Source organism: Neopsephotus bourkii, unplaced genomic scaffold (assembly GCF_033783945.1).
Source record: "Neopsephotus bourkii isolate Nb327-2 ecotype Australia unplaced genomic scaffold, CSIRO-AGI_Nbou_v1 NB_168, whole genome shotgun sequence".
Lineage (NCBI taxonomy): Eukaryota > Metazoa > Chordata > Aves > Psittaciformes > Psittacidae > Neopsephotus > Neopsephotus bourkii.
The window spans coordinates 9,970,926-10,115,104 of record NW_026900684.1 but is presented as its reverse complement, the minus strand read 5'-3'; the positions used below and the strand labels follow the sequence as shown (position 1 = coordinate 10,115,104).

The following is a 144,179-nucleotide window of genomic DNA, read 5'->3' as shown; positions in this document are numbered from 1 at the left end:
TGCAGCTAGAGTCTGTCAAGATTTGGTAGGTATTCATAACCATTCCCACTTCTGGTGTTTAATATGCTGACATGCTCAGATTGTGTCTAGCCTTGCCGAAGGCTCAGGTATGGAGGAAGTGACTGTCCTCCTTTCTCCACCATGTCGGACATTCACCCAACTTGCGGGAAAGGCAGCTCTGGGAGACTCATAAAGAACTTGAATTCAGATCCTTACCTTACACTAAGTCACTTGATCAGTAGCCCTTTAAGTATTCAGAGATCAGCAGTCTCATTTTGGTTGGGGTCCTCTGCCTTTCTGTTGTGATGAATAAAAGACAAACAGTTCACTGACATTTGGAGAGAAGAGTTATGTTCCTAGGAGGTTCTTCACATTGGGTGACTTTTCATGCTGTTAGCAACAGAACAGGGGTCTTACAGCATACAAGAGCTCACTCATTTCATCTTGGACTGCCTGTGTTTTTACTCCAAGAACATGCTAGATTAGCATGTTCTAAATGGGAATGTAAATTATGTTTGCCTTTATTGTGCAAGGTTGCACCAGCCTAGGTTTTGGGACACCAGCATTTCCTGACTATGTTCAATTCAAGTATGGGGATTAACTGCAATTTGAAGTTTTGCTATTAGTCTGTACATGTTTATGTTAAAAGTAAGTGTGATTACAGGACTTGTGTAGTGATAATAAGGATAAGAAACCCATGCTAACTGAAGTCAACAAACATCTTTAAAACCAAAGTGTTTGGATGCTAAGTACTTGCTTCCTGGTAACTGGTAATTTCAGAAAGAGCTTCCCACTGCTCCAGGACAGAGAGTTCCTTGCAGTCGTGTTTATAAATAGTATGGAGATTCAGAGCTAGGAAATCAAGAGTTTGTATTTTTAAAAGGGAATGTATTGAAATTCAAAGGGTTGCCTCATAAGGGTTCAGTTTATGACAGCAGTGTATAAACATGCTAAGAATAATATATAGGTTCATTACAGGATCTGGCAAGTTCTGTGAAGATTTTTAGCATACCATGGAGAAAATGGTCTTTGATGAACTGGAGAACAAAGTTTTAAATAGATTTGTCAAAAGTGTCTTACCTTATAGTTGGGGAATGGTGGGAAGAACTGATTTATATTTTTTTTAATGTATTTTTTGATGGGTTTACACCCCACACATACAAAAATGATAAAGCAGTTGTTGGAAAACAAAGAAGTTTTGACTGGTAAATGAGAATTTTGAGCTAATGACCAGGTATGGTATCAAGATTTCTGTTTGTCTCCTCTTTTATTCAGTTACAATAATCTAAAGCAGAAAGCAGTTCTTTTAGTTCAGCCAAATAATTAAAAAGAACACTCCAGCAGAGCCTGCTCTTGTTATTGATGGGGTAAGTTGCTGCTAGAGTTACTCTAAATTTTTCTTTCCTAAGAGAATGTTTTTACTATATTTTTACTGTATAGTTCTATTTATAGTATGTTTTACAGTATGTTTTTTAAATATTAAAATACCACTGTCAGATAAATTAAAATGAAAGTCAACTTTATGTGGAGCATGAGCCATTTTTGAATAAGGCTATAAACGTTGTTAATTCTTACACTGCTTTAATTTTACTTGCTCTGTCCCTGAAGGTTTTAGCATATTTGATCCCAGAAAGAAATCACAGAGAAACTTATCTTGCAGTGTCAGCTAGAAGTACTTCATTTGTTCTGTATCTTGCTGTCGTTGTATTCAGATAAGCCTTATTAGTTCAGAGACATTTAGTTTGCATGGATTAATAAAATTCAGGAAAGGAATTTTCAAATGAATCTCAAAAGCAAATCAGAGTACAAATCAGGCTTACTTAGATGCAGAGAATGTTCTGAGAAGAAACATTACCTTATGTTGATGATAATCAGATGTATATTGTCCTCCAGCTTATTACAGAGTGAATCTCAGCATTCTGCAGTTAGTGTTCAATAAAACGAATATTACAAAACTTGATTATCTTGTTTTTACAAACAAAGCAATAAGAACACCCTAGTTTCTCAATATCATCCACTGAGATGTTGCTATGTTGGTGGGATAAGAGGTTATTGGGCAGCTGTGGAAATGCAGAATAGACTAAGCCTGTACTGCACTACAGCATCTGCATATGAATTTGTGTGGATTGAGTTGCAAGAGGAATTTTAAAAGCAAAAAGAATACAGAAAAATTTGCCCCCCCACCCTTTTCATCTTCTATGATGTTAAATACCAATAAAATATATCTCTTTAGTCTCATCTACTCAGGATATTTGCTTATGTCTTTTCTTATTATTATTATTTTATTTTATAATTTGTGACAGCTAATTTAAATAATTATTATTTGAATAAGTTCTTATGCAACAAAACAGGTCATTCTCTTTCCCGTAAAATGCAATCAGAAATAAACTTTGTGGGTCATAAGCCAGAACTGGATTTCATGGAACAGAAATAGTCTTATATATGTCTGCAGTATGACTTCAGAAAGCCACACATTGCCATACCTGTTCCACGAGCTGCTTTGCTTCACGTCAGCTCCACTTCAGGGTTATGTGCTATGCTTTTGCATGTCCTTATTATCACACCAACACAACGAAGCTTCCAGTCCAAGGTAGTGCAAAACCAGCTGTGAGATGGGACAGAGCAAGCTCCTGGCCGTCTGCCCCCATATGTATGCATGTAAGACCTGACCTTAAAGCTTAGGTAGGAATTGCTAGCTGATTAAGCAGTATGATGACAGCTGAAAGTTCAGATGCCTTTCAAATGCAAAGTTCAATAAATCAGGAGTAATTTGAACCATTCAAGCACATTAGGAGGTTCTGAACTAACAGGAAAAAAAGCATGGGTACCAATGTGAGCAACTGAAAGAAAACTTCTGTTCAACATCCATCATTAATCAAAAACCCATGTGAAAATGCATAAAAAATGTGAAGGAAAATAATTTGTTCAAAAGACAGAAGACCATATCATATAGAGTCAGCAGGAAAGCAATATACTTAATACTCTGTAGTACTTGCTTAACACTGTGATGAAGATAACATACATTTACCAGTATTTTTCCATGTTTTAAGACTGAGAAATTAGACCAACTAAGCTTAAAAGTTGTGTGGGCTACTGAATTTACTTTTTTAATTCTCACCATTAGAAATGGCATTCACTCAAACCAGGAAGAAATTAATTATTGCTTTTTTTTCCACTGCACAGAACCTGAAGCGTGTGGCAGAGACATGGATGGATGAGTTCGCAGAGTACATTTACCAGCGACGGCCTGAGTATAGACATCTCTCCACTGGTGATATCTCTGCCCAGAAGGAACTTCGCAAGCACCTGAAATGTAAAGATTTCAAGTGGTTCATGGCTGCAGTGGCTTGGGATGTCCCCAAATATTACCCTCCTGTGGAGCCTCCACCTGCTGCCTGGGGAGAGGTAAGGAATACACAAATTGCATCAAATTTAAGTAAGTCTAACATTTTACATTGCAGGAAATTAAAGTTATGAAACTAGATTTCTCTCCTATGATAAGTAGTGTTATTAAGGGAATTCACTCTGGTTGGAACTAGCCATTAAAATGAGAAAACATCATGTCCTATCTCTATGCTGTCCCTTTTATAATTCATTACAATTTTGTGTGTACAGGCTATAAGATGCATAGACAATGAGCAAGCAAATGTGGGAAAGAATGTGTAGCACTTATTACTGCATGTCACAAGATTATTTTAGATGCTGAGAATCACCTTAGTAAAAAGAAGCTCAGAAGTCAACACTATTTTTTATGTATCCACTTACATACCTTCTCTTGTTCTTACTAGGACAATTGTATGTAGGGGGAGTTGGGTTTGCTCTGTTTTGCTCACATGTGCAAGTGTGACAATCAAAGCCTGGATACTTTTAAAAGAACTGGTTTTGCTCAGCTTTTCATTTGCATTCTATATGTACTGTCATGACTGAGTACCAGTAGCAGACAAATGCAATTTCTCCTTTGGGGGATGAGGGATGCAGGGAGACCACCAAAGAGACACGAGAATCTGAGCATCACTCCAGAGTAGGGGCAAGCAAACAGCCTGATGGAGCTCTCCACCTGTGATCAAAGATGTTCTGCATTCAGTCCTCTCTGAAGAGGAAAGCTGTAGCACATCTTGCTTGACAGTTTGTTTTGTGTAGGAGAAAAGAAAACACAAATAGTGCAGGGACAGAAAATTACTTCCATATCTCTGCTGAAATTTGCAGTAGCCTTTTACCCCAAGGAGCTACAGTGCATTCACTCCATGGAAATTTGGCAGTGCAGATGGTTTTTGCCTCTCAATTCATTAAGGTTTATAAAGAAGGCTTTGCTTTTTCAGTGTATTGTGCTACTTTTAAAATCACAGGAATATCTGTACTGTGAATTCTGGCCTTCTCTGATTTTGCTGGAGGTGTTCCTGGGGCTGAAGTTGAAACTTTGACCAGAACATTTGGTAAGACCCCTCACACCTGTGCATATCCACAGTAGTCAAGGCTGGACCATGCAGGGGGTTTCTAAACAGGTGCTTCTACTATTCTCCAGAATATCTTTTTTAAAAAGCAAATTACCTCATTCCAAATTTAATAGTAGCTTTCTGTGGTAGTAGCAGTCCTTAAGTCCTCTTTGTAAGCTACCAATTACAGATATTCAGAGGAAATTCAGTTTGTGTCTTACTGTTTGCTACTTTTTGTCAATAATGAGTTCCTTTTCTGTTAAAGTTGTTTTTGCCTTTTACCTTTGCTGCTGTCCACACTTTATGGGATTAATGTATACCAAGAGGTACGGATTTTATCAGTAGAAATCAGGCTGGATCAGGTGCTGCAACTGCTACTATGATTTTCCTTCACTATCATCTTCCACATCTATACACTGTGTCCTTGGATGACTGTGACCATGAGATGTGTAATTTCTCTGCCCAGCTGAACAATCCTTAACCATAGGATCTAAGTACAATAGATTGTGATTCAGGTATTCATTCTTTTTTACGGTAATATTAGTATACTTTTTGCATAAAAGCAAGACTTTGACAAAGAAAATAAAGAATCTTAGCAGTAGAATCAAATCTGTACCTTAAAAGTACTTACTGAGCTTTTAGGAAGGAAGTGCAGACCAAAGGCTTTCTTTTTTCCTCTAAAATGTACTTTCTCTTGAACAATGAGAAGTTTCAGCCTTACTACTCTATTTTTTTCCTGAGACTGTCATATTCTTATGAAGTTTTAATTAATTTATTGGCACTTGCAAGATACTTGAAAAAACTTGAAGGTCAATGGCTGTCATAATTAGAAGCTGAAAGAGGAAAACAGACTGTGTGTTACTGCTTTGTAAGAATCAAGCAGCTCCAGAAACCTTGCTGATTATACACACCAGAAGTCTGTGCCAAGACTGACTGTCATTTAGTACCCTCTCTGCTTCCACTTGGAAAGACTTTATGTCTGCTTGTCTATGCCAGTCTGAGAAAGAATAAACAATGAACTACTCAGACGATTTTTGGCTCCAGTATTTTGATATCTTGCTAGTAAAAGCATGTGGTGGGAAAGCAGGCATCTCATAAACAGCCTCTGTACAACTCTTGTTTTGCAAATGCATTTATTTAAAATGTGACCCTCAACATTTCTTGACCAAGTCTGTTCATGATGGAAAAGAAGGAAATTTGAAAACCAAAACCCATTCTTCTTCACTATGCTTGTCATGGCCTTATGTCTTCTGCATGTTTCTGCCTTTTGTCCTTTGTGGCTGGCAGTGTGTATGTTCCCTTGATATCCTGTTCTGCCTTGTAACATCTCAAATATGTGTAGTAAAGCAATGTAACAACAAATCCAGACAGAAAAGGTTAGTGAGACTGTCAGTTCTGTGTCTGGGTGAGATAACTATACTCTTTCCTCTCCCACCATGGGAAAAAGGAAAGTTTTCAGTTAGGTTTTGTTCTTACCCTTCTGAATATATTGGGAAGTATGCTACATGTTAAAAAAAAATAATACCCATCCCATTCTCTTTCTAAGATAGAATAATTTATTTGTAATGTGTATTTGAAATCCTGTTGAAGGAAGTTAAAACAATAGCTTCATTAGGTGAGATTTGGACACCCAATGTTTTCTTAGGAAGTACTCATGAATCTGCAAGCTGTGATCCAGCATGAATATACTGTGTAGATATCACAGCTTCCAACAATATCTTTGAAAACACATTTTACAGTAAATCAATCATATAGTGTCAACCGTTGTAATTTATTATAGACTGCTATAAAAAAATATTCAGTCAAAAGGAAATATTTAGGCTTGGTTTCATTTGCTGTTACATGAACTTGTGTCCTGGGTTCAGCAGTAGCAGTCATTTTTCTCCTTCTTAGTAGCTGGTGCAGTGCTGTGGTTTTGACTTTCAGCCCAGGAACAGCACTGATAACACCGATGTTTTTAGTTGCTGCTCAGTAATGTTTACTCTGACCAAGGACTTTCTGAGTCTCATGCTCTGTCAGGGAGGAGGGGAAGCTGGGAGGAAGCAGAGACAGGACACCTGACCCAAACTAACCAAAGAGGTATTCCATACAACAGCACGTCATGCCCAGGATGTCAAACTGGGAGCAGTTACCTGGAAGGATTAGATCACTGCTTGGGTCCTGCAGGGTATCGGTCAATGGGTAGTGAGCAGTTCCCTTATCATTATTATTATTGGTGGTAGCAGCAGTGGTTTGTGTTATACCTTAGTTACTGGACTGTTCTTAGCTCAACCCGTGGGAGTTACATTCTTTCAGTTCTCCTCCCCATCCCTCCAGGAGCAGAGGGGAGGAAGGGGAGGAAAGTGAGAGAGCGAACTGCATGGCTGGGCTTAAACCACGACAACTTTGTATTCAATGACCTAATACACAGTAAATCTTTCAGTCACTGCATTATTGCTGAGCTATAGGACCGGAAAATACTCCTTTCTCAGTCCCAAACTTGTGGATTTTACAGAAGTGTTTTACAGCACTGGCATGAAAACATCACCCATGAAGTTAAGTCAAGCAGCACATTTGAAAAAGGATTAAAGCTTAAGAACTCACTAACTTCTCTTTTGATAACTTCCTTTTTTTAAAGTGTCATACTCATACTCTTAATGAGTCAATCTGAGCCCACCAAGTGTCACACATCTTTTGTACAAAAGCGATATAACCAGCTACTCCCCACCCTGCACAGAGCAAGTGCTGCACACAGCTGGGCTGTTCAAATTCTTTCATCGGGATCAATGTCGTGATGAATAACAGAGTCCCCTGTTTCTTCAGTGAGGTCTTTGGCAGCGCTTGGCTTCTTTTAACTTTGACTTTTCCTTTTTATGGCTCACACAAAGGATAAAAACTTTTAAAATTACTATGTATCAGTTGACAGGAAAGTGGCTCATTTTTCCGTATTTGATCTGTAGACACTGATGGCCCTAGGCTTATCTGAGAATGTAAGCTAAAACTGGCTGTAAGTGCTGCTCAAATGAAAAAAGCAATATAAATGGACATTGCTCATGTCTTTGAAGAGCTACAGCCACTTTCTTATTTGAGCCATTAAGTTAGATGTATGGAAAACATTATATAAACTGATAGCACCAGGGTGCCCCTCTCGTTGCTGTACTGGGACACGCTATGGATAGTCCCAACACCATCTCCATGTTCATATTAAACATAAATTTGGGTTTAGATTTCTATGATTTCCCACTTTCTGCTTTTGGCACAGACAGTTTTGTGCTGTGATGAACATGCAGGGTAGCTCCTTCCTCGTCACAGCACCAGCGAGCTAAACTACTCTCAAGGCCTGGCCTACTCTGGAGAAAAGTCTTTTTAACATGAACTGACTAACTTCAAGCATGCAAGCTGTAGTTTTAACACAAGTTCACTGCTTTTTTTTTGTAAAACCCAAGGATTACTGTATCTAGGCTTACCCAGTGGCTTCCTCTTACGGCTTTCTACCTCATTTACAGTACAGGAGTCAGATACTACACCAGCAGAAATCCCACCCAGGTGACTCATCTTTGTCTCACACGCATCAGTGGAGCACTAAGATGCCTGTATGTACATCCTTGCTCAGACACCCCCAGTGTAAAAGAGGAAAAAAACAGACCCCTTAGAGTTTGTATTCTCTGTGTTCTCAAACCTTATCCACTCTCCATAAGGACCACAGGACCCATAGTCTTAGTATCTTTCCCAACACGTGTTAGGATGGCATTTCAAGAACTAAATATGCCTAATGACTTACATGTAGTGTCCCATGCTTTTCTGAGGATGTCTAATTCTGAAACAGCCTTTAAGATCACTGCTAACCATCCTTGTTAGTCCACACAGACTCCCTGAGAGCCAGCTTTTCCCATATAGCTATCTGTGTGTACAAATGATAGCATAAGGTTGAGCAAATAAGCTTTCTATGTAGCAACTCAATGCCCTTCCTGCATGGGTGATAAAATCTGCCTCTTGTTCGTACCCAGTCCCTGCAATTTCCCAAATGCAAATGTTGGAAATATGAGTGTATTAGAATCACTAGCTATTTCTTTTCTAGTTGTAACCCATCACCTCAGAAATTTAAAATCCATTTTGCTGTGCGACTGAAGACAAGGCAGTTCAAATGCATATTGATGTATAAATGAGAAAAAAAGCCTCTCCTTACTCTGCTTCTACTTTCCTTCTTTTGCCCATAAAAGCAACTTAGGGGATTTGCAGGCTGTGTGGTACTGGTGCTCGGCAGAACATTCCCCGTGGCTCTGGCAGCAGCATGATGGCTCAGTTCAATTTCTAGCAACTGCCAAGGCCACACAGAAAAAGCCAGAGAACAAAAGCACAGACTTGACTGAAATGCCTGTATTGCAAAAAGAAAATGAGAAACAAACCATGACCCCTCTGCAGTGGAAACGAAGGATAAAACAAACCAAAAAAGGATAAGCTAACATGTAAGCTGCAACAGACCAGAGGAAGAACTAACGCAAGGAAACCTTTCCAGGAGCACAGGGAAGAGGAGAGGAAATAAAGAACAGGGAAGACAGATTCCAGCAGTGAGGGAACTAAATGTAGCTTCAGCTACCTTTTCCAGAAATGTGTTGGACACATTTGCTGCATAGTCCAAATGACTGAGAATGGGATGGAGTTATGCTAATCAAGACAAAATTATGAAAGCCCTTTAATCTAATAAGCATTCATTGGATGTGGAGTATATTCACTGTCATTTTATAGTTCTGAATCACATAAATATACCCCAACTATTAATGGCAATTGTTAGCAGCTCCATTTTAATTAGCTCTCCTGTTCTAAGAACAGAACTTAAGTATCATTTAATTTTGTATTAAGCCAGAAATCTTTATTTATGCAAATTTAAGTGCACTGAGAAATGAATGAACACTCTCAAAAAAATTACACTTGAAGTAGGTATTTCACATAAAACTTTAAGAATATAAAATTAAAATCTGTTCCCCTCATTAATCTTTCCAGTCTCTCTTCCTGGGTGATGTGAAAATGAAGGCAGGGTTGTTGAGAACTAATTATTTTTCATCCTTCTTTTTTCAGTTAACATGATTCTTTGTACTATGGAGCTGCTCTGTGCAGTTTCTGCATCTGGTGGTGTGTATGAAATGCTAGTGGCTTACCTCACCTATAGCAATTTTTACTCTATTGAAAACAAGCAAAATTACCCTAGAGTTTGGCTTGTCTGAGTTTTAGAAGAATACTACTCTGAGATCTGGTGAAGGCTGAAAGGTTCTTGGAGCCAGTCACTCAAATGCTCCCCAATTATTTGCCCTGTCTGCTCTTTTCTAGGCTAAACAAATGCAGCTCCTAAAAACTTTCCTGAAGGTGACTTTTTTACATCTTCTCCACCTTGTGTTGCTTTCCCATCTGTCAAACTCTTTCTTAGATCATGGTGAACAGACTCGATTCCAGTCCTTCAGAATCAGAAAATGGGCAGAGTAGCTCTCCCATGTGTCTTGCAAGCAAGAGAATTGCCCCTCCTTGCAATGTTTTGTGCTATGCTGAGACGTTTTCCATCTTTTGGATGTGTATGAGGTATGCAGTTGCAATGTTTACATTTGTCTAACATAATATGGCAACAACAGTGACTTCTGAAATATTTTCCGTGGAAAAATACACATCATCTTAATCTCCATTCAGCATTTAGCTCTTCTTTTTTTTTAATTAAGGATCAAAGTAGTGGCTAGAATGTCAAAATATGCACCTGTTTTCTATACATTATACATAAAATATTTGTGCATGTTTCTGTGCATGTATGTGCGCTTTGATTACTCAGTTTCTGTGCAGCTCATTCACAGGGTAAGTATTTTAAGAAATCTCTTTGTTCTGGAGCTATCTGAAGGAATTTTAAATAGCCCGGCTAAGGCACTTAAGGAGAAATGTGCATGTATTTGCAAACTAAATTAGGATCTCACTCCTTTTGGTGGCAGCGGGCAACCTAGCGGGCAACCCAGTCTTTCAAAAAATACATGTGGCAGCAATGGTACATAACTGTTACGACTGATGGTCACAGATTAATTATGATTCAGTTGATTCTATCTCCAAAAATGAGATTTTCCTTTAAGAATAAGTTACACTGCAGAGTGCTTGCAGAAGGCATGCAGACAGCACAAGGAACCTCCGTGGGTAAGCATACTTTCAGCACAGATTTGCTGAATACTTTTTGATTTTATGGACTTAGGGCACTAGTGTGTGACCTTATCTACAACAGTGTTACTGTGTCAAAGAACAAGGATTGGAACAGGGTGTGCCTGGTTCCTTAAGAAATACAGCTCCAAAGCCTGTAAGGACCTCATATGGGAATAATTTCCTCTTATTACAGTTGATCTCTCTTGCTCTGGTAGGAGCAGGCAGACCAAGCTTTCAACTTCTCAGACTTTTTTCTCATGGTTTCTTTGCGTGAAAGTATTTCATACAGACCTACCTTTCATTTGTCAAACAGAAACTTTGCTGCTTCTAAACTTGCTCTCCCAAAAAGTAGTTCAATGAAGGACAGCTGTCTACTCTGCAAAAAACAATTCCCACCAGTTTTATGTCATGGTCAGTCTGAAATCCTTCAGAGGTAGACTTAACATCGGAAGCCCTATTCCGTACCCTGGTGTAATATGAAATATTAATGCTTGGTTTTGCAGATACGAAATGTGGCAGCCAACCTCTGTGTGGACAGTAAACATGGAGCCACAGGGACTGAGCTGAGGCTGGACATCTGTGTGAAGGATGGCTCAGAACGAACATGGTCACACGAACAGGTATTTTAACAGCAGAAGGAGAAAAGCAGTGTAAAACTCCTGCTTCTCCAGTTTCTAAACATTTCTCCGAGGGCTTTTCCTTATCCTAAGGCAAAGGAATGCAGGGTGTGGAAATAATCTGTGAATTATTGCTGATCTTAATAGCTTTTACAAACTACTCTTTATCATAACCTCAGAAACTCCAGCCGCCACCTGGTCTGTGTATTAGTCTTAATTTCCAAAATGCCCAAACTGCTTTTTGGTGCGCCATTCTCCCCCACTGTGTCATGAAAACATGTTGATTTTGGTTCAGTTACCTAAAAGTATTTTATAGTACCTGGACTTGTAAAGCTCTAGTGGTAGACTGCTTTTATGCTTTCATCTCAGTAAATTCTGTAAGTGGTTATATTTTAAATGAATATGAGACAAAAGGAAGATAAATGGGTAAAAGCTAGAAAGAAAGCATTTCAGAAAGACAGGGAATGATAAAGATTCAAAAAAAAAAAAAAAGCTTTTATCTAGGTAAAAATATATTAGCTCTCAGGAGAATGGAGGAAAAGAGCTCTGATTTGTACTCATTGTGAGTGCCATAGGAAAGGGGTCATGACCCAAAGGCTATGGGTCTGGCCAACCTGAGCAGAGAGAATCCAGATGAAAAGTACAACCTAACCATTTATTAGCAATTTTAGTGAGCATACCTTTCACAGGGGAAGGTCCCAGATTAGAAAAAATTCCCAGTGCTTAGGAGAAAAATTGACCTGGCAGTCACACACAGCACTTTGTAAAAGCTTAAAAAGCTCAGGAGAGGGGAGTTCTAAGGGGTATTTGAAGTGCTAAGGTCAAGAAATCCTTCTCTGAGGATACTCAGAAATGCAGGGGGAGAGGTGCAAGTGCCTGAAATGGAGAAGCTGAAGCATAATTGCAGCTTAGGGAAGCGCCAACATAGGAAAAAGAAAGTTACTGAAGACTTCCTCACATAGCTACCAAAAGATATAGCACAGTGATAGGATGCCAAGACTAGATAAATATAATCCTGTTTGTTTATGAAAGCCAGTAATTCAAGCAACTAATTGAAAAAACAGTTGTATGGTCCACAGTTGATCATCACAGTGCTTTCTGGCTTTAAAATCTACAAACCTGAAGAGCTCCAGACCTTTCTGAGAAGGGAGGGAGTCATGTCCTGACAGACATGAGAGAAAGGAGGGAAGAAAACTGGACAACAAAGTGAGAAAAGAAAAATTTAGCAAGGAAAGCAGAGCAAAGGGAGGCTTGAAGTATCCTTTGAAACAGTAAGTGCTTGTGAGGAAGGGGAAGGGGTGCAACGGGAGAAGGATGTTAGGAAGAAATCCATGTTTCAAGTGTAATCCAGTGCGTTGTGACGTTTGGGATCAGACTCCATGTAAAGGTCTCATACTACACTAATGACAAAAAGTGACTTCATTAAAATAGATAGGGTTAAGCGAGAGGAGTTCTATCAGCCAGCTCTTCAGATCATAGAACCAGAACCAGCCTGAAGCACATCCGTGCTTGAACTGCACTCCAGGGACAGCATAAATTATTTCTGCCGGGTTGGTGGGGGAACAGCATGTACCTTCTTACTGTGGGACAGCATGGAAGATACTGCCAGGGAACACCACTTCTCCTGCCTAAGCAGTGTGACTGTGTTTGGAAAGGTCCATTTGCTGGTCAGTTTGGTGATTTCTCAGGGCTGCTGTAGATGAGGGACTGGGTGGTGGGCACTGCTGGATGCTCGTCCTGAGGCTATTGCACCTCCAGGCAAGCAAATGCAAAACACACCCAAAGGCAGCTTAATTATCTAACAGCTATTTAGCTATTTAACCCTCAAAGCAAGCTGTTTTCTTTTGTTTCAACTCATTTGTTGCAGGTTGTGTGTTAAAATCTGGCCCTAGGTTGGTGACAGTTGATAGAAGTGTGGTTTAGATTGGTATGTTTTGATGAAATTCCTTGATTCATATTCAGTCCCAAAGGCTGAATATTGCCTGCAGTGTGTGTGGGATCACAGTCTAATAAATCATCTCCTGAGGAGATGTGGTCTTCCACTTGCAACATAGTAAGCTGTGAAGATGAACTTGGTTAAAGAGTGTTTGGGAAGGAGTGCTGAACACCTGACCGACCCTCAGAGAGCAGCTCCTTATTGATTAGGTATTTTGGGTTTGTTGCCTACATGTTTTTTTACATATGCCAGTAGAAACTATCAGCATTAATGAAAATATCAAGCATTTTATTATCATATTTCAATCAGCTTAGATTGACACTGAGCTGCTCTTGTAACTTGTGGTATAAATTGACAGAGATCACTGCACTTTCTCTGAATTTCTCCAAAATTAAAACACAAAGGGGTAGGAAAGGGGCAGGAGGATAGGTTGGACAGAGCCTTGGGTGACATGGTTTAGTGTTAGGTGTCCCTGGCCATGGCAGGGGGTTGGAACTGAATGGTCTTAAGGTTCTTTCCAACCCTAACTGTTCTATGATTCTATGATAGCACAGTGCAGTGTTCTTCCAACTCTGTCTGCCCAAGAGCTAAATTCAGGGAAAACTGGGTCTCTGCTGGACTGATAACCAGCAGCAAAGGAAAATGACAGGTATCACTCTTTCTTCTCAAGTGCCCCAGCCTGGCCAGGGAGTGAGGTGGACAGGCATCATCTCCAGCACAGCTCACCAAGCAGCTGTGCAGCCTGCTGAGCTTTTTCTTCTCTGCCTAGAGGTATAGTTCAGGTCAAGGTGCAGTTCTGAAATGTGGCATTTCCTCTTTGGGCAGGGCAAATGTTGTCCACACAAGTCTAACCCGTAGTCAAAGCACAATGCCAGCTGACAGACTCCAGCCAGGCAGCAGGTAATTGAGCAACGTTGTCAAGCTGGAAAGCATTAATACTATCAAAAAGACCTTTGTCCTATATACGGTCCCAATCCAGTGGCTGTATCAGGCAATCATTCTTCAGGCCCTGTGCCAATTACACATGGCACTGGAAAGCTCTGTTTTCCCCAGATACTGTGTGACAAGGCTAGGCTGCATGAAAGGCATGAGGGCTGAATGGTTGCTTGGTTGCAAATGCAGAGGATGGGGCTGTTTTCTGGGCTCTGTGGTATGGGAGAAGGCAGAATATGAGCATCTGATGGGACAGAAGGCTTCTTGGGTGCAGCATGGAGCAGTGAACAGCAGCTTGGCAGGTTGCAGGTTATCACCAGCCTGCTGTTTGTTAATAATGTGTCTGGAAATGTAGGTGCAGCCTTGTTGCAAATCAAAAAATAGACAGGAATGAATGAAGTGGTACAAAAAATTCATTCACTTCTCATAAAATCCAACACGCGTGGCTCCTAACAGCTTAGGTCAAAGGAACAACAAAATCCAGAGTGACAGGTGGTGGCAAAGCAAAGCATTGTGTAACTCAGGACTTCAGCTAATGACATGTAGCATTGTGGCACACTAGGCAGTGCAGAGAGAATTTCTATATTCACCAGTTTTAGTGTTAACTAAAGAAAATTGGATATGAAATGGAAAATAGCTTAGAATGATGAGATTGGAAGGACTGCAGGCCTTCAAATTTCGTTCATAATTACAAAATCTTAATATTAATTAAGTATATGGAGAAGCATAACCTTTTTCTGATCAATCTTTTTTCTCTTCTCTTAGTCCTAAAATTTAGTTCCTGTCCCTAACAAATTTATTTTATAACAGTATCACTAGGGAGAAGATGTACTTATTGACTTAAAATGAAACTGCTTTACAAAACAGAAGACTAGAGAAGAGGAGACTGAGGGGTGACCTTATTAGTGTATATAAATATATAAAGGGGAAGTGTCACGAGGATGGAACCAGGCTCTTCTCAGTGGCAAACAATGATAGGACAAGGGGCAATGGGTACAAACTGGAACACAAGAGGTTCCACTTAAACTTGAGAAGAAACTTCTCAGTGAGGGTGACAGAACACTGGAACAGGCTGCCCAGGGAGGTTGTGGAGTCTCCTCTGGAGACATTCAAAACCCGCCTGGACACATTCCTGTGTAAACTTACCTAGGTGTTCCTGCTCCAGCAGGGGGATTGGACTAGATGATCTATTGAGGTCCCTTCCAATCTCTAGCATACTGTGATACTGTGAAGGAGGCAAAGAATCTGTGCTATACATTGAGATCTACTATTGCACAGATCCTGGTTTTCAGTGAAAGGGATCAAAAAACCCCTGTCTGTTATCCCATCTTGACTTTCAAACAGGACACAGCCCTGGCAGTCTTCAGAAACCACACAGGACTGGAAAGAGATAGCCTGGATCAGTATGGCCTGATTTAAGGGCTAGCTTGAGCCTTTCAGGTGTAGCGATGCATTCAGTGGGATGGTAGTCCCTGGTGAAGGTCCAGAGAACATCAGGAATTGGCCCCTCAGCTCACTAGTCATGCGCAGAATGAGAAATTTGGAGAGCCACCCACTGGGAAAGATGAGGAATGTCCTGCAAGAGGATCCCTGTCTTGTAGTAGTGATGAGAGCGAGAATATTGTGAAACCACTGTTCCACAGCATTCCTCTAGGTATTTGTTATTCATCACTTTGAACTCCAGGTTTATTACTTGGCTGTAGAAAGGTACAAAGTAAGAGAAAGAAATGGCTTTTGTTGTTTTTTTCCTTAAGGGAAAATTATCCCAGGTTTCTGTTTTTCTAAAGAAACAGCAGTGTAGCTTTTTTCTGTACCAAATCTGTCTTTGCCTGTGAAATGATGTATCTTTGTAGGGCATCCATGATGCTGGTTCCAGGAAACATGAAGAAAAGTAGAAAAAGACTTAACCTTCTGAAAAGCAGAGATTGTTTTGAAAATGAAGTTAAAGCTGTCCACTGCATTTTGCTGCAGATAAATGTAAAAAGCACTCTTGGAGAAAGAAGAAATAAGCAGGACACAGGTGTAGATTAAGAAAATGCTGTCTAGAAAACCTGAAATGCAGAAATAAATAGGGAGCAGCAGCAGTTAACAGAGGGAACAAGGGCTTACAATAAGACAGATAATGAAAAAGGCAAATATTCAGATATATGCTTGTATTTTGTGCTTGCAGGCCAAGGGAAACAGTAATGCCTCTCAAATGTGGCATTTGGAGGATGGTACAGCATTGAAGGATGCAGCTTGTTTCAAAGCTGTATCTTTTCAAAGGAACACAGAAAGAAGAGAGCTATCACAATGAAAGGTTTAAAACCTGGGAACCACAGCAGAAGTATTCAGAATCAGACCCACACTATACTGAGTGTCATTTGTAGATACTGGTTCTACCAGGGAATGTACACATTGCAGGGAGAAGGGTGCTAGTTAAGGGCTGAAAAGATCCTGAGATGGGGTAGGTGCAGTGCTGGAAGCAGTCTGAGTACAGTATCGGGAGCTGCCTCTCTGGCTAATGAGCCTGCGTGCAGTTCTGCATGAACCATCACAGCTAAACGGTTTCCACTAACAAAGTTCGCTCATTTAGAAACAGCCTCACTTTCTCAATGTTATGTTTCAGTTAATACTATGGAAAATCAAAAGTCATGCAGAAAGATGAAGAATAGCACTGACATCAAAAAGGAAAAAAAGGGGGGGGAAAGGGAGAGAATAAAACCTCACAGCTCTCAGCAGAGCTTCTAGGTAGTAATTCGCAACCTGCAACCCATTTTCTGCAAGGATTAGTCCACGGGAGAGGAAAATGCGCTCTGCATCTTTAAATCTGGTGCTGTCAGACCTGTCACCTTCATCTGATGATTGAAAGACTGCAGTGTCAAAGCATTATTTCAGACAGCTGGTATCTAATTGAGAAAGATGCCTCTGTTAACTGTGACCCTCCATGATTCCTCTCAGGCACTGAGAAAAAGGTCTTTAACAAGCTGCCTGTAGCTCAGAAGTCTCGCAGTAGGAAGAAGATGAAATTCATTTAACATGTGTTGTTTAGGAAAGACAGTTGAGAGAGGGCGTGCTAACAGTTTCCCTTATAAACAGAAGGAAACTGTTCATTAAACATAGGAAAGATGCTGTGATGGGAAGATCTGTCTAGGTAGCTTCCTCAGACCCAAATAAGAGATAGAGGAGCATCACTAGGAGAGACTTTCTGAGTCCTAAGTAGCTGTAGTTCTACTGCAGACCAGTGCTGCTTTAACTGGGGTAACCAAGGGCTTTAATACAGCATATCCCCTCTCGTCTGCACTGTACTGTGTCACCAGAGATTTTTTAATTCCTTGCCATAGGAAGTGTGCCTTCCTAGGGTATATTCCACACTGGCACTGATGCACTTCAGTTAAGGCAGTTGGCTTCACTGAATCATACACAGGACGGATCAAGCTTTGTGTGTGATTCTAAACATTTTTCACTAGTAATGTATCATTATGTTGCCTAATTGTTTTTCTAGCTCTTCACTTTTGGTTGGAGAGAAGACATTCGCCCTGGAGAGCCCCTTCACACCAGGAAGTTCTGCTTCGACGCCATTTCGCACAGTAGCCCTGTCACACTGTATGACTGTCACGGGATGAAAGGAAACCAGCACTGGAGCTATAGGAAGGTCAGAGGTTCAGACTGTCTTGATCCTGTATTCAGTTTAGCACAGACTTGTGTTTTCCCATCAGAGAACTTCTGTTTTAAAATTCATCTCATCTTATTCCAATTTAATTTTGTGGTAATCTCTCTCAGGTATGTTTCTTTTAAGCATTCTGCTGTTTAGGTCAAATTTAAGTGAAAATTAATCTGATCCAGCTCAGAGGGTATCTGTGTTGGATCTGTTCCCTGAAAGGTGTTTTGACATTCTGGCGTTTTAACAGATGCGCTGCTGGAAATATTTTCATTGAATGTAACAGCAGCAAGAAATGCTGCTCATGAGTTATGTATTACTATCTTGCTATGTTTTAAAGATCTTAAAAGATTTTGAAGATCATTAAGATCTGTATTTTAAAGTTTTTAAAAATCTCTCTTTAAAAAAAAAATAAAAATAAAAAAGAGATACACTGAACATTAAAAGCACTGCCATAAGCCCAAAGAAAGCCGGAGTTTATAAACTAAAGATAAGCAGCTTAGACACTGCTTTGATCTGCTGAGTTTCAGCCTATTTTTATAAATCACTGGAAACAAAAGGTCAAGCTAGAAACTGTCAGAGCCTCATTTAGGGCAAAGTCTTGGTAATGCCACCAAGTTGTTGTTAGGGTTTTTTACAAGATTAGTCATCAAGTTGCAGGATAAAGACGTACATTTCTCTGAAGCACTGAAGATTCCTCTCACACATCTTTCACTTTTCTTTGACCACTGTGCCTTGTCCACCACCTTGTTTAAACTGAAGCCAAAGTGCCAGGAATTGGTCTTTGTCAGATAAACCTTAATACTGCTTTCTAGTTAGAAATTATATATAATAGAAAACTAATTCGGAACCATTAAAAATAGGTTTGCCCTGACCCTTTTTCTGAGTGCCTACTTATTATCCTGTGCCTTTTTACCCTATTTATATTGCAATTGGAGCTCCACCACAGATTTTTCAGAAGCGTAATCCCTTTGAAACTGAAGTATTACCTCTAATAAAGTTAGAATGTATGGGCCAGATATTTAAAAGGTATAAATCATTATGGCTGTATTGAAGCATATCTGGCTTTATAATGACATAATAATAACTTCTTGCTTCAAACCCCTTCTGATTTATCTTTTTGCCTACCCAAGCTGCAAGGAAGAAGCTTTCATACCTTTAGCACTTCACTGGTGCTTAATGTAGCCAGCTCACAAGACAAAATTCAGGTCTGGAACTGCCCTCTTTAAGGCTCATCACCTTTGATGAGGACATAATACAGCAAATAACTAAACAAAAATGGCTTCTGAAAAAGATACACTGTGAGTTCTGTTAAATTCTCCTCACAGCTTCATTTTTAATTCCCACAAGTCTGACAAGGCTGATATAAAAATTCTCAATGCAAGGCAAGCATTTCCATCTCAACAAGAAACACCTCAAGAGTTTGTTATGATGGAAGTACTGACACAGTCTTAACTGTAATACCAACATGACAGCAAGCTGATTAGTTTACATAAACCTTCAAATAAAGAAACAGCATTGGAATAATAGAATTATGTATACATGGTTTTCTTCAGGCTTAGTTTTAGCTTGGCTACACAGGAAGTGTTTTTTATTGTTTCACTTAGTCTATTTCCTCAGATGTGTTTTTACATTGAAGGTTTTTGGTGGTACAGCTACGTCTCCAAAATCCTGGTGATACAGTCCTTATCTAATTTCGAAAGCATCTTGGCAACAGAATTTATAGCGGTGTCTCCCCAGAAACAAAAGGAAAATAAATGGATGTTATATTGGTTTAACTGTATCTGTACTAGAGACTTACCTAGAGGATGGTATGCTACTAAAATTGTACCCTAAGTAAATATGAGGAGTAGTCTGGTTAAGTAAGAAGTGCCTCTTTTTAAAAAACAGAAAGCAAGTCAACAGCTCTGCTCTGTTCTCTGCACCACTTACAAACACTGTAACTTCCTAACAGTCACGTATCCATCCTGCAAATGGTTTTTAGGAAAAATTACCTTGTTTGTCCACTATCTCATGAGCTGCTTAATATGAATTGTTTCTTACCTTATGAAGTCATACTGTTCCTACAAAACCAGAAGATAGGAGGTTTCTATTCTTTTGAGTCTCTTCTCATAATCATTCGCATCCTTGAGCCTTTGGTAAGGAGAAGTTAGGGCTGTGAAGTGATTAAAAAGCGCTGCAAATACTATTTGAAGCCAGGCACTGTTTTAAGATCCCATATTCTTACAACATAGAAACCTGGATACTGACAAATAAAACCAGATTAAATATTTTAGTGGCAAGTAGAATACATTAATATTTTATTTCAGGTAAGGAGTACTCTTCTGAAAAAAAAAAAAATCCAGCTTATTCCCATTACCTGCACTTTGTTTTTTATTGTAGTGCAATCTCAGAGTGTGCAAACTGCGTTCTTTACAGATGAATGAGACCAAAACCACCACTAATAGATATGTCAGAAAACTATTCTTACTCCCATACTGCTTGAAATACATCTGAGACACTATTTGAAAGTTCAGTAAGCCTGTGATATTAAGTAATCAATTCTTTTGGGACCAATCCGAAATATTGGTCTACAGACAAGTATACCCTTAAGAAAACCCTGTAAGAAGCAATGGAGTAAAATAAATCCAAGTGGTACCATAAACACTGCTGAGCGTTGGAAATACAAGAAAGTGAGTTTAATACTGGCCAAAAAAAAAAAAAAATAATGACATCATAATGGTGCTCCCATCAATGACAGGAGCAATGTGAGAAATCAGAGAAATGTAAAGAACCTGAAATTATTAGAGGTGTGAGGGAGCAGTGGCTTCCCAAGCTAAAGCCATTTCTTTGACTCTATTTGAGGTTCCTAAGCATGTCAGAGCCAAAGTTCAGCAGTGCTTACAAATTCCCATTGCTCCCAGTGAAGGAATATGGCTCTGGCTTTCAATGTAACACCATTCTGGATTGACAGGTAATACGTTGGTTCTGATAAAGTATGATTCAATTTATGTTTCTTAGTCCCATTAGTGCTATTTGCAGAGTGCAAGTATCCAAGAGAGGGCTGATTTAGTATGTCTTTAAAAAGAAACAATTGTGCGAAATCAATTTCATTATACGGTAATTCTACCCTGAGCCCAGTGATTATGATAGATGCTAGACTGACAACATCAAAAGCTGTGCCCAGAAAGAACAGCATGGTTTGCTCATACTCTCCTGACAGCTTCAGGGACAAACTGTAAGAGTAAGTTCACTGTTCACGCAGTAGGTGCATAGATTCTTTCCTCAGACAACTAAAGACATGTCGTTGTGATAGTGGCTTTTATCATGCGGACATGTGTCCTACTGAAACTGTTCTGGGGCTACCAACTAATTTCAGATAAACTACTGCAGCCACCAGCTGATAATGACTTCCAGTTGCTATTGACCTTGGCCATCGTTATAGCAGTGACCTAGAAGAAATGAAAGACTCTGTGCCTCATTACCAATCCCCTGAACTGTCAAGGCACATTATCTTACAGAGAAGTTTCTCCTCCTGCAAATAATCTTCAGGCCTGCCTCCATGCAGAAGTGAAAAAAAAATCACTCTGCTGTTTCCAGATTTTGGAAGTGTCTCCACAAGAGCTCTTGTGGTTTTTTACGTTAGTGTAAAGAAGAATTTATGTATTTCTCTCAGAAAGTCTTTTCTGGCATACATGCAACTGTTACTCCTCAAATTCCTGGGCCTGTTCCCATTGAAATCTGTAAAAGCAACAAGCTTTGACCTTAGGTCAGCATAAACTTGAGATAATAAATTAATAGGACTTTCCCAGAAGTTTTTCAGAGTGGTAACTGTGTCCATGCTCTTAAAAGACGCTCTTCTCTCCTAATAACCAGACTGCCTGAAAGAAAGCGCCAACAATGCTTCACTCAAAAAATGCATCCCCTGGATATTTCTGTGAGAAGAGCCCTTAGGTCTCTTCAGAAGGCTGGAGTGTTTTTCATATCTTGCTTCTTCTGTACTGAAGCTGCTCCCTTTCTTCCTGTACCAGCTATCCTGTTAAAGCTTCTACTGTTGCAGCTTTGGCTTCCTAATAGCTTGGCTGACCTTCATGCCCAGCTATAAGGCAAGGAAAAGCAGATGCCACCTTCCTCCAAGGCCACACAGCAGGACTGGTGGCCCTAGCGCAGACTGTGTGTTCTAATTTTGGGCAGTACCAGGACAGGAGGAGCTGGCATGATGAAAATAGGTGCCTCACCACCCCATAGGGTTCTTGGGAGACCTTGCGGGCCTGCCTCCTAGTAGGGACATGACTGCCATTTGTACATGGCACAGGTAGCCCCTTCTTGCAAGCTGTAGTATCCTGTCTTCTCCCCTCGTAGGACAAAATGGAGCATGATGGAAAGGACTCAATCCATTTGGTTTAGTCCTGTCAGCTTTGATGTCATCCCTCTGAATTACAATCTTGTGTGTTTACCGACTGTCTGGGGGGAAGGCAGATGGTGGAGGTGAAAACCAGGGTTTGCAAAAGGCAGATTTAACACCAGCACCCTCAGACATAGCACAAGATGCTTTTGACCTCTCTCTTAGTTGCATGCTAATACCAAAGAAAGACATTGTGCAGTGTTTTGCAACGCACAAAGTCAATCAATTTCAGCTTTGCTAAATTAAGAAAAATAAAACAAAACCCAGAAAAGCCTTTCTTTTTCCAAAGTGTTTTTAAATAGGTACTATTTCTTACTGGTTTCTTGTGTCATTTATTTTTGTCTTCAGACTTCTTTGTTGAGTGTAAGGTATTTTTAGGTAAAGAGAAGTTTCTGTATGATTATGATTGTTGCTCAGCAGTAAGAGCATTTGGGTGAGTTTATAATCAATTCCAATTTGACAGGGTTTTTTTTTTCCCTCCCTCTCTCACAAACTGGGCAAGCAGGCACATCCTGAATTAGTATTAAAATACTGGTAGGGCATGTTTGGCACAGAGGGGAAAAGCCTGGATGTGGTTTACCAAAAGTAATCTCAAACTTATTTCAACAGATACAGTAAAGGTATCGTCCCTGGAAACTTTCAAGCTGTCTAATCACTCCCACATCTGTCACTGTCAAACACTTGTGTACATGAACTAAGTACGTTGAAACTACCCAACCCACATATACCAGTTGCTTGTCTGGGTAATTTATGCTTTGCCAAATATTCACAGTCAGGTTACTTACAATTTGGTACAGTTTATGAAGCAAAATTAATAAAGATAATAATATAAATGTCCTTTTTAAAGCAACTTAATCCATGCTTATCCTCCAAAAATCTCCCTAGGGAGCTAAAACAGTGTCAGGATTCCCTTCTTATTAGGAGTGAGCGTATTTCAGCAGCAGGTCTTATCAAGGCCATGGGCAGTCTGCATTTCAAGGGGTGAGAATTGAGACCATCAGTCTTGTGTCCATCTGTCCATCTTACCACTTCAGTTAATAATTCATTTTAAGATCTTCATCAAGTTGAAGAGCATCCATTTTCCAGAGAGAATGCTACAGATCCTCCTACCCAGAGAAACTGTCAGAAACAAATCCAAACAAAAAGAAAAACCCAAAACCAACCCACCACTTCTCAGGTTCAGACATTTAAATAGGCTCCAGGCAAGCACATGATATGCAAAGATTATTAAAAGACATTCTGTTTTTTCATTATATTATGTGGTTGTTAGTTAACAAGAAGATGTCTCCTCGTTCTTTCTTGAATCTTCCATTTCATGAAGGATAATAACCCAAGAGAAAAAAAAAAACCACTCCATTCTCTACAGCTTTCTAATGATAGCTGTGGTTATTGCACGAGTTTAGCATACAGAGACCACAGAATTATTTCAGGTAGGGCTGTGTTAATCCATGTTCTGTAAAATGAGAACACTTCCAATGACTTGGCATTTGCTACTTAATTCTAATTTTTTTTTTCGTTCCTGTAGGACAAAACTTTGTTCCATCCGGTAAGCAGCAGCTGCATAGATTGCAACCCAGCCGAGAAGAAGATTTTCATGAACAGATGTGATCCTTTATCTGAAACCCAGCAGTGGATTTTTGAACATATTAATAAGACTGTTTTAGAAAAATTTAACAGCAGGGCCAGTTCCTAGGGAAAAAAAAAAAAAGAAAGAAATTAAAAAAAAAGAAACCATGAACACACCTAATTCCGTACAGACTGCAGACTACACTTTCGCCAGCATCTGGGTCAAAGGAGTCAGGAATTAAATTTCCTAGATCCAGGAAATCTGTTCTGAGGATTAAGAAAATGCCACAGCAAGAGCCAGCAGGCTGTCCTTGTGGATGTACAGTATCTGGAGAACTTGGCCAAGAGCCTCACCGGATGCTGCTGAGAACTTCAGGCTGAAAATTCCCTTGCTGGTCGAGGGAAAAACTTTGTTTAAAAACTGTTTAAAATTACTCCAAGTTAATAAAGTAAAACAAAACTCGAGTTTCTCAGGTCAAATCCTGCTGTAGTGAGTAGCTCAGAACAGATGCTATAATTTGGGATGGGTATATCGTGTGCATGATGGCTACAGGAACCTGACGAAATACCAGGTTTTAGAATTAAACATGCTGGTAGAAGAATAATGATGTCCCAGCAGTCTCTAGACAAGATATATGCTCTGTTGACATTCTCTTAATAAAAGGTTGGATTAAGCAGGTTTAACATTCAGAACTGCTACAATTAATTTTAAATACCTCCCTTTTACAGTCCATTCATTACCAGAATAGGAACATTAGAAAGCTTAGGGTCTAGGATTACATTGTAGTGAAGCATGAAATAAACTGTAACGTTTTGCCCTCACATTTCCCCCTTCAGGACAAAAGGTAAAGCAATCAAATTTCTATACATGATATATTTAGCAATTGTGATTCAATTCGCATTGTCACACAAGGTGAGATTTTTTTTTAGTGACAAATGTAACAGCAGCAGCTGCAGCATAATGGAAGGCTTGTGGACTATCTATCTTTTCTAAAGGTAGAATCTTTACCAAACTATAAATTAAAGTGAAAATAGGCTGGGGTGGGGGTGAAAATCAGTAAAGTAGGAAATAATTGCATACTGCATGCAGAACTAGGTTAGTCAAATTAACTTTGGTACACTGCCATCACCTAAAAAGCATGTTGACTCCCTGCAGCACAGCTTTGAAGATCTTGCAGAGATGTTGTAGTGCTCTTGACAGATGGGAGTGGAGAGAAAAATTGGCATGGATCTAGTTGGGTGTTTTCGGAGTTTTTGTGAAATCACATGAGCTTTCCAGAGTTATCAAATGAATGCTATTGTAGGTTTCATGATGGAGGAAACAAGAAGTGCAAACAAGACAAATGTTACAGTATTTTGGTACTTCAGGCACAGGCACAATTCAGGGTAAGACAGACTTCTTCACGCTGATGATCATTATGGCCTGTGGTGTCCCTCAGGCCCACCAAGCTGTTGGCATGAGAGGCCTCTAAAACTTGTTTTGGGGGCCTATGGTTCTTTTCAGCAGAAATCAGTTAATCCTGATATGTGGATACTGATTGATAGGTCTGGGATTTTTCAAGGTAAGAGAAAGTACAAATTTATATCAAGTAGGTATGTGGTCAGCTTTTACTTGAAAGATGAATTTACAGATGAAAGCACCATAAATGCAGATAGATCGCATCCTCTGTGCTGTAACAGTACTTTCAAGTTCCAGAAATATCATATGTTATTAAGTTGCTTGTTCTGATTGCTGGATAAGTGGCTGACTAACCAGAATACTGATGTGCTGTCTATCCTGTTTTGAGGGAGTAAAGTGACTGTTTTTTTTATTGCTCCTTAAGCTGTGTTTATGCACAAAGAGCATTGATTGCATCCAGAGGATGGTTCTAGTACCAATAACTATGTGCTATTTTATGGCAGCACCTTGTAGTTGTAGGTTGAGGCCCAAACTTGTAGGTTATAGGAACTTTTTAGGAAGGAAAGGAGATCCAGCAGTATTCAGGATGTATGCACTTGGACAGTTGTGAAATGTATCCATACATGGAGCACTTGCTGAAAGTTAGTGGAGAGGTCTGTCAAATTGAAAGAAATGTATCTATAGACTTCTCAATTTATGATTTTAAAATAAGTGATCTTGTTTAGGTATTATTTAATTTGAAGATATGGTGCACTCAGAAATGGAAGCAGTAAGGCTACTCTATGAGGATACTTCAGGTTTGTTTGGCTGTCAGTACACAGGACCAGGCTAGCCACTGCAGTCTGTCAGCCTTCCTTGGTGCAGCGTTTGCAGCATCATTTATTTGCCACCTGAACATGAGGAAAGAGGATTTGGAAAAAGAAGAAAATGGCTGCCTACGATGTAAATGCAGCCCTCAAACTATTGATTGTAACTGGACCCAAACTGTCAAAGTCCCAGAAACAACACTGTATCCCCAAAATAGAGAGGCAAAGGAGAGTTGCAAACCAGCTAAGCAGCTTACCAGCACAGGTTGGTAGGATTGTAACATTCAGTGTCTGACTGCATTTCAGTGGTTTGATTTTGAAATGTCTAATGGGAACTAGACTTTTGCTGGGGCAAAGAAATCCTGTGTCTGTTACAACCCTTGCTGAGTAATATTGCACAGCACTTTGCACTGCCAAAAGAAACCTTCCCCTTACTCATAGCTGGACACTAATCGCAAGCTCTAGCAATCCTTGTCAGAAAACAGTCCACATAACAGATACTGAGATGTCTGGGGAGGAGAGAAGGAAATATGATCTACATATGTATGTTTCCAGGTTTTATATAAGAAAAGATATATAAAAATATATTAAAAATATATTGGAGTTTGTTGTGGATCAACAGTAACCAACTGTTGATCAATCTGGAAGTATAAAGGTTAAATGAAGGTCTATATCTTGAGGAAAGTTGAACGAGAACTTGTCACAGTGAGTGAGGCATAGAAACACACACACACATATATGTATATGTGACCAGTGGAAAGAAGTAGGTGGAGGAGAGAAGTTTGTTTTCACTTCATGGATTGATCTTTCAAATGTTTAATATAACCAGAAGCGCGCATGAAAAAATGCTAGGACACAATTAGACTTCTAGAGAAGACAGGTACCTCGCTGGTTTCAGTTTGAGTGAATTACTCTTTGTTAAAAACTGAGACAAAAAAAAGCTAGCATGCAGCTTCACCAGAGACAGGTGTCGTCCTCCTACTATGGGTAGAAGGTAGCCCTAGGGACAGAGTTCTTCAGAGTTGTGCTCCTATAACATTTGGGATGATGGATTCACAAAATGGTTATGACTTGCTAAGCACAGGACTCCTTCAGCAGGAAGTTTTATTAATAATAAATGATCATTTAATATTAAACCTCAATTAAATTCTGTCGTGGGTGTTCTCCAAAGCTTTCAACTGATAACAGTATTTCATGACTAATTTAACATTCAGAATTTAAGTCTTCCTACAACCGTATCTTTTCTACTCAGCAAAGAGCTGAACAACTTGATAGGATGGACAGATATATCTTCCTCACATATTTTATCAGGAGCATTTAGATTTAATATGCATCTCTTCAAAAGACTGTGAAGTTTCTTTACAGAACTTTTAGATACCCGGGTAGTTCTGAACATACGTTGAATTTAATGCACAGGTAGCATGAACTGATGTGGGCTCATTATTTCAGTTGAGCTATACTGATGTGCCCCAACTGATTACTTGTTTCAGATTTTTCGGTTAATTATTTTATGGTGAGAAGGTGCTTTACTCAACATGCCTGAAGAACTCTGTATCTTAATAGTTCATCATTACTTACCCTAATGTTTTTTCATTTAGGGAAAGAGAGAGTAGATGACTATCTTTTTGTGTCCAGCAAACTATTACTACAGGAAAGAGCAACTGGAAAAGCTGGAACAAACACTTAAGTGCAACTAAAACTCTAACATCACTACATATATGCCAAAATCTAAACTAAACAGAAGCCTTGGGGTAGAGGGCTTAGGAGCTGGGAAACAAAGCATTTCAGCTGTTGGAGAGCAGCTTTGTTGCAGTCACAACCAGACTTCACTTCTCATTGGGCAGTTTTATTTTAGAACAGATGTTTCTGCAACAGTGTGGTTATGTTAATGATATAATGCACGCTTCCTGGGTGGTGTCAGTTTATGAACAAATGGTCTGTAGCTGCTGAACTAGGTCTTCCTCATGATAGACTAAGCTTGAAAGGAAGCTGACAAACACCTAACAGCGTCTGATTACTGGCAATTTGCCAGGCATTAATATCTCCATGACCGCAGTGAAAACGGATGCCACAGAAGATGGTAGAAGAAACGTATATAAATAGCTTAACCAAATTGATGTGGTGGGTTGCATCTCTGTAAGAGTGGCTGTCAACTTTTTATTTTAAAACAGTCACCATACTCAGAATTCATTTGCATTTTTACTGCTAACTTCTGCAAAGGACTGTGTGGGACCCTTTAAACCTCCCCAGTCAGATTGGTGATGGAGCATTGAGGAAGGCAGTACTGGGAGGCTTTTAATGTGGATGCCACCAGGGCTGTGTCCATTTTCTGTTTAAAGAGCATCTTGAATGCTCTTGCCCAGCACTTTTCAAGAAAACACAAGATGTACCTTAAAAATATACAATAGTCGATTTATTTAGGTTTTTTTTTAATCTATCAGTATTGTTAAGGAAATAATTTCAAAACCTTTGAAAACAAAAAGCTGATCAGAAATAGCTTTTTCATAGCTGCTATTAGTATTATAAAGTTAATTAATTCATTTGTTTAATCTCCTTCCAGATCTGTGCCATACATCCTCTTAGAAAAAGCACAAGGGTCCAAGAGTGCTTTTGTGTAACATTCTGAGGATCTTTCCTGTCTGAAAGTTTTGAGAGAACTTCCAAAAACTAGCAAGTGTAAGCCAAAAGGCAACAAAATACCCACAAGAAAAAGTCCCAGGCTATTATGCCTAGTGTACCAAGAGATTTTGCTAAACTTCTTGTTCTAAAATAGTACCCATTGACATTAACCATGTGTAACAGATAAATCTGGTCTGAGGTTTCCTGTAATCTCACACTTCCTTCTTACGCTTCTGAATGCACTGGAGAAAATCTAAACAGTGGGGGGGGGGGGGGGGCCAATCCCTAAAAACTATCCAAGAAACCTGTGTAAAAACAGGCAAACAATAAGAAAGTTCAGCTAGAGATGAGCAGAAAAATGCATACTTCTCAAAGCTTCAGCAGCATTCAGAAGATGCATTTGCTCTGTGCGGTGGCTTTCTGTTCTGTTAGTGTATTGTTAATATCAGTGGTATTACTCCTGAGGTAGCAGTTCTGAAAATGATGTGCTGTCTTTTGGCACAGTAGATGGACGGTATGGTGCCAGAGGAGAAAAAAAAAAAATAATCCACTTTCTAGGAACGGTTCCTGAAAAAAGTTGCATTCAAATATTGCACTCTGGTATGCCTTTAAAGTCTTAGCTGTTCATAAGGTTTCCATTACCTTAGTATGTCTTTTTTACAGGCCCTGGTAGTGTGATAGGTGCTTCAGCAGCCCTTATGAAAACAGTGCAGACAACAGGGGAACAAAGAGTACATGGGTTAAAACTGTAAGAATTTGGGTTACCTAGAGGTCTTACGTGAACCTCACTGACAAGCAGGTTAATTATACACAAAGAGAAGTTTGTTTCTTTCGTGAGACCACTGTGGTAGATGTCCAGCTTCACAGAATGTATGAATGAGAAGGAGCCTTGCAAAGTGGGCCAGCTGGAAAGCTTGTACTCAGCAGAAGATGTAGAAAAAGTCACAAGGATCCATTTTAGAGAAGCAAATGAATAGGGTATTTAGATTTGGGTACATGGACAATGTAAGGAATGTGAGGGCAGCTGCAATGAGATGAGAAGTACTATCTAAAAGACATTAAGGCATAGGAAAGGAAAAATCGGTCCTCATTAACCTTAGCCCTCATTAACCTTGGCAGTATCCCTAATGCTTTGTCAAAGTATTAGTTGATTTAATTAAGTTAATCCTTCACCTCTTCCAGTAAATGGGCTGGAAGGAATCACAGCCCAGTCAAACTTCTGTTGATCAACCCAGAGAATCTAATTGGTACAAAACACCACTAAACACAGTTTAGCCAAAAAACCCAGCTGGCATCAGAACTAAAACAATATTATCAGCCTGAAAGATTTATAGTCCTCTGGCATCCCTCTGTGAAGAAAAAGTTTCATTTGCCTAAATGAGTGATTTATGGTAATGATCCTAGATTAAGAAGATCAGGAATCATGAGCTTTTGCAGAGGTGAAAGGCCAAATGGTGAGATTAGAAGATGGCAGTTTAATTGAGAAAGGAAGGAGGAAATAGGTGGTAGAAGGGAAGAAGTAGGAATCTGGTTTAATTCTGGATGTGAAGGAAGCAGGACCTACAAAGGTCAGACACTGATAATTTTGGCTACCTCTTCATATCATGTTTATTTCCATCACAAATATTCAGGAACTGAGAGGCAATCAGTCCTCCTACAAAGGACTTACTTAATTTTAGAATAATGAGAACTGCATAATCTGAAATGTGTTGATCATGAAATATAGGAGTGCAACTAGAGCAAAGCTTTGAAGGATACCAAGCCAGCACTGAGTTTTACACCAAAGGTATGTGTGTGCTGTACTGCAGATACTTTGTGGGTAATGAATAGAAGCAGAACATTATGATCACCATTTTACCTCAGATTAGTATTTCTCTGCATCTCAGGCTTTTTTGAAAGAGGAAAAGTGTTCAGCTATATTTTCCAAGAAACGCCAGCCCAGATCAGTACAAAATAACTCTGCCTGCTCCCTGTGTGGATCAAGATTACTTATGTTTCTCTTCAGACATCACATACAGTTCTTAAAAAACAAGGAACAGTGTGGCTCTGCCTTCATGGATCCTTGCAGTGTTCACCATTTTTTATCCATTTCAGGTTTTTTCTTTACTCTTCTTGCTGTTTGGCATTTCTTCCCTTCTACTGACTCCCCATTTGCAGGACTCTGCCAGAATGATGGTCTTTTCTTCCATCCTTTCTGTTTTGTGCCAAGAGGTGTTGCTGTTGCAGACCCCTTCCTTCCTCAAGATATGAGTTACTAAAGCTGCTTTGATCTTGACTTGGCAGAGGCACAAGCTCTTCTGCCTCGGGGTACTTTGCTTGCTTGTGCTAGCAGAGGGCTGGGGGGTAGAAAGGCACCTGAAGAGAAGGGAGAACTTCTGTACTTATGGGTCAATCTCACTACAGATTTTGTCCATGGAAGAGTTATCTTTGAGGGAGAAAATTGCATTGGTGATCTACTTTCTCACCCATCTTCAAAATTCAGTGCTGCCCAGAGAGGGGAATGTGTAAGAGCAGACAGATCTTATTCAGTGGATATTCTTCTTACTAATGTTTAGAAACAGCTGAACTTAACCTTGGCAAGCAGGTTTTTAACTTGTGATTATCCTTATTGAGTTAACATAGATACAAGAAACTGAGTTGGAATTATATTAAAATGTCTTGTTTTCTGTAAGCCACCAAGGGTTTATAACAACTTTAATTGAAGGAATTATTTCAAATCTGAAATGGATGTGTAATCTGTGATGAACAGATGACACCACAGGTTAACTTCTAGTCAAGTTGCAGAGAGTCAGCAGAGCTTTTTTTAAAAACCCCAAAAAGAGAGAGATTGTCCAACATGCAGCAGCTTTTGCTTTCAGGGTTCCAGTTTATTCCCCAATATGTCAGCAAAGTTGATATCTATAAAAAGATGTCCCAATGATTTATATTATCAAAGCTACGTTTGCAGAGATGGCAGTAAAACATCACCTTTTCTTTCCTGTTAGTAGAGAACCCTTTCATTTATTACCTATTTGTTTTTATACACCTCCGGAGTAATTTATTTGTAAATAGAACACATGGATAGAAGTTGTACTTTGTCCCTTCACAAAACGAGTTCCTAGGAAATCAGAATACCAGTGTGAGGGCTGTATAAATACATTGTTAAAAGGATTGTCAGCCAAGGAAGAGGGAATTCATATAGAAGAAAAATAAGGCCCCCCCCAGCTTGTTTTCCTTTATTTCTGTCATATCAACCTCCAAAATTGCAGCTACTGCTCTACATTGAAATATATACGGTAATCAACACCTGGAAGGATAATGATGCTTCATCAGGGCTCTGCTTACAATTTTTCATAGAAATCTGAACTATGGTGGCTATATAAACCTGATCTTTGGGAATCATTTTCCACGGTTGCTGTCCCTGCAGTGAGCACACTCCTTCCAGCTTTGGCCTGACCTGCATTTTTCCACCTCAGACCCTGTTGGCTGAAGTAACCCGGTATCTCCAAGCTCTCCAGATGATGTAGTCCATTGCACTCTCTTCATTCTTAACTCTTCAAAGCAGTCTTATTCACATAAACACACATGCAGTTTACCGAGCATTAGGTGGCAAAATAGGAATTTGTGGTCCCTACTGAACCTCTAAGGTGCTTCTATTCAGCAGCTAGCCTTTGTGGTCATCAGAGTGTTTTCCAGGCATCTCTTTCCTGCAGGTATCCTGCAAAATATGAAATTCTCTCGCTTTTCTGAGAGTCTGGAATTACAGCTTTTGCTCACTGTTACACAACATTCAGGACAAAACATTCCCTGGCAATTCAACTATTAGAAACTATTTTGAAAGGGCCAAGAAAAGCTGGAGACAACTTTGTGTAATCCCTAACCAATGTGTTAGTGACAAGGCAGCCAGTGATGAGCTGGGCTGATAGGTGGCTCGTAGAGATCGATCAACAAGTAAGACGGAGTTGTCTTAATTTTCTGGGAATCAAGGTCAAATTATTTGGTTATTGTAATTTAGGAAATATAACTCTGAAAAAAATGGAGAAAATATTTTCAGGTGTGTGCATAAGTCTTATACAATAGACTACAATTAGTAATATATACATTATAATAAGTAAAATGAAAATATACACTTCTGTGCTGACTAGTCAGAGATAGTTGGCTTAGATGTTATTAAACAATGGCTGTAGAAGCTTTGACCAACTTACTGATGCATTAAAATAATACTTTCAAGACATGTTTAAAGGATTTACAGGGAGCACATGCCTGTAAATTACTAGACTGTAATTAAGAAACTGAATTATGGAATAAAAATTGTACACCTGCCCTATATTTGGATGTATTACATTACATAATACAAAGTAAAAAATTGCTGAAGTACACTTTCAAAAAAAATTACCATGATCTGAATGAATAAATACCTCTCAGAAGCCACAGCATTAATCTTTCTATTTGTTGTACATCTACTGCTGCTAAAATAACCTGTTGTGTTGAGTGAGGGAAGGAGCAGGCAAGCCCACCCAGCCTCAGGACTGCCCAGGGCCGTACGGCTGCTTTGCTGTTCCCACAGTCCCCTGCCACACCAGCTGTGTAATATCAACAGAAAGAGAAACCAAAGTCATCTTCTCCAACAAAGAGCACTGTTAGCTCTGACAATGCTGTAAATCATATCTTGGATGGCCACTGAAATGAGAGGCAGATAGAGAAGGGAGGACAAAACAGGCATACACACGTCACAGGCCTCAAGTGACAAATACGGAAGCACTGAAAAAGTCAGTGAGGACTCGTATCCTAGTAAAAAGTCATGTAAATAAAGATTTAGTTGTCCCTTTTCCACACACAAAAAAAAAAAAAAAACAACAAACCTAGATATTCCCAGTGCCACTGGTTCTTCTTCTGCCTACAGCTGATAAAATATACTATACCTCATCTTCCTAAACAGGATTAGCTTGCTGAAAGAGGGTACCCACATTGCAGAAGTTTAGTAGTCATAGAGGAACAGTAAGAGTCAATCATCTTCAAGGACTATGGAAGGAAAGGTTGCTTCTTATCTTTCTTTATCTTTAAATGGATGATTTTTCTTTTTTTGTTTGCATCACGTTAAGCATTGTAGTTTAATTTTATGCATACCCATACACTGCAGTTCTTCAGTGCTGTACCTCTACCCTAAAACTTTCTAATCTGAACTACTTAGTTAAATTCATCCCTGACATCCACTGCATATGGCGGAGTTATGGCAGGACATACCTGAACTCTTTCTACGTAAACTATTTTCTACATAAACTTTCCAGCCAAATTGTTGGGACTAATTCTTTACAGGCAGTTCTCCTACTAAATAAACCTTGGTAAATATTTTTCTAGAATGAGGATAGATAAAATGAAGTGGTGATTATAACAACAAAACAAAAGTGGGGGGAATTTTATGAACAACAAAACTCCTACCAAGTCCCTAATGAGGATAGAGTCACTTACATGATAGGCACTACCTTTGGCAAGGGAACAACTAAGAATGAAGGAAAAATATTACAAAAAGAACAATAAAGGGCTTTAGATACATCAAAACCAATTAGGCATTACTTTTAACATAGCCTAAAGTTAAATGCAGTAAACCAGCAGAGGATTCTCCCATTTGCATCATTTAAAGCTCACAGCCTGAGGAAAGCATGTATAAAGAAACAGGATAGTCTTATGTGAATTGTGTATCAATTATCTAATTACCCTTGATAACATCAGGTGCAAAGCTTAAAGGAAAAATCTTTTAACGAGCTTTTGCAGGTAAGGACGCATCAGGAGAGTAATAAGACTTGAAGCAGGGAGAAAAGAAAGGAGACAGAGCTGCCTCTTGGTCTGAAATAAGTGGCTTGTCCCTGGTTGTAGGGAAAAGCAATAGGCAGGAGTTATATAGCAGTTATGGGTGCGTATTTATCAACTAAACCCACAACATTTCAGCACAGGAAGACAGACAAGGAGGCTGAGTGGGTTTCTGCTTTGACTTGTCTTTTACTTCAAGGCTGAGATGTTGCCACGTGTGTTCCTGCTGGTCTGGAAGCAGAGGAGCATCCAAGCCTGGCTCTGACCTCTTCCCCTCCTGCTGCCTGTGGATAGGAAAAGGTGAGAGCAGTCTGTGATCATCACAGCTGGGCAGGAGGAAGACTGCTCCAACAGAGGAGGTTAGCAGCAGCTACAATATCTCAGCCTCCAGAGACAGCTCTATGTTAGCAGCAGCTATTTGGAAGCACTTGCAGAATGCAGCCTCCCACAGCCTGAATTTCCATCATGAAAAGCTTGTGACACCACCAGCTCATGCAGTAGCTCCATACATTAGCTGCCTATTAGCTCAATGATGGCACTTACACCATTGCCTGCACCAGTCAGAGGCATGTTGCCTGTCTGCACAATTGGTAATGCTGTGAGCTCTGATCAATGCATTGCCCCAGCTGGGTAGGAAGGAGACAGATCTGGTCAGCAGCAGGGTCTCCGCCTTGGTTTTGAAAGGAGACTGTAGTAACCTTTTCAACTGGAGGCCTTGGGGAATGGATGCAGAAGAGGATGCCTAGTGGGGTGCTTATGTCTGGATGTGTTTGGTTAATAATTTGGGGGGAGGGGGAACTTTTAAGGTGAGATGGGAAAAAGATCAGGATTTTTTAAATGTTTTTTTTCTCTGCCTAAGTGATTATTAAGTGATATTCACCACTGGCTTAGTTAAATGTGTCTAGTGATTTAGAACTAATAAGCTACTTTAAGGAAATTCCAGGGTAAACTTTCATTCTGGCAGGGGGAAGCAAAACTGACAAGTAGAGGGAAAGTAACTCCAGCAGTCAGAAAGACAGACAGACAAACAAGTGGGAAGAGCTGAGAAAGCTCAGCCAGGGGACTAACCCCAGGAGTAATACCTGCATGCTAATAACTCACAGCCCCTTGCTGAAGAGGTTGGCTCAGTAGCTACTGCCTAAACTACGTGAGAAGATAGTAAGTTACTTGGTTATCCTATGTGCTCAGTGCTTCCCAGAGCCTAAATTGAGAGCAGGAAGCCAGTCAACAGTGCATCCCTCCAAAGTGCCTCCCCACACACTTCTGGTAACCTAAGAGGGTCCATGCTGGTACCAGCACAGGAGGCTGCAGTTAGGGTATGGGGGGGTATTGCCACCTGAGCAATCCCATAACTCCCAGATCCTCACCTATTCTACACAGCAACAGATCATACCAATGGTTATGTAAAGCCTTTACAGATTCACTCTCAGGGGTGGTTTTTGAGCTGTTTTTCTTTAGGGGCTCCTGTTCCTACCTCCTGATTACTGACCAGCTGTAGCTCCACCATTTTCAAGACGAGAAACCTGCGTTTGCAGCCCTCTAAGAAGATATGACCCTGGCTTTTCAAGCACTAGGACTTGCAACTGAAAGGAGATGTCCCTAACCCAAAATCAGGTCAGTGACTAAACTGTTTGATGTTGGCAAGTGTCATGAACTTATGAAGTCACTTGCAGTTGTTGCTTAGACCAGGGAGCAAGAGCTGTTTATTTAAATGTTTCTGAAATAGCAGCTGAGATAGGGAGAGAAGGGTGGGGAGACAAAATTGCAGTGTGGCCCTCTGAGAATGTCTTTGCTGTTAAGAGTTTATGAGTGTGGTACCAACAAAGGACACTAGCCAAGTGGCGCACAGGTCTTTAATAACCATGGATATAGGATTATAAAAAGATCACATCAAGCTGCATTTGCTGGTTTCAGTTTATTTCTTCTAAACAGCATGCTACAAAATTAAGATCTGTACCACAACCTTTTGGGAGCTCAAACCTATTTCCAAAGCTCTAACTCAAGAAATTATACCCTGCCATAACTGCTTGCTGGCTGCTTGGCAAGGATGTTGGTGCAATGTGAGCCTTGCCGAGCAAAGACAAAATGGCATTGCTTCCCACCCCATGTGGCAGTCAGCATGCTCAGTGCTGTTAGTGTTGCTGCTGTGCTCGTTACTGTTTCTGCTGAGATAAGCAGAAGGTACTTCTTTTGCGGTACAGGCCATACCAGCAGTCTCTTAGGCTGATAGGCAATGTGGCATGGACTAGGTGAGCAACAGGATTTTGCCTCTTCCCTCTTTCTGATATAGCTTTTGCATTAAGAAATGCGAAGTATAGGAAAACGTGTTGGTTTAGGTGCTACCATATTCTAACTTTCAGTAAATCCAAAGCAAAAAACAGAAATCCCATGTCCTTTGTGCTAGTTACTTCTGGTACATGGGATGTTGCTGAACTTTTGTTCCATGCAAAAAATCTTTCTCTTGCATCAACCTTTCGTCTGATCCATTATTGAGATAATCTTCAGCTAGCTTACTCTTAAAAGGCTGAACCTGTGATGGTTCTCCGGATAGACTTGACACCACATACGTGATGAAACTAAAGAAAGTCTAGCCATGAATAGCACTTTCAGCTCCATGAGAGCTTCCATCAAAGTAAACCTGGGGTAAAATATTTCCCTTTCAAAGCGCACGTTTGAAGTAAGGCAAACTGAAGTTATTTGCTTGCCACGACATTCTTTGTTTGGTGTCTAAGCACAGTGGTTGGCATATGCAAATATGGCAGCTCATTTTTAAAGAAAGCACAAGTGTTATATCAGTAATAAAGAAAACAGTTTGCATTTCAGATGAAGAGACAACGGTACACCACAAAATATTTACTCTACCCAGAAGACCAGCAGTTTACAGACAATTTAACAGCGGTTTAAGACTTTTCTTGTCAGTATGTGTACACATTTAAATTTTACGGCTTTGTTTTTAACTAAGGTTTTCATTTGTGTGCTAAGTAGTTTTCTTTAAGTTAAAGGATTAGATTGTGAGGGGCTGGTGTGTGTTAACTGACATTCTTTCAAAAGCAGTAGTGATTTAGGTCTGAGTTTTTATAGCATGTGGTGTGTAAGGAGTGATTAGCTTCTTGTGGAGTTTTTGTATTTTTTATTTTTAATAGAACTTAGTCTTTACTGGAGAGGGTTAACAGAAGCTCCTAAATGTCTCTTGGTCTGGCTGTGTCCTGTGAGCAAAGCAAACAGGCACAAGGGAATTTTGTACTCTTATCATCAGAGTGCATCTGGTCCCAAAGCTGTATTGTAGGCCTCTCTTTAAGCTTTATCAATCACAACGGCAACAGATGTGTGCAAGGACTAAATATGAGTTTACTTGCATGGAGAGGTTCCCATAAGCAAAGTTAAACCCAAGGGATCCACAGTGCCAGATGATTTGTGACTCTGTGGACTGTAGTTGTACCTGCGGTGGGGGCAAGGAGCCCTGCGATGGGGGCAAGGAGCCCTCTAGTTCTTCATGAACTGCAATTTACAAGGAGAATACCTATAGGTGTTTGGCTTATCTCCAGTGAGTTGAAGCTGCTGTAACTGCCCTTGCAGGGTACACTACCAACCCACCATACCGAACCGCATGCTCTCAAGCTGTGGTGAAGTTAATTAAGTATAGAAGAGACTGTCGTGAGACAGGTTAGTTTTACCCTACTGATGATGTGTTGTTGCAATAGTAATCCTGCTCACTACGAGAGGAACTGCAGGTTTAGACCGCTGGTGTGTGTGCTTGGCTGAGGAGCCACTGGTGCGAAGCTACCATCTGCAGGCTTATGACTGAACGCCTCTAAGAACCCGCATAGATGCTGCTTGTGCTACTGCGTCATTGTTGCTTTTGGTTGACCCAGGTGATGACAGTCATGTCCAGAATGCATGGGTAAAGGTCTTCACAAATCTTCATTAGTGAAGTCAGGCCTTCCTCATAGGAGAAGGAAAACTCCTATATTCAAACCCGGGCTGATGGAGCTCGTCTGGCCTTGCATGGTCTTCCATCAGAGAAGGACACTCTTCCAAAACCTATGACCTCTGGACTTTGCTGCCACTGTCCTAGCTAACTAGGCTGTGTCAATTAAACCTGAGATTTAAAGGGTGGGGCCAGTTCTGCACAAGCTGCGCTTCACCTAAAAAATCCACTGCGCAGGCTGGAAGGGCTTATTCTCACTTGTCTGTATGGACAAGCGAGGGTTGAAATGGTAGGTGACAAGGTGCATGGGGAGCTGCAGATCCAACCTTGCATGCGGGCAGATCAGCGCATGGGTACCTCAAGTTTGCTCAGGAGTCAAGAGTCATGATTGGACACTTCCTGATTGCCTTAGCACCCTTTTTCCCAGGTTTGCATATCCCACTTGCCCTTGGTCATTGTGCTTGTAGTAAGTGTGGTTAAAGCCCTTCCCAAATCTTCGCTCACGAAGCCAAACCATCATCATCATCATCATCAAATAGCTCTTAAAATGAATCTTTTGAGTTACCAAATGAAACAAAATATTAAAAAAAAAAAGAATTTGCTTCATAACCCATGTAGCTATCTATATGCAGCAAAAGGTGCCATGTCAGATAACTCAGGTAGTGCATACATAATCTTGTGATACCTGAAAGCTTCTCCTAATTGCTGCCTTACTTGTGGCAGCGATGCCTCAGATGAAAGTCCCTAAACCTCTTGAGTGGAGCGGGGGCCCTGGCTCACTCTGCCATAGCAACAAAAGTGCCTTCTGCTGGAAAAGCCAGCTGAGTCCAGAGAAGGTCCCCAGAGACCTTTAGAAATCTGAGAAAGCTTTACCCTCAAAGAAAGAGGAAGAGGCACAACTCTGAAGCTGCTATGACAAAACAGTTTGCCAGTGGCAGGCATCCAAAATTCACCAGAAAAAGGTCCAGAGCCACAAGAGCTGGCATCAATACCTTTCATTTGGCTTCTCTTCTGCACTCTCCCGCGCCGGTGCTTGGCAGAGCAGATGTAAAACATGGCACGCTGCTTGCGGAGATACTGGTTACAGTATCAGATCTAGGATCCTCAAAGACAGCTTAGTCCTACCACTTATGATAGGCTGAATTTGTGGGAACTGTTGTGTCCTTTTACTGGATCCAGGCATGATAATCCTCTCATTGGAAAGCTTTTCAAAGAATTACAATTCATGATGCACACTGTCACGCTTCAGGCTGTATATGATTGCAGGAGTTCACTCTTGCATGCTTAAAGCATTTGTGTAACAATTCCTTAAACCTGTATAAGCTGTGTCTGATGATAAGTATTTTGAGAAGAAAAGTGCTTTCCCCCCCCAGAAGTGTATTAAGGCTGCTGGAGTTAATATGGGAAAGAGGCTGAATGCACAGCAGCAAACTGCGCAGCCTGGCTCACTGACCTGGAACGCTACACTAGCCAAGGAACAAAAGCCTAAGCCTGCCCTTCCTTTCCTTCACCTCTTCTAAAGTAGCTATGCCAAGTACGATCACTGGGCAGCAAATGTAGCAAAAACACCGGCCCCCAGCCCCCATCTCTCTGTGTTTAAAGAGAATAAACTAAAAGGTGCTGGATCGGAATGTGTATTGAGGATTTACCCACATCCTTGATTCTGCAGCCTCCTCTGCTCCCAGTGCATACTAAGCAAGCAGGTCATTCTGAATGCCGGAAACTTTTTAAACCACCACTTTAGAATACCTATGGAACATGCTTGGTGTTAAAGTTGTATTACTAAGAAGTTAAGGATTTTTAAAATAATTATAAAAGCATAGTTTTTACAAGGAAGAAATAGAGCATAATTAAGAAAGCCTTCTGAACACCTTAACAAGTGGAAATATTCAAGTCTTTTCTTTATGCTTTGTCTTCCTACCTGTCATTCAGCTTTTCATGTCTATCTGCAATGCATAGTATTCTTGTAACCCTAATGCTTTCTAGGGTCTTTAAAAACTCTGCAGCTAACATTTTAATTGGTTGGCTTTTTGGTTTTGTTAGGTTAAGGAACAGTTAAATGCAATCAGTGAGCAGCGCCATCTTAATTATGGAAAAGCCAATACACAGCTTTGGGCAATGTGAAGAACAGACCCAGCACAAGCCTTGGTACCTTGATTATGACTTAAGTATATGTGTAACTTCATGATAACAGGGTCATCATGAAGTCACTAAAGTCCCATAATCCCTGAGGAAAGGGGAGGGCAAGTGAGGCTATGTGTGAAAACCTGTACTGGGTAGCTTTTTTCCTTCCCTCCCTCCCTTACAGGAGACTTGCATAACATTCTTATTCTCCAGTTATTTGGAATTATATTTTACATAGCTCATTATTAACAGAATCAACTAATTAACTGAAAAGCTATAAACGAGGCAAAACCTCAGAACTCAGAATGTGGTGTATGGAGAAAGCAGTAGAATATGTTTTTTCAGGATGCAAAGTGCTTCTGCACATGCTTTGTTTAGCTCTGAAGAAAATGACAAGCTTAGAGGTAGTTCAGTTATGCTGGGGGGGGGGGGGGGCTGTGAAGGAGAAAAAAAAGCAACCATATGTGACTGTGCCCTGGTTCACATCAGGGAGCACTAACCTTGGGGTTCAGATTGATGGCTGTCCCGCAGCAGAAGGGGAGAGCACACCCAGCAGCAGGTGTGGAAGGAGTGCCGGGCTTACCTCAGGCAATGTAAATACTCCAGGACCAATTGGCACAAGCCAACCCACCTTGCTTGGCGCAGCCAGCTTGCCACGTGGCACACTGGCATACCTGTGCTATGGCTTTAGCGTAAGAGCAAACAAGGGCCTCCAAGCTTAGGCTCAGCAAGCCCAACCCAAATGACCAGGTCAAGCATACTGCAGGCATTAATTAGATGCTAGATAGGCTTATTTGTCATGAAACATGATGTGAAATAATAATACAAAGTATAACAGGCTGTGAAATGTCAGGAACAATTGTGGCAACCAAGCCAGCCTGCAATACCCAGGCATTTTAGATTAACATTGTAGGCATTGCTAACTTGAGAAATATGGCACGTGGGTCTACCATTTCAGATTGGACTGAAACTTCACATGAGATACCTACAAGCTGCTGCCACTTACCGGTGGAAATGTTAGTCAGGTGAAGAAAAGAATGATTTTCCTGTTGCTGCCTGAGGAATGCATAGTGCAACTATTTTACACATACAAATGCGAAGTGCAGACTGAAGGCAAATTGGACAAAAAGTGCAGAGCGTAACAGCTGCTGCGAAGGATGAAGCACCCTCAGGTTATAAAGTTGCATGCTAGGGATAGATGTTCACAAGCTCCTCAGGCACAACAAGTAGCTGGGAAAAGGGTAACTGCATGGTAAAGGCCGCATGCTCTGAGCACATTGTTTACAAGCCAGGAGCACAAAGAAACTGTTTTTTGTAAGATCTCTTAACTCTAAGGAGTAAATCTTTAAAGGAGCGCAAGGGAGTCATGCACACAAATCTCATTATTCTGAAAGCTGCTTAGAAACTTTAGCCCTTAGAGTCAACATACCACAATGCATTCAGAAGTACGATTTCAAAGAGTTACAAATGCTTCTAACAATTAGCTAATTAAAAAAAAAAAAAAGGAGAAAAAAATAGGATTTAAAAGGATTTAAAGGGAAAGAATTACAGAGGGGTTATATGTTAAGAAGGAGGTAATTGAAAGGGATTGAGAGGGTACAGTAGGAAGTGGATGTGGTTAAGGTATTTGTAAGATTAGTTGAAGAAAAGTCTGGTAAAACTGGAAGTAGGAAGCCAAATCCTGGGACAAATGAATAGAGTTTCTTTGATGTATTCGGAGCTGCGTGGTTTATACATAGTCAGCATCTGGCCTGTGAACCTTAAGAATGATTGGATAAAAATAGTGGTGGAAGCTTATTAAAATACAACCAGGAAAAGTGGTATATAGTATTTGGTGCACAAAAGGTACTTATATTATCGGAGATTAAATACCCAGTCAAAAGAACCAAACAGCTGCAGGTAGTACAGCCTCAGGGGTCTTAGGGAATTAAGCAACTTAACAGGAATGGAAGCTGTGACTTGCTATGCAAGCTGGTTTATTGAAATCTAAAATTGAAACAGGATTTATTACTGGTTTAGAGGTAGATTGTGAGTTTGAAACTCATTTTCAAATGTGTCCTCAAAGAAGCAGGATGATACGAATGTTAAAACTTGGGGGGGACCCATGGCAGTTGGAGGTTATGAGGAAAGCTCTGGCATGCAAGCGATACTGACTCCAATTAGTGCAGATATGCCTTTTGAAATGCCTGCAGGGTTTTTATAACTATAGAAAACATACTCAAACTTGGAGTAAGTAGGTTGTGTGTGCATGCTTGCTTTCTCAGCTTCTAGGATTAAGAGACTGTAAGTCTGTGCACCATCCTGTAGGTGCTCTAGTTACAGACTGGACTAGAATGTGCTAGGCACTGAGCAAACACGGGGCAAACATACACAGCAAACAGTGTACAAAGCAAAAAAACAGAGAAAGATAAGAGCCAAACCAGGTCAGCACGACAGTACCAAAACTTTGTATTCCCCTGCTGAGCCTGCAGAGCTCCTAGGATCTTTTTGCATTTTACATGCTAAGTTTTCAAAATGAGAAGGCAAGGGAATCTCTGTCCTGACGTTAAGCAGACTCATTTCCAAGATGACTCTTATTTCATTTTCATTGCTTCAGTGAGCCAGTGCCATGTTCAGAACACTGTTAGCATTGAGGAAGAATAGACAAGCACTGGGAGTTTCATGGCTGTAAAAATAAACACTGTCAGCAGGATACATAAAATAATGTATTGAATTTGAAACACGACATCACAGGCGAATGAAGAAAACCAGTTGCATCTGCTAAGCATTTCTGGGCAGATCAATTTACATAATGTCATTCTATAACTACACAACTTTATTTTAAAAGTCAGACAGAACAGTACTGCAGGTCTGCGATAAGCAGCAATGGACTTTCTTAGGTCAAAAGAAACAAACAAAAAAGCACCATCTTTTTTTATCTAGGTATGAAACACATCAGGATGAACATACTCAGAACCCCTGAGCTTATGTTTAATGCAAAATTGAGCGTGTTCAGAGAACTACATAAAGATTTGCCTGCTTGATTTCTGCCACTTCTTTAGAATCCAGGGTGTCAGCACATTTAATATGAGAACTGTTGTAATGATGGCATGTGCTGTTGTGCAGAGGTGAGGAACCTCAAAGTCATAAACTTGGGCGGGGTGCAGGTATTTGTTAAGGACTTTGCCTGTCAGAAGTTGAGAGCCATAAATGAATTCATTTGCCTGTGAATCCATCTGCCTATTCTTTGTATTTTATACTAGGTCTCAGGATGCATCAGTGACAGTCTGGTATTACCCTAAAGTGCTGGAGGCTTATTTGATCACTTTGAGAAGTTTCTCCCACGCCTGCAAGTAGCAGGAAGAAGGCTGCGACACCAGAAGCTTTAAAGAGGTCTGGCTTTTTCTTAGTCTGTGTAGTGAGTGTAGATGTTGATGCTGGTGCTAGTCCTGTCCATGCACTGTGGGGCAAGGTGGAACATTTGGATTCATAATGGAGATAATTGAAGGGACAGAATTCTTCAAGTGTACCCAGATAATTGACCAGGAAACTGGAAATCCTGGTATCAAGGTTGTAGCCTGGTGAGGAACTTATACTGTATAAAGCAATCTTCTTTTTTTTTTTTTGGGGGGGGGGAGAGGGGAAAGATAGGGAGTGATGACTAACAAAAGGGCAGTAGGAGGGAAGGAAGGATTTGGTGAAAGCTTTGAATGATCAGAGAGGACAGTTATCAGATGAAGCAATTTCTGGGAGACATACAATGAAGTATTTTAAATTTCAACAATTCAAGTTGTGCAGCCACTCAGAAAAACTTAAAAGCTTTTTTGAAGATAATTGCATGCATTTGACATGTACTATATGCACTTACTCTTTCAGAGAGTGCAAGTAATTGATCACTCCTGCCTAAGTTAATAGTGCATCTCTGTCTAGATTGCAAAGCAATTGCTGCTTGTTTAATTAATGAAAATTATGCCTAACAGTCTAAAATCCAGATTCTAGTTACTTTTTAAGTTAAAGTGACTAATATATTTTTGGAATAACAACTCTGTGTTTTTCTGCTGTGTACAGGGCAATAACACTCCAAGTTCAGAGCTTGTATAATCCACAAAAATAATTCCCAGTACCCATCTATCTCTGTATCATCAAGCTGGTATCACGAAGACTATAGATAAATCCAACAACTGGAACTTTCACTAACAGTCTACTTAAGGCTGATGAATTTGAGAGGCTGGTCAGAAAACAGTGATGAAAATTCAGTAGCCTAGTGAACACTGCACGATGGGGAATGATAAGTTTAGAGAACAGTTTGGTGTCGTTATATCGTTAACCACCATTAAGCCACCCTTTGTGCAATGAGTGAAAAAGAATAAGAAGAGGTAACATCTCTGAAGCAAAAGGAAAAATACACTACAGTCTCTCAGTAGCATACCCTGTCCCACACCATCAAGCTTATTTTTATCTTATTTAATGCATAACATCAAGAAGCCTGTCACTTACTGAAACACTTATACCAATCTAGTTATCCGCCAGCTCTGAACTGAGCTGCATGACTAGAATCTGGGCAGTCTACCTGCCTTAGTGCACACTGTTACCACTTGTAGGACTTGAAATACAGCCAGAAATGTGGGTCACAATGGAAAAGATTAGAGTCCATCTCCTGTGCTGAAGTCCTGTGTCATAGCAGGTGACCTTAGTGGAAAAGCAATGTGAACTGCGAGGATTTACACTATCTCAGATTATTTTTACTATTGCATCACCAGCCTGTGTGCATTTTTTAACCTATCAAAATGACTGACATTATTTTATTACCTCTGTGGTTTCATCCTAAAACATTAAGCGCAAGACAGTGGAATTTGGTATTTTCACAGCATGGCTATGGAACGAGATACATGTCTATGTACTTTCGCTGCAGATGCCCTCATTCTACATCTAAGAAAATCTGCTTTCCTGCTTCTAATGTGACCTAAAATATAAGACAGCTTCTCAAACACAGTATGTAGACGTAAGGCATGCTAATATAGGTATCAGCTGACCCACAACCATACATTTGAAGGTCAGGTAAATCTTAACTTAGGCAAAATTCATGATTGATACTGATTTGACTGTTTCTCAAATGAAATTTTAAACAAGAAGTTTTTCAGTATGGGTTTTTTGAATGTGTTGGTATCAAGCATTTATGAATAGCTTTAGTAATCAACTCTCATAGGAAAGGAAAACAAGTATGTGAAAAGTCTGCATCCTATTTACATTTGTAATGTTTCATAATTCTTAAGGTATCAGTAGAAGCATTTTAATGAGGGGTTTGACAACAGTGCTGTACCAAATGCAGTGAAAATCCTTTTGATGGTTAATTAAAGGAGATTGTAAGGACATAATTTGAAAAGATAAGGGTGGAGTTAAAAAGGATACCTCACCCACTAGAAAAATGCCTGTGTTGCTCTTGGCCTATGTTTAAGTGCATGTTAATAGATCTCCAAGAACAGGTATTTCTTCTTCTGCAAGTAGTAAGATGTCTTCTCATTTAGTACTTTATCATCAGGTATAAAAAAAATCATCTGGCCTTGTGCATACTAGAATAATGCATGTTTATAGAGCTCTGATTTGAAAAGTCACAATACTTTGCCCCCAGGATGCAAACATGGTATTGCTTGAGACACCCAGCAACTAGCATAAATGCATATGAATTTAGCGATGCCATTAATGCTCTATTTTTAGTACTATGATTCTGTGCATCACTATTGTGATACAGGGTTTCAGTGTATCCCTATTTCAGTAAGTGTGCTGAATTATTTTTCAGTGGTCAGCAGTTGCGTATCCATTGCTCCACAGTGAAGCTCATCTTGATTTAAGAACCTCCCACGCTGATGTGTCTCTGCAAACTGTTTACGTAATTCTAATAATACCACGGAATACTGCAGACTGCCGTTTAAAGTGCACAAGTAAAATTCAGCCCCTTAACTTCTCCTGATTTGCAACAGGATTTTAGGTGGAGTACTTACTTTATTTTGCAGATCTGATCTTTCTGATTTGAGTTTGATTAAACACCATGTATTCACGTTTAGCTTAGAAAAAGAAGAAAAATGTGATTCTTTTGAATAGCAGTATCAAATGTAAAGTTGAGAAAACCATAACTGGTAATTTTTATCCTAAAAACAATTCAAGGTGAAATCTTGGCTCTATTTAAATCAGTACAAGATTCCACTAATTTCAAGTGAAGGTATTCACCCTGCTAAATGCTTTATATCCTAAGGGCTCAGTAAGTTGTTGCAAAAACATTATGTAGTTAAATGATGAAAAAACCACACACCCATTTGTCTTTAGAAAAGGGAATTTCCTCACCTAAGGTAAAAATTTTTGCTGCCAGGTTTCCGTGGGAGAAGCTGACAGAGGTAATCCAGCAGTGATGAAATATTCCAGGATTAATTAGACATGGCCTAGATACAAGCAAGAGAGTATCAGGGCTGACCTAAATGTAGCAAGGAACAGTGCCTCTTTCTCATCGTTTCTGTTAATCCACCTTGACACCAAAGGCTGCGCAGGGCAAGTTTGAAAAGAGCGCTTGGATATAAGCCTGAAAGACAAACAAGTTGTTACACTAATTTTAATTCATATTATTATTTAGATTTAAAGTGTATTGAAGACATGAATTAGCTTCCTGTGTCTTGTAGGTTAGTAAGAAGTCAAGCAGGTTTTCCAAGTACTTAGTCAAGAGTCTACAAAAGCCCTGCTGTGGATCACCATGCTTTAGCAGAATATGAAGTTTTCCTATTGCTTCTACTTTGTCCCAAAACACCATCTCGGCCAGGGGGAAACCAATTCACCACACACATGCTGTGTTCATTTTTAAGTACATACAAATATGTCAAAGTTGTTGATAGCAAATGAGGAATGGAATAAACTTCACTTTGGCCTAAGGTTTACAGGAGCAGCTATCATTTGTTAAAGTATCAGCAATTCTTCAGTTTAATTTGAAATAATGTCTGTTTCAGTAATGTGCTCTATAAGCGTGTTGAGTCTCAAGTTACAACCAGTGAAATAAATTGATTTTTTTTTTTAAGGACAAAACTCTAAATTAGTCTATTCCCTCTTACTCTGTGAACTCCAAGTAAATTCTGAACTTAAAGGATGTCCCTGAGTTGATCAAAGTACTCAGAACAAAGATTCAGTTAAGCCAGTATTAAAATGAAAGTACAATACAGAAATCTGCTTCTTGCTAATTGCAGGGAATTTTAGACAATATTTGGTTTAATGGGAATACTCAGCCCACTAGTTTTTAAGTCACTGCAGTTATACATTAGAAAAAGGGGTTTGAGTGGCAGTGAATTGAGAGGTCTGAAAACCTGCAGTACTTGAAGATGGATGAGATCCTGCCATTGTTACTATTACTTGTCACAGGTGACTAAAAAGCAGCAGAGTTCAGCTTGCCAAGATGATGGCTTTATTACAGTTCTTCACCTTTATTTCAAAGTCTTTTTGACAGGTCTAGGAATTTTTTTGGTGAAGTTGGGTGGGTTTTGTGTGGGTGGTTTTTTTGGTTGTGGGTTGTTGTGGGGTTTTTTGGCTTAGCTTTCAGTTTGGGAGAAAGATGGTAAACATTTAAAAACAAAAAGTTGAAAGGAGTATCCATCTCAATACTTGAGTTAAAAATGCACAAGTTGGGAATCATTTAATTCATATCAAATAAGGATATCTGTATGTAACTTTGGATCTGAGAAAAGGGAGAAACTACCACAAAATGATGCATCTGCATGTTGTACTATAGCCCTTATGAAATCTTTTTCATTATGATTATATTTAGTAAAAGACTTGAATGTGTGCAGTGTTATGATCCAACAGCTGCTATTGCCTGCAATTCCACAAGCAATTCCCGCAAAATATGTCTTTTACAACAGAATCATTTCATTGAATTACTAATCAATACAACTTGGTGTCAGACCATACATAATAGAAATAATCTACTGTTTAAGAATTTCTCTTCAAATAGCAGCTCAGCTGCTGGCAATATCAAACTTAGAACTTATAAAATCTGGAAGAAGTAACAAAGCTTGGAGCTGTCTGGCAGTGCTTTTATGATTCATTGCTACTAAGACTCTCAACTTCCAGTCATCAATTTGTGAAGGAGGCTCTGCCCTGAAAACTTTAAATGACTAATGGCAATAGTCCTGCTGTCATTTTCTGTTGCTGAGACCTTCCCCATTCTCCAAGCATCCAGGGACCCCAGTCTGAAAAACAGAGCCCAGACGATCTCTGTGATGTTGCTCAGTTTCTACTATTTCAATGTTAATGTATAAGCTTATCTACTGAACTGGACTTTCCCAGTAATTATTAATTTACCTTTTACTTATTTATGTAAAAAAGGGCCAATGACACTTTCTGAAATAATACTTTGCACACTTATCCTGTGACTAAGGAACAACAACAGATACTTGGTTTAGGGACTAGTAACTGTTGCATGTCCATGCTTTTCTTTGTAAGTCTCAAGTGTCTGTCTGTGAAGCTTCATAGGGTTTGATCTTGCTCAGATTTGACACGCTGGCTTTATTGAACTCATTGTGTGCTTTATAAATGTTTATTATCTTCAGTAGTTAGGTTTTGTTTCATTTTGAGCAACATGGCAGAATGTATCCTGAAGAAAAAACTGTCAAAGTTATTGAAGTTTTACAGCCAATATAGCAAGTATGATACTGAATTGATAATTCCCAAGTTACCAGTTATATATTAGACTACCAACACTTTATCACTAAATAGTAAAAAATACAGAAATATGAAAATCTCATTAATTTATAGTTGCAAAATTTTCCGGTTTGCACCTCACATGTACTGCAGATCTTGTTCAGCCTGACAATTTCATCAAATTAACTCCACTAATATTCTATATTTTAAAAGTTTTCTGGAAAAGTAAATCAGCATCTGAAATGTGGGTGGTTACACCACTCTTTTTTTTTTTTTTTTAAGCATAACAGAAATTGCAGCAACCTATTTCAATTTTCTCTGCCCTAGATTCAGGAAATGATGCAAGTTAATTTCTGTTCATACTCAGAAATATGATACCTTGGAAAAGCATACTTTCTGGACCTGACCTGATTACTTACATCTGGCTCAAAATACAGGTGAGAGTTCTTAAAAATAAAAAATAAAAATAAAATAAAATAATAGACATTTAAAATATTTTTTACCTTTAAAATGGCAAACCCGCACTTAGAATCAATCCAGTTCTCTTCAAACTTAAATAAAACACCCACATAACAGACCATCCCCTCCACTATTTTAATGAGATCTAAATCTGTCAAGGATTGTCAACACTCATCATAGTGTGGATGTTTTGAGGACTTGCAAATCTGAAAGAAGTTAAATTTCTTCAGAGAAAAGCAGTATTAATAATACAACATTGCTAATAAACATTGATTGGTACTCAATACCAAAAAAGGGCAGCTGAAAAAAAACAAACGGCTTCTTACATTCCAGTCTTCAGAACATGGGTAGAATCCAGACCAGTACAAAATAATGAGCTCATTTACTGTTGTGTAGGAAAAGAGAAGAGTAGCTAGAGGTGATATAGCAGGAGGAAAACCAAATAAGTAGGCATAACAGGAGTATGGGGGCTAAATGTAATGACAGGAGCTTCATAACATGTTCTTCATAAAAATGACAGGAAAAGCAAATGAGGCAAACTGCACTCTGCCAAAAACATCCATTCAAATCCTGAAGTATTGGAAGGATCATTTTTGGTAGGACACATGTTGCTAGACCTCTGTTAAAAATAAATAAATAAATAAATAAATGAGAATTACAGGAGGAATGATACTAAAGGCTAGAGATCATTAACACAAAACAATGAAGATGAAGCACATCACAGTCTAATTTGCAAAAGCACATATTAAATATTACTGAGTCACTTATTTGACTTACTTTTAAAACAATCCCAGAAATTAAGAATTTTAAATCCTGTAGTTCCTTTTTATCAACTGTGAGGTTAAATATACATGCATTGTACATATTTAGGGCATAGTTTTATCTCCATCATAGTATCACCTCATTAATCCAGAATCTCACTGCAAATCATTCAGTGCTGGGGGCAGTGTCAGAAGGGAGGATGAGCCTGATTAACATAAATTAAGGTAAATCGGGATAGGCTTCTCCAGCCACATGTAGAGTTTCTACCTTCTCAGATGCAAACTAGGGAAGGAGTGTCTTGGATTCCACCTTGACACCCCAGTAGTTCAGTTAGCAGCACACAAGAGTTTTCCATAAGTGTCAGTGTGGCAATATGTAGGGATACGGAAAACTACATCAGATTTGTTCAGAGATGACTACTCAAATGTAAATGACCTTAGAAGAGCTGGCACTGGAGTAGGGAAGGTCAGAAGAGGTGTGAAAAGGGAGCTGGAAGTTTTCACTGGAGCAGAGGTGTTGCTTGTGTCGAGGGTATTCAGTTTAGGAAAGCAAGTTACTCCCTGCCAGCTGGCTCTTTCTAGCACTTTCTTGTTTAATCAAAGCATGACCAAATTTGTGTTACGTGAAGCCTAGAGTGTAGTGAAATGCTGTATTAAATGAAGCATTGGTAGTTAGATATGGAAACTTCTAAGAAAGTGAAATTGCTTGATGTCTACAATTCATTTGTCATATTTTAACCCCACCTGGCAACCAACACCACTCAGCCACTTGCTCAGTTCCCCCCCTCCCACCCCCCCCCCCCAAGTTCAATGGGGGATTGAATCAGAAGGGTAAAAGTGAGAAGAGCGGTGAGTTGATAAAAAGACAGTTTAACAGGTAAAGCAAACCAAGGTTTTCATTCACTTCCCATGGGCAGACAGGTATTTAGAGAGATATTAGAGCCATCTCCAGGAAAGCAGGGCTCTACCACAAGTAATGGTTACTTGGGAAGACAAATGCCATCCCTCCAAAGGCCCCCCCACTTCCTTCTTCCTCCAGATTTATATGCTGAGCATGGCACCATAAGGTATGGAATATCTATGGTCAGTTTGGGTCAGCTGTCCTGGCTGTGTCCTCCTCCCAGCTTCTTGTGCACCTGCAGCCTCCTCACTGGGGGGAGTCGGGTGAGAAGCACAAACACCTTGACACAAACGCCTTGACTCTGCGAGCGCTGCTCAGCAACAACTGAAACAGCTGTGTGTTAGCAACATTATTTCCAGCACAAGCCCAAACCGTAGCCCACACTAGCTACTATGTAGAAAATTAACTGTACCCCAGCCAGCACCTGCGCACCATCGCTAATTTCAAAGGACCTATTTACATGCGGGGGAGGGAAACAACCAAAACCAAACCCACAATTTGTGTTTTGTGCTTACTGCACTCAGTAGAAAGAGAGGTTGGTCCCTGACTTGCAGATTTTACAAAGGAGATCTGTGTGTTGACAGAAAACAACCCGCAGATAAGCAAATGAACAGCGAAGCCCTCAGAGCAGCTTTGTTGTATTACGGAACTTTCTCCAGTTTTCATCTTAATAGGTACAAAAGTTCTGTAGGAATTTCGTTTCAAACACTGTGTTAATGAGCAAGCAGAGTGCTTTGTTACGGCCACATATTCAGGACAAGAGTTAAGAGGCGTATCCAGATCCTGGTGCTTCTCTAGTGCTAGCAGTTGCATGAGATTTTGACATTTGCTAATGACCCTGCTCCAGGCACCATCCCCCAAATCCCCAGCAATAAGGCAACTGCCTGGCTTAGGGGATTGGTAATCGGATACTTCACCTCAAGGTCATTGTAGGTCTCTAGTTCAAGAGCAGCAAGGCTTTGTAAAGACTTAGACACCATTGGATATTTATTTGGAGGCATATGGATAAGTGAACATGATTTCTGTGCAGCAAGCAGCAGACATGTCCACATATAGATACAAATATTATGACAGTTGCAAGTCTGTTAGAAGCATTTGAATGACAGTATATCAGTCTGACAGAGGTTGATTAACTCCCTAATAACAGTGGGGATTGTGTCTTGTTTTAGTGCTGGATGGATTGTAAAAAGCATCATGGTTTCTACAGTATTTTGCAACTGAGAGAGGCAAAAATCCATGTTTAACCCTCCCTTTCCCCTGTCCAGGTTGTAAAAGACTTTGAAAGTAGTTTTGAATGTTACTGGAGGCAGTCCAAAGCCAATTTGAATTTGAGTTTTCTGTCTTTACCAGTCTGAATTCAGCAAGATCTAAAATATCTTCTGCAGGTCTTTCCAGGTACTTCACTACATAGGAAAAACTGCAAGTGCAGAATCTGAAACTTCCACGTCTTAATGAGGATAAAACGGGAAAAAAAAAACTACTTCCAAGGTCAGTATTAACCTAATGCTTCTGCAGTCAGACTGCATGGCCTGTGTGTGAGGAAAAAATGTAGATGATGCTCCCTATTGTGGTGGGACCAGAGCAGGCAGGTGTAATAGTAAAACAGAAGCATGATGATTTTTCCAGTCTGCTGTCAGGGGTAGTTTCAGAAGGGAGTGGGGCTGGCTGGCATGAATACCTTGTCTATTGGCCCGTGCTGCCTCCCAGTGGGCACCAACTTCTCTTTCGGGGGGAAAAGGGTTTTTTGTAAATGCCCAATACAGAAACCACTGCCCTCAGACAACTAATGGGGGAATTCACTGACGGCAACACTTCTGCTGTCTAAAACCAAACTCTTGGGTTTTGTACAGTCTACAGCACTCTGTGATGATCTCGGATGCATGGCTCATCCATGGGTTTCTGCAGAACATAAGCCTCCATTTAAAAGCAGACAAAAACCCAACCAACCAACCAAACAAAACAAGGTTTCTGCAGGCAACTTTACTAATGTGAATTCACATCGTATTGACTCGCACGCAGAGGGCTCTGTCCCTGTCACTCTCAGCTTTAACAAGCAGCATCAGAGTGGTATCACATCGCTTGAATGTAGCCAGTTTTACAGAGCCCTCTGTGCAGTGCTAAAGGTAACTTATTTTTTCTTCTTACTCTCTTTGAATGTGCTCACAACACCCACACAGGACAATGAAAAGGGATCCCAAAAATGGATAATAAAACAACGGGAGGAAAGAGCCCCTTTTGCTACAGTAAGGTCTCCATAAGGCAGTGAAAAGAAGAGTTGTCAGGAACACTTCCATACCTTTTCGACAGCCTACAAAGCTTCACAGTTTGTAGCCCCAACCTGCCCTTTCCTACTCAGCTTGCTAAGCCAAGGGGTCTGCTTAGAGCCGGGCATCTCAACCGTATGCCCTTCCTTGCTAAAACAGCAAACAATCCCTCCCAGGCTTGTGCTATTGTCTACCTGAGAACAGTCACACAAACTTTTGTGTTGGGTTGTTTTTGTGGTTACTGCAACCTAAAACAGGGCAGGGGCTTTGGGGAAAACACTGCTGGGGACCCCTGGAAGTCACAGGGCTTTGCAAACACTCCTAAGGATTAGAACTGTTGCCCATGCTTTGAACATTGTGTTTTTCTAAGTCTCGAGCTGTGCCCTTAAAGAATGGGTGGGGGGAGGGAGGTGGCAGATCATACAGTGCTATAGCACAAGTTATATGAATAAACAAAGACTTCTGTATCCAGGTGTGTGCAACTACAAAAGTCACATAGGTATGGGTTGGGGTTTGGGGTTTCTTTTCCTCCAAAGTGATCCTGTTCAGAGTGTAATACACTGTTTTATTTCTACAGTGCTTATCATTGAAGTTAACGCTTAGGATCCTTCGATGTGATATCCTCCCAGTGCACACAAGAAATAGATCTGAAAAACATCAAAGCAAGCGGATAGCACTGAATACACAGTAAAGGCAAAAGTATTACTTTGGAAGTACTGTTCTTGCATCACTCTGCTTTGTGAAGAGCTCACATCGGGTTTGCATGCGTGTGTGCACGTGCGAGACTCCTTCAAAGGAGGAAACAGGATGCCTAACTTTTAGTGCAGAAAATTAGTAACAAACTACGTGCAAGATAAGGGCCGATAACGTCTCTGTAATCTGCTACTTAATCTGCTACCCTCAAGACAGATCTGTTGACTTTTCGGTGTTAGTGTGCCCAGGCTGCAAACAATAACTAATGGGCCTGTGCTACCCTGTGACAACCACTGGAGCCGAGCTTTTACACCTCGATTTTTACAAGTCGGTGCCCAGAGCGGAGCTGCCCATCCGGCTGGCTGAGGAAAGCCAGCCCCCAGCTCTAGCTCTCCCATTCCGTGCCATTATTCCGGGCGGGGTGCAGGCGCCGTTAACCCCACGGCAGGAGCAGGTGTAACGGGAGCACACACCCGCTGCTACCACCGGGGCGGGAGCTGGGTGCCGGGGCGGGAGCGGCTGCCCGGTGCGGGGCGGCCACGTGGAACCGCGGCTCCCGCGGCGGCTACTTCCTGCTCCGCATCGCCCCGGCCGCTGTGCACAGCGGGGAGGCAGCAGGCAGGCGAGCAGCCGGCAGTGGGGGAGCCTACTGGGGCGCAGGGGGAGGGAGGAAGGAAAAGAGGGGCGAGACAGAGAAGAGAAAAAACACAGAAAGTTTGTACGTGCGGCGGTGGGGGGGAGCCTCCGCAGGCGGGCGGCTGCTGGAGAGCAGCGGCGGCCGGGGGAGAAGGGGGAGAGGAGGAGGTGCCGGTGGGGCCGCGGGGGGCGGAAGCCCGCCGGTGCGCGGGGCCGGGCGCTGCGTGCGCGGCGGCGGGAGGGAGAGGGCGGGCGGGAGGATGCGGCTGAAGCTGGGCTTCCTGCTGCGCGCCGTGCTGCTGGCGGGCAGCTTCTTGGGGCTACTGCTGCTCTGGTCCTCTCTGTCGCCCCGTACCGAGGAGCCGGTTCCCCCGGGACGGACGCGGGTGAGTGTGCGGCCGCGCCGGGCAGCGGGGCGGGCGGGACAGAGCGGGTGGCGGGGCCGCCTCCCGGGATGTGACCGGCGGCGGCTGCGAGCGAGCGACCGGGGGGGGGGGGCTGCCAGGCCCGCGGCGCTGCAGGCCTGAGAGGGGAGCGCGGAGCGGTGGCGCCGGCCCCAGCTGTCCCCCGGATCCGGCTTCCCTGCCCGGGCGCCGCCGAGCCTCGGCCCGCCGCCGCCGTAATGCTGCCCTCGCCGGGCCGCGGAAAGGACTGGGGCCGCTGCTCTCCGATGGGCCCCGGCGGGTGTCTGGTCTCCTCCGCAGCACCCCCGGCCGCCGAGGCCGGGGGGAAAGCTCGCAGCTGGTGTCTGCCGCCGGCGTGGTGGTGTGGGCAGTGCTCCAATGGGGCCCTTACCCAGGACCTCCCCGCCGGCCGTGCCCTGCACACTCAAACCGCGTGGGTTCGCGCCGCCTTTGGGGGTTTTCCACCCCGAAAATAACCGCGCTGGTGTGCGCGGCGTAAGCATCCTGCAAAGGTTCCCCCGGGCTTCAGCGAAGGGTGCAGGTGTTCCCCCCTCCCATCCACCCCGCCTCCGGGGATCGGCTTTCTGACGTTTTAGTAACCCAACGGCACGTTTTGCCAAGGAGAAGCAGCAGTTCGGTTCACTGAAGAACAGCCCCAAGGTGTCGGGTTGATGGTGGTGGCAGTGCAGATCTCTGAAATGGGGGGGGGGAGACCCGTGAGGCGCGGGGTGGGCAGTGTGTCGGCCGAAAGGGGCAGTAGCCTTTAGAAATGCTTCAGGAAGTCAGCAAACAGGTCCGTAGCGAGAGCCTTGCAGGCCATGTTAGTCAAGTGAGAATAATCTGACCCTACAACACCAGGGTCTTGGAACGAGTCAAAGTGCTCTATCCATTTCACCAGATGTTTTAGAGCTGTGGAACATAGCTGGGATTAGGAGATTGGTTAGAAGTAAGAATAGTGAAGATTCATTTAATCTTGATAAAGTCATAAAATTTTACAGTGCTTACATTAAAAAGTGATCTTCTGTGATGTGTTCACTAGTGATCTTGGCCCTTCCTAGTGGGCTGCTTTGAATAATTGCAGAAGGCAAGTGAGCTGACTGAATTCTTGCTTTTGAAAACTGGAAATGACTTTGGACTCCTTCAGCAGATGCTCTGTCTTCTGAAGCTGTTATAGTTTGCTGTGTCTTGGCAGTTACTGCTGAGATAATAGGCCATATTGGAGATACACAGTTTATTAAGCAGTGAAGTTTCTGTAATCTGTTCTTCTAGGCACGGCATAGGCTTTCCCATGTACAGAAAAAAAATCAGGAATTTTATTTGCATACCTCCCCCCAAAAAACATCAGGCAGTAAACATTTTGCATCAAATCCGGTTGAGTTGCTTTTCCTGCTTAGGAAGTGGTAACAGACCTGTAAAATGACATCCTCTGGGAAGAAAGAAAAAGGAGGTCTGGTTGTGTTGCTGTGTAGGGCAGTGACCATCTTCAGGTGATTATTCTGGGGTGACAAGTGAAATATTGCAGTCCTACAGTGTGTGTGCTGTATCAACTTATTCAGGTGCTGCAATGAATCATGCTGTCCTTTGTCACAAGCCTGAAAGCATTCACTCAAAGGCTTTTAAGCTGAACCCTTGTATCAACCTCCATTCGCATGAGAGGTCTAATTTGGAAATCTAGCTGCTGTTGCAGTAAAGGAGTCATAAGAGGTTTTACAGTCCAGCCCTTGATAAAGCAGTATGCTGCCTTGATTACCCTTGCCTTGGCTGGAGGAGGAAATAGCCATAACAGCCACTTCAGGAAATAATTCGGTGTTTGTTGGGAACAAATACAATTATATTAAGTAAACACTGTCAAAGATGAAGTCTAAACAGAATATCTGGTTCATTAGCTAGATCAGCTGTTTACTTGTTGCCATGATATATACAAGAGAGGGTAACACATGCTGCTTCCTCATTTTCTGGGAAACAGTACTGTTATTCCTAAATGCATGTCATGGTTTGTACTGCTTTCTTCCTCAGAAGCTGCTCAGGTGAGGAGTCCTAGTTAAGCACTGGTGAGCAGGCTCAGTATTGGCAGTGCTCCAGCGTATTTCTGGGGAGCTGCCAGAGCACAGGAGTAGGTCCAGAGATTAAGGTCTGCATATGCTGCATCCTACTAGGCGAGGCAGTGTGGTCCCTATGGAGTGGGCTTGTGTCTTCCACCTAGAGACACGCTGTGATTATATAGTGCTAGCACATTGGAACTGGGAGTTTAATTGTAACTGCTTCTCTGAAACGCCCAGGTGTGTGCTGCGTTCAGTCACACAGGTGCCTGTTTGCTCTGTTGCTAGTTGCCTGAAAGTTTGTTAAGCTAAAGATAACAGAGTAATTCTTCTGGTACAACACCCTCTTGCTCTCAAAGCGCTAGCCCGGAGACATAGAATTCCCCCTCAAACCAGCTTAAAGTAGAATTTACCTATTTATCGCTAACCTTGGGCAGTGCCTTTTCCCTCTTTGCACTGTAACCCTGGCCTCTTTTTAATAACACTGAGGCATTAAAGCAACAAAGATGAAAAGTTCTGCTGTGTTGTTCTTTTTATGTTTATAACCTTGAATCTTTTTCTGCTTACAGCAGCAGGCAGGAATAAGTAATTCTGAAGATCTTGTAGTAGTGTTATAACTATGTACTTGAAAAAAGTATATTCTCCCTTCAAATATTGCATTATGTTTGTTCTAATAACTTTAAAATATTTCAGAGATCTGTTGGAAAGGAAGGATGATTAATATACAGAAAGCTTTTAAAAGAAAAAGTGAAAGTGGAAAAGTGGCTGGTTTAGGGAGGAAGTGAGAGAACACAGAGGTAATAATAGTAATACAGTTGGAGATAAGACCTTTCTACCTGGTAGAAGACTACCACAGGTGTGTGTGTTTATTGAAAGCATGCTCAGAAGTTGGGGGGGACAAAGGTCTTCTCCAGGTAACTGCTGTGGAGCTTTGTTTCTTCAAGGCACTATTTGAGGAAAAAGTGCTTGCAAGATCTGGATGAAGAGCCTAAGTATTTACTAGAAATTACCATTTCTAATAAATTGTCATTATCAGAAATTACCATTAATAAATAATAAAATATCATTATCCAAAATATCCAAACAGAATAAAATAATACTTACCCTAAAGAGCTTTTAGTTTCCAACCTAAACCAAACAGAAACAATGAAAACATATTAAGGTCTGTTCTCAGAGTCTTTAATAAGGACATCTGCTATATGATAGTAAGGATTACAAGGGTACCAAAGATTTAGGCAGGGACACTCTTGTTTATGGCTGTGAAAAAAAAAAGATTAAGTAGAATCATCGATCTGTTTTATTATGTGTATGTTGTGGGGTCTTTTGGCTGTTTTCCAGTACTTTCTGATCTTCTGGGTCAAAGTATCACAGTTTTGGACCTAGGTTTGAAGCTATTCATCATAAGAAGATTGCTGTAGGGACCCCAGCTCTACCCAGACTTGTTAATCTCCGGTGAGATGTATCACTAATGATCAGTCTCAGAGATACAGCCTTAAAAGCTGGCATCACCAACGAGTGGGTAGTACAGCAGGCAGAATCAGTGTACTGAAACAGTAAGGAAAGATTTGTAACTGAAACTTTGAAAACTGTGTATTTGGAGGAGTAAGTGTAGCATGGGTCAACTTTAACTCTCCAAATCTAACCAAATTAATATTCCAAAGCTTCAAAGCTATGTACAATTGAAGTTAGTGGTTTTGATTTATGTTTCTTTGGGGGTTTTTGGTTGTTTAGTTTTGGAGTTTTGATTTTGTTGTTTGTTTGGGGCTTTTTTAGTATCTGTTAAGCCTACTTGAAGCGAAGTTGGAAGTACAGCTTTGCTTATTCATAGTCTATGCAGCAGTACCATGAACAGTGGTCTCTCACTTCCTCTAATGTTCACTGGAGTGCTCCAAGAAGCTGACAGAAATTACCCTATTCATTTGTCCATATGAAGGACAGTAAGAAACAGTGTCCAGCATGTTCCTAGTCCCCTTCTGAAGCCTACAGCAATAGCAAAAGTTTTGCTGGAAGTGTGTGGTTAACCTTGCCCAAGTCAGAAATTTGGTGCTGAGATTGCAAAGCCCACAAGGTAAGTTCTCACATGCAGCGAGGAACACTCCCAGAAATCTTGGCATGGGCTGACTGGCCTCGTATCTGGGAACCTGGTGCTTCAGATTTGAAGCACTACAGGATTTATGGTGTTTCCCAACTTTAGCTAGCCCATAGCCACTGCATCTGAGCCGCCAACTGTTAACTTGTCTTGCCACATATTGAAGGTGTTTAATTTTCTCTGTCTGTAAGTGACATGTTCTAAATGGGCCTTTGTTTAGGGAGTATTTGTTTATCAACAGCTTTCCGGTTTCTGGACTGGGTTCCCAGGCCTGCTTTTGCTTTGTGTGTGCATAAGTATAATTGGACAGCTCTCCTCTTCCACCTGCCAAACCTGTAAGCGTGTACATCTCCTATGCCAGGTGTGCTCTCAGTTGTCTGTAACTTAACAGGAGCTTTTAAGGCCATGGTCTCCCACCCTTTGTCATTTATACCCTCATCTCATGGTTAGCTGTCCTGGCTGCCAGGTGTCACAGAAGCCATGCCACAGTGAGGGTTATCCTTGGATTGGGAAGGGAGGCTCTGCTGAGGACCCTGGTGCAGATGGCGATTCTGATTCTGGCATGTCCCTCTGATTCAGGAAACCAGATGATGGGCTTGCAGCTGGGGCTGTGGACCCTCACCAACAGCCAAGTTTTTAAACATTACAATTCGCACATTGCCACTAGAAGGTGGAGAATTCATGGTGTGGAAGTGGAGGACTTGGAGTTAAAAAAAGAAACAAAAGCTGAATTGACATTTTTCTGAGCTTTCTAGTGACACCCCTTCTCTGCTCCTTTAGAGACCACTGTATACCTTGGCTGGATTGTCACTGAGAACTTAATGACAAGTTGTAGACTGAACTTGAAGTGTTACTGTGGTTTAAATTAGATTCTTTGCGGTGGAAGTCCCAGTGCAAATTCTCCACTTTCCCTTAAGGAGTAAGGACACATGTGCTTAGAAAAGAAACCTAGATGCAGGAATTTGGAGTTGATATCATTACTGGATGAAAGGTGGGAATCAGAACAAGATGATAAATCTGATGTAACAGGGAGAGCGGTGTTCAGCAGTGAAGGGATTCGAGTTGTCTGAGTTGGTAAAAATGTGATGCATTGTGGTACATGTGATGAAAGAGCAAACTAATATCTCCAATTGCTTTGTATGGTTATCTGTATGTTAGTCACTTTTTTTTACTGGTTTGCCTTTCTATAATTAGGTGAGACCTAACACTAGGAGCACCAAGTCAGTTCTGGCATGCCAGCATTACCTGAAAGCTCAACAGAGTCATTCATCATCTGGGTGTGAAAAGCTCCCTACAGGTGCAGGGCTAGACATAAGCATGCCACCTTCTTCAGTCAAAGATGTGATAAATCAGTACTACTTGTGTGACACTCTGCAGAAATTAACACCAATGAGTTTGGTTTGAAATCTGTGTGCAAGGATGAAGTGAGCTTGCTATAGCCATTGTAGTAAGTAAGCATCATTCCCTCCACCACCTCTGTTTATTACTTTAATCTTTAGTCTTGCTAGTGACAATAACAGGCAAAATGTTTTGAGATATTAAATGCTAATTTTTTAATGTGTGCTTTAATCTAAATTGGCCTTGATAAAGCTTGTAAAAATATTTTGTCACCCTTGTGAGAGTAGAAAAACCCTAATCCCTGTCATATTAAAAGTAAAATCATTTAACAATGATTCCAGTTATATTGCAAATAAATGACCACACTAAAAATAATGTGAAGAAATGGGGGAAAAAAAGCCTAAATAATTCCCACAATTTATGTACACATACATAGATCGTATTAAAACTTTCCTGAACTCGCTTGTAATTAAGATCCCCTGTAACAAGTTAGGTAAAGAACTCATTATTATCTCTAGACTATTAATTATGTAAATGTCTACTCCTCTAGAGAGAGCAATTTTGCAATGTCTGTGACAAGATTCCTTTGTCCTATTCTAGCCCCAAGTGTTAACATTTGTGAGTAATGTAGAAGAACTGAATAGCTGAAAAATCAACAATCTTATGTAAAGGCTAGTGTTTGCTTTTCAAGAATCCTATTGCAGGAGGAGATACAGACCACCCGGAGAAACTTGGGCAGTATCCTCAGCACTCTTGGGTAAGATTATGCAACAATATCGTAGTAATTGTGTCTGTTTGGGGGATCACACGGGTAAAACTATTCCACTGTTGCAGTATCTAGTGGAGAAACCACAGTATGACCCCAGAAATCAGGAAGGATCAACACAACCAGTTGGGCAGGTTGTCATTTGTTTAAAAAACCTGAGAACAACAGAAGAGATTTGTGCTGCTTAGTGGCCTGCCCAATGGGGCAGTAAAAATTGCATGTAATGGAATTACTTTTATAAATAAAAATCTAGGTAATAGTTAGCTTTATTTTAAAGGAGGTGAATTAAGATACGATGGCTAAGCTGATGTAGTACTAATTCTGGTGCTAGTAAATTTAGTTCTCGGAAGAAGCTCAGTGGGCCATCAGGCTGCCAGCCCTGAGAGAAGGCATGTCATATGCAGAAGTATATACATGGGATTTTTCGCCACATGGCCAAACAGCATGCACCTTCCCTCACCCGAAGCTCAGCAGAGTGAAAATTGCTTGTATTGAGCTGACATTCCCTAATGAAAAATGACAGTATCTTTGTCCTATTTTTGTCGGGTATTAAATCAGCATTACAGGAGACTGCCAAGTGGAAATAGGGCAGGATAAGCTGTTACATTAATAGGTTTGACTTCTACCTGGGGGAGGGTGCAGGGGGAGATGCTTTTTACAGAAACTAGGACATATAATCTGAGAGAAGGATTCAAAGTCTGGTAACAGTTACATTTAATTACTAGATTTCCTCCACAAGTATGGAAAACAAACATCTACTGTGAAAGATTAGCTTAAAAATAGCAACGTGCTGCTTAAAAGGCTGCCTTCTCCATCAATTTTCTTTACTCTTTTTGTGAATTAAAGGAAATTTATCTTGTTTGAATCTGCCTTCAGCAGTCCACCTTCACCCCACAATGCTCTAGATTTAGATCTTTAGATCTAAATGCTGTTTAGGTGAGTGAGGTTTTCTGCTTCTTCCCCTCTTCACACACACAGACACACACGCACACCCATGATTAATAGCAATGCCAAGGTAATGTGTTCAAGTAGGGAAGAAGTTGCCAGGAATGGTCCAAAAAAAGAAGAGCAATAAGAAGACAGCAGCATGAATGTCTTTGGAACCTGTGATACTGTTAAGCTTGAATTTAGGGCTGTTTTTCTTGCCTTTCACCTAATACAAGTTGGGGAGAGGAGAGGAGAATTAAACTCAGTAAATTTATGTGAATTTAAACCAAAGGTTAAAGGTCTGATTTATAGCAGATTTCTAGGTTGGGATTTATCAGTTTAATTGTAACTTCCTTGAAGGAGCCTGGTAGGAAAGTGTGTGGTTTTGTAGAAAAGGGTTTTTTGTTGTTGTTGTTAATAATTGTGAAAAGATATAGAGGAGAAGGCTAGTGCTTGAATTCTACCTTTGTTTTTCAAACAAATATCCTTATTGTGTTTCCCCTGCTTGGGACAGAATGGTTTAGAAATGTTTGCTTACTCACTGGAATATCGAATTCGTAGGTCTGGAATTTGAAAAAACAAATTCTTTTGCTTAATGCAAGCTGGTTTTGAAATAGATTGGTGCTTTCCCAGGAATGCGTTTTATAGCACAAAATTCCTATATTCTGAAAATCCATTGACTTCCACATAGGAATAAAAATATTATTCTTACCAGGTTGTATACATACATTGTTACTAAAACAAAAATGTCTTCTTTTTGTAATGAAGAGTTGATGCTTAAAAAAGGATTGTATTAAGCAGGAATTAAGCATGCTTCTACATGCATAAACATGCTTTCTTGCAACTTGTGGAACAAATTGCATCTTTTTTTATCCTCTTTTATAATAAACTAATTGTTTGTTGCTCTATGATGGTTTGTATTTCTTTTAAATTTCTCTTACCATGTCTCCTTGAATCCATCATTCTAACCGCTGACTCCAGTAATGTTTTTTATATTGCTCTGGCTTTCCTAAGGTGCAGCTTATTTTCTTTTGATTTCCTTGTGGAACATTCAGTTGCAAATAGCAGCAGTTGGCACTGATGTGCAGTAAACCCCAGAGCAGCAGGAAAGAACTGTAGGAAGGTATAAGGTAAAAAGAGTATACTGGTTTACATGCTGTTTACATTTGGAAAACGTTCTTTGCAGTTGAAGGTCTCAAATTCTAACTGTTAATGAAATTAAAGCATAAGCAGATGGTACTCAGCTCACAAAATTTCTTACTTTGTTGTCTTTTAAAAAATGGGCAGTGAAAATGGCTCAGACAGAACTGTTATCACTTAGGTGAATGCAGCTGATTTTATCAATAAGGCAGAGAGTATTATGTTAAATAGTGTGCTTTCAATGCAATCACATATAGCCTTTTGCATATTTTTGTTACAACTTGGGAATTAAAATTTGCTTTGTTTTTTAACTTGTAGTGAAAGATTCCCCTTTTAAGGGTGACTGAAAAAACCCAAGGATTTCAATAGGGCAGAAGCGTAACAGCACCCCATTATAGTTCGCAGTTCCTACCTTTATGGATTTGTGATAATTAAGCAATGACCTTGTTTTGAGCTAGATAATAAGAATTCTAGTTATGTCTAAGAAAAAGGTATTCATTATTTTAAGCTGGCTGTAGAAAATGTCTCATCTGCAACATTTTGAAGTAAACCCAAAAAAAGTAACCAAGCTACCTCTTAAAAGCATCTGAGATGGTTATGTCATGAGTTTTCTCATGACATATCTATTGAGGAAGGAAGACCAAGAAAGACAATATTGAGATAATGTGTTCTTCAGGGAAAATAAATTGTTCCCTGCATGCTTTAGTCTTGAAACAAGATTTGCTACACACTTAAATGAGCCCTTCAAGTCAGCTCTTCAAGGCTCATAATGTATGTCTTTTAAAAGCTGTGCATGTGTCAGTGGTGCATTTATTATGCACCTAGACTGCTTCACCTGCTCTGGCTCTGCTAATCCATCTCCCACAAGTGTTATTTAACATACCAAAGCTTCTGAGAAGCTTTGAACAGGGGCTATGAAATATGTTGGGTTTTTCTCACCTATTCCACATTTCCCTTCCCTTTATGAAATATGTTCCTCCTCCACAGAACCAAGACCTTCACTAGTGATTAGCTTAAAAACAGTATCACCTGCAGAGGTGGAAAAGGGTGGGAGGTGAGTTTTGTTGTTGTTTTCTTCTTTTGATGGAGTATGAGATTTTACTGATTGTCTCTAAGCGTATCACCTGCCTCTGACTAGAGAGCTTTTAGCCAGCAGCTCTCAAGTTCAGAAGAATGGGTCTCCTGCAGGAAAAGAATCTTCTCTAGCATCTTGTATCACTTTTTGAAGATCCTGAGCTCAAGATACTGATATTCCACTCAATGGAATATCAGCATATGGTGTGAGATTTACTGAGTGTGTAAAGTGGTCTTGAATATTCTCTGGGGATGTGTTTTAGCCCTGGGTATCTGAAATAAGACAGCAGATCAGTTTCTGGGATGCATTTCTTTGATCTCAGTGTCTAACAGTTGAAGACTCCTTGTGTTTTCTGTCCCTCTCTATGTTTTCCAATACCATTATATTTGTCTTGAACACTTGCTTATTTTTAAGTGATATCAACAGTAGAAGACAGTCTAAGGGAGGCCAAAATGTGTTGACTTGACAGTGAGGCTGTGAAGCTCTTTGATGGGATTCAGGTGTGAGCTCCTCCTTCAGAGTCACCAGCAGAAAAAACAGCCTCAACAACAGCTATCTGTGACAGTGGAATCTAGACTGGGAGAAGACTTTCATATAAAATCTGGAGCAAATGATTACTCTTGCCCAGCTTTGGCAATGTATGATGAGACCCTTGAGTTCTCATATACAGCAGTGAGTATATGTCTGAAGTGTCAGTACCATTGCCATGATTTCATGTAGAGAGACAGGGGGAGGAATCTCTGTGAGATAGAGTTGCAGTATTAGGTAGACTTACCTTTTCCATGAATAGTCATATCAGTCACCTCTTGGAGTTAACAAGTTTTGCTCCCATTATTATCTTCTACCAAGGCTGGTGATGACAGGGGAGTTGTCAAGCTGTTGTGATAAAAGGGAGCAGACTGCCAGGATAGTTCATGTAGCCTTTAATCTTTGTGTATGCCTGGGGGGCCTTGGGAAAAGAGGATGGCAGGGAGCAGGCTGGATTAATTTTTCTGGATGAAATGGGTATGTCCTGAGGGTTGGCCTACTTTAAAAATAATTAAAACTCTTTGAAATCTGCTGTCCTTGAGCACACTTCATCTGTCCTACGTCCCCTTTCTGTGATTCCTCTATGCCTAGATCTTGTGGTTGAGAGATGCCTCGTGCCTCTTTGGAGGGTGTTTGTTTCAGCAGTATTTCCCAGGGGTGCATAATTTCTAAACCCAGGCTGACTTGCATATATTTGTGTGGTGAAATGTGTGCGGGGACTGCAGGTAATCAGAGGTACCTCATTATGGTTTTGCTGTTAAGCTAAGAACAGAGATGCTGCTGGGCTTACAGTAAGGCATGTGAGACTGATTTTCAGATGGTAACATAATTTTATATCTACTGAAAACAATAAGGTTTTTTTTCTTTTTCTTTTTTTTTTCTTTAAAATGAATTTTTTATCAGTTCTGTATCTTTACATCAGGCAGTGAAGGTACGGACAGCAGAAATCCATGCTACTGTAATGAGGTGCATTGATCTTTGTTATTCCAGGTTCTTATTTGAGTCTTATCCTCAGCTGAAGGATGAATATCTCACTTAAAGTTCCTTGTGCACTCTTTGTGGGAATTTGAGGAGTTAATTAGGCTTATTCTCACAAACCACTGTTCAACAGCTTAAGAGTTTTCTTGCATTGCAGTAAGGTATTAAGTGATATGGATATCTGGAACTAAGGAAGAAAGATAAATGATCAGACTACTTTTCTTGACTTTATCCTCTGTAATGGGCAATCTATCTTCTAACAGGTTTGTCACAGGATATAAAATGCTAAGGTTTATGGGGAAAAGAAAAAACCACAAACCTGTTTAATTTTAAACTCCTACAGTTCTTGTCTATGATTAAAGAAGTCTTCACAGCCTCAAATGCTAAGCACTAAAGTTTTCACTGATAGACTTGGCCAGTTAGCTTTGCTTCAAAGGGGGGGCAGCTTGAACAGGTTTTTGAACAAGTTTTATCTTGTATGATATTTGCAAGAATTTAGTCTGTAACGATGACGTGTCAAAATACAGTTTGCAGTCTAATCCCAGCAATCCTAATTTTCAGGAATATTTCATAGTTGTTAATTTCTAAGAAACAGGCAGAAATATCTCTGAATTTGGTTCCTCTTATAACCATAATGTACTACTTATTATTACCAAAGGCATAATGTTACAAACAGAATTCATTATACCGTCTAGGTTGATGCTTTAAAAATACGTTTTAATAGTTTAACTGATTGTGTTAAGCTATTGACTGTGATGCCATAGTGTTCACTGGTAAGAAAGCTTTTGAATATAATTGTATTTTATTGTCCTCCTTTTTTCATTCTCAAACCTGAGATTTCCCAAGTCCAGAGCAATATACTTTTTACGTATTTACTAAAATGTATGGGTGTTTATTCTTAAGCCTAGTTTTACTAATGAGGAATTTAAGGTCTCAGATATAGAATCATTGTCTTATAGCTGAACTCTTCAAAATTCCTGTATGTAGCTGGCTTTCTATAAGTCACTTTGGCTTTACAAATGGAAACCTTCCAGCAGTGTATATTTAGGCAGTCTATTCATAGTCCAGCACCAAACCCCAACAACTTTCCTGCAGGAAGTCTATTTTCTCCCCTGTATGCCTTTGTTAATTTTGTCAGACCTTAAGGTTGCCTAGCTGATTTGTACTGTATCAGCTGTAGGACTCAAAGAACCTTTAAATGCAATGAAAAAAATCCAGCTCTGGCAACTCTGATGTTCTATAACCAGTGCTGATTTTATCCCAATGCATGTTAACCTCTGTGATGTTCATTTCCCTTAATACATTTTTGCTTTTAAATTTTTGGTTTCTTTACTTACTTTGATTTATTTTGTCTATAGACTGACAAAATGTGGCCAGTGCTAGACTGGCACATTTGCTAACACATTTTCTAATCTAGCAGTAGTGGCTTAAAAGGTTGGATACAAGAGTGAGAAAATATTTAGGTGGAAAGGAGCTTTGCCTGACAGTTGTGTGCATTTTCTAAGGAAAGGGTAGTACTGGAGATTTAGAAATACATGCTCAAATCACCATGCTGTGAAGAGTCGCCATTTTTATGTATTTTTAATGAGAACTCTCTTGAGGCTTGGGCTTACTTGGAAGGAGAGAAGTGCCCTCACCTAGGTCAAGGCAACCACTGGTGTTACGCACATCTTCTCTCTCTTCCCATTAAGAACATGCAGCTGTCTCCTTAGTTCTGCACTAACAGAGAAAATAATCTTTTTGTAGCTTTGGTTGAGAAGAGGAAAGGGAGATTCATGCTGCTAAGAATATTTAACAGAAATGTCCTTTTGTTTAAACGTAACAGTGTTCCTGCATTGCCATTGACACTGCAAGAAACACTGGAAAAGCAGGCCTGGGTGCCTTGGGAAGAGGACCAGAAGCCATTGCCCAGACCACCCGAAAGAGTCATGATTTACTGTTACAGGCATTCCCTGCCTAGGAACACTTGGATTATTTCTAAAAGGGGGTCTGGGTGTGGTGTGGTGGCTGGGAAGACCAAGAAAACCTGCATATTTTTTCCTGATGCTCTTATGTGCACCATGAGTGTCTGACCCTAAATTCAGCTGGGACATAAGTGTGCTGCCTTTATGCCTCCCTTTCCTTAGCGGATTTCCTCCAAAGGAGAAGAAAGGTACAAAGAGGTCCTCTGGGGTAATTTTCTTGGTTTGGTTTTGTTTAGTTGTGTTGTGTTGTTTTGTTTTAAAGGTATAAAAGCCACAGATGCTCTCTTAAGTTGGGCACCACGCAGGTACTTGTTCTGGTCCTGAGGATGGCCGGAAACCACTGGGAAAAGCAGAATTGCAGGGTCCTTGTATCTCTGCTGCATGCCTATGTACAAATTCTAGTTTTAAAGGCCTGGGGAGGCAGCTGTGTTCTGTGTGGTTTACTACTAGAGCACTTTCCTCAGTGTTTTCAGCTACCCTTTGCTTCCAGCAGCTTTTTGTTTTCTTTTTTTCTCCCCATGCTCCTGTTTTGAACTAACTCAGCAGTGATGTTTACCCTGCATATGGATGTCAAAGTCATTTGGCTTGCTGCACAGCTGGCTGGGGCGGAGGGGGGTCCTTGATCCAGCTCCACATGCGGGTGTGAAGGTAGGTGCTTGTGTTGGCACACAAACAGGACAAAAATGTGTAAGGGAAAAATAAACTGGTTGTGAAAATGAATCCATCTTGAACAACTCTGGAACATCAGCTTAAAAAATCCAGCACCTATCAGACAGAGGTTGAAATCAAAAAACAATTAGGGAAGACAAAAAAGTAAAGGCAGCTTGTCTACAGTCATTAATTTTCTGCAAGAGCCAGGTGCATCTTGTAATTCATATTCCTGGTATCCCCCAGTTCTCCTTACAGCAGAGATGAAAAATATCACCTTCAGGTTTTACTATGTATCTGCAATCTTGGGAAGATAAACGTCAATGTAATACATCATAGCATTGACATTCAGAGGTCTTCCAAACTTTGCTTTTTAAATAAACCTTGGAAATCAGCCTTGAGTCCCTTTACTCAGAAGTGTAGGCAAGTGATTTTTTTTATTTCTTTTCAATGTCTTATCTAAACCTGACTTCCTTTGCAAATCTACAGTTGTCATGCTGTCAAGAATTACAGAATTGGAAATGCCGTACTAAACAAAAGGAAAATGTTCTGTTTCCAGGTAAAATACTGTGTCTGAAGTGACTTTTATTGCTTGTGGATTTCAGCTGCTAAAGAGACGCACAGAGTTTCTGCATGTTAATGTTGAAATTATTAAAAAACAGAAAACTTCATAGTACCTTATTTTTAACCTTTTATTTTTTTTAAAGGAAACAAGTTGCAAAGTCAGAAGTTCCAGCTTTAATGATGTCAGAAAGGCTGTCTGAATTTCTTGCGTATGATAATGGGGTTATTCAATCTGAAAGGGACCTGAGGAAGTCCCTAGTCCAACCTCCACTCCAAGCAGGGCCAGCTATATGGTCAGACAGGCTGTTCAGAGATTTGTACATCTTGGCCTTGAACACCTACAAGGAGGGAGAGAGACAGCATGAAGGGCCTAACTTGTCCCACTGTTCATCTGTTCTCTTGGTACAAGGGGTTTCTTTTAATATCCAGTTGGATATTGCCATCAATTTCATCAAAGAACACACTGACACCTCTTTGTCACTATTGCTGATATTTTTGGTTTGCCATGAGACTTAAAACTAAAACTGTTTCATTGTAATTTAAGGGGGGTGAGGGGGTGAATAGTGGATTTTCTCATTGGGTTTTGTTTGTTTTGCTTTTTTGGCTGTTTTAGTTTACTGGACTGTTTAGTAGGGTGGTGACTCAATCTGGTTTTATTTCTGGTTTTATTTCTTTTTTTATTTCTGGTTTTATTTTAATGTAGAAGATTTGTCCCAGTCTGCATTGTATGCTAATGTATTGAGAAAATGTTGATTTGGGTAGCTCACATAAGATGGTTTTAAACACAACATGTACATTTTTGTGTTTTGCTCGTCACTTTGTATGCAAGAAATTTTAAAGGACCTTAACCCAAAAGGTGACCGATTAATGATAGCAATAATACTGGCTTCCTTGACAATCACAGTGAATGTTTTGTCTGTTACTGAAGAGGCTCTTCTATATTGCTTTTACTTACCATTTTCTATGTAACAGTTTTATTTACTGTCCTGTCCTGGTACTTTGGCCGGTTCATCCTTCTCTGGTATTTGAGCTTCTCTTTCATACTGAAGATTAAAATACTGACATCTTTCTTCTTTTGCTGTTCTTCCTCTTGGGAGGCAGTTTCTCCCCAGCCAGACTTCACTATGAACTGCCTTATTGCCTCTGCCTTCTTCAGCTGCTGGCCAGATTTTGCCGTGTTGGAGACAATAGACTATCTTTCTCGGGGACTACAGAGGGCTTTTGATATGAGTTTTCTGACATGGTTTAACATAGATGTCTTTGTCAGAAGTTAAAGTGCAAGGCTAGAACATAAAGATCTTGATTCAGTGAATTGTTGTTTACACATCCATTTAATGAACAGGATAGATCATAAGTATGCTTTGCTAATATATTTTCTGTGTTAGATGCAGTAAGTGAAGGGCACGGTTTTTATAGATGCAGTTATTAGCAGCTCCATTTGAAGCTTAACAAGACCATGTATTCTTAAGGATTTTTAGTGGAAATCACTACAGAAGGAAGCAGTGTTACTGGGGAGAGTATAACCTGATAAAAAGCTTGCTGTTGTTTTTGAGATCAATATTTAACCAAAATTTTACATGGCAAATCTGAATTATCAAGACTTGTGATTTCATAACATAAATGTTTACAAGGAGCAAACAGTTATTGAAAAGATTACAGAGCTTCAGAGAAATGCCTCTTGCTATGCTGTTTGGGTGGTGGGGGTATCCTGTGGTTAGAGCTGTTGCTGAGAACTCTGACTTCCGCTTCTTGCAAGCAAGAAGGATACTCTTTCTTTGTATGTGTGCTGTATGCCAAATAATTTAAACAGTAGAATGCTATGGTCCAGTTGCAAAGGAATTGATGCACACGGAAGAATGATGTTCATTTGCATCTTCTAGAGACATGTTTTCGGAAATGCCAGCTAGAGCATACCTGAGCTGGCAACACAAAAGTGACATGAAAACTCTTGTGCATCTGGCAGATGTAGGCAGACCCTTTTAAGATGTTCCAGGCTGAAGGCTGATCCTTAGTACCATATTAAAAGAAAGCAGTAGGATGTTTGTTCCCGAAGATGGCTTTGAGAGTAATGTTTTGGACATCAGTCTCAGATTCGAGTTTAGATTGCTGCTTTTTTCCTTCCTATGCTTCAAATGCATGTATGTGTGATTGTTTTTTTTAAAGCATTTAGAACAGATAAGAAATTACCTTACCTCACCTCAACAATTTACTGGAATATAACTAATTTATTGGCAAATGCCACACAAATTCTCTTTAATATCCTACATAGAAAAAACACAGGAGTGCAGGGTCAAGGAAGGATCAGATTGAGAACACAATTGATCATAACAACTGATTTCCCCTTACTTCTCTAGGCGAGCAGTACACAAAGTAATTATGTAAATACTCAGAATTTCTGGAATCTTTTGGGAATTCAGATGAAACTTTTGAAAATGGGTTTTAGACAGTTTGTGTAATTTTTATACAATGCAGCTTTTGGCTTCAGCTGGCTGCTTTGACAAAGCTTTCAAAATGGTAGTGTTCATCAAATTGTGAAATGCGTTTAAAAAAAACATAAGTAGGCTGTTGTAAAGCTTGAGAATGGTAATAGTATTTCAAGATAAACAGCAAGAAATCTGAAATGAGATTGATGTGTCTAAAAATTGAGGTAGACAAGATACATCACAGAAACCCACATCCCCTGATCAAGCTTGTTCATCAGTGATAGATTTATTGTATTGTAAATGTCATTTACTTGCTGTCATATGTAAAACAAATGCATGATTTTTAAATAGCCATCTGTCTCAGATGATTGAGAAACAAGGATGAAGCTCCTCTGCAGGCTTGAACCAGTGCAATGTTCATAGCTGGCTAGAAAAGCTGTCCTCAGCCATTCAGATCATGAGGATTGATGGTAATTTTTGTTTCTTTCTGAGGCTTTTTCTTCACTGGAGGAAAACATAATTGAAGTTGGATATTTTAAATAGCAAACTATGGATTATAAATTGTAACTCTTTGGTCTCTTAGTTCTTAAGTTCAAAGCATGTGCTTGTTTTTACCTACTTATCTCTACAGCATAAAATTTTATTACCTCAATTTTGATTGTTTTAAGTCCAAAAAAAATGGCTTCATCTATTTCTTTCTTCAGTCTACAGAGAGCACTCCTAAAAGGGGCTTGGTCTTAGTAAAGTGAAAAGCCTTGCCTCCTGATAGTCCACTGTGCAACACCACTACACAGGAAAAGGAGAATAATTCTTCCTTTATGGAAGGAAATGAAGTTGGACAGAGGACTGCTAAGATAAGTCCTTAAGAATCTCAAATATCTGTATGAATAAACATGAGTTCTATTTTTAAGATCTCATTCAAATGTGCATAAAATGAACGATATTCCTAGACTGAGACAGAAAGTGGAAGTGCAGTGAATCAACTAGAAAGGTCATAAGCTTCGTCTGATGTTGAAATGTAGTGACGAGAACAAATCTTGTACTGTGTCTCTTCAGTGATGCTGTGTTTTAAGCCTTTCACCTTGGAGAGCACAACTTCCCTGGGGGACAAAAAGATTGAAGAGGTTTTTGAAAAGGAGGAGAGATGGCTTGTTGTTGCTGAACTATTAAGAGCTATAGGAGAAAGTTCTTAGCAATTGTAGCAATGCCTTGAGTGTAGGTATAGGACTGGAGAAGATCAGCAGCTGGGCACAAAAGACAAAGCGATGCTGCTGAAGATCACAGAGTGCAGGACTGAAACAAGACAGTACCAAAGAGAAGGTCTTAGTGATAGAAATGTGGATTGTGGTAATAATGCAGTGAAATGATTCGTGCTCATGGCTGCTTTCTCTTTTTCTTCCATATGATTGCAAAAACTGTTGGAAAAAAAGCATGTGCACCGGCAGTAGTAGAATACTGCTGTAGAAATTGTTAAGCTACGTTGATTGACTTAGCCTAAATTGACAATACATCAATTCAGCACTTTATTTAGTTTCAGTTAGTCAGTATCACTTGCTCTTAATTTTTATTAATTACTGAAGTTTAATAGTCTTAGGGATCTACCAGGAAGGAGGTTGACTAAACTAAGAGATTGGACCTGCTTTCTTATGAGTACAGTTTTACTAATTGTTGTGGTTGCTTGACTGAAACCAGGGCACTAATGTACTTTGCTAACACAATATCTGCTATTCTGATAGTCTTTAATTGGCAATATGAAAAAAGGTAGTAAAGCTCAGATGAAAAATCAATACATTTCTTTTTCTGAAGAAGGGACAAAATAGTCCAAGAGTTATCGATTGAGGCCTGATATCTGGAAGCTCTTTTGTATCATGCAGGCAGCTCTGATGGAGATGATGTCTTAAGCAATTGTCCATTTCATTCTTAATACTCATAATTTTTCCAGTCAAGCGTTTATAAGATCACTCTAGAGAGAAAAATTGTGGACAGTTTTCTAATTATGGTATGTGCCTCTCTTTTCCTTGTACCCTGGAGAAAAAATGTATAGGCCAGCAAGGTGTTGGTTATTCAGGTTATTATGAAACAATTTATCATACCCCAAGTATGCTTCTGATTATTTTTATTGTAAATGTGTGAAAATAAATACCATTATCTTCAGTCCAGTTTGCTGGCCTTGACTTGAAAGTCTATTTTTCTATTAAAAGAAATGGATTTCAGTTTTATTAGTCTGCATTAGAAAACTGTAGGTTGTAGTTGTGAAGTTTTTCTATATTACATGATCAATATGCATGTCTCAGGAAAAGCTTAGAGTAGATGGAGAAAAGCATCTGATACTTGACTCCGAAGCCCTTTTATGCAAGTTGAAGGTCACGGTTATGTTTCCCCTTTTTGTTGATGATTTGACTGTTTTCTAGATTATGTGTTACGTGAGCCATTCAGCACTGTTTTCAAAATCTGATTGAATGCATGCATAGCACTGCTCCAAACCACATAGCCATGTACAAATGTGGTCCTCATAATCACTTGGAGGAGGGAGACAGAAGAAAATCCTGAATTTTCTGCCATCCATTTCTGCAATGCATTTTTCAAAAGGAATTTCCTGATATTCAGCTTTGGTCTGGAAGAAAGAGCTGGAAAACGTAATTTTGCTTCCACCTTCCACCCTCTAAAATAGGGTAAGCAATGGCACCATCTTAATCAAAGCACTGTAAACAGAACTGGAAATTTGAGAGAAATTAAAAAGAGAACAGAAGGTTGCATTTGAACAAAATACATAACAGCAAATGTTTACAGAATGAGAGATGATAATATTGATTAGAGCCAGACAGAATTCTAAGCATTCGGAGACTTCCCACAGCCTTCATCTGCTGAAACATTTTTCTGGGGTTTGCTGTGTCCCTAGGAGCCAGTTTGTTGAATTTTTTGTTTAGAAATGCATCAGTTGATCTGCTTTGCTCCTCCTGTGATACCTACAGCTGCTGGCACATCTGCTTAAGGAGCAAGTCACCTTGCTGAACGTCTCACACAGGTGAGAGCAAACCCCATGGATTGCCTCCAAGTTGAGAAACTGGAAAAGAACTATTTCCATTAAGTTTCTGAAGACAAAACGAGCTTTAACTTTCTAGGCGGTAAGTGTTGTCCTTTCTGTGAGTAGATGCAACTTGACATCTCCTAAGACTTCTGGTGGAGGGTTGCTTCAAGAAAAGAAGGGAAATTGAAAGCGATTGGGTCCTTAAGAGTCTCTGCTTTCAAGAGTAGACAAGAAACTACACTTTGTTTTTGAAAGATAGGGGTTGGTGTTTGGTAGGCTTTGCTTACCTGGGACAATTTTTAACCCTAGTGCTATAGTAGAATAACTGTGTCCCAGAGCTGGGTGCTTCTCTTGCCTTTAGGCCTCTTCATGGGGCTTGGCTGTTACCATAACAGCGATCTGAACAGCTGAATTACAATAAAATACTTTAAATGACTCAATTTAGCGTGAAGTGACTCAACTGGCATATTCATTTTTTAATATTTTTTTTAATTTAATTTGTGTTGAGGCTTATCTGTGGTATAGCAACCCATATGGTGCATTTGAGGGTAAACATACCAAACAGGTGCTTCTTTGTTGGCTTGGAGTTCTGAGACATTGTAGTCTCTGAGAAGGAATTACTGTGGATAATGTTCTTTTGCAGTTGAAATACCATGCTATGCACACGCTAACGACAACGTAGGCTGCGCTGCTTAGAAATTTGTGAGTTGTGCAGAGGAAGAAGAAAGGTTATGGGTGTTTGAAATGCAGTTGATGGCAGACTCATAATGTTGAAGTGTAGTGTCTGGGTTGGCTGATGGTTGATTAGTGCAGTCTTAAGTACTTAACCTAGCCTGACTTATCTTGTATGATGCACAGTATTTGTCTCTTCTCAATTTGTGTCATGTTCCATTAAGAAGAGCTGGTCAGGATCAATGCAGGCAAGGAAAGTGTATGGTCTCTTGTGGTCTCTGGGTTCTAGGGGACTTTGATGCAACACAGAAAGCCACCTAATTAACAAGGAGAAAACACACCTGAAAAGATGCAGTGTTTAGGGAGATACTTGCTTTTATGCTGTTTTTTTTTTTATATTCTGTTCCACTTGATCACTTTGGCTTTCTTCTACTGGAAATGTTGGTTAGTTGTAACAAACTTGTAAATGATTCTTGACGTTCTGAGTTTAAAAACCTGTCATCTTTGGTGTGCTATATGTAAGGAGAGGATCTAGGAGACTCTTGATCATACTTCTATCTTATCAAGGGTGCTCTAACTTCTCTATTACTCTGCAGCTAGCAGCTGGAACTGTGGTTTGGGTATTTTACTGCAAAGGCTACTAGTGCCAACATCTTTCTGTTTCTAAAAGGAGAGTAAAATACAACATCACCTTAGGTAATATGCAGCTTCATTTATGATTCAGTTTAAGAAAATATGTGTTACTAGACAATTATTGCAATCCTAACAATAAGAGGCTATTTTGCCTAATTTAAAATTAGCCTTAAGTTACAAAATTAGAGATTTCTTTAAATATCTATTTATTCAGGTATATATCTGAGTCATTCTATTTTAGATCTCCTTAATTACTGTCTCGGATGAGATGTTGCTTTCCAGAGCCACACGGAAAGGTGCATTGCTTATGGTTACCTCCACAAAGTCCTCGGGCGTCTCTTAAGTGAACGCTTTGAGTGAAGTGAATCTCTGGCAAAGATTCTTTACTGTAGCATGACTACTGAACCACAAACGGGACCTGGGGCAGTATGGGACAATAAACTATGATGGTATCAGGAATGGAAGTATGGGATGTGTAAAAGCTGAGTAAGAGTTGAATCTTGGGCAACAAGGAAGTCAGAAGGTTTAATAGCTGGTTTGATATTCCCCAAACACTGAATGCCAGTAAAATGAAGCCAATAAAAGGCTGCTATTTTTGACAGTAATTTGTTCTGAAGCACTTGGAATCCTTATTTTCTTTTGCTTTCAAGCTGGCAGAGTCTAATTGTGAAACTTCCTATCACACAGGAATTTGAAAAGTACTGCACCTTTCCTAAGGAGGCACCATGTAAGACAGGTCAGGTACAGGCCATGTTCTCACTGTCCTGTTTGTACTCTTAAATCTCATTGGAGGTAAAAGAGACAGAGAAGGTTACAAGTTTCAGCTGGCCAATGGCATCCCCATTAAGAGGCTGGGTCTGGCATGAAGCAGACCCAGGCCTTCTGGTAGTTTTTGCTTTTGATGAAGGTCACGAGCTTTGCTAAGTAAAGGAAGTCACTTGGTCTGGACCAGGTGAATTTAAGTGTGACTGTAACATTTATAGAAGATCGAGACTCCTCCAGGAGGAGGGACATGTACAGCAGGAGGTTGTGGGAGGGCAGGGACATCAGAAAAGGGAGTGGAGGAGCAAGGATGGGGCAGGGGGTAAAGCAGTACAAGCTGAAATAGCACAGCAGGATTTTATTGCTCTGCAGGAGTCTGTGATATGTGTGCAGTAAGGCCAAAGGGGATGACAGAAGCACCATTAGCTCAGACAAGTTCCCTTTGAAAGTGAAAGGTGATATTACAACAGAATCTTTTCATTTAAATGGGATGCTTAGGTGGGTATCATATTGACTAAATACCTAAATGTGTGGATATCTAGCTCTAACCAAGATACTCCGCAGGTAAACATGTAAAACTCAGGATTTATGGTTTTCCCCTCTGTTAGGCAAACAGCTGCGCAATCACGTTATTTCAACTGAAAAGAAGTGTTCTTGCATTTTTAGAAATTCGAATATGGGAATTATTTATATTTACAGATAGGACACAAAAAGGAAGGACAAGGGGCAGAGGCTGCCTCCATATGATTTGTTACCTGGGGGTTTCCACAGCTTAGTACAATTTTGTATGCGATGACCTTGTGAGATGTTGTCTGCAGACCATGGCAGTATGCAGCAATAGCCTGAAGTCACTGTCTTAGATGAATGCTTTTGCTGTGGTGAAGTAGACAGGATCTTTACAAAAATCCAAGAAGACAGGAAGAGCTAGTTGGTCTTTTTTGCCTAGGGAACTCTTAACAGCAGCCATTTAAAGGTGGTTGAGAAACTTAACCTTCCTCAGTGTCTTTCTTCCACCTGTAAGTTCAAACAGCAGCAGAGATGACCACAGATGTTAGTATTGTTAGTTTTTAGATGCATTACTAGGTAACAAGTTGTCCTACCATTTTTTTGCAATCAGTCAGAGACAGTCATGTAGATTAATGCAAGTCACTCGGAACTTGAATGCTAAAATCTGTCAAACTCTGTCATAATAGCAGAACATCGAGCTGTTTCCAAATTTACATTTTTACAGTTTCTCTCCCTTATTATGTGCCCTTTTTATTTTTGATCATGCCAGTTGCTTTTCCATAAGCAATGGAAAGCCTCAGGAATGTCACCCTTAAGACAGAAGAGAACTGTTGATTTTACTCCCCAAAGTTTTTTGCCTGTCAGGTAATTTGGGGTCTCAAAGATAATGCCACATTTTTATTTTTTTTTATTTTTTTCAATGAGCTGATTTGATATTAATGAATGCAGTCTGCTGATACCTATTGAAAACTAAGCCACTTGTGTAACTGTAGAAATGTAAGTACCAGCGACTGTCCTGTTCTGCCTTACCAGGAATGAGTGGGGAAAAGGGATTTTTCATAATGCTGCTGACGTGTTTTATTACAAGTATCAATCCCTAGCAAAACAATTCCCTCCTTGAGTTCCCTCTTGAGGAGGACCTACTTGGGAACTGAGAAAGCAGGCTAGGAAAAGCAAGCTGGATAAAGGATGGTGCAGGCCCATAAGCAATGCATCACATATCAATCACCTTGACAGATTCTGTGAAATCTAGGAAGCAGGTGAAGGGGGGAGTTGCCTTGCTTTTTTTAAATGAACAACACAGAAATACATGTTATTTTTCATTCCTCAGATGTAGGTGGGAGTATGGTACACAGCAGTATAAAATTACTGAACACTCGTTTCTTCAAAGCTGTGTGTGGCCCTTGCACCTCAGTTACTCTTCAGTGTAACTGGGTTTTTTTTGTCAAAAAGAACAGATTTAAATTATGCATATAATTCCATACTTGCTTGTTTAGACCATCAAAGGTTTTTTCAATTGTTTGGAGTTTTGTCTTGGGTCAGAAGCAGCTTCTGATCAGGTCTTACGTTGAACACTCCAAAAAGTAGACTGATGTGGTGGTTGTTATGGTAGGATTGCTTGCTCTTTCAGGTATCACTGCAGTAATGTGGGTTTGGTACAAAACTGCAGATAGTTACTTCTGTCTACCAAAACTTATTCTGGGTTGGTACAAGACAATTTACACAACTTTAGCGCTGATACATGTGATTTAGGTATGTTTAAGTAAGTTTTGTTTCCCCTAGAATATTTAAGAGAGAACAAATCTACTATGGAGACATGGCATTGGTGCATAGTGCATTTTAATGTTGCCAGTATATGTGTCAAAATTGAGGGCAACTATCAACATAAGAACATAAATCAGATGTTTTTCTGGAAATGCTGCAGCAAGTACCATCAACAGTATGGTTTTTCACTTGGGTTGCACAAAACGTGCAATTACAGTGATTTAGCAATCTGTTATTTTTACAAACATGTATTTTTAAACTCCAAAAGTTTTCTGTAACTTAGTGTGAAATTATATTTCTGTGTTTCTACAGTTCCCATAAATGATCTGTTCTGAGTTTACACAAGTTTTAAAGGTTACTGTAGTATGCACTGCAACACCTTTGGAGTGCCTCTGACTCTGAAATACACAGAGAGAAGAAGCCAAATCAGGAGAGGGAGTTTTGCCTAGGTGCTGTAACAGCAAATGCACCTTTTGAGCACCTTTTCAAGCCACCTTTTGAGCCAGGTGATTTGAATGCTACTGCTCATATTTGACGAAAGAATTCTCCTGGTTCAGCTCTGCCCTAATTTGAGTCGATGTGGTTGCCTTGCGATGGAATTGTTTGATGGAAAGTTTTGCAAATTATGACTTGAAGGCAGTGTCGTATGTGGAGCTTAAAGCAGTCTTTTATGTGCAAAATATTATGATTACAAAGGGGGTTTATTTATTTTCTTAAGTGATGGCTGTTGTGCCATAGATCTTCATCCTTCTCTGTGAAGCCGTGTTTTTCCATTTGTGTGTGCTTTTGGTTTTGCTTTCCCTTCTTCAGCTGGTCCTGCTGTAGCTAGAACTTCTGACTGCTTAGATGGATGCTACCACAGGTGGTAGAAGTGGAAGGTGTGCAGGCTAATGGACTCCTTTTGACAGTCAGCCAACTGTGTGGTGGGAATCATTGCTTATTTTATTTATTCTGAAGTTAGTGGGTATTTAGAGTAAAATCTATTCAGAAATATGTTGTTGGATGTGTTGATTTTTCCCTTTTGTCTTTGTTTGATCCTCTATACTGAAAAGTCTTCCTGTTTTTTGATCATAAGACTGTTGTGGAGTCTTTTTCTGCCATGTGGCGCAAAAATAGTTGCATGACTGAGTAGTTTTGTGTGGCACTTTATTTTTTCCATCTATGCCCTGAACTGTACTCTGGTAAGACCCCCACACTAATGATTCAAAGCAAACCAAAATATACTAGATGTTGGGTTTTTTTTCTTTCTTCTATTAGCTGGCAGAGCAGAATCATGCCAGAAGCTTGGCTGAGAACAGGCGGTTATTTTGGTATCATCCCAGCATGAGCCTAGTTAATAAGGAAATCTGTGAATCCAGCTTGTAGCCCTTTTTCTTCCCCCCCCCCCCCCTTTTTTTTTCCTTTTAAAAAGGTAACTGAATAAATAGAAACAACCCCCTCCTATTACTCAAATAATTGAAAATGCTAGGCTCTGTGTCATTTCTCTCCTGTGGCCTCTTTTCTCCAATAAACTGGGAGTATGGCCGCAATAAGTTGAGGCAAACAAACCAGAATATTTTAAATACGTTGAAATCCTTGCTAAACTGATAGCTGTGTGGTCTCCATCAGAGCATCTGTGGCAGAGGCAATATGGAAAATGCTGCCTTTTTGCTTAGAAGAAGAACTTGCATCAGGGGAGCTCTAAGAGCTATTGATTTCATCCTTAGTTAAATGTCCTTGAATGCTTCCGTATGGTGGAAGAACATATATTGTATTCACCTTTCATAGGAAGTGCAATGATGTTGATGCAGCTGAGAATTAAGAAGGCTAACAGATGGACTGAAGAAATGGAGCTACACAGGGAGTGGCCTCCTAGGTTACTAAAATATTAAACTGTATCAGTTCTTATAGGTTTTTCCTGGAACACCAGAATATTGCCGTGCTCAGTATCTCTGTGATACTATCTCAGTATCTAGTCAGCTAGGTATGAACATGTATATTCTGAAAGTGTAAGGGTTTTTAATTTCCTATTGCATCCTTGGGTAATTAGAATATTACTGGATTCTACTTAATTATTCCCCTTTTCAGTTTTTGTGCATTGCTGATTTTTGTTTAGGTGAGCAAGTTGCTTTTATAGACATGGCTTCGAATTGGCAAACTTTTTTCAGTATGATAATCTTCCATTTTAGAAATGAACCAAATCCACTTTTTTTAATGTCAATTTGCAGTTCAGACATTATTTCATGGGGAGTTTTAGGGAGTTGCCAGTCTTGAACTGGTTGACTGGAGGAAAGCAGATTATGCAACTTTCACATTCACAATTTTATTGCCAGCTGTAGCTCAAACCCTCCTACCAGTTGACCAGTCTTGCAGACCTATGAAGACCTCTTCCAGTTTTCCCCTTTTACTTTGTATAATACAAAAACATGTTTCCAGAGGGATGCAGTTATGTTCTGTATGCCTTTAATCACGTTCCTCTCTTTTGCACAGAGGAAAAACCTAATTAAAAATAAAAAATAAAAATTACACCAAATACCTCTTTTTTTTTTATTCTTCTTTTTCTTTTTTTTTTTTTTTCATACAAGTCACTGTTTCCAAAACTCCCATTGCAGTGACTCATACATAATGCTCTAAGGAGTGAAAAGAACATTTAAAAAAATAAAGCAGTATGCACTGAACTGGAGCTAGAAAAGCTGGTGGGAAATCCTAGATCTAGCCCTACAGAAAAAACAACAACAATGATCTGTGGAAAAATCATTTTTCTATATGCATGTAAATAGCTTACTATGTGTCCTTTATAAAGATGTAATGAGATTTTCGTTGATGTTTGTCTTCAGATGTGAGAGCACTCACAGATTTTCTTGCTTCTCTGCCCTCATTTTTGGACAACCTAGAAGTGTAGTGTTCTGATGTTTGTTGTGCTAACTTCCTCTGAGCCTTCCTTTCACCTTGATGTCATTGATTTGTCTTTTAAAAGTTTTTCAAATAACTTTAAGACTTGTTTTAGGAAACCTTTTAAAAGGTTGTTGTGGTTTGGGGTTTTTTTAAGTGCCTTCCAGTTTGACTGTTACTGTATGAATCTTTTAGAAGTTTGATACTAAGATTTTAGTGGCGCCAAGTTTCTAATCAGTGAGGTGCACAGATTAAAAATTATTTTAGGGGGTTTTATATCGCTTTTCTCAAAGGGGGGAGGAGAGTTACAGTTTGTGAGAGAGAATAAACTCTTAGAGTGTTCTACATACAAAACACAGAAGTCTTATGTTACTCTGTTCTTCCATCATTATTTGCGTTCAAACATTGTGGCTTATATGACGACCAAAATAGTTCTTTGATTGTGGTTTGACTTTGCTTTTTTTTTCCAGACAGTATTTGGAAAAACTTTGCCTCGGTTATCTCTGGAGAAATGAATAACCTCCAGGAACTGTGGTCTGCACACTGCTAGTTCTTTTTCTTTTCTTTTTTTTTTTTCTTTTTTTTTTTAATGCCCATAAAATGCTGAGATTGAGTTGGTTTTCTTCATAGCATCCCATATGATGATGTGTTTTAGATTTGTGAGCAATGAGAGGAGGAAGGAGTGAGCAGCTGTGTGGTGCTGAGCTGCCTGCAACACATACCTTCCATCGTGTTTGTCCTAGGCACGTAAAAGTTGAAGGAAAGAGATGAATGAGTGTGTCTGTGTAATTGTCTTGTTTTAGGTAGTATTTTTTCAGGCCTACAAAAATGCAGGATATTTAGTGTTTGGAAGGGTACAGCAAATAAATGCATTACAATGCAATTGTACATAACAGTTATAATGAGGCGAAGTGTAATACAAGATAAGTCATAGTTCTGATGACAGCAAAATGAAGAAATTACTTTGAGAAGTCTTATGTTGGAGTCAGAACTAAGTGGAAACTCATAACTGTTTTATATGTGATGGAAGTGGAATGAAAGGATATTTAATTTCACACAGACCATAACAAATTATTGCCTGACTGGATTACTGATCCAGGATGGTGTCTGAGAGCGGCAGCATGTAAACCTGGCTGCTTTCTATGCTTGCTTTTTCTTTGGATTCTTCCAATATCCAGCATCCACAGCTGTTGAATTAGAGTTTTTAGAAGGTACCTCCCTGCCCAGCCCTTTCCCAGTCCACTTACAGACCTGTCAACCACCTTGCAAAATGTGCCTTTTCACATGCCTTTATGCTTCCCTTTCTCATGCTGGCTTTGAAGTTCCTCAAAAAATAGTGATGGAAGAACAGAGTAATGTAAGACTTCTGCATTTTGTATGTCCTCCCTGTTTAAAGAACAAGCAGAGAAGTAGAAAGTTTCCTGAATAAATTCTTAATATTTTGAATTGAAGACAGTCTGACTCCCATTGTTACATTGTTAACCTAGACATTTTTTATACTGGGCTTTTCTTCATTTCTGATGCCTTGTAATGCAGAATGATACATGAGGAAAATACTGTAATGTAGTAACAAGTATTGTGTGGTTTAGTTAAACATGGACATGAGTCGGCATCATGCCCTTGCTGGCGAACTGCATAATGGGTTACATTAGGAAGAACTTAGCCACCAAGCAAAGGGATGTGGTTTGTTTCCTGACGCATAGCATTAACAAGCCTATGTCTGGTTTCTTCTGTGCTGCCATGCACAGGAAAGATACTAATAAATGGAGAGCAAAGACCTGCTAAGGAGATTATAAGGCTGCAGTATGTGGCATAATCATGGAAAGGATAGAGAAACTCTGCTTGGTTTAGCTGGAGAAAAGTCTAATGATGAATCTAATTGGATCTTTTTGCCCTCAAAATTGAGATTACAGAGAAAACAAATAAAATTAATGCAGTTGGGGTCTCACGAGAGCAGAGTAGAGGTGGAGAATCGCCTCACTTGACCTGCTGGTCACTCTTCTTTTGATGCAGCCCAGCAGAGAGTTGGCTTTCTGGAACACGTCCAGAGACACTTCATGTTTTCAGGGTATGACTGGTCAAGTTTCTGAGAAGCCTGATCTAAGTGTGAACTTATCACTGCCTCCAACAGGTTTGAATAGGTGACATCCTTCCAATCTCAAATTTTTGTTTGATCCTGTATTTGTGAATAGATAGACATAGCTAAAATGTGTGCACTGTTCTCTGCTGATTTCCGTGTGATCTAACATGTGTTTACAAATAATTTTAGAGGAAATCTGAGCCTTCAGCAATGTTTCCTGTTGTCCTCTTGGACAGTAGGATTGGAAAAAACAGTGACTGTATGTTTTGGGTGGGGCTGTTGTACTCGGGGGATTTCACACTTCCAAAATCACCCGCCCTCATTCTAACCCACCAACCTCACTGATCACTGAAAATGCCAAGCAGTTTTCAAAATCCCAGCCTTTCTTCTCAGTGAGAACTTCAGATCTCTCACTGGGGAGGCAGGGAGGAGTGCTGTGAAATGGAAAAGTCCTTTTAAACAAGGACACGAACAAGGAGACGCTGGTGCCTGTGGCAGTGCTCTTCAGCCCCAGCATTGCTTCCTCAGGCGGGTCGGTCTGTGTGGCCAGGCAGCACATCAGACCAGGGCTGCATCTTATTTTTGCTGGCTGTTCCCAGTGCCTTCAGCTTACCTCATGGCTCTAAATAAACAGTGTTGCTGTTGCAGCAGCAGGAGTGATGCCTGATGGAACTGAGTTGTAGGGGGATGAAGAATACAGATAAGATGTGGCTTGAGGCTGCTACAGATGTGCGTGCCGGATTACAGGTAGTCATGACACTCTTTCCCAGTGTGGGAGCATGTTGAGGCTGTATCTGGTAACTATTGAAACCCTTTAGAGGTCTCAGCAGCCAGTATGAATAGCCTCAGAAACACCTTTTGTCCAAGTGTGGCCCTAAGGGTGCCGTGTCTCATGTTGTGGCATTGTCTGCCTCTGTATCACGCTCCATAAAACGCTCTGTCACTGCTCCCTGCACATTGGTTTGGTGTGCAGACTGAGCTATGTCCAAGCTAGCATGTCCTATATGGGTATTTGGTCTTTAGGAGTGGTTTGGGTGTTGGGCCATTTCCAGGCTCTACTTGCCAAGGTAAGTGTGGATAACAGCTGGCAATGTTCTCCAGCAGCAGTTGCTTTAGTAAATAGCATTCATTGAACCCCTTTACAGAGATGTAGAGACTTCTCCCTTCTTGCTTACATATATTTATTATCAACTCTCAATGCATTAAGGTACTGGATTTAAATAAATGAAGGATTATCAATATGTATGATCTGCTGTTTCTCTAGGATGACAAAGAAGCCAACAGACCCATGCCAAACAAAGGAGACCATGGACTAGGAAATGAGAAGTTCAAACCTGTGGTACCTTGGCCTCATGTTGAAGGTGTAGAAGTGGACTTGGAATCCATTCGAAGGAAAAATAAGGCCAAAAATGAACTAGATCATCATGGTGTTGGTGATAACAAACAGCAAAACATCATCCAGAGGCAGTATCTCACATTTAAGCCTCAGACATTTGTATACCGAGATCCTGTTTTACGACCTGGAGTCCTTGGTAATTTCGAACCCAAAGAGCCTGAGCCTCATGGAGTTGTTGGTGGCCCTGGAGAGGAAGCAAAGCCATATGTTTTAGGACCAGATTACAAGGAATCCATTCAAGCCAGCATTAAAGAGTTTGGGTTTAATATGGTGGCAAGTGATATGATCTCACTAGATCGGAGCGTTAATGACTTGCGTCAAGAAGAGTAAGCAAACTTCTTGTTTTCTTTTAGTTCTGTTTTTACAGATTTTATTATTTTTTCCATATATATTAATTGATGTTTAAAATAATATTAATTAGGTAAAATACCTAAAGCTTCTTGTCGTGACAGGCAAGAGCACTATACTATGTCAAATATTTCCATATATTATTCTTAATGCTGTTGCAATGTTTCCTGTCATGAATACTTAATCTATATTGATTCATCTCTGAAGTCTTCTCTTTTAGTGTCTAATTGCATATATTGGCATGTTCCATGTCCACCCACAGTCTTTGTTATCATATCTTATCTTAATCCATCACTTCTTAAGATCTGTCTTCAAGAAGGAATTATTTTCTTTATTAGAAGTTCCTCTGCTACTTAGTTTATTCAGTTTTACTTTCACCCCGATGCTTTAAAAATTACAACTAAGTAAACAGAAAAGAAACAAATGTTGTTCCTTTTAAATAACTCTGCTTAATTACCCACATAAACAGAAGTATAGATCTGCCATAGTGGTGTTTGGGGTTTGGAGCTGATGGAAGAGTAGTCTGATAATGATTTCTCGCTACATTTGTCATAAAGAAGGAAGCAATCTTAGAAAAACATTTTTTATTTGCTGGAAGGGTGTCTACTTTGGTGTGGGGAAATTCTGGGAAGTTGTCAGCATTTGCTCAATGGTTACTGACGGGTTTACACAGCCCCTTCTGATCTTTGGTAAATGCTGGAGCCAGACTTGCTCTCAGGCTAATCTGCATTTGGTATAATTTTCCTTGTTAAATAGCAGCTAAGGACAGGTTTCTGAGCAAACTGACTGGTAGGGGGTTTTGGTTGTTGGGGGGGGGGGTTGGTGGTTTTTTTGTGTGGGTGGTGTGGTGTGGTGGGGGTTTTGTTTTGTTTTGGTTGATACTTTTTCATTTGGGGGGGAGGTTATATAAATTTAGATATAAAATGAGGGATTTGTCTGTTTTCACTTGCCCCTCATCTGTGGCAATGGAACTATACCAAGCTCTGGATTGGGTGCCAACCTCCAGGTTGTGTGTTTCCAGCTCTGGCAGCTGATCTGTTTGGTTGGTCACTGTCTGGTTACTGAGGCTCTGCTGTAGCTTCTTATAGTGGGTTTTTTTCCATTTGGTGAGGTAGGAGAGAGCTGGCCAGCTGTGACTCATGGCTGTGCATGTACAGAACTCTGTGCTGAAGAGATTTTTCTGAAAAGGAGGAAATCATCCGAGTAACTTGCATAGGTCAGAGTTCTCTTACAGAAGGTTATTCCCTAGACACTGCTGCTTCTGCTGAGGCATTTGAGGCCCCTTTTGTAGGAAGCAACAGGACTAAACAAGTCCACAGAGAAAATCCATTTCCCTGTCAAGTGTTGTGATTAACTGGGCAGAGGGGAGCTGATGCCAGGAGTTCATGTTAGCAGAGCTGGCTTTGGCCCTGCTTTCCCTGGAGAGGTGGGAAAGAGACAGAACCATGCTCTCCTCCTTGCTCTCCACTTGGCAAGGACAGCAGAGCAGAAATGGTAGCATGTCATGTGCAAGTAGGACTGGGCTGCCTCTGCCCAGGATAGTAGCCCTCTTTGGCAGTAGAGCTCAAGTGCTCCCTCCCCTCTCCTTTTCTCTAAGGCAAAAGGCATCAGTATACATACCTGCCACATAGTTTCAAACCTATAGCTTTTTGAACTGTTTTTTGCCTAATCTCAGAGTTGGTCTTTAGTTCTGTTTTGAAGGAGGGTAATGAATACAAATTCCCAGAGAAGCAGCATTTTGCATACTTTGAGGAATAGGAGGTACAGCCATGTCATCATCAGAACAGAAATGGTGGATTTTTAGAAACAGTTTCCTCCAAGTGCTCTTGCAGATAAGTCTTCCATGAAGGTCAAAGCCAGCAGCTCAAATTAGTTAGGTTTTATTATTTAATGTCCTAAGCGCACAAACAAAACAGCATTGAAAACATTGTGAACAAAAGCCATCTTTCTGACAACTTATTTTGTGTATTGAATACCTCAGAGGCTTGCAATTGCCCTAGGTAGGTTAAGGGTTTATCGATTCCGTGTGTCTCCTGGGAACAGCAGAAGAGAGGAGAAGCAATGTAAGGTTGGCCGATACTGCTATATGCTTTCAGGTCTCAACATACTCACTCTCTGGCTCATCCTCAGATAGCAGCGAGAAATGCAGCAAAAGGTCAGATACACCATTTATTTTCCTCCCACCGATCTATTTAAAAAGTCCAGAAGCCATTTTGGCTGATAAGGCTGGCCAGTATTCAGTTTAATCCTGTATAATCAACTTTTTCAGGCAAAGGCTGCGTTATTCATTCGTAGGCATTCAAATCCAGGTAGACCTCACCTGAGACTTCTCTTTCTTTAAGCATCAAAATTGTTAAATGTCACCCTAAGCAGCTGGGTCTGCTCAGTGAAGTACACCAAATGCTTTCCCAGGCAGTGCTGGCAGGAGTGAAATAGTGCTACAAGAACTTTCTTTCTCAGCTTGAAAGCCACGTAGCCCTGGGGCTTGTCCCTGCTGGAGGGGAAAGAGGGAAGAAATGCTAATAAAGGGGGATTCAATTCTGTTTATATTTGACTTTGGAGTCGGATGCCTTGCCAAGTTGATTTGTCAGCTGTCTTATTGATTCAGTAGGAACTTTGCTGATGATTCTGGGCAGTCTCAGCTGCCACAAAAAGCCTTAACTCTTGCTGCACCCTGTAGAGAGGAATGACGTTGGATGGTGCGTTGAAGTTGCTCGTCAGGTACTTCAGAATATTTCTGTTTTGCCAGCACTGCATACTGTTGCCTTATGGATTTTACCCGGTCTGTTTTGAGGTTGAAGCCAGGCACGTCTGTTGGCATATGGCAAGTCATAGGCCTGGTTAAACAAAATCGGTAATCTACGGGGATACTTAAAAGTCAGTGTACAGAATTTCAAAGATGGTATAATCTCACTGCAGCCTTCGAGTGCTCTGCAGGAGAGCCAGCGGAGCTATAAACTGAATTAAGGTGGAGCAATACCTGTTTTCCACCAAATTTCAGGTTGCAGACAAGTAGAGCCAGCTTAGCAGGCCCTGACCAAAACCTTTGTACAATTGCAGAAAGAAAACTTTTTCTTAAAACTTTGTGTGTTTTACCATTTTCAGATCTTTTTTTATTATCCTGATAGGTGACAGCCTTTTACTTTTTAGAGCAGTCATTTATATTTTATATTGAATTTTACATGTACCTGCCTCCTACCAGACCTGCGATAAAACTAATTTTAGCCTCAGGGAAGAAGGATATTAATTAGATTGCTCTCTGGATTTTATTTGTTTTTTTTGTGATCAGAAGTCTGTACAGAGGTAGAGCTGATGTAAAAAAAGAGTGCTAAAGTTTCTGGATGGTCATGGATTCAGGATAAATACATCATGTCAGGGAAATAAAAAATGGACCTAGGTCTGAGGGTGAATGCTGTCAGGTAACAAGGTGTGTCCTCTCAAAATCAGAACTGAAGAGAATTGCTGCTAGGGAGAATAAGAACTGAGCTGGTTTTCCAGCATAATGAGCCATTTGCGCAGAGTAGTTTAAAAGAAAATGCAATTTATAGGTCTCTGGGACTGACTAGATATCATTTTTCATTACACTCTTGTCTCTAAGTCTGCCAGGAGCACATGCTTGGGAGAAAACATACGAAAACGGACTAAGCTTCACTCCTGGCAACCAGTGAGCTGGGACACTTGAGCCAAAAATCGCAACAGGGCTGTCATGATTCATGCACCTTTTTCTGTGCACAGTCTTGTCTTTTAAATGCTTTTCTACTCTTGGAATTAATGATACCCTGAGTCGGTGACTCTTTCGAGGCTGAAGAACGTGGTGTTTGTTTAGCCTGTCCTCCTGGATGCTGTCATGTACCTCTGCCACAATGTGATATGGTAATATCAGAGATATCTACATCAAGCTACTATACAAATGTTTTGTGTTGCTTCCTTATTATTCCTGCCATTCTACTTGTCTTTTCTTTAACTCTGAGCTAAAATGCTTAAAAAGTTACTCACATTTCACTCTATTTTTTTTCTTTTTGAGTAGTAGTTCCGCGTTTCAGGTCTATCACTGACTGCACACTACTAAAGTGGTTTAACACTCCATATACAGTCATTTGCACTTACAGGGAGCTTTCCTGCCAGCTCATTTCCTCGTAGTGTCCTTGAATTATTCTGCAGCTGTTTATAGTCATTCTAATTGCAACTGCCAAGAATTTTTTCTATTATTCAGTAATGACCTGGAAGAGGAGGTGGACAGCTTGGCTCCCAGCACAGACACTTAAGGCTACTATACTCCCAAGCTTCCTCAACAAATTGGAGTGAATAGACAGTTTTTACACTGTAAAGTACACTCTATTAATGGACTCACCTGTGTCTACATAGCCTCTGATTTCCTCAAAAGACTGTGTGTTTCTGTGGCATGGCTTTCTTCCACAGAACCTGTATCTAATTTTCTTATTTATGGCTTGCTTCTTTTCAACACAAAAGTCAGACTTCGTGGTCTGTAATTCTTTACCTCCTCACTGTCCTTTTATAAAAATTGGTGTCATGTTTTCCTCCTTTTGTTTGTCTGATAACAAGGCTGGTGTCAGCAATGTTTATATAATGCAAGAGTTTGTCAATTTACGTTGCATTCATTTGGAAATAATGGGTTTATTTAAAAAAAAATAGGCTATTTGTGGCACAAAAATCCAGCAGAACCTATCATACAGATACCTCTGATTTTCTACGTTGGTCTGAACTGGGCTGGACCTGTCTGAGCCTGGCTGGACAAGTCTGAAATGAGCTGAACTGTTCTAAACTTGTCTGGACTGGGGTAAATGGACTGGCCTTAAGGGGGCTAAAGTGGGCTGGGCTAAGCTGTGCTAAATTGAGCTGGACTGAGCCAATCTGGGCTAAAGTGAGCTGAACTGTTCTTGGCTGGGCTTAATTGGGCTGAGCTGGGCTTAGTTGGGCTGGACTGGGCTCGACAGGTCTGAACTGGGCTAAAATTTGATGGACTGGGCTAAACTGTTCTTGGCTAGGCTTAATTGCACTGGACTGGGCTAAACTGAGCAGGACAGTTCTGAATTGGGCCCAACTAGGCTTAACTGCACTAAACGAGTCTGGGCTGGGCTAAACTGGGCTAGAGTGCTCTCAGGAGGGCTAAGGTGTGCTAAACTGGTCTAAACCGGGCTGAACTGGGCTAAATTGGTCTGGAGAGGTCTGAATTGGGCTGGCTAGGCTGGGCTGGGCTAAATTGGTCTGGACAGGGCTGAATTGGGCTAAAGTGGGCTGGGCTGGGCTAAACTGGAATGGACTGTGCTAAAGTTGGCTGTGCTGGGCTAAAGTGGGCTAAACAGGCTGGGGTGAGCTGGAATGGGCTGGACAGGGCTAAAGTGAGCTGGGCTGAACTGGGGTAAAGCGTCTGAAGTGAGATAAAGTGGGCTGGACTGGTGTGCACAGGGTTAAACTGGGCAGGGCTGGGCAGGGGTAAAATGGCCTGGAGTGTTCTGAGCTGGGCTGGACTGGATTAAACTGGGCTGGGCTAGGCATAACTGGTCTGGCCTTGGCTCCATTGGTCTGAACTGGGCTGGACCTGTCTGAGCCTGGCTGAGCAAGTCTAAAATGAGCTGAACCAGGCTAAACTTGTCTGGAGTGGGCTAAGTGGACTGTCCTTAAGTGGGGTAATCTGGGCTGGGCTAATCTGTGCTAAAGTGAGTTGCTCTGGGCTGGGTTGGACTTGAGGTAACCTGGGCTAAAAGGGATTGAAATGTTCTTGGCTGGGCTTAGTTGGGCTGTACTGGTCTGGACTGGGCTAAACTGTTCTTGGCTTGGCTTAATTGCACTGGACTGGGCTGGACTGGGCTGAATTGGGCCCATCTAGGCTTAACTGGGCTAAATGAGGCTGGCTGGGCTATACTGGGCTGAAGTTGGCTAAACTGGGCTGGAGTGGCTGAACTAGGCTGGACAGATCTGACCTTGTCTAAATGGGGCTGGACTGGTCTGAATTGGACTAAATTTGGCTGTGCTGAACCGGGCTAAACTGGGCTTGAATTGGCTAAACTGGTCTTGGCTGAGCTGGGCTAGCTATACCGGGCTGAATTGTGCTGCACTGGGCCTAATTGTGCTAAAGTTGTGTGGTCTGAGCTGTAGTGGTCTGTCTGGGCTGTAAACTGGGCTGAACTGGATTAAATTGGGCTAGGATAAGCTGGAGTGGGCTAAATTGAGCTGGATTGAGCTGGCCTAAACTGTGCTCCATTGGACTGGGAAGGGCTAAAGTGGGCTGAATTGTACTGGGCTGGGCTGTGTTGGGCTAAACTGTGCTGGACTGGGCTAAATTGGGCTTAATTGTGCTAAACTGGGCTGAAGTGGGCTCAAGAAGGCTAAGGTGTGCTGGACTGGTCTGAATTGGGCTAAACTGGGCTGAATTGTGCTTGGTCTGGAGAGGTCTGACTTCGGCTAGCTGGGCTGAACTGGGCTAGGCTGGGATAAATTGGACAGAACTGGCCTGGGCTGGGCTAAACTGGAATGGACTGTACTAAAGTTGGCTGCTCTGGGCCAAAACGGGCTAAACAGTGTGGGATGAGCTGGAATGGGCTAGACAAGGCTAAACACAGCTGGGCTGGGCTGAAATGGGGTAAAGCGTCTGAAGTGAGATAAAATGAGCTGGACTGGTGTGCACTGGGCTCAAGTGGGCTGGGCTGGGCTGGTCTAAACTAGGCTGGGCAGGGGTATAATGGCCTGGACTGTTTTGAGCTGGGCTGGACCAAGCTAAACTGAGCTATACTGGATTAAACTGGGCTGGAGTGTACTCGAGTGGGATGGGCTAGGCTAATGTGGGCTGGCCTTGGCTTCATTGGTCTGAACTGGGCTGGACCTGTCTGAGCCTGGCTGGGCAAGTCTAAAATGAGCTGAACTTTTCTAAACTTGTCTGGGCGGGGGTAAATGGACTGGTTTTAAGAGGGCTAAAGTGGGATGGACTGAGTCAGACTGGGCTGAGCTGTTCTTGGCTGGCCTTAGTTGGGCTGGATTGGGCTAAACTGGGCTGGACTGGTCTGAATTGGGCCAAACTAGGCTTTACTGGGCTAAATGAGGCTGGGCTCGGCTAAACTGGGCTGGACAATTCTAAACTGGGCTGAAGTGAGCCAAACTGGGCTAAACTTGTTGAAACTGTGCTGGTTTGGGGTATATTGGTCTGAACTGGGCTAAACCGGACTTCATTGGCGTGAACTGTCTAAATTTGGTTGAACCGAGGTAAGCCAGTCTGAGCTAAAAGTGGGCTAAAGTAGGCTGGACTGGGCTGAACTTGTCTGAACTGGGGTAAACTGTGCTATGCTAAACTGATCTGAACTGTGCTAAGCGGTGATGTGCTTGGCTGGGCTAAACTGGGTTTTCCCAGATGGCGGGAGAATATTCTTTGAAGCTTAGATTTGCAGGAACAGAATTACCTTGTTCAGCAGTTCCAAAATTAAAGATCCCCCCATCGTACAAAGCCTGAATTCTATTAAATACAAAATCCTCTCCCAGGAATGCTGCCGCGATGGTTCTGGGATTTGCTGAGAGGCGCGCCCGGCTCTGCCGGCTGCAGGTACACAGTAGCCAGGGCACGGGCTCCTCTTGCCGTGGGACACCGCGACACTGAGCGGCAGTGGGGAGCACAAGTGCCTCCGGCGGGAGGGATGGGAAGGGGGACGCTGTCCCCGCTGCATGCCGGGACAGCAGCCCCGCCCCGCCGCGGTTTTCCCCCTCCCGCTGCCGGGCTGCCCCAGAACCCTCGGTGTCCCGGTTCCTCGGTTCTCCGTCCGTGCCGAGCCGCGCAGTGCCGCGGCCTGCCCAGCCGAGCAATGCAGTCATGCTGTAGAACTTCTGTCCCTGCCCATGTGAGGGGGGTTGGAACTAGGTGATCCTAAGGTCCTTTCCAACCCTGACCTATGATTCTATTTACAAAGTCACGAAGTTTTAGGTAGCTGAAGGTAGAAGTACCACTGTGTGCTTGCCCTGTTTTTGTTCTCTTCCCTGAATGTCTGGCATTGGTCACTGCTAAAAGAGTTCAACGGAAATACTTAATTTAGCTTTCCTGCTTCTGAAGCGGTCTCTTTTCATTTTGATCATCTATCAGCCCAACAGACTTTCTGGCAGGCATCCTATTTGTGGTGTTCAAAAAAAAGAGTATTTCAATGGCAGCTTTTATACTTCAGAAAGCTATTTCTCAACCTTTTTTTTTTTTTCTTTTTAATCTGTCTTCTTATTTACATTCTGTTTTTCCTAAATTAGTGCTCATTTCGGTTTTCGTTTGTTGGATGCCACCCTGTGCTTTTAAAGAATGTCTGTCTAAAAGCATCTGCTTTTTTAATCATGCTGGCTTTCCCTAGTTCCTGTTGAGGCTTTTTTTTTTTTTATGATTAACAATAAAAACTCTCAGCTTCTTAATATGGTATCTTTGAAAAAGCTCCAGGCAACCTGAAGGCATTTTACCCTTAGCTTGTCTTTTCAATAAGCCCAACTTACTCCTTTATAGTTCCCCTTTTCAAAAGGAGGTATTGCAGGGCCACCTCTTTTGGCATTAGAACTTCAGTGTGTTGTGGCCACAACTAGAGCATGGCCCGACACAGGTGCCTTCAGATGAGCTCCGCATTGTGCTGAGGACTCAATGTGCTGCTTCTGTTGTGGGTTCTCTGATGTACTGCTCTCTGTGGAAACACTAATTAGTGATGCCTGAAACAGTAATGTCTGGAGCACAGTTTGTATTTATTGTGTCCCCTGAGGTAGTAGAAGCTTCCTGCCTGTATCTTCTGTCCTTTCAGGTTCTCTTTTTTTCTCCATACAGGTTGCAGGTGCTGGAGTCCTGCTTGGGCAGCCAGTACTTCTGTGTGGTTGTATTGATGGCTTCCCCTTATCTTCATACTAGAAAACCCCTGGCACATTTAAACTCTGGTAATCTGGTTCCAGTTTTGGAGAATCATAGAGTGATAGAATGGTTTCGATTTGAAGGGACCTTAAAGATCATTTAGATCTAGCCCCCTGCCACAGACAGTCCAAATACACCTTCCACTATACCAGGTTGCTCCATGCCCTGTCCAGCCTGTCTTTGAACACTGCCAGGAATGGGGCAGCTACAACTTCTCTGAGCAATCTGTTCAGTGTCTCATCACTCTCACAGTAAGGAACTTCTTTATAGTTAATTTATATCTATCCTTTTTTACTTTAAAGCCATTCCCCCTTGTCCTGTCACTACTTGCTCTTATAGAATCATAGAATAGTTAGAGTTGGAAAGGACCTTAAGATAGTCAAGTTCCAACCCCCCTCACATGGGCAGGGAAAGAAGTTCTACAGCATGACTGCATTGCTCGGCTGGGCAGGGACACCTTGCTCTAAACCTTATAAGGTTGCATTTGGAGCTGTGGGTAAAAGCCTAACTGAAGAGACCTGCTGCAAAATTACTCCTCCAAATCAACAGGTTTAAAGAGACCTACATGAAGTGATTATCACTCTTGAAAGTCAAATTGCTTGAAGTCTGTGGTTGTCATGTCAAATCAGTGTTCTTTCCTGCATTCTTGTGGAAGTCCTGCTGCATGACTGTCGGAGCAGCAAGTGTTATATAATAATCTCAGTATGTTGAAAAATATATTAATGCAGATCTCATACTGACATTGTGTGTTGGCCTCCTTTTAAGGAGGCAGAGTCAAACTGTATTTTGCTTTTCATATCATTATCCTAAATGGATCCTTGCAGGACATAGTCTTATGCTTTTTATTCCCAGTGGCTGTTGTTAACGAATGGTTTGTTGGGGCAGAAAGTATTAATTTTGAGTTGGAAATCTTTTCACGGTCAGGATGATGGCTGTGCCCATGGTAAAACCATGTTGGCTATTCCAAGTCATCTTCTTCATCCACTTGGAAATGTCTTCCAGTAGTATATACTCTGCCATCCTTCCCGAGGCTAAGATTAAGCTGCCTGGCTATAGTTCCCTGGATCCTCCTCGAAGGTAGGCATGGCATTTGTCTTTTCCAGTCCTCCGTTCACAGTCAAATACCAGAAACTTGTAAAATTGGCAGAGTGTGACCACACAAGCTCCCTCTGGTACAGCCCAACCAGTCCAATGAATTTGTGCTGTGTTTATCCCACTTGCTGTGATATGTCCAGTGAAATGGTCCCTCATCAGCCCTTCCTTCTATGGTGGATATTCCTTCACTTCCACAGACTTTGCCACTAGACACACAGCATGTATGACAGAAAACCTTGCAAGAAAAGACAGGGAAATGGGGTGTTGAGTGGCTCAGGCCTTTCTGTGTCCTTTGGCACAAAGTTGCATCTCATTCAGCTGTAAATTCATGTTTTCTTTAGTCTTTTGCCTGCAAGCAAGCCCTTCCTGTCTCATAGATGTCAACTCCACCAGAGTTTTGCTTTTAATTCTCTCTACATGTGCTCAGGCAATGTTTCTGTACTCCTCCTGGGTAGCCAATCCGTGTATCTACCTTCCCCACTCTTCATTTTTTTGCATTGGAGCTCCATCAGAAGGTCTTAGTACAGCCAAGTGGGTTTTCTGCCATGCCTGTTTGACTTACCGCATGTGGGAATGGACTGTTACTGTGTTTTGGAGAGTTTGTTCTCAAAACAGGCCCTCTATGGCCAAGTTGTGACGCCTGAAATTATGGCAGTTCTTGGGAAACATTTAAGTAGTGGTTTCTTTATGAAAGAGTCAAAAAGGGAGCGAAAACTGCTTGAAGGACAAAACCACTAATGACTGTGAGTGTGAGGCTCTAACAAGATGCTGTCTGGGGTATGGCTCATTTCAAGAGCTGCATCTGGTTATACAAGACCAAAATAGTACAACTTGTTCCAAAGAATCTCTATTCAGTATTTCTAAATATTATGTGTCTACAATACTGTAGTTGCAGTAGTCTCTTTGTAACTTACCTTTATCTCAAAAACACTAAGAAGCAATGCAGATTTTCCTTTAGGAAGTTAATGAAACATTTCAGTCCACATCTGGCATTTCCATTGATATATTTTGCTGGGCTTGGGTCATACTTACTGCACTTTTTATTGAAGTTTAAATCAAGAAGCGTTCTCTTAAAGTGTACTGTAAGTGATGCTCTGTGAAACTCCCTGTTTGTCCTGTTAACTAACTTACATTGCACCCCTTCAGCCAGGGATGTTCATATGGTTGATTACATTTCATACCAGGGTAATTAAGTTGTGCTGGCTGTAGAAGGGCTCAGTGCTCAATGTGCTTTGCTCAGGCTTGATATGCTGTTTTTATCCAATCCATGGGCGACTTGCTTGCAAGTTCTTCTTATTGACCCAGAGGGTATTCGTCTTGCGACTGTATTTAAGACAGGGTTTTTTTGACAGCTTCTTTTGACAAATGTTGGAGGAATTTCATTCTGAGTAGTTTGACTGGGAGTGGAAGCATCATGACTCTGTGAATGTTTATGGCATGAGACAAATTAAACTCTTACTGGATATTTTTTTTGGTTTTCAGTGTGACAATACCGAAATACTGTCTGATGGCCAGCATGAACTCACGTTTCAGCTTTATCACCCACGCACATCTGTCAGTCTGATCATGGCAAAATAAGTATTTTTAAGTGTGTTTTCCTTCCATGGCTTATCTAGTTTGACTTTTTCTTTTTAATGACATTACTGCTTTTACAGGGAATGTCCCCTGGGCCACACAAACTCGTCCTTGAATAATTGGATTTGTTGCCATAGGTCACCTTTTTATTTCAAACAGAACAACTGGCAACAAGCTTTTTTTGAAAAACCTGGATAAGTAACTCTTCCTTGTTTGAATATGATGCTCCTTGTGTACATAAATGTATTTTTGGACAACTGTTTTTGCAGCTCATGGCATCTTGTAAAATAAATTGCAAGGAAATAAGAATTGGCTTGGTTTTAAAAATTGTAGTTTTGAAGGGCCTTTTTAATTATTATTATTTTTATTATTACTATTTATTATTATTATTTTTAGTAGAAGCAGTGGAGGGAATTCTTGCCAAAAATGAAGACTTCCAAGAATGCACACATGTGAAGCTGTGTTAGTAAAGCAGAAAGATGTTACCAACGATATTCTGCTATTGTAGTTTGATGGTGACAGCTTGAACCCTTTAGTCAGTCCGAATGCTATAAAAAAAAAGCAAGTTATATAGAAAATTTCTGGTGCTGGACTTGAGTTGAAAAAATACTAAAATCTCTAGTCGTATGCAATTACTCTGGGTATGAAATAAGGCAGATAAATCTTGGCTGCTCATTAAAAATGGATGGTCTTTTTACAATGGGCAAATAACATGAATTTAATATGTTCTCTTTCAGTAAGTAGTTAGTTGTCCAGTCAATCTTGTCATAGCTAAGGAGGTTGAATAGCACAGCTCTGGAGTGGACCTTGCTTTCTTCAGGAATGTCATTAGTTCCTTAATTATAGCACTGTGCGAATTACATATTTGATACTGGTGTATGAAGAATATTTCAGCAATTACTGTTGGTATCTATGTCATTGGCAATGGAGCATTAGGGGCTTGGTTTCATTTCACAAGGTACCTTGGGAAAACCTTTTATTCAAGTGCCACATAATACGCTGGAACTCTTCTGTAACCAAGAAAACTAATTTTATGGTACACACATAAATCTTTGTGTGCCTCAGTCAAGAGCTGGGCTTGAGAATCAGGTGAATTATAGTGGTTACACTAAATCAGGAAAGCTGGCTTTCCACTGCCGGTTATCAGCTGCTTGACTGCTGGCAAGGCTCCTGGAGGAAAAAAGTGTGTTTAAAATATGATTGTCAGAGCGTCTCCTTGTGGTCAGGAAGGATTTGAATTCCAGGCATTGGCCTTAAGGCAAAACCAAGCATTTTCTGTTAATTTTTAAGGTCCCAGCAGTGAAAACTACACTGAAGATGGATTGTGTGTCTTTTTAGCTTTGGCTGCTAGCGTTTCAGATTATAAGTTTCAGCAGAGAAATTATTCACCCAAAAAGTACGAGGAATTTGATAGAGACAGCAGGTGTATTAACTGTAGTTGGATTTTCTTACCTCTTGTGAGCACATCTGAAATGAGAGGATCAAGCCCTGACCAGGACCTCTTACTCAATAGAAATGTATAGTGCGGCACCTTGGAGTATGTTTAAATTCTGCCTTAAACCTTGACTTGGTAGTAGAGGGCAGAGAAAAGCCTGAAAGGTTTCCTGTAGCTGCTTATGTAACCCTCCAGGTGCTGTCTTGTATCATAGAAATTTTGGGGCAAATGGAGGAAGCATTCTGTTAAATGAGTTGTAATCTGAACGTGAAACAAAATAAATCAAATGAACTTAAGGTGCTCTGTTTTGTTCCTGTTAACCAGAACTTAGAGTGAGAGAGCATTTAAATAAACTTGCATGATGTTAGTTATAATTCAGACCAGCTGAGCATGGGCAGGAGATTGAAGGTTTAATATCTGATGAGCAAGGCATAGTGGAAAGAAAGCATTTCTGTGTGACTGAGGCCATTGCCCTAAGTTTCCTTCTAGCCTTTTATTTACAATATTGGATAAAACCGGACAGTGTTTGGTAAATGCAAAATTATGCACAAAGTGGACTCGTTTGACCTTTACAAAAGCAACAGTGTGCTGCATTTGACAATTCTCATAATTTCTCCATTGAGGTAGGAACTAGTTATGGCTTGATGTGTTTGCTTTTACCAGTGTTCTCTGAGGATACTGCTCTAGCCCCTTCAGAGGGGAGAGGGAGTGCATCACAGCAAGCTGCTGTCATGCAGCTAGCTCGCAGCAGTGTCCTACATTGGTGACAAGTGATCCGCTTGCACCATCTCCTCCCTGCAGGAGTGCCTGGTGTGTCACAGTGCTGCAGAAGGGCTGGAGATGCGCTGGGAGCTACCGCACCACTTTAAACCAAAACAGGAAAGAAGAGGGCTTTGACTCCTCTCTAGAATGGGGTTTTCCCTTCCCTAAGGAAGCTGCCCCAGCTCTCCTGCCCTGTGGTGTTTATTGCTTCAACTTTGTCAGTGTTGGGCAAGAATTCTGTGATCAAAAATAGAAATGCAAAGCCTATTCCTTCAACTTTCCCATCAGCTCCAATGTTGGATCTCTGTATAAACCTTGCCCTGAATTTGAATGATGGCACTTTCAGATGTATGACAGGAGATGTAGCTTATGCTTCCAGATGCATTAATAACAAAATATATTGCAGGCTGCTTTAGGATTGGAAATAGATGATGCTTGTAACTAGTGTAAAAGTAGCTGAATACTATGTTTCAGTGTAGGTTTAAGCTGGTAGGTTGTGTGTAGTAGAGGTTTTGCTGCTGCTTGCTGAAGGGGGAAAATATATAAATTGCTCAGCTGATCAAACTGCCTTTGGATTGGCAGTGCACATCTCTTCCAGAACCCCTGTTTTGTAAGCTGATTACTATAACCTTATATTGATGGTGCATAAAAATACCCTGTAAGGCTTCATAGGTAACAAGTTTAGTATTCACTTGGTTATATCTTGGTTATATTCTACTCTAAACTTATGCAATGATCTCTCTATCCTGCAGACATGAAGCAGGCGGTCTCAGCCAGAACCTTCATGATGCCAGCCATGTAGATGAGCACACTGTTGGTGTCTTGTAAAAGAACCTCTCATCCATCTTCCTAATGGGTAGATGCAATTTGCTGCAGTAGTCATAATAAATTGATGATTTAAAATAATAAGCAGCCCTGAATTCAGTATTGAAGGATATAAACAGCATGCTGTCTGCTGAAGACTGTCTCTTTGTCAGATCTTGCTAGGAAAGGGAGCCGCAAATGAAAACAGAGCTCCTAACTTATTCTGGGGCTCTGCTACTACTAGACCCTCTTAAAGAGTGAGAAAAATGCATACATTATAAATCAATTACCAATAGGTGCTAATTGATATCACTATGAATCTCATACCATTTTAAACATGAAATAAAATACTAATTAAAATTGTGAACAGTTTTATACTAATGGAGAAGAGAGATTCTGTTTAATGTTAGCTACAATTTCAGGATAAATGCTAATTTAAGACCTTCAGCTTTGTACTGATTCAGGGCTCTCAGCTTGAAATGGCTGACTCGAGCTTCTTAGGAGTTGGTTGCTAGAGCTGCTACAGGAATGCAGTATCAGCTGCCTGCTGCCCCAGAGGAATCTGTGCTACTACATTTTGATCCGAGCAGAGAGGTACAGTGCTTTAAAATCCAGAGAGGGGACTGGTGTGCCTTTGGTGAGTGACAGTCCTAGTTTGATAGTTTGTTAAGGAAAATTTGTATCCCACGGCAGATTCTCAGATGTCCGAATCTTAGAAAATAGCATAATAATTGACTGGTGCAGGAATAGGCACAGCTTGAGCTGGTGCCTTCAGCGAGGGACCCAGAGCAAAGAAATTCTTGGGGCTTTATACCCTTACATTCTACACACTTGACCAGCTCACATTGTTCATGGGCCTTGCACATGCCTCTTGGCTTTGGTTTGGGATCTCCTTGTCTGCCATTGGGTTCTTCTGCAGTGGTAAATTCCTTCTTATCTCTCCAGTTGTTGCTCCTTACTAAGGATGTATCTTCTTTATCTTCTAATTTGCATTGGCCTCAAGACTTCCATTTACATAACTAAGCAGAAGTAGTTGTGGCCTAAGGCTCCAGCAACTGCAGGTACCCATGCTAAGCAACTACTCATGCTAAGCAAGACCACCCAGTCAGAACAACTCGGTTAAAGAATTCGGCTAACTAAACTTAATTCACAAGTTGACTTGATGAAGATTTTATTAGGTGGTTGCATGTATTACTTTTCTCCGATCTTAGGTGCTAATATAACTAGGGAAGGTAGGAATTCAGGATGTCATAGGAAGCACTTTTGTTGGTTCAAGATCTCAGACTGCCCTCTAAGTATCTGACTGGGGCTCACCCTTAAATTGCTGTTGAGGTTCACTTTTCTTTTTTGTTTGATGGCTGGATTACTCTTCCAGGAAAAGCAGCCTCGAGCCTGTGCTTTTGTTACCTTGAGGAAATTTGAGCATATATCTGCAACCCTACATCCTCCCCATTAACAATTCTTAGTGGTTGCTAACATGGAGGCTGTAGGGTCATCCAGTCCTTGGAACATGTACCCATGATCACATTTGTGGGGCCTTTGGACATCAGTAAGAGCAAGCTAATAAAGAGAGTACAGAGCTTTAGGAGCAGAAGTTCCTCAGGGCAAGGAGGGCTCCAGCTCAGATGTCCAGCTTCTTGTGCGGAGGGGTCCCTACAAAAGGGGTCCTCTCCTGCTGTGGCTAGTGCACAGCTTTGCAAGTAAGGGACAGGGACATTGGTGTGATGCAGCCTCCAGCAGTGCTGTTCCCTCCTGGGGTGGTGAAGAAGTAGGACTAATTCACATCTTAAGTATACAGGCTAACAGAAGAAATGTTACTCACCCTCTTTCTCCATTAAATCACCACAGTATCTTTCAAAAGGTTTCTTCTCTCTCCAGTGATGAGTCAGTCCATTTCTTTGTTCAGTGATACCAGTGCTGATTTGGGGACAGGAAGTTTTTATTCATGGACTAATCTGAAGGCGTTGCTTTCTTTCACCCGTGAGCACCCTCGCGGGGGAGGCAAAGCAGCTCTGCCCTGGGAAGGTGTTGCCAGCCCTTCGCAGATCCGTGCACGCCTGCTTCTTCTTGCCCTATGCAGTAACTCTTGACAGGAGTCAGGGAAAGTGATGTGAAGTGTCTACAGGGAAGACTAGCTTAAGTATTCTACCCTGTCATTCCTGCACACCTGCTGCAACGTGCTACTCTCTTGGCTATAGCATAAGAATTCAAGATACATTTTTGTAAGTGAGTTTGTTTATCTGTTTGGTTCAAAACATATCACCACAGCTGGCCTGCAGATTACATCTGATAGGACACTGTGCTGTGGGCACACGTATGATGGCAGGACAGTGCCCAGGGGAGGAAGCTAGACGTTGAAACGTATTTAACTCCTTTTCATCACAAATCCTTTGTACTTTGAATCTGCCCATGACAGTTTTCAGTAGCTTGCAGCTTTTTCCTGGATATCCATACCTACTTGACCCTAGTTTTTAGAACTGAAGCATGAGGCTAGAAGTCGAGGCTTTTTATTTTCCTCTTCTAGTGCCTAAAATTTGCAGAGAAGCTGGTAATGTAAAATTCGGCTTTAAACACAAGAAAAACGCTTTTACGGTCTCTTGGTATTTGATTTGCCAACCGCTGGGTGTCAGTGCTGCTCCACTGAAGAAAGGCTCTTCTCTGCTTCCTTCTCTGTGGATGTGAAGGAAACGATAACGGAGGCTCCGGATTTTTGTCACTGAAATACTTGAGCAACATTCACATTTCTTTGGAAAAATTGATGCAGCGATTAAAATATTTATTCATTGCACATATCTAAAACAACTACAGTGTCTCAGACCTCTACTTCTCAATGCAGGATGAGAGGCAAGGTTGTGCATAGGAGTTGCTGCAGTCTACTGGAGTTTATGGGCTTGGTGAGTCAGTCTGTGGACTGTCCAATAAGTGAAATAAAGCCTTTGGAAAAAGTCTAAAAGTATGCTCTTACTGCAGGTATAAATGTAGTGCTTTTATGGCTTGCAAATGGCACATTTAACAACACATGATTTTTCAAATTTAAAAAGTAAAATGTGCTGACAGATTTGAGGAGATTAAGTTGGATATGTAGCAAAAAGCCTGTCTAGACCTTTGGTTTTATGTTTTTAAAATGTATTAAATACAGATCAAAAAATGGTTATAAATTGCACACAGATGGGTTATTCAGTTCAGGCTTTTGTAAGAGGTTTGGCTTTTTAAACTTACTTACTGTCTTTCATTTTTATGATCTTCGTTCTTTTGTTCCTAAATATGACTAAATTACACTGCAGGAAGTGGAACAAATAAGCAACCAAAAGCCTTGAGGTTTCTTGCAGTGTTTGCTTTGTTTCTGTTGTTGAAGGCAGTCTGAAATGTGGTTGCTGCCTTTCTAGTTGGAGAGCAGAATGATTTCCTGGCTAAACCACTGAAGTTACAGGTCAGTGGCAGAGTGCAACCTGGATTAGATAACACCACCTCCTTTGAGGCAAAGGTGCTATTAATTTCCACTACTTTTTACCTGGAGCTCTTGAATGGCATTCAGCTGGAATGCTGACTTTGAATATTTAACACCCCATTTTCCAGCATTTTAACATAACTGTATCACCAAAATTAATCCAGGTGAATTGGATGTTGCCTTACATAGGCAACACACTTATTAGTCTGTTACTAAACATATAATGGAAAACCTCTCTATTACACAGCTGCCTTAGCACACCTAGGTAGCATATCCATTTTATCTCTGCAGATGGCTAAATCGTAATGCCTTAAATGCTTGTGCTTCTGATGGAAGTACTGCAGCCTGTAATCAGCTGAAATCTTTTGAGAGATATGTAGAAGGCAGGCATCAGTGGCTGATGAATCTCTTCTCTCATGTGGTCCGTGCAATGCCAGTCACATACCAGAAGTATGTAGCTGTTGAGGCAGGTGGTGTTGTTCACCAGCTCCATCCTACCTCTTTCAGGAGGGGAAAAAGGCTCACTGGCTGGGAAGAAAGTTACTCTTTGGGCCTTATACCTCTGTGATGTATTTAAGCCTCATTACCTGCTATATCCTCTTTCTCTTCATCTTTGTCCAAATGAAATCTTCACTGGAGAGTTGTTAAGCAGTTCTGTAAATCACAATGTCAAAACTAATCAAATCAAATCTTTTTACAGATGCAAATACTGGCATTATGATGATAACCTGCTCACCTCCAGTGTTGTCATTGTCTTCCACAATGAAGGATGGTCCACACTCATGAGGACAGTCCACAGTGTCATTAAAAGAACACCCAGGAAATACTTGGCAGAAATTGTGCTGATTGATGATTTTAGCAACAAAGGTATGTTTGGAATATTAAAACACTACTTGTAGAAAAATAAACTTGTCCTTTTCTTTACATAGTTTTCTTTTGATTTATTACCTGCCATGGATTGAGTTGACTCTGCAAGAAAAGTTGTTTCTTCACAGTCCTTTCACTTTTCAATGAAGGAAAAGCTCTTTTCCAATGAACTGCTTTCATAAAGGTGGTAATCCTTCGTGTGTATTCAGCTGATTGAAGTACAGGATTTGTGGAGGGCTCTCTACCCCACAGTTGTGGGGTAGTACATAGTAGAAAGCTGGGACAGCTAGTACTTCTCTTTGCTCTTGTGAAAACAAGTAGTTCAAGATTATTGAAGGAGTTTGTTAAGCCTGTTAGGCATAATTTCTTTATTCCATATAGGAATCCAGATTCCCTCTTGGTATGTGTGTTGCTATAATAAAAATACATCGAAGACTATTGAATTATTCTGATCCATTTTCACTATGTTTTTAATTTTCAACATCCTATTCAATTAAACATCATGTTAAGGTGTTTATTATTTCTTACGGGGGCAGGGGCTTTTAAGTGTGTTTTAATTTCTGCCTTTAAACACTTTCAGAAGTCCAGAGATTTTCCTCCTCCTTAGTAATATACATTCTGGTCTTGTTTTATAGCCAGGATGTACCTACGTACATTTGATTCTTACAAATACAAACACACACTGATTTTTTTCCTTTAATAGTTATATTTTCAGCATTAATCAAGGCTCAATGCAAAGAAGAAGTGAAAGAGGTATGCTAGAGATAGATAATTGATTAGATGAAGCTTCTGGTTTTAAACAAATTTTAAAACAGTGCATCAAAGCTGTACATTCTTCAAGATCTTACTGCAGTATAGTTCTTGAATAGAAGTTGACTGAGAAAAAGAGTAGATGTATAAATAAAAACATAATTTTGAGTATTCAGGATGGTAGCCTCTTCTAGACAGTGATGACCATGGCTTTTGGGAGCACAGGCAAGTTTGAACTGGTCATCAGATGGGATACATTCCTTTTACGCTCCTCTTTGTTTTTATAATAGCTGAACTGGGTGGTGGCATGGAAAGCAGATGACTGTTCTAAAACCCTCTGTTTTATCAAGTGATCTTATCTTCTCCCAACTCCTGCCTCACAGGAGCTGTTTTCTGCGGGTATACACACTGTAACTTTTATGACTGAACTCGTCACGTACTTGAGGTTGCCTTTTATGAGTGTAAGTTGCTGTTAAAAGTAGTTATTGTATGTTAATTTTTACATCATACCTGTAGATAGGTAGATATCATTTTCTGTTTGTTTTTACAGGAGAGGAACAGTTACCTGTATTGTAAACTTAACTACGTCTGTCTTAGTCTAATAAAGATACTGAATGCTATGTTATAGTCTCCTATATCCTTTAACAGCTGTTGGGAATTTGGCTTAGGTATACACGCACACTGTAAACCAAAAATATCTTCTCTCCTAAGGGGTATAATTTTAATAATTCAGTCGGCAGACATGTGCTGTGTTTTCCTTTTCAGCTGGGATCACAGCTTTCCTTCAGAGCCATTCAAGGGCTGAGTTAGCTGCATAACATAACTATGACACTGATGGTCTCTAGAAAAATTACCAGACTTTTTACTCATGATTGGACTCAGTACTTGGGTTTCACATGAGTGGCAGCTGACTCTGTGCTATGTATATGTAATTCATGGAATGAGTTTGGCTGGCATAACTTGTACTACAGTTCTTCCAATATATGACAATTATTAAATAGAGGCAGGATTTTACAAGAAATTTGTTTTGAAATACAGAACTTTACATATGCTTTCTACTCATATATGAATGGTTAGCAGATACAGCTAGCCTGGACCTAACATCCAGCAGACCCTTGTTTCTCTATTTCCCACACATCATTTTCCCAAGTAGCTTTCGTGAATCAGAAAATAGAGTGAAACAAGATCAAGATCCAGTTTTCTCATGTATGAGTGACTGGAAAACAAGCACGGACTGGAATGGCTCGAACACCTTGCTGCAACTGTACTGTTTCACTATAATAGTTCTTCAAAGTGCCTTAGGCTATTACTTGGTAAACATAATTAACTCAATTTCAATAATTCAAATTGCATTTTAGCTGAAAAATGGCCAAGGGAATAGAATCTTGCTCCACTTCTTTCTCCACAGAGAGAAGCATGAGCTAGTACAGGCTGTGAAGCATGGCAAGCCTCCTGAAGAGATCTCTAGTTGTTAGGAGAGCTGCAAAACACAAACACTCTTAATCACACCAGAGCTGCTGGTGGCTTTTTGCCTTTTCAGCAAGAAGAAAAGCAGTGCTGACAGCACAGATACAGGATTTTCTCCTTCCCCACCTGCTTTCAGACTGGACACTTCATTATCTGGCTTTCCACCCAGCAAAGATCATTTTGCACTCTTTGAGACCAGCGTTGAGAGACACAGATGCTGAACTGAGTAGATGTTTGCTCACACTCAGTGTGTCTGTCCTTATTTCTTAGCCACCTCCTTCTCCAACTATACGAAATTAAAATGGAGCATAGCAGTTGCAAACACTTCCAAAGGCTGGCTCATAAAAAAGCCTTGCCTGTCCTCCTTTATGAGTAATCCTCTTTCATCAGAAGGGAGTTACAGCTGCATAGAAGCTTATATATGTTGTGCCTGACAGGGACGAACAGTTCCAATGCTTGGAAAATGTCCTTTTCATTATAATTCTTTGTATAAAGTCAGTTGGGAGCAGTCTTTTTGCTAAACAACACTCTCTCTCCCTTCCTTAATCTCTTCTGCAAACAGCAGGGTTTAACCGTGGGTAACTGCTCAGAGAGATGTGCTGAGTTTTGCTGGGGCATTTTTTCCTTTGTCAAAGCACAAAGGGAACAGTAACAAGATGACGCCAAGATAATTGAATGGTACTAGTTCTGATATTTTCAATGGAGACCTCTGTATTAACACTTATTGAGTCCAAGAAGTGTTGCAGCTGCTTCTACCAGCATCCGTGTGACCACACTGCTGCTCATGGGGATTTTTTTTTCCTCAGTTTTGCTTGTGTTTCTTGATCAAAACAGTTTATTTCGCTGTGAATGCTAGCTGAGTAGAGGCTACAGTTGCTCTGGAAGGGCAATGAGAATTCACAACACCAGATATTCTGAAGCTCCCTACAATTGCAGTTGTATATATAGGTCTTCGACAACTACTTGTTATGCATTTAAACACCAGCTTGCTTGCTTTGGAGTTATAGAGGTGTTTCTTTAGAGCATAGAGGTCAATATCTCAGCTGGTGCACTCACTTTTGTAGCCCATGCCACCTGGAAAGATTGACTGCAAGGTAAATGCCAGTGTTCCTAATAGCATTTAAAGGCTTTGTCTACATTTTGCATTTACTTGTTTTTAATTTATATTTCCCACTGATGCAGCATCCCATAATATAACCAAAGGGGATGTAATGAGAGTAGACACAGTATTTTTATTAACTTGTTTAACAGTGCTTGTAGTGGGGAAACTGAAGCATTGATCAGTGCTTTGTGTTAGCTGAGACCCCCACATAAGTAGTATTACAGTGCAGAGGACTTGGGCAGCTGCTTTAGGGAGGACTTCTGATGCTATTTTTCTACAAACTGACATCCATGAGTCAAGAGAAAAAAAAGCTGCCTTCCTCCTCCCCCCTTGTAATCTGCAGTGCCTGAGATCTTTTGGAGAAAGGACATGGTTTGAAAAAATCATAGATTCATGCTTTAATCATGTGCTGAGACATGAGAGAACCCCTGGAACAAGGAAAGACCAGAGCAGTGGTTATAATATTTTGAAAGGTGAAATATACATTTTTAAACAAAAAACGGAATGTTGTAAGGCTGTTGACAGATACCATAAATACATGTTCTAGGTGAACAAAATTTAACACTGGCCAAACGGTATTTCTGACTGTAAAAGTATCAGGATTTTATACACTACTGTCATGCAGGCTTTGTAACACGGGAAGGAGGGAAAATTCACTTTTCCTGTGGGAAATAGCACTTGCTGCTAACCCTGGCATGGTTTCAGATAATGGACTGCAAAGTCCTGAGACTTGTACTGTAGAAAAGCTTTACACAACCAATATGACAGGTTTTTACAGCTCCCTGTGAGCCTTACATAGCTGAACATTTGATAACTAAAACATTTGGCTTCATAGGCAGGAGAGCTGGAAATAAAGTCAGGTTTTAAATCTTTAAAACATTCCTGACAGTCCTTCTGTAACACATACTTGGAATTTGCAGGATAAATAATGGTGTGGTATAAAGATTCTCTTAGTACCACTTCAGTATGACCTCATAACTCTGTTGATTTTATCCTATAAAAATTTATATCACAGTTATCATACCGCATATTCTATATATATTACATGGCATGTTATTCTATGCAGCATATGTGGTAAAATTGTTCTCTCTCTAGTTTGATATTTATGTGTCCTGGATGGTTTCCTAACGCACAAGGATTTACAAAGGAGATGTAAATGCATGTGGGAAACAAAAGGAGTTTATGTAAAACTTTCAGTTGAGAAAATTTGTTCTTTTATAGAGGTGAAGAGAAGGGATAAGAGTGTTAAAAGATAGTGGTTTCAGAGATTGTTTTTTGGTAGAGTTGCTGGATTTTCAAGTTTGGAAAATATGCTTCTAAAAAACAACATTTCCATTTCAATTATTTATATGTCAGTTTTGTTTAATCTAGATTTTTTTTAATACTGTCAGCAAGAATATAAAACATACTGACATGTAAGTTGAAGCAAACTCCAGACTTCAGTCATTTCAGGGTGAGAAAGATGTTACTGCTGAAGCAAGCTGATGGCTTACTGCTGCTACAGGGGACATCCTTCTCCTTCCACCTCTGCACATCCCCTCTCCTCTTAGATCAGCAGGGGCATGGCCTCTAGCAGCCCCTCAGAGCTGGTTCAGATCAATGCATGGATGCCTCAGCTGCAGCTGAGGTGGCTTAGTTTGACTCCTGACTGAGGGAAACTGAAGCTGTAGGCAATTCTTTTGAGCTTTTCAGTACAAAAATAGATGTTAAATGAACACCAGTAGCTAAATCAGCGTAGCCTCAAACAGCAAGCGCCTTACTGCCAGCCCTTCTGCCTTTGTGAGATTTCTCAACAGAATCATCTGTACAATATTATGCAAGGCTAGGATCCTTTTTTCAAATTGTGTGGTGGGAATGTGGTTTCCAGATTAGTTTAGCAAAGACCAATGTGCTAATACAAATCTGCAACCATTTAAGCATAGCCCATCATGATTCTTACGGGGTTACTCATCCCTATACTGACCAAGTCCCTTTGACTAAAGGTTTCCAGTCTCATCAGTATAATTAGACATAGTTTGCTCACCCCAATTCTGTCCCTCTAATTATTTTTATTTATTTCATTAGACAATTAGCATAAGACCACCACAGCCCCAAGAGGGAACTGGTCTAGGTGAGGGAGCGCAATAGTTTGATCAGTTTTTGTCTCAGGTTTCCAGATTTAATAGACCAAGATAACATTTTGTGAGACAGAAAGTGAATGAGGCCAAACATTTTACTGAAAAGTGGGACCTTCAACTGTACACATGACATTATCTGATAAGGAAAAAACATGTGCTGAAGTGTAGAAACTTCTCTGCCTGGTTGAAATACTAGAGATGACCTGAAAGCCACAATGTGATCTATTGAAGTGACTGGGAATTGTCCACCCAGCTCCCCTGTGGTGTGGCCAACTGCTTCAGCTGCTTTTTTTCTTCTAAGTGTGCCAGAGACAAACCTTTGCCATGAAGTCAGAGCTCCAGGTCTTCAGATCTTCAGATTCAGTGCAAGCAGTTGTTTTGTGAGTGGTAGTACAAGCAGTTGAATTAAAGATTCTCTTAAGTGTTTGTAGATACTTTTAAGTAGAGTTGATTTGTGTTGTGTTAGGAGTATAAAGCTCTTTATTATTAAACCTCACCTTTTTTTTTCTCTGTTACTTGATAGCACACTTACAAGAGAGGCTGGATGAGTATATTAAGCAGTGGAACGGCCTAGTAAAGGTATTTCGAAATGAGAGGAGAGAAGGTTTAATCCAAGCTAGGAGCATTGGAGCCCAGAAGGCTAAACTTGGACAGGTAGGAGCCAATTCACACACAAGTCTTGTCTTTGGGGAAGGTGGACGGTGGGTAGGGTAGGGGAGGTGAGATGGTGGTAGTTATAGGGGATTAATTTGACTCATGTAAGTTTCTTTTTTTTGTTTATAATATGAAAGTATTTCAGGGTAAATAAGCTTAATTAAGTCATAGTGATTTCATATACAGAAATATAAATTGCATTACTTATTTCTTTTGAAGGTTTTGGTTTACCTGGATGCCCATTGTGAGGTGGGAATTAATTGGTATGCGCCACTTATAGCTCCTATATCTAAGGACAGGTAATGTTCTCCTGTTATTTCCAGTGTCTGATCCCTTAGGAAGAAAAAATCACAGTAACTATCTTCACTTTTCAAACTATAGTCAGTATGTTTTGTATCTATACCAATGCATATATATATCAAACTATGTCAGTATTTGCTATAGAATGATTTTATTTTCTCCCAGCATAAAAGCTATGTGAGGATGAAGGAAAATAGTCAGGCAAACAAATCTCTGGGTAGTTTATTTTAGTAGCCATACTGAATATTGTGCTTAGTATAGATTAAATATAAGACAACGCTTGTCTTTTGCAGTGATCTGAGGGACGGTTATAAAAATGTTCTGTTCTGGCTGAATAAGGAGCCTGATCAAACAAAAGAACTAAACAAAACAATGATTTCTGGTAGAGGAAAAGCAGCACTAAGTGTTTTGATTTAATGGGGATTTGAAGCCACTGTGGTCTCAAGAATTTTATAACTTTCTCCTCTTTGGTCTTGCAATGTGGTCTTATTTGTTTTCTCTGGAGCACTTTGGAGCATTGTCTGTAGTGAACCAAGGCCAGGGCTTGAGCCTGTCTCTGCCACAAGCCCAGGCGCTTGCTAGGAGTCAAGCGGTGGAAATGCCTGTGCTGTGTGTGTGGGATCTGAGAGGTGACAGAGGAGGAATCCCCAGGGGCTTCACTTCTACCAGCTGTTGAAATACTGTTGTTGCTGTGTGCTACTGTGCTCTTAGCTTGTGTGGTCAGGGGGTATGTGTGTTTAGGAAACTATGTGCTTGTTTAAACTCTTTAACCCATAAGATAACTGCTTAATCCTAAAAAAGCTATACATTAACCTGTTGTACTATCGGAACTTTCATGAACAGGTTGGTTTGGGGTATTTGAAAGGCTGTAACTCAGCCTTTAAAACTATTTGGGCCAGGGTGCTAGAAGGAAGGTGAAAATGCTTGTGTGCTTTCATGAAATGTGTGTTACTGTTTTGCATGAGAGAGGCTGGTGAGAGCAGGCAGCTTTAGAGGCATTCTCCAGCACTACCCTCAAAAGCAGTAGTTACAGGAGGACCAGTGATGCTGAGGCAGGTGATGCCAGAGGGCAGTGCTCGGCAGCTTTCTTCCAACCCTGGGTGCAGCATGCTGCTGCTTTTGCCTCAAAGAAGGCACAGTTAGTGTTTCTCTTTTCCCCAACTGATTTTTTTGATCTTACAGGATTTTACTTAAAATGATGGAAATGCTCCAAGTTTGGTCACCAGGAAACTCATTTGGAAAAGCAGGGGAGAATAACAAGATAATGTCTTTTCCTTGGTGAATATTGTAAATGTGACAGATCACAATGAGCAACATATTGCAAATCAAACAGGAAAAATTCTACTGAAGAATGCTGCTAGGAGAGCACCAGTAATATTTTTTTTGTCCTGAGAGGTTAGCAGCTGAATAGGACAGAATAGTGAAAATCCATGTTTATACTAGTAAAAGCTTAGTTGCTTTAGATGTTGACAGATAAGATCTGATATGAATAGAAATTATGGGAAATAACAATACTGTGAGAACCCTGTGGGCTACTGTGTTGTCTCCTGCAGTGCTTTATTAGAAGACCAATTTCAAGAAGTGCACATAAAGGAAAAAGTATTGATAAATTGATATATTAGCATTTCAGACCTAATTCTTCTGTGTTCACAACCCCTTAAAACAGCATAAAGAAAGGACTACCTCTTTTTTTTTTTTTTTAATCCAAATGAGGCTTAGTGTTTTGGTAGTATCTTTACAAGTGACTTTTCATATACACTGCTCCATAAGCTTAATAATTAATGGTGTTAATTGCAGATTAGACAGATTACTCTTCTGAAATTGTATTTTGCTCTTTCTTTCCCTTCTATAAATGTTTCAGAACTGCATGTACTGTACCTCTAATAGATTACATAGATGGAAATGATTATTCCATTGAGCCACAACAAGGTGGGGATGAAGATGGTTTTGCCAGAGGGGCATGGGACTGGAGTTTGCTATGGAAACGAATTCCGTTAAGCCACAAGGAAAAGTCCAAACGAAAGCATAAAACTGAGCCTTATCGGTAAAGAGAGCTGTTTATATACTGTGAATTGTAATGAATAATTGTCTAAACCCTTTTGTTTTTCCCTCCCCCACCTCTTTTCCCATGAACTACGACCCGTGCACGTGTGCCACATGGGTCCTTTCACATAACTGCATCTTCCCTGCCACCATCCGCCACCCTGCAGAACCACATGCACTGTGCCACTTATAGATGTCATAGATGGCAACACTTATAAGATTGTGCCCCAAGGGGGTGGTGACGAAGATGGGTTTGCTAGAGGCGCGTGGGATTGGAGTATGCTGTGGAAGAGGGTTCCCTTGACCAAGCGAGAGAAGGAAAGCAGAAAGACAAAAACTGAACCGTATCGGTAATCACTAAATCACTTACCCATTTCTCATTTTTCCTGAAGTCAATATTGATCCACTAAAACTTGCATGTACCTCTATCCTGAAAATCTCTGTATTTCTAACCACACCAGCTGCTTTGTTTAACCAGACCTGTTTGCCAAAACTGACTATTTGCTCAAAATACCTTTGCTACCTTGTCTTGCCTCTCTGTTCCTGCTCTTGTGTGGTTAATAGGGTACACATTAGAATGACAGGGGGTTTTTCGGCAAAATAAAGTGCTGAATGACTCTATTTCCAGGGAAAACTGATTTTAGCTATGATATTTTTTTAAGAAGTAGTGTTGGGAGCAACCGTGCTTATTTAAACATTTGATTTGAAATAACAAGCATGCTGTGAGTATTTATAATAGATGGTAATGCATAAAATCTGTAACCCGCTGTCATGGCTTGATGCATGCATACAGCTCATGGATTACGCATGTGCATCAAGAAAATCCCTTTTGTCATATTTCTCTCATTTGCTTTATAATAGACCACATCTGACAAAGAAGCATATTGTTTAAGAATCTTGGCTTAATATTTTCTAAGGTCTCAGTATGTTTGGGAATTTTAATTTAATACACATAACAGTTTAAAAAAAAATGAAGAAAGAAAAACCCCACCACTTTATTTTCTAAAAAAACTCCAGTAACTTTCATAGAAGTCCCACCTTTTTCTTATGGTTTGTAGTGGGGTGTGTTTTCTTCCCAGCACACAGAAACTGGCTAGAAACCTAGCTTAGGTTTCTGGATGGCTTTTCAAGATTGGGAGACTGTGGTTCTGCTGGTTTTTATTACTTTCCCCTTCACACTTAACTAATCGTGTTACTACATTTGAAAGCAATCCTCACATCTTCAGAATCTAATGTCTTCTATTACTCGTATATATGATTTAAACATTGTAAGAACTGATGTTGGTAATTCCCTATCCTCACCCGTGATTGTTCTCTGCTAAAATGGCAACACATGCAAGGAAGTTATGAAGCTTTGATCTGTTTTGTATACAGTATAAATAATACCGTCTTCTGACAAGGCTGTCCACATTGGAACTTTAATATTCTCTTAGAGGGGGATAAACTATTTCAAATGTTGCTGTTGTGTTCTGTGTTTACTATCCAAACAGGTCTTAAAATCCTTTAAACTGTTCCCAGAAACACAGAACACATGTTCTCAGAATGGTTTAAAAGATTACTTTATTTTTAATAATACTTTCAAGAGTTACAGTGCTTCTTTTAAAAAGAGATATTCCCTGCATCTGTTTATGTCCAGGCTGTATGCATTTCGTTGCAGCAATACCAAGGCAAGTAAGACCAAGTAAAAGTCTTGCTGAAACCATAGCCAGGATTGCTTAGTTTAAAAAGAAAACCCACAAACAAAAAAACCCTCAACAGCTTAAAGCACAGAAACAAACTTTTTGTAATGTGAAAATTGACCCTTCTTTCAGTAATATTGTGCTTACCTCTTCATATCACATAAAATAAACTACAGAGCTTATGTGGATTTTACTGTGTTCTTTAACACACTTGACAGCACGTTGGAGGCCAAGACTGGAACTTCACCATCTGAGGCCTCTACACTTGCCAAGTCTTTATAGTGCTGAGGAAAACCAAAAAATGCAGGAAAGCCACAGGGCTGTGCTATGCAACATGCTTCTCCCTGCTGCCCTTGCTGTCTTCCAGTCCTTTGAACCCTTGTGATGCAAAAGCAATGGCTGGAGGCAAATACAGTACGAAGACAAGTAGGAGGGGACATTTAGGGGTAACTGGTCAAGTGATTATCTGAACTGGTAACCATTGTACTTAATTCAGCTGGTACACCCAGTAGCTCTTTGTTTTTGCCCTGCCCCGCTATGCAAAGGGGGTATATGTTAACCCTTTGGATTACTTTTTCTTAAGCAGATCTCCATTTATGTGATGAAGGGAAATACATAACCATTGCTATTAAAAGAAGCACCACTAAGTTAAAAATCTAATGGAATGGAGAGACTGAATAGTGCTAGAAATGACCTATCTCTCAATAATTTGGTCATGAAGGAATAATTCATTTGTGTTTTACTTAGCTCACCAGCGTGATCTGGACTCTTGGATCCTCCTGCTTTCAGTACTGCAGATCATCTGAAGTCAGAAAGAATTCACTTTTTCCCCACCAGCTTCTCAATTTTTTTATTGCCATCTTAGGAGGGCCTCCAGCTTGTATCCATTAGGGTTTTTATGTACTTATTGATCCTCAGGTGAAAAATGCTTGGTATGTGCACTGGAAATGGATTAACATATCCTACTTGCTGTCTCACTATGAGCAAGCTACCAAGGAATTTTGGGTAGAGCCATTGTGCAAAAATGCTCTAATCCAAACCACAACATCTTGTTGACACATTAAAGCTAGTTAATTGAACCTTGGCATACATGGAGGGATTTGCAAAGCCATTTAAAAAAATTAATAAATAAACCAAAATGGAAACCTTACAGCTTGAATCCAGGCTCTTCCAGTATAATGAAAAATGCTTCATATGGCAGTAGCAGGAAAAGAGACAGAGGGAGAAGATAGAAAGGTATCATTTAGCTGGAAAAACTCTTGTTGCTTGCTAATAGACAGTGTTTCAATGTGGCAGCTTCTCAGAATGTAAACTTAAGTCTGCTATGCAGTCTCATTCTCAAAAGCTTGAACAACTTTCAAGAGAGAAATGTTTTGTCACACTGATTCTTACCTTTTTTGTTAATATTTTAATAGAAGCATGCTGGCTGACTGAATAAATAATTCCAATCAAAATTTTGTATTTAAGAAAAAACAAACAAACACACAAGACTCAACCAAACCAAAACCACAAGATAATAAAAACTGTGACTTCGCTAGAAGTTAAACGGATGTCACTTCAGAAAATTGCTGGAAGCTGATGACAAAGCTTCACGATTTTTCAGTGCATTGCCATTTATCTATTATTTATTATATGTTAACAGTAATTCACTCCCTTAATTAATGCTTTCTGTATGTGTTATCATATCCTTTTGGCAGAATGACTTAACACCGTCTTCCTCTTTCAGGTCCCCTGCAATGGCTGGTGGATTATTTGCCATTGAACGCGATTTCTTCTTCGAACTGGGTCTCTATGATCCAGGCCTTCAGATTTGGGGTGGTGAAAATTTTGAAATTTCTTACAAGGTAACACCAAAAATGGAAAACTAGTTCAGTTTACTAGATTTTTTTTTTTGTAAATACTTCTGCTTGGAGGTCAGACAGAATTTGCACCACCTCTGCCTTGTGAACGTGCAGCCCGTAAGGTTTCGTTGTGAGGATACGTGGCAGAAATGTGTCCCCTCAGTATTTCCTTGTGGGCTTTGGGGCAGAAGTGTTCAGAGAGGTGGCCTGGTGCTGAGACCTGAATGCTGAGTAATCTAGATTTTGTTAATGGTTTGGGATCACACATGCCCTGAAATGTCTAATCTGAAAGCAGACTGGCAAATCTGCGGATTTGACTACATGACTGTTCTCATGATGAGTATAGAAAAATGTCATTTCCAATGAAAGTGATTATAGAGAACAAGTAGTACTCAGTTTATGCATAGATGCCTGTAAAGTATATAATGATGCAACAAGAAGTAATCTGCCCTGCTTTCCTTCTCCCTGCCTTTTTTATGGGCAGAAAATGATCTCATATACTTCTACAATTTCAAGAACTTCTTTACAAGAGATGTCTTCACAATTGAAATGCTAACTGCATAATTCATAATCACTGAAGAAGATTTTATTTTCACTCCTAGGCATATGCATGCTCTTCAGTTAGCAGGAAACGTAAGATGATAATCATCAGCTTCAATATTCATAATGACACAAGTGGCAGACAGCAGGAATCTGTCTCAATTAACAAACAAAAGTGGAGACGTTTAATATCCTCAGTAGCGATCTGTGAAATTGTAGCTGAATTTTACTGAAAGTACATTCAGAGCTCCTCTAGCTACTCTTGCTCCTCATGATTTTGAGGAATGCTCTGAGTGCACTTGCTCAGCTGTAAATCCATATGCAAAAGGTAGTTACTGAGAATGTTACACATACAGGGTCTTTATCCTTCTGATTCTCTATCCTGCTTAGAGCTAAGTCATGATTGAAATTGCATACAGTAGCTTTGTAATTGAAGTGGTGATTATGTTAAGACCTCCAAATTGGTTTCATGTCGATCATAACCAGTCTTTAGGAAAACTAAACAGTATTTACCAGCCTCGCGTGCTGACTCCTAGACAGCAAATATAGTGGCCTTGCATATCTGAATTGGGGTTTTTTTGTGAAACTTAAGAAAACTGATACGATGATGCAATAAAGGAAGTAAACTATTCTGCCCATCTTTACTAACACTAAGTCATATTTTTTAATCTGAAGTTTGGACTAATTTGGAATATCCCTAAAGTTATCTTGAATTTGGATTTAATGTTACATTTCAAACTTGTCAAAACTATGAGTAACCAAATTCAGATTTTGGTGTGTTTTCTTCTCCTCATAAATGGATTATCCAAGAGCATGTGGGAGGGAGAGAATTTCAGAATGGTAATATGTTTCACCCATATTTTATTTTCAGCTACTATAGTTAAAGAAAAATCTGCTTGTACTTGGGTTACCAAAGACATCCTTATCTCCTACTAGCCTTTACTAAGAAAGACCTAAATGTGATGGGCATCTAACCAAAACCCATCTTAGTGATGGTATGTGAATTGCTTTAATAAAATCAAAATATTACTAATTCTGTCATAATAAAAATTACCCAGTTCCAGATTTGGTTTATTTGTTACTGTTGTTCTGAAATACCAATGGAATGAGATGGCAAACTTTTTTAAAGCTTTTTTAAAAAGTCATTTAGCTGAGTAATTTTGTGGCTAAGTTGAAGATGCATTCAGTGAAGCCTTTCATTTCAGAGACCAGTTATGTTTATGCTTACATCTGAAGCAAAACTATTTAAATATATAATACAGTTAGCATAGTAAGAAAAGTAATCGATATTTCTTCCATGATTTATTACCTATCTGTCTGTCTTAAATTCACAGAATCGTTAGGGTTGGAAGGGACCTCTGGAGACTGTCTCATCCAAACCCCATTCTTGTGCATGTATATATTAATAATACCTTTGCTTTAACTTGTAGATCTGGCAGTGTGGAGGGAAGCTGTTGTTTGTTCCCTGTTCTCGTGTTGGACACATCTACCGTCTCCAGGGTTGGCAAGGAAATCCTCCTCCTGTGTATGTTGGGTCTTCTCCTACATTAAAGGTACTATTTTGCTGCAACCTTGAGGGTGGTTTTTTATTTTAGATAACAACAGCTATTTAAATCATTAGCAGCAATTTAGAGAGCACTTCATCGAAAGCTATTTAGTGGCTAAATCTGAGATGGCCTTCCCCATGGAAGGGAAATCTTCTGCCAATCCTGCTGCTTTTTATAGCTTTGTTCAGTTTATGCTGGATGTAGATTAAAGGAAAACTTGTAATAGTTTGTGTCATCAGTCAGATCTATTAAGACTGTTTTAACACCAGGTCATTTATACTAGAAGAACTGTACAAAGTGAGTTGTGCATCTAGAACAGGTACAGGTTATACAGAAATAAGAGCCATCAAAGAAACTGAGAATAAAGATGTGAGGGAGAGGCTTGTTCAGCAGGCAAGCTATCCATTTTTCCCCCTTGTCCAAGCAGCAATAAACTACTTAGGAAGGTAAAATCTCCTTGATATGTCACAGCTGACCCATTTAAGACTTAATTTTTTCACGCCTAGTAGACTAATGCATCATTCTCTGCATTAAAACTGAAGAAGGCGAATAGAAAGTCTGAATTGCAGTTCTGGTACAATCTGCTGAAGGTCACAAATCATTGGTGCTCTATAGTAACTTCATGCTGTTACTTTTTAAGGGAGAAATACTCAGATTTCTGGAATTAGCATGCAGTTGCATCTGACCTGTTTGTTGTGTGTGCTTTGAGGTCACAGCAATATCCTTGTTCTTCACAGAACTATGTCAGAGTTGTAGAAGTGTGGTGGGATGAATACAAAGACTACTTCTATGCCAGTCGGCCCGAAACAAAAGCACTACCCTATGGAGATATATCTGAGCTGAAAAAATTCCGTGAAGATCACAACTGCAAAAGTTTTAAGTGGTTTATGGAAGAAATAGCATATGATATAACTTCATATTATCCCTTGCCACCGAAAAATGTGGACTGGGGAGAGGTAAGTATAGCACATAACCTGTTTTATTTTAGGAGCTAAAAAATGGGAATTCAAAAGGCACTGATTGTTGCTTGGCACCAACCTGAGAACAGTTTCTTCAGTTACTCCTATAATTAAAGTATACGATACTAAACAAAGAGCTGTAGAAATATAACCCTAGGAAAAAAATTATATACACTTTAAGAGGTGTGAATTTTTTTTAATTAGCTCCACAGGTCCTTGAAGGATGATTTTATCTCTAGCCCTGTCTTCAGTTATGTCTAAAGCTCTTTTTCCCATAACAGAAAATTAGGGGTTTTTAAAAGAAGAAATGTAAATCTTGAGCATGTAGGAGTATTGGTGGAGGTAAAAAGGTGATAATCTTTTTCTGTGAAGGCCTAGGGAATAGATCATTAAATCCAGGAAGAGTACATTTCACTTGTATTTTTCAGCCTGAGATGAACTCACACAGTTACAGCCCCAGTAAATCCCTTATCTGCATATAATGATTTTATGCCATTCCTTAACAGTCATTTCCAGCATTAGTGTACAGTGTGTAATTCTCAATAATTAAGAATGTGGTTACAAATTTGTCATTTTCACATGGTTTGCAGAAAGAGACAACATGTAGCCAAGGAGTGCAGGACACCTCAGCGATCCTCACTTGTTTCTTTCTGGCTTTTAGGCCACACCTTTAGGAGCTCTTTACTGTGGATCTCCTGTCTGCTTCCAGATTTATTTATTTATTTATTTTTACCTTGTCAGTTGTAACTTCAAAAGAGCATTAGAAAGTACAGATATATGCTGTTTCCCTTGGCCAAGAAGTGTCATCTTTAATGTCTCTGAGGAATTAGTGATACAGAGCATGTGCATGGTGGAATAGGGTTCAAATACTGTTGTATCTGAGGAACCAGATGAACAATGACACCTTATTTCTTGCCTAAAAGCTAGCACAAAGTATCAGTTACTAGATTAGCCTTAGACCTCCTTTTGAATCCACATAAAGGTTTAGGAAGGCATGTTATATGTTACTGCTCACTGAGGTGTAAGTATTTGAAGAGAATAAAATAGTAATGGCCACCTTGTGAGAAATCATCCCTAATAAAAGCAAGCAGCTCTGGTAAAGCAACAGGAAAGTCAAAGTTCACAGACTTCTCTGAAGTTTTCTTCAGCTCTTCTTCACTGGTTGCTAGTTATCCTACATCTGAGAAATACCTCCCTCTTTGTAACACCACACTAACTGCATTTCCAAACTGCCTGGAATGGAAGCGTGGTGTTCATCTTCTCTAACCCTTTCTCTGGGAGTCAGGTCTAAGCTTAGCCTTCCAGACTTCCTTCTACTGTCATGAAGAAAAAAGAGGCTCTGGCAAAGAAAATAGGTCTGGAAATAATGTTATTTGTGTCATAAAGTCTTTGTAAAGCTGTTGGTTGGCCCTTTTGAGAAAGGATTGGGCTAATCAGCAATTGAGGCATGCTTTCTGACAGGACTTTTGTTCTATGTGCTGTGCCTGTGCCTGCCCCTCATCAATTTTATCTCTTTTTCTACTGTGTAATTGCTGCTGCAGAAGGTACGTCTGAGCAGCTGGGTCAGTAGGCTGTGCCTGGCTGCAGTTAATAACTGCCATGCATAACTCCTCTGCATCCTGTTTCTCTCATCCACAAGATGAGAGCAACTTAGCTGAGCTCCTGCTTTATTTATGATGACCTGTGAGACTGAACATGCTTTGATAGGGGGTTGAATAAATTAAAATAATTGAAAGTCCTACATCTCAGTGTCATTAATTTGGAACTGAGCTTTACAACTCTAGCTATATCAGTGTACTCTGACTCACATAGGAGCCTGCAAATTAGTACAGACAACTTGAAGCTCCATCCCTTACAACAGTTAGCATAAGTATTTAAACTTCATACACAGGTTTGTCTCATATCTCTCTGTCACATATCTGTTTCTGGTTTGAAGATAAGTGAGAATTTCCTGAACTCCTTCATGCTTATTTTTAACTTGAGACTAACTTAGAGTGCAAAACCTCTTTTCCAGATTAGAGGCTTTGAAACTGCTTACTGCATTGACAGCATGGGGCACACCAATGGTGGCTTTGTTGAGCTTGGGCCATGCCATAGGATGGGAGGAAATCAGGTAAGAAGCTTGGAAGCAGGTCTGAAGGAGAATCACTTGCTGTGGATAACAGGCCAGTTTTCTGTTCAGCCTGTACATAAAGTCACTTAGGTGCCAGCTTCAGAGATAGGAGTTGGGAACTTTCCATAAGCATAGTGACATTGATAAAATATGTGAATCTGAAAATAAAATTACAAACACAAACAGTATAAAACTGAAGGCAAATTCATAATCTCTTCTTCAGTGAAACAGGTACACGAGGAAGCGAGAACTGTACTGTTTTACAGCAACCATATCACTGCATTAGAATAACTGCAGCTCCTGGCATTGCTGCTGATTCATCATTTATCTTCACTTAATAATTAATCATTCAGGAAACAATCCCCATATTCACTTTGGCTCAATTATTTCACAGAGTTGTTATGCTCTACTGGAGGTATAAAACACTTTTGTGCAGTAGGTCATCTTCCACCACAGGAGACAAGAAATTGAATGCAAATATGTGTCTGCTTCATTTACAAATTAATTGGCAGGATGTAACTGCTAAAAGATGTTTGCAGTCCAAGCTGCTATCATGTTTGACCTGTATCTTCACAAACCCACCCACACTACCACAAAAACTTGCTGTTCTGCCTTTACATCCCTTTTTTTCAGTTGGAAAACTTTTCAGAATTCAAAGTCCTTATTTATGTTGATGTAGACTTGAACCAGGCAAATTTTGTCACAGCAGTCATGAAATCACATGCAGAATGATGCTCTTAAAAAATCATATTTGGGTTAGCCCTTGGTAGCCCCTGGAAATATCTCTTTGATATTTAATTAAGAAGCTCCCTGAACTACTACTTCATTATATGTTACCCCCAAAAACCCTGTAACAATGATTTCATAAGTAGTAGCTAGGATAATCTTTCTTTATCTGGATGCATTAGTTTGATTTTCTCCATGGGTAAAATGCCATTCAAATGAAATTACCATCCAGCACCTAGGACTTGCTACCAGACCTTCAGAAAGATAGTGGATTGTTTGACCATCAAATCATAAAAAGGTTTTTAATCAAACACTTTCAGAAGTCTCCCAGATAGGAATCCCTTTATTTGTACCATTTTTGTCTTGCTAGGTAAATTTCTTACTTTTCTAAATCTGAGAGGAAAGTTGAAATTGAGTGTCACGACAGTAAAAGTGCATTCCATCATGTAAAGTTAAGAATCCTTCTGAAAGTTAGGTGTAATGACACCAGAGAATGTTTTGAATGATGAAATTTAGTTGGTATTTTCAGTGCTTCTAAAATACTCCTAATTTTGAGTCAGCTATTTAAAAGATGGCCTTTTTTTTCTTCCTGTTAGCTTTTCCGAATCAATGAAGCTAATCAACTCATGCAGTACGATCAGTGCTTAACTAAAGGACCAGATGGATCCAAAATTATGATTACACACTGTAATCAGAATGAATACCAGGACTGGCAATACTTCAAGGTATGTAACAGATATATAGCAGAAAAAAATTATTATTTGCATCCTGGTTTTTTGTACCTCTTTTTTATTATTTACATATATCTGAAACTAAAGCTCTGTGGCATGGTTAACTGAACCAAGTAAATTGTTAACTGCACACAGTTAACTCAAAAATCCATGCTTGCTGGGAAAGCTTCCTCTAGGAAAAGACACTTTTCCTAGTGGTTCTAGTTGCTGGTTTCTGTAGTAAAATCTTTAAGGAGAGTCTCATGAGGTTACATCTGCTGCCACATGTTATGTTAGGAGTTAGCACTTGCCTCAGAGGAAATAAAGAGGATGTCCACTAACAATGACAGAGTTTCTGAAAGCTTTTAGTGTCGTCACCCTCTCTGCTTCTGTACTTTCTGTCAAGACAGTTTCTTTATCTAATGTATACTGTGAGAAGATTACTTAAATTCTGGGGTGCATTTAGCAGCTAGGTTCAATATTAAATCTAATTTTAGGAAGTCTATATTGAAGTGTTGCTATGTTTATAGACAGATCTTTTTCAGCCTACATAGAAATAGGTGAAAATAGCATTACTCTTTGCCTTTTTGTGTTGGTTTTCCCGTCTTCAGTATTTCTTTTTCCGGTTCATCAGCTGTTCTCTAATAACATGCCCTGTTGTGAGTTCTGGGTGTGGTACCATTATAATGCTATTGCAAAATATGAATTAATAAAGACTTGGAATGTTATCTGATGGACGTGCTAGGATTGCTACAGTCTGTTTAGTCGCTACATCTGTAAGTCCTCTATTGCTACTTGTTTAGAAAAATGCCGATGGTTCTATTTCTGCTTGCTTCTTTAAAAAAGGAAACTGAATACGTGTGTGATGTTATCCTTGGATATAACAACACATAACTTGGTTCTGTCTAAGAAACTCTCCCGAATCAATTTTTCTTCAGTCTACCTAGCATGTTGCATATTAATTAGTCCATTAGCTGGTTGTCTGGATTGTGTTTGAAAGATGCAGGCACTGTTGAGCGCAGTGAAATCTGTTTATTATTCTTTAAGCCACTCCACCTTTTCTGCTCTTTACATAGATAATCAATATAAAGAGGAAATATCAAGCACAGTAATTTCCACACAGCTTTCTTGTGCAATATAGACAGAAAAATTCTTTAGACCTGAAACTTAAAAATTGATAAGCAGTGTTGCGGTCCCTCAACTTCTGCTTTAATTTTGTAATAATACTTTAATTTTGTAATAATATATAGCACTTGTTAACTCTCCAGCCATTCTAGTGTGTCCCAGCATGTTACTTGGCTCTTCTCTAAGCATTTCTTTTATACAAGAAGATCCATTTCCTCCACACTGTAGTGAGTTGTGTAATTGTTTGCTTATTACTGCAAGTTATAAGGAAGCCCAGTAGGCATGGCCTGGGCTGTAGAACAAAACACTGACTGGCTTCCAGAAGGCAAAAAAGAAAGGTGGTGGTAAGAGCAAAAGGACCACCAAGGGTGTGTAACCAAGCAAATACTAGAAATGTGGCGCTCTGCTGTGCAGTACAGAGGGTATGACCCTTTCTTCTAATGAGGAGCGTGGAAAGAATGAAATGCTTATGAACTGGTGAAAAATGTGGCAGCCTCCTATAAGAGAAAGCTGCCAGGAGATTTTATCTGGCTGGTCGGTCGGTTGTTTCTGGAATGAGTATTTGTGTGCCAGTTTGGTGAGTGTTCTGTATGGCTTGAGCATTGAGCAGCAATGTGCAGCCCCAGCCTGGCTGCAGTGCCTGGAGTTCGCTTCTGCTCTGGTGCTCTCCCCACTAGGTACAAGTCAGTGATTCTGCCTGCATCTGGTGCAGGGGGTCAGAAAGCAGGAGAGGAGCCACAGGCTGCTCCGCAAAGGCATGGGACTTGAGCGTGGCAGCACAGAGGGTGTGGAAGGAGCCAAGTGTGTGAGTCTCAGCCTGAATGTGCTAGGTACAATAGGTCTGCATTTTCTTAGGCAGTCCTGTTGCTCTGGAGGCTGGACTTGCTCTCATACCCTTTTCTCTTCCTTCTACCAGCCAAGCAGGGAGCAAAGTTAGTGCTTTTTCTCTCTAGTGCAATTAATGCTGATGTTGTGCAGTTGTTTTATGTGAAGGGCTAACCAAAGGAAGATCTGCCCAGTGAAGTCAGTTCTCATAGAGCTGTCCTCAAGTGTCAATCTTTTGGTTTGGTTACAGGATGGATGAAAAGGCTGGAAATATTTTAGGCACATTTCCCCTCATTTTCTTGGCAGTTTGTTGCCTAAGAGAAACATGAAGTGTCTCAGGTAGGCCTACATGTGTCCAACATTTAGTAATACAAAGGCTGCGAAAGTCTAGGTTAAATAAACAGTAAAATGAGTATAGGACTGATCTGTTCTGGGACCCTGAAACTTGATTTTGTAAATAGCTATACTAAAGTTAAGAAGAAAAAAACCAAACTCACGTATTCCTGATGGTTTTGTTTTCCAGAATCTACACAGATTTACTCATATTCCATCAGGGAAGTGCTTGGATCGCTCCGAAGTCCTCCATCAAGTTTTCATTTCAGAGTGTGACTCCAGTAAAGCAACACAAAAATGGGAAATGAACAACATCCTTAGTGTGTAGACAGACGAAACCTACCTACTGACACATTAATTTGTACAGGACTCAAAATAGCCTGAAAACTGCTGCAATTATTAACTTTGTACAGCTGCGAGCCTCCTGGGTTGGATGAAGGACATAGAGGAACTGTGATTATTACAATAACATTATCATCCGCAGTTAATGTTTACAAAACTGCTTTACCTTAAACTCTGTAGATGTTTACATCTTTTTGTTTCAAGATGTTGGTAAATTAATGTGCTGTTAGCTATGTTTCATAGGAACATAGTTAAAGGCGTTGTCGTCTTCTTTGGGATTACACTCAGGGGTCTGAAGGCAGTTTTTTTACACACACTTGAAAAGGTTGGAGTAACCAGATTTTCACAGAACTTGGTGATTATCAACCTGTTGTATATTGTTATTTAATTTTACATCCTACTAAGCACTGCCACAGGTTACTAGCCAGGGTGGCCTTCTCTCACAGTCATGCTGCTTTTTTGGAAGGTGAATTTCAACATATTTAGTGCCTCTTTCATTTCTCTCTTTCACAAGAAAAGCATTTGTTGGAAGTTAAACAATGGATTTTTCTGAGCTGTCACCAAGGGTAGGGAACAACCATACTACCCCGTGTCATTACTGTGTGATCAAAGACAAATTCCTATTGCCAGTTTGGCTGCTCTACTTCAACTGGACACTTTGTACAGTGCAAAGAAGAGCTTAATGTCACGTTTAGTGCTAATGTGGTACATTTTGTTGGAAGTCAGCACCCTCGCGATTCCAGTTCAGAATTTATAAGCACTAACTTGCTTGTTTAAACCATGCCTTACATAAAAAATAATTATTAAAAAAAAAAAAAAACAAAGAAATAAAGCTGCACAATTATGTAAAACTTAGAAAGAATCCAATGCTTCATTTGATTTGTTATTTTAAATGGAAATCACTTAGAGGTGGACTAAAACTTTGAATTAGGAAAAAGCATCCCGCTTCTTAACACAGCTGCATAATTCTTTACGAGGACATCTGTCAACTAGCTTGGATGCCAGATTTAGATTTGAAAAGAGAAATGGAAATCCTGAAACCACATTTGTTCATACTAATTTTCTTCTTCTTTTGGAAGAATGGAAGTCATTGGAAACTTCTCCTGAGGGACTACAAACACAAAATACAACCACTTGGTGCTACAGTACACAGAATAGAATGTGAAGAAGTTTTCTAAAAATGCTCTGGAAAGGAGCTGATGCAAACACCCTTAGGAGTATAAATATTTACTCTGAATGAGCAGAGAGGTGGAGGAGAAATGACTTATCCTCACTTCCTTATTCCAGATTTTGTGACTTAAATGTTGACATCAGTGTACTGATTCCATAAGAGTCATGCCTAGAACATGTCACACTATTAAATATGACTAAATACTTCCCTAAAGTCTAGAGTAGCATTGCATGCAGCTTCCATTGGTGTTAACAAGGGTTATGTATCATATTTGGTGACAGATTTTGATCTTTATAGGGCTGTCTGCACTGATCTATTAGTTTGGGATCTTTCCTAGTTTCTTTAAACTTCTCATCTGTCCTTTCAGAGCTATGATAAAATAGAAAATAAAGGAGGGAGAAACTGGAATAAAAAAAAAAACAAAATAAGGGGGTGTGCCGGTACTTGTTCCTTGTGTGTATGAAAACTGACTCCATTTTTGTGTATTGGGTAGATTAATTTAATCATACAACTATGCATAAGAGAAAGAATGGTGGCACATAAATTGTGCAGGTGTGCATTTTAAATGAGTATTTTGTGCAATTCATTGAAAGCTGATGCTGTATGTGAATATGAATCTGTATGTGAGACTGAAACCTTACAAAACATGAGATCATAAGAAGCTGTTGCTGTAATGACTTTTTCCTACTATAGCCAGCTTGGAAAAAAATAATTCCCATATTCTTGCTTTGTAAGTTGATAATATCACTATGCATTTCTACATATTTTATAAATTTGATTTATGCAGATTTTTGATACACTGTATGTTTCTGTAGAAATTGTATAAATCTTTAAAAACTTTATTAGGGATAAATCGGGGAAACCTATGTATATCTTACCTATGGGCTGCTTGTTTTTTAGGTGAAGTAAATAAAAGATTTGGATTTTTGGGTTTACTATACGTTTACAGAGTAAAACTGGATTATTACCTTTATGGAAATCCCATATCTCAAAATTTAGATAACTTCAATGTTACAGACTTACATATATTTAAAGTGTTTCATTTTAATTTTTATCTAGGCGCCTTCTGTCACATCTGTGGGGATTGAGGTTTTTTTTCCAGTGAAATGAAAAATTCCCACTGAGAGTTGCCGCATGGATGCATTTGGATTTTTGTATCACCTGCCCTGATCTAATTAGGTAGATTTAATATGCTCATAGGAAATTAATTTGAGAATGATCTCTAGCGTAGAACCAAAGATCAGGACTAGCTGGTCATGTTTTGACTCTCTCTTTTAACTTGGTCTGTTTCTGTTTCCACCAGCAAACATGTTTCAATCAGACTTACTTTTTGGGGTTTTTTTTTGCCCTGTAAAGGTTTCCTAGCAAAAGAGTAAGCAATTAAATTGGGGCAAGTTCTCCTCTAAGAACAAACCTATATGCTGAAATCTACAGCATTTTTTACATACAATATTCTTGTTTCCCAGCCATGTCTGTCAGTGCACTATTGTGTATTCACATTTCTAAAGACTCCTTTGGCAAAACCCTGGGGATGTAGTAGCAGCCAGTTCATGTAAGGAATATCCTTTTATGTACAGAAACGGGGACTGATAGGAAGGGAGGGAACATCCTTCTTCATTACCAGGATCCTAGCACCAGGAAAACCAACAAAACCCTTTGGGCAGTACCAGAGATATTGTCTCCATTGATGGCATCCTAGAATCAATTCATCCTCTTTCCTTAATGCCAGTCAATCTCCTTTACTATCTGCTTCTTCCATACCATCTGTCTCCAGGTCACAGTCCCTAAAGCCAAAAGTTAACAACTTAGTGCTCTGAAACTAGACCAAGAAGCCTGGGATATATTACACAATGTTAGGGATGTAAAAAGTTCATGCTTCTGCCTGATCTGTGAGACTTTTAACAAGAAAAGAAAAAACATACCTCTGCCTATAAAACCACAAAAGGTGCTTTGGTAGATTTTGCTGTACATCAAGTGCAATTTCCTCTTTAGGTTAAAAAGATCAAGCTGTGCAAGATCTGTGGAGGCATGGGAATAAGGAGGGGAATTTCAGACAGTGCGGAAGAAATTACCTACATCATTGAACACAAACTGGGTTGTTTTTGTAAAAGCATTAATTGTTTGTTCCCTGCCAGTGAGCTTAGATCCATTAGTTGTAACAGGTAAAAAGAAACAACCTGGGAAAAACATTAGCTGTGTTTCTGTTTCTTGTTGACTTGGCCTGCAAGCCTCCTCTGAACTCCCGTAGTTGTGTGCCTTGGCTGGCACTATACAGGAGGACTCTCTACATAGAGTGAGTCTAGTTAGAAAAAGCGATAGGCTATCAAAATAGGTTGCCTCCCTTTGGGTTTAAAGAACAAAAAGTATACAAACTGTGAGTGACCCCTGAAGTCCGAAGCCACTCTGGCCCTCCCTTCACTGTGGGGAGCCTCTGGCCATCTTCTCTCACATGCTGCTGCCACAAGCGTGTGCATTGGTGCGTGCTGCCTTGCTCATTGTGCCCTCAGCTGCGCCAGCTAGTGTGGAGCACAGCAAAAGTGGGAAGAAGTGTTTGTGTGGATTATACATCTCATTAACCCAGTTAATGGTTAGTAATCTTTGGGTTTTAAATCTTAAAAGCATCCATTCTTTACACTGGGAAACAGATTAATTATTCTCCATTACCATGTAAGATGGGTCGTCATAAAAGAAAAAACAAGCTGTCTGCACAACTCATAGTTTTTTTTCTATGTTGCGCTGCTCTCTGGCTGTTCTGAACAGTGCCAAGACACAGACTCTTCAGCAAAATAGTGGCATAGCTTATGGTCTGAAAGACCTTAACTGACTGGTTGTTCCTTAACAGGTTGACAAATGTGACAAGGATCCAAGCATGCAAACAGGAGTTAGGGCTGTTCAAACACCCAGATAAAGAGGTATGTTTGCGTGTTAGAGGACATCCTTTCCCAGTAATACGCTTTACTGAAAATATGATTGATTTAGGGACAAGAACCATGCCCCATCCAAGGTGGAGTGCAAGTAGAGCCGGGATGAGGGCTAGCTAGGTCCCGCAGATCTCGTGGATGCACTTGTTCAGTGTGAGTGCAGAACTGCCTCTGGTGGGCTGCCAGTTCGAGTAACTCAGCGATGTTTCTTCTGCAAGTGTAATGTCTCCTGCATAAGAATAACGTTTCCTGCACAAGAAAGGAGCAGAAAGGTGAGAGAAGCAGCATAGCACTAGCTCACAATAAAACTAGAACAGAACAAGCTAATGCCTAAGATGTGTATAATGGCAACAGCAGCCCTCTGGCTGAGCATCCCAGGGCTCCTGAAAGGGGAAGGGAAAATTAATGGAGAGACGATACTTCAGTTTCCTGGAAAGGGCTGCTGGTGGCAGTGTGTGTCAGTCAAAAAGGCAGCATGCCCAGACAGTTAAAGCACTCTTAGTCCTGCTTTGAATCGGCTTTCTGAATCACTTGAAGGCACTAGAGTGGAAATCGGAAACAAAATACAGCTTTTTCTGTTGGAAGTTTGGAAGGGCTTCCACAGGAAAATAGTGTAGCCCCTCGTAGAACAAGCCCTGATATTAAACAGTGGTGGATCTTTAAGTGCAAAGCACTCTGGGTCTTCTGTGGGTGTGTGCATGTTCTCTGAGATACAGCACTGGCACTTACAGGTAACAGTTGGTCCAGAGCCATGAAGACTGGTACCTGCATTTCTGAAGGCTATTGGGTGAAAATGTGCCCTCTATGAGCCGTGCTTTCTACACATCTCTTCCCACTGGAGAAGCACCCTGTTATTCTGTGGTACACTCAGGAAGCCCCACGCACTGCTGTCTTGATAGCCTGAGCCTGCAGGATGGCTACACCCCCTTGCCAGAGTCCCCAGGGCCATCACAGCTGCACAACAAGCAGCCACAATTGCATTTTCATATCTTTATTTCTGAGCAGCACAAACAATGAACAAAAGTAGAACTGGATTAGAGCAGAACCCTTCTGGAGGATTCTTGTGGGTTCACACGAAGGGAGGTTTAAGAAGAGCTTACTGGGAGAAAAAGCACACCGAGTTCTAGAAGTGTTTCTGGTTATACTGCGGTTTCAATTGCACTGAGGAATGCCCTAAAGTCCTGCCTGTCCTGAAGATGTCAAGGAAACTCTAATAACAGAGCTAATCAGCCTGGCAGTGGAAGGGAAAGCTGCCTGTCTTGCTGTCTGGGAGTGAAGGTAAGATGGTGTGGGGTGTTGCTGAAGAACACAATTCTGTAACCTTATAGCAGAGTGGGGACTGGTTACTGCTGGTATTAGAGCAATTGGGGATGAAGTAAGGTTGAACTGGGCCATTCCCACCTGGAGATAGGAACCACTCCTGCTCGGTTCTTCTGCCTGTTACAGTATCCTGTTATCTTCCATGTGATGATTATGAGGGGAGTGGAGTCCATGCTCAGAAATATCAGAACCCTTTGTCTAATGGATAAAGTTGAAAAAGAACCCTGACTTAGGATAAGAACTGAGCTTAACATAAGGATACTTGTCCAACATTGCTCCTTCTTCTGGCAGTATACAACTCAAGCACTTTCTGAGCTAGAGATAGCGTTTTCTATTTGATAGTTCAGAATTTGTCCAGCTGCTGATTGAATCTAGGCAGGCTTCGGTCATCCGTCAGATCTGATTATGCAGAAAGTTTCAAGGTTTGCGAGGAGACATGCTGGCTCTGCAGTCCACTCCTCTGCTGAGACAAATCAGTGAGGTATAGCAGAACTATGAAGGCTTGCTAAAGGTCTTAATTCTCAAAGCAGTGTTTAGTGCTAGGTCAGTGCTGGGTCCAGCCAGCCAGGAGCTGGCTTCAAGGTGGCAGCACTGACAATAACATCATTACAGCATGTTTTTCAAAGGGCCTTTTAGAAGGTTTGGTCTTGGCCACACAAACACCACCCCTGTAGCTCTGTTGAAGAACTGGTTTATGGGTACAAATTCTACCATTAGAGGTTTGGGCCAGGAAACACTGAGAATAGCCATACAAATTCTAGGTGGAGTACCAGATATGCTGGCTATAAACAGTTTCCTGAATATATAGATTATAATATAATATAGTATAATATGGTATAATATATAACAATACTCAGTCCTGGAACATCAAGACCCTCTCCAACACTGAGGGGAGCTGGATAGTTTATCTCAGGATATCAGGATAGTCGGAGCAAGGTACAGATTCACTCACTAATTGGTGCTGGCCTGTGACAATTACTTAATTGCAGTGATGAAGAGAAATTTGCATAGGCAGTCAAATTTTTAACAGGGTAGGTCTGAATCTCGTGCACATCCCATAACAGCCAGCAGAGCTAATGCATCCCTCAAGGGCTGCGTGCATTGGAGAATGCAGCCATGAGCTCGACATCTGGGCTCCGTTATGGGATTCTTGACACTGGATTCATATGGGATCATGGAAAAGCAGACGGAGCTATGATGCAGCTCATACAAGAGGCCCATCAATTTTGGAAATGCAGGGGTTGCTGGCAATACACTTATCTGTTTCAAGATGTGGAAAGAAATACAAGCCAAAATGAGAAAACAAACAAGAATAAATATACACTAAGGATGGTAAGGCAAGTGTAGCAGGAACAGTGACAGGCACCACCACAGCAAATACTCCATCACTGAGCAGTATGTACTAGATTATTTGCCAATGTTATATACAAGATGCCTGTGATACACTTACAAAACAGTTCAATATATCATAAGCTAAATATAAAACTCCATTTTTTTCTTCTGATTTTCTCTCCACACCCGTTTGCAATTTCTCTTGTGTTTTCTGAGCTCTAAAGCCTGTATATGCTGCAGTAAGTTCCCTGCTCTGTAGCTGTTCTAAATATATTTACAGCTCTTCAAACCATAGGTTTTACTTTGGGAAAATAAGAACAACTTTGTAAATAGGCTTTGTCCTAAGCTGATCTAAATAAAATGAATCCTTACATTCCTTTAGGAAGATGGTAAGGAAACACGAAATACTTGTTTTGCTTTTAACCCTTTCCCTAACAATGCCTAACAAACGCTAGATATTTGGTTTTCTAGAAACCATCTATTATGTCTTCACAGAATCACCTATTACAGGTTCAGCATCTCCTCCAGACTAATGTAATGTAGTTTATTGTCCACTCACATTACCCATGACATAAACATTAGGCCGGCTTTTTCCCCTTCCCATGTGTTAGAGATGCATATATTAATACATAATATGCTTTGTATTAACACCATATTTCACCTGCTGGTTTCATTATCCTGTCACTTCAGGCTGCAGGCTGGCTTTGCAGTTCTCTGCTGTTAGCTCTTGCCTTTCTTGCAGCACCATTCACTGCTTTTTTCCAAGCCACTGATGTACATATTAAGCAGTCATTAGTCATGAACCCCATCTCCCAGAACAATTTATGGGTTTTCATAAGTAATGATCCTCCACTGGTTAAACTGATGACTAATTCCTATTTTGTTCCTGTATTGTTAACCAGCTGCTTATCCCTGCAAGGCCTTCAATGACAAGTTATTTCTGAGTGGGCCAGACCAAACTCAAGTAGGCCAGAATTACTTGATCTCCTTTACCTCCATGTTCACTGGTTTCTTTGAAGAATATTTACATGTCTGTGGGACAGGATTTCCTCTGGTGAAACTGCCAGTCCTGTTTAGCCATTTGGACAACAACTCTCAGCGTACCATGGCTCCTACCAACCTGCCGTATGGCTATTACTGGTCTGAAGTTCCCCGTACCTCCACAGAATGCTTTCTAAAAATCAGTGTCATATTTGTGACCTTCCATTCATCTAGCACTAAGGCAATTTTAAGTGAAAAAATACAAAGTACAGTTCATAGTTCAGCCATTTCATCCTTAAGTTTCCTTAGAACTCTTGGATGAATACCATCTGTCCTGTCATTTTGTTTCAGAACCTTTTACACTTGGATTTGAGACAGATGCTCCACCATGCCTCTCCAATTAAAAATTGCTGTCATGAAAACTTCCTGCAGCTCCTCTACAAGGTTAAAAAAGAAAAAAGAAGTAGTTTTATTTTCCTGAAATCTTCTCTAGGCATTGCTACTTTATCTTGAGCTTCTACTGCCCTTAGGACAGCTTGGCAGGTCTCCTGGTTCTAATGTTGACTTGGTTTCAGCTGGGATAGAGTTAATTTTCTTCCTAGTAGCTGGTACAGCGCTGTGTGTTGGTTTGAGGACTAACATAATGTTGGTAACTGATGTTTTAGATGTTGCTGAGTGGTGCTTACACAGAGTCAAGGCCTTCTCTACTTCTCGCACCACCCCACCAGCAAGGAGGCACAAGAAGTTGTGAGGGGACACAGCCAGGACAGCTGACCCCCACTGACATACCATACTGTATGCACAGAAAGCAGGGCCACTGCATGGGAACAGGTTGGGCAGCAGCCTATTGGTGGTGAACAACTGTTTTCAATTTGCATCACTTGTTTCTCTTGTGTTTTAGTTCTCTCTCTGTTACTTACCTTTTCATACTTTTATTATCTGTGTCAACTCACAAGTTTTCTCACTTTCACCCTGCTGATTCTCACTTCCACTGGGGCGGGGAGCAAGGGAGCGGCTGGGTTGTGCTTGGTTGCTGGGTGGGGTTAAACAGATGTGTTTGTAAATTGTTATTAATCTGTCTGTTTTCTCAGGCTGCTCTGATGATCTTTTCCCCTGCCACACATTGCTGTGTCTGGCCTGCTGAGGTGCAGGTTTCTTCTGGTTTAGAAATAACTTTGACTTGTTAAAGACTGAGTTCCTACATTTGTTACTCTTTCATACCTGCTCTTTATCCACCTCAGTCTTACTTTTAGTGGTATTTTGGCTTGGTTCAACGGGTGGTATGCCTCTATGCTGGACCTTTAGTGCAATGTGATCAGTCTCCCTGATGCCTGCAACCATTTCAGGCATCGCTTTTAGTTTTTATTTGAGACAGACCTCCCAGTTCACCTCCAGTGAAAAGTTTCCAGTGAGTCATTTGTGAAGATTGTCCATATTGAACACGGATGTGAAAAACTAATTTGGCTTTTCTCCTGAGGCCTTATCTTTTCTGAACATTCCTGTTACACTTTGATCACTTATAGTCCTTTCCAGCACTAGCTCTTTCAGTGCTCACAGATGGGCATTCTCTGAACCCCCTGACCTGACATAGCGTACCTTTTAAAGCTTAATTTGAAAGTAGGAATTTCCACATGCTCTTTTCCATTTGCCTTTAATCTGTATTCAACATCCTTCTTATCAAAAGGACAAAATACTATTTTCTTCTTAAATTGCTGATTATCTTGAGTCATGACATCATTCCTGGTTGATAGATCAGCCTGATGCAGAGCTTTGCTGTGGCTTGCTGCAGCTCATGCTGATGTGGCATGCACCCAAAATGATCAGTGTAATGATGTGGGTCAGGCTAGCAGAGCTGTGTAATGGGCTATTTTTGCAATAGAGAGCGCTCTAGCAATCAAGATACATTTGTAAATGAGCTCACAATCAAAAGTAACCCACATCATGAAGACAGAGCACAGCAGAGTGGCAACATTAGGTGGTTCTGCACTGATTTGTGCAGAAGTTGTGCTGCAACAAAATTAGCCAATTAATGCTAAATGAAATAGAACCTAAAAGCCATTTTACCTCAGTGAGGAAAATATTAGGAGAGCTCCTTTATTCTGAATTACCTCTAGATGTGCTCTTATTCTGACACAGTATTTAAAATTCCATAAGCTGTGCAGCTTTCTAGGACACTTGAAGGGTTGTATTTTGTTTCAATTTAAAAATACTTGAGCAGAAGTAAAAAACATTTCATGTAATCAAATTAGCCAATTCACTCTGATGCTACTGCTCCACTGCAAAGGATTATTTAAATCTAATCAGAAAGACTCCTTGAAGCATTGCTGTTCTGTTTGGGGAAGGAGTCTGAGAGCTGAGGGGATGTGGTGGTGCATTTCTACAGGGAAACCTGAACAGAATATGCTGAAAAGGAAGGAGACCAGCATAGTCTCAGCTACATGCTATGACACAGGGAATTGCCTCTAGCTGGAAGAGGTTGAGTTAAGGATAAAGGTGCTCTAGGACTGCAAGCTCTCTGGCAAGAGAAAATGTTCTTCAGCACTGCAGGTACTGCACACAGACCTGCTGCAGACCTGCTGCCTCTCGCTGCCAGTTCACACCTGCGGCTTCCCAAAAGCTGAGCTTGCAAAACGGAGCCATTGATCCCACCTGTGCAGAGTATCTCCAGTGAGGCCAACACAGAAGGACAGCAGCCAGTTCTTCTGGTAGTACTGTAATTATCTACCTCAGAAGCAGGGTGGGGAGGAAAAAGCAACTCTGGCTTTCTGAAGCTTCCAAAGATTAGTACCTATATTAGTATGAAAATGGTTGCACTGCCTATACAGTTACCTTACTTCCATACTTTCAGGAATACACGGTGTTTATGTCCAGGCTCCTGCTTCAGAAAGTGCTACACTCTTATTAACCAACCACAGTGACATTCACCATGATTACAGTATGGAAACCACCTTTTACCTTACACATGCACAACGACTGTTAGCAGATTCTTCTCAGAAGTTGGTGGACCATAAGGAGAAAGTTAGAAAACAAAGTTGGAAACCTGCTCTTTATAGTACTTACTTTAGACATTAAATGCTTCCCATTGCTGGGCTTTCAAAGGCTTGGTAAAAGCCATTGCCTAGTATTTATCTGAGCAAACTAAACTTGTTCATTTAGCTGTGGCACCTCCCATTTCCCACTTGCAAACATAGTTAGGTATCTAGACTTTTAAACATACTAAAGGTTGAGTAAAAAAATCCCTGAAAACCAAGAAATTTTATGTGATGATACTGTTACCATCACAAACAGGAACATATCAGGAGCACATGTTCTTTACAAATGCTACCTCCTCCTCTTTTCTGCAGCAATCTATTGGCATGTGTGGAAATAACATTCCAACATTTTTCAAGCTGTTCTGCAAGCTGTGTATTTTATGAGAAGCCACTAATACTGGGGCCAGGGGAAGACAAAAGGAGCAGGGAACATCTGGAAAGACATACCTCTAACCACATCTGTCTAACAGCCAACGTTCCTGTTCTGGTATGGGCAGCAGAAAAGGCCTGTGGCCCTGAGCTCTAGGGGAAGAAGTTCCCAAGATTCACAATTGTCAGTGAATAGAAGGCAAAACTCAATGACCTGTGCTTCAGTAGCTTGGGAAAAACAATCCATGAATAATTATCAGCAACTTCAGTACTTGAAATCAATAGATTTTTTTTTTTCACTCACAAGGTGGTCTAAGTAAATGCTGGCATAAGGAAAACATCGACAGCAGCTAACGGTAGTAAATGTGGGAGAGAGTTGTGGCTTAAAAGGTTTATGCTCCTGTATAGACCCCAGGAGTCAATGGTCCCAGACACTTGCCAGTTCTGTGACAAGAGCAAGAACACAAAGCACTTCCCTGGACAGGGCTGCAGTGCTCTGGGGGCAGCCAGCCGCTCCAAAACATCAAGAATGCAACAATCATCATGTACAACATTTTATTACAAAACTGTTAAAAAAGTAATACAATGTAATATACTACAAAATATAAGATCAGCTATTAAGCTACCTCCTTTGTTTTACTTAGCTATAAAGAAACACCTGGCTGTCACTGAATTTTAACAAAACCATTAAATATGCAGAAACATTCCACAACTTTTTCTTTTTTTAACCAAACTGTAGCAGCCCTCAGCTACTACTTACATTAAAAATAGAGGTCTCCCTACAAAGAACCACATTACCTATACACAATTCTGTACAGATTTTTATACTGAAGCTAACAATGAGCTGCACTTGAGTTCACATTCTTAGCAAAATATTGGATTTTGAGCATAAATCTTTACAGCGGGACATTCATTTATTCCTCATCTTCATCTTCTTCCTCCTCTTCATCTTCTTCCTCCTCCTCCTCCTCTTCCTCTTCTGGTTCCGCTTTCTTCTTAGATCCTGCAGGCCTACCTGGGCCCTTTTTTCCTGTGTCGCTCTTGCTCTTGGCACGGTATGCTGCGATATCCTGTGAGAAAAATGCTGTTTAGTTGATGGTAACATAGTTCTGAAGACAAATCTGTACTGCTTCAGTAGTTTAATACCATTTTACTAGCAAACCAACTACGGAGTGTGCGGTAAAGCAGGGTTTCAGCCTTGAGACTTTCACACTTAAACCTTTTAGCAAGAAAGCACGTGACCTGGTCAGCTCAAGAATTTCATGACCACAGCAGTTTGGAGCATGACTCTGTAATTTACCAAGCAGGTGTTCTGTCTTCTGGAAGTAAAGCATCTTATGGGTAAAATCCCATGGCATGCAAAAAACACATCCAGATTCAATGCAAGGGGTTCCAGACACCTCACACCACACACCCTGCCCTCTGAACCCTGACAAGGGCTGACATAAAGATGTAGCTGAGCCCTACATGGTTTAGGTGGAAAACAAGTCACACATTCACCTCTACAACTTTAGCCATTATTTTATCACTTTCACTGTACCTTTTCATATTTTTCCTTTAATTTTGCAGCCTTCTGTTCATATGGCAGTTTGTCTTTGGCCGACTGTTCAGACCACATTTCACCTAATTTCTTTGCTGTATCTCCAATAGACAAGCCAGGATGATCATTTTTGATTTTTGGACGGTGTTCGGAACAGAAAAGGAAGAATGCAGATCTAAAACAAGAGACAGTGATTAAAGTTAAGTGCCAGCCTAGTAGAAATAATACTTTTTTCCTCTTTTTTTGGTCACAGAAACACTCACGGTGGTCTTTTAGGAGCATTGGGGTCCTTCTTCTTTCCCTTCTTCTCGCCTTTGGGAGGAACATAGTTCTTCATCTCCCTGTCATAACGAGCTTTGTCTCCTTTAGCCATTTCTTCAAACTTCCCTTTTTCCTTGCTAGACATTGTCTGCAGACACGTGGAGGAAAAAGCGTAAGATAAAAGCACCCGGTGACCCACTAACGCCTCAGCAGCAGCCGCCACCAGGGATCTTTTCCCAGCAGCCCGCAGGACAGGCGGGGGCCGGCCCGGCAGAGCTCAGCCCGGCCCGGCCCGGCTGTTCTCACCTTCCACCGCTCAGAGCACTTCCGCGAGAACTCGGCGAAGTTGACGGACGAGTCCGGGTGCTTCTTTTTGTGCTCCTCGCGGCAGGTCTGCACGAAGTAGGCGTACGAGGACATCTTGCCCCGCGGCTTGTTGGGGTCGCCTTTGCCCATGGCGCGGTCAGCGGAGGGTCCCTGACGGGGGCAACAGGAAAGTAGAGGCGGCCTGAGGGCGGGAGCAGCGCCGGGAGCCGCGCCTCCGGCCGCTCCCGCCTCTCTCTACCGGCGCTTCCCGCCCAAGCACACCCCCCACGGCCGCAGCCCCTCCCCCGCCGCCGACCTTGCTCCCGCCCGCCCGCCCCGCGGTCCATCCCGCTACCAGGCGCCTCCACCCGCCTCCCGCCGCTGCCGGCCCCCCCAGAGCCACCGCCTGCACTCCAGCCCTCCCTGGTGGGGCCGCCCTCCCCACCCGGCCGGCGGGATTCCTGCCTCACCCCTGGCCGCACAGCCCGCCTTGCCAACCCCGCACTCCTTCCGCGCCCAGGACAGGCGGCGGCGCTCCCGCCTCCCGTGCTCCCTCTCTCCTACCCTCCCGGAGCCCTCCCCGCTGCCCGGGATGAGTGGGGCCTTGCCTGTATGGATGACTTCGTTGGCTGCACGGAGTTGTACTCCCTCCGCGGCTACCGCTGAATGGTTTCCCAGCGGCGCACTTACAGCCTCTTGTTTTCCACAGCTCTACCCGCCACAGCAACTTGACCCGCGGCGCCTGAGAACCCGCCCCCTGCCACAGCAGATTGGCTACTGCACCGGTTCAAACTGCCTGCAGCCCCGCCCACTAGGGCCAGAGCTGCCTGGGATTCGCTGGCTGCTGTTCTGACGTCAGTAGCCGAGCAGTTCCTCGGCTAGGTCGAGCGCAGGGGGTCGTTAGCGCTCATACTCGTTGGAACCGGTTGGGGTGAGGATAGTGGAAGGGGCGGGACTTAGAGCGCTGGGCGGCGATTGGGGGAGAGGGACGGTTTAAAAAACCGCGGGGGCCCGCGCTATTGGCCGCTGGGGTCTGCGCGCGGTTTGATTGGGAGGAGCGGGAGGCTGTAGCGTGGTTTAAAAATACAAAGGGAGTGAGGAGGATGGTGGGGTGTGCTGAATCCGGGGTGAGTGGGGCCCAGGCCAGCCCTGCCGGCAGTGGAGGACAACTGTCCAGGTCTCGGCATGGCCGCCGGAGAGTGTAGGGTCCCATTAGCTTTTGTGCTTCTGTCCCGGAGAGTAGCTGGGGCGCGCCGCGCCGCGCAGGGGAGAGCCACCGTCGCTCACTCCCCTCGGGGCGGAGCGGTGGTCCCGGGGCATTCCGAGCCTGGCGAGCAGCAGCCGCCACAGCCGTAAAACTGTGCTCTAACTTCGGGTGAGCTACCCGAGCGAGGCCTGCTCCGAGGTGGTGATGGAAGGAACTCCCAGCCCCCAGCCGCCTTGTTGCGGGGTAACGGTTGGCGAGACTCGGGGTGCTGCCGGGGTGCCGGGACGGCTTGCAGCACCCGGCCATCAGAGAGGCCTGGTGTGGAGGGACTGCCTGCTCCTTCCGTTCTTGCTGGCAGGTCTGATGGAAGATGCCGCGGCGGGCTGTTGGGAAGGGAGAGTGTCGCCTTTCAGTGTTTTGTTCTTTCTGCAAAGGGAAAGCGGCAGCAGTGAGAGCCCAAGCTGTAACGCCTGTGGTCTGTGTTAATGTTCTTAAGTGAACTGCCAGCAGTGAACCTGGCCCATTCGGTTTGGGGATAAAACCGAAATTTCCGCACAGTCATTCAGTCCGGTGTATTGTGACTTGACCCTGGTTTACACGATATGGCCTTTGATGATGTCGGTTTTCTTCTGATTGCTTTCACGCGGTTCTCTAGCTAACATCGGTTTAGGTAAATACCCTTAGTCATCTCAGCACCTTCTAACACTCTTGCTTTTTCAGGTGTAGTTTATAGCACTGGTGAAAAGCAGGTTATAACTTTGCCTGCTGACGATGCCATGACTTCAATTGAGTTTTAATCACATTAACCTAGCTCAGTGGTAAAAAAATGAAACAAAACCCAGAAAGCATAAAGAATCCCTAAGATATCTGAGTGTGTTGAGTAACTGCAGGTGTGAGAGCAGTTAGTATCTTGCTCTGTTGACTCCCCCCCCAGTTCCAGATTTGTTCAGTGTAAGCAACACTGAGTAAGAAGCACTTACCGGGTTCAAGTCTTTCAAGCTGTCTGTTGGTGTTTTGCCTTTTTTTTTCTTCTGTGTTGATGTATTCACATAGAGTAGTTCACTAATGTAGTAAATGCCTCCTTGATCCCTGTTTCTTTTTAAGCTTTATGTATTTGCCCAAACTGCAGCCTTAATAGACACAATGTAACTAGGAAAAAGTTAGAATCTGCTACAAAAAGTGGCTAACTGGGAGGTAAATTGTCAGAGCAATACAGAGATGTAGTCCCTTTGCAGTCAGAAGCCCGTTATCCAAATTCTTGTATTGGCTGCCTTCTGTGGCTATTCCTTTTGATGGTGTTTAATGTACAAACAGAATTTACACTTATCTTCTAAAATAAACATTTACAGAGGATATTCTGTGTTCCAGTTTTGGCTTTTTTATTACTGTAAACCATTCCAGTCCTGCTCAATAGCAAATTAATATTCTCAGTTCTGTGGCACTGAATCCTGTGAAGGAGTTATTTTAATTGTTATGTAGCTTTAAAATGCCTTTACTTCATACATTACTTGGCAAGCATTATTTTGTTTGGTGAATTAAGCTGCCAGATGGGTTACTCATTCACTTTGTGATAAACCACCTGTAGATGACAGTTTCTTGCAGAGTGTTTTTTAGTTATAAAGCAGTTTTGTAACAGATGGTAGAATCTTGCAATTCTAATGTGTGTGGAATAGCTATTACTATCTCTGGTGTAAAACCATTCTTTGTCCACCAGATTTACCTGTAGCTCTCCATACTGTGCCATTCAAACAAGTTCATGGGTACCATGTGCATTGTTTACAGCTATTTAAAGGTGTAGGCTTATTCCATCAAAATCAGTTTTACTTCTGAACCCTCACTGATGCAGCTGGAAAAATAATGAAGCAGGGTGCTGTTTTTCAGGAAACAAAGTTTTCTCAGTGTCTGTGCTTCTAAAATAGCAAGTTTTGACCAATGGGCGTTTGTCACTGACAAGTTATCAGGATGGCTACATACACACACACAGGAAATTATTTTTAACAGTTGAAAGGAGAGAAGAATTTTTCTCATTTTATCCTTCCGAATCCATTCTCTGTCAGTTCTTGGGGGAAAAAAAAAAAAAAGCTTTGTGTTAAGTTTATTAACATATTTTACTCTTCCTTTTAACATTAATATAGCAAGGGGAAAAATTACTTTGAAACAGTCTTTTGAATTTTGGGGATATAATTGCAGTACAGCTTCCCCTGTTGCATCTGGTTTCATATCTGCTTCAAGAATATGAAGGAAATAATTCTGGAAAAGCAGGTAAGGTGAGAAAATCTAATTACTGCTATGGGGAAAAAAAGGGACTTGGCTTTCAAATTATTTAATCAGATGTTATAAGAAAGAAATGGGGTTCTTTGTTCTTTAAAGATATTCTTGTTCTAGATTCTCTTCTCTAAAAAAGAAAGCTTTTATACAATTACATATATACATAGAGGGTTATGCCATGCAATGTCATGCAACACAGGGCAGCATAACAAACCAAGCAGTTGTACTGTAACATCTGTCTGTCCTCCAACAAGGAAGGCAGTATTGAAAATTTTCCATGCTTGAACACGATACTGGAAGCTTTCCACAGCAGCGCCTGCTGAAAGCTGCTCGCAAGAATGTCGATGTTAGAAACTTGTCAGTCCCAAAGCCTTCTTCCCAGCACCCTCACGCCTGGAAAGCGCTTCTCTGTGTGCCTGGTTCCACAATAAGTTGTCACTGTTTTTTTCATTACACTGCGCTGTTCCCTTTCAGACAAAACCACAAATTCTGTCTCAAGAGATTCAGTCATTTTTACTCCTCTAAAGCAGTGATCTGTGCAGTATTGACTTCAGTCAGTGTGTGTGGTTAATTTATTAACCACATGTAGATGACAGTTCTGGGAAAGGCAACTGTAGACTCCAGGACTTGAAGCTTACTTCTGCTTGAATAATTCAGCTCATGAAATAGCTCCCTAGCGTTGAGCCCTTTGGAGTTTCTAATCTGCTTCACAATTACAATTTTGGGCACTACTGTAAACTTCACTTTATCTTCAGTAAACTGCATATAAGGAGAGATAAGTGATGTAGTGACTAGAAACAGTGGGTAAAAGGAAAAGATGAGGTAGGTGAGACCAGGTTACAGAGCTGAGGAATAGATTTAAAGAAAAGTATGTCATGGACAACAAAAATGTGTGATTGGAGTGATAAAACTTCACATCCTACTGTATCTCCTGGCTTTTGTGTACAGCTTCTCTGGTTACTAGTGTCAGGGTGGACAAAGCAGGGGAAGAAAGTAACAAAGACCTATTTGAATTAACGTTTCCATCAGCGGATCCATTGCAACAGATACCATTCAGCTGAGGAAATTGCAAACTACAGTTCCGGGACCTTAACCCTGACCAAACTTCCATTCTGGTGTAAGTGTATTATATGGTGACACTGTCAGTTCTAATTCAGTTGCTTGGATGAAGAAGCTCTACTGTCTTTACGAAGAGACTCTGCTGTTATTCAAGCTCCTGTATGGAATATTCTTTAATGTAGCCTTAATGGCAGTAAAATTCTGCATTGGAAAGTGATCAGTCTGGATTGATTACTGCTGAAAGGGTCTCTCTTCTGGACCTGAGAAGTCAGTGTTTGACAGATGATTAATGAAAGAGAGTTAACAGCTGCTCTCAATATCACCTAGCTTCACTAATGCAAAATGATGAAAGAAAGAACAAATTTAGCTTTGATCAGCAATTTTTTGATACAGGAAAAGATTAAAATCCAAGATACAAAAAGCATTTAAATAGGTCACTACTTAGAATAAAGGAAAAAAAAAAAAAAACCACAAAAATACCCCCCACTTTTTAATACAAGTTTCAAAGTCTACAGGCAGCAACTATATTTTTGACCTATTTTATGTGAGCATCTCATAATAGATATCTGGTAGGAGCTTTAGGATGAAAAGCTGCTGAAAAAACAGATCTACCTAGGCTACTGGTTACCCAAGTTCAACAAGAAACCTATGTTACATTTATAAGCATTTCTTTTCTTTGTACTTTCATAAAAACATATATAACTGCAGCTGCCAAAAGTTTGCAAAACTGGTATTTCTGTCAATGTCTTAAAGAA

General features: G+C 40.7%; 3 protein-coding genes and 1 long non-coding RNA gene across 5 annotated transcripts in view; 3 read left to right on the top strand and 1 right to left on the bottom strand.

The window, feature by feature from the left end:
• GALNTL6 (polypeptide N-acetylgalactosaminyltransferase like 6) overlaps nucleotides 1–24,118 on the top strand; it is a 485,664-nt gene extending 461,546 nt beyond the window's left edge. Inside the window, exons 9-12 of the mRNA XM_061372533.1 lie at nucleotides 3,184–3,405; nucleotides 11,081–11,197; nucleotides 17,548–17,697; nucleotides 23,613–24,118. Of these exons, the coding sequence (XP_061228517.1) occupies nucleotides 3,184–3,405; nucleotides 11,081–11,197; nucleotides 17,548–17,697; nucleotides 23,613–23,780 (657 nt within the window). The 3' untranslated portion in view covers nucleotides 23,781–24,118. The remainder of the gene's footprint in view (nucleotides 1–3,183; nucleotides 3,406–11,080; nucleotides 11,198–17,547; nucleotides 17,698–23,612) is intronic.
• A 23,808-nt stretch (nucleotides 24,119–47,926) lies between these two features.
• Nucleotides 47,927–53,025, top strand: LOC133222711 (uncharacterized). The gene is made up of 3 exons (XR_009728345.1): nucleotides 47,927–48,613; nucleotides 49,296–49,405; nucleotides 52,475–53,025. It is a non-coding gene; the product is annotated as an uncharacterized LOC133222711 (long non-coding RNA).
• Nucleotides 53,026–54,912: 1,887 nt separating this feature from the next.
• GALNT7 (polypeptide N-acetylgalactosaminyltransferase 7) lies at nucleotides 54,913–127,761 on the top strand. Of its 2 annotated transcripts, none has more exons than XM_061372520.1 (12): nucleotides 54,913–55,068; nucleotides 85,147–85,604; nucleotides 104,318–104,484; nucleotides 110,444–110,574; nucleotides 110,794–110,873; nucleotides 112,736–112,918; nucleotides 116,323–116,440; nucleotides 118,408–118,530; nucleotides 119,262–119,480; nucleotides 121,498–121,596; nucleotides 122,919–123,047; nucleotides 125,506–127,761. In XM_061372520.1, exons 1-12 carry the CDS (start codon nucleotides 54,943–54,945, stop codon nucleotides 125,641–125,643), a joined length of 1,971 nt encoding a protein of 656 aa, XP_061228504.1. In that variant the 5' UTR covers nucleotides 54,913–54,942; the 3' UTR covers nucleotides 125,644–127,761. The 2 variants fall into 2 exon arrangements, with proteins under 2 accessions (XP_061228504.1, XP_061228494.1); XM_061372510.1 differs by lacking the exon at nucleotides 112,736–112,918 and adding an exon at nucleotides 113,085–113,267 and having other exon boundaries at nucleotides 54,916–55,068.
• Nucleotides 127,762–137,324: 9,563 nt separating this feature from the next.
• On the bottom strand, nucleotides 137,325–139,138 carry HMGB2 (high mobility group box 2). Its single transcript, XM_061372499.1, has 4 exons — nucleotides 138,891–139,138; nucleotides 138,587–138,732; nucleotides 138,324–138,498; nucleotides 137,325–137,853 (listed from the first exon to the last, which is right to left on the bottom strand). Exons 1-4 carry the CDS (start codon nucleotides 139,038–139,040, stop codon nucleotides 137,698–137,700), a joined length of 627 nt encoding a protein of 208 aa, XP_061228483.1. The 5' UTR covers nucleotides 139,041–139,138; the 3' UTR covers nucleotides 137,325–137,697.
• Nucleotides 139,139–144,179: the final 5,041 nt, after the last annotated feature.

Coding starts and splice junctions, on each gene's coding strand:
- GALNT7 (XM_061372520.1), top strand. CDS start 54,943: ATGCGGCTGAAGCTGGGCTTCCTGCTGCGCGCCGTGCTGCTGGCGGGC. Junction 104,485..110,443: donor TGATGATTTTAGCAACAAAG/GTATGTTTGGAA, acceptor GTTACTTGATAG/CACACTTACAAGAGAGGCTG. Junction 121,597..122,918: donor ATAGGATGGGAGGAAATCAG/GTAAGAAGCTTG, acceptor TCTTCCTGTTAG/CTTTTCCGAATCAATGAAGC.
- HMGB2 (XM_061372499.1), bottom strand. CDS start 139,040: ATGGGCAAAGGCGACCCCAACAAGCCGCGGGGCAAGATGTCCTCGTAC. Junction 138,733..138,890: donor AGTGCTCTGAGCGGTGGAAG/GTGAGAACAGCC, acceptor ACGTGTCTGCAG/ACAATGTCTAGCAAGGAAAA. Junction 137,854..138,323: donor TAAAGGAAAAATATGAAAAG/GTACAGTGAAAG, acceptor TTTTTCTCACAG/GATATCGCAGCATACCGTGC.